Source organism: Lathyrus oleraceus, chromosome 3, assembly GCF_024323335.1.
Source record: "Lathyrus oleraceus cultivar Zhongwan6 chromosome 3, CAAS_Psat_ZW6_1.0, whole genome shotgun sequence".
Lineage (NCBI taxonomy): Eukaryota > Viridiplantae > Streptophyta > Magnoliopsida > Fabales > Fabaceae > Lathyrus > Lathyrus oleraceus.
Genome location: NC_066581.1, coordinates 530,602,480 through 530,746,658, shown reverse-complemented (window position 1 = coordinate 530,746,658; position 144,179 = coordinate 530,602,480). Strand labels below are relative to the sequence as shown.

General features: G+C 38.1%; 1 protein-coding gene across 1 annotated transcript; it reads right to left on the bottom strand.

Annotated features, from left to right (window-relative positions):
* Positions 1-33,968: 33,968 nt before the first annotated feature.
* LOC127131988 (uncharacterized) lies at positions 33,969-130,468 on the bottom strand. Its single transcript, XM_051060858.1, has 8 exons — positions 130,099-130,468; positions 37,404-37,417; positions 37,188-37,322; positions 36,405-37,045; positions 36,129-36,255; positions 35,748-36,026; positions 35,543-35,644; positions 33,969-34,460 (listed from the first exon to the last, which is right to left on the bottom strand). Exons 1-8 carry the CDS (start codon positions 130,466-130,468, stop codon positions 33,969-33,971), a joined length of 2,160 nt encoding a protein of 719 aa, XP_050916815.1.
* Positions 130,469-144,179: the final 13,711 nt, after the last annotated feature.

Sequence of the window (144,179 nt, the reverse complement as noted above, 5' to 3'; positions counted from 1 at the left end):
ATTTCTCTTCCTTTCCCCATTCTTTTGCGAGTAATCTTTAGATATAACACCTATTCGAGAGAGACCAATCAAAAAGGTTCCCATGGAGTACCGTGGATGTTTGAGGTGCTAATACCTTCCCCTTGCATACCCAACTTCCTTACCCAACACATCTCTTTTCCCCGGGTTTTATCAATGTTTTTCCTTTCCTTCGGGAATAAATAAAGTTCGATGGCGACCCTGTTGTATGTTCGAGCATGCGATACGTTCGAGTATATTTCCGCTAGCTTCACTTATTACTTATCAAAGTCCAAAGGAAAATGGATTTCTCTATGACATTCTTGTCTGTTGGATTGCATTCCATTTGTCATATCTTTTCAACTCTTAAACTTTTAATTTTTGCTTAGGTTAGCCTCTTCATCTCCTCCCATTTTCTTTAATTTCAAAATCTCTCCCTCCTTTCAAAAAAATTCTTTGCTTGTGATTTCAAACTTAGACATGCTTTAATGATTAGAAACTTTGGCCTTATGCCATTGAATTTTAAACATCTTTTCTTAAATCAAATTTGTAAATAAACTTAACCATATTGTATTAAATTTTAAAAAAGACAAAAAAGAACTAACAACCCCATTCAAATATTTGGTCTTTTGTGCCCCTTTCTTATTAAACTTTTTGTTAAAATTAATTTAACAACTTCTTTTAAATTTTTACCACGAACTACGGGGTTTTGATCCTTCATTTTTTATGTTGGTATGTAGGCATAAGACTGAAGGTCTTGTCAAACACAAAAATATAATTAATGAATTCTTTTCTCATCCCCCCACTCTATATTTTTATCTAACATCATTTACACAAAAAACATATGCATACAAATAAGGACTCCCTATGAGTACCTAAGATACTTTGGGTGCTAACACCTCCCCTCTGTGTAACCAACCCTCTTACCTTTAATCTCTGACATTTTATTAGTTTTGATTTGAAAACTTCTTATCTTTGGGTTTTGTTTGTACTTTTCCCTTTTCCTTTGGAAACAATAGAAGTGTGATGGCGACCCTGGTTTTACTGACGTCAAGTTTTTCCATAGCTTGTTGGTCACGAATTTACCACTACACATTGTATGGAAACTTGACCTTTTTTCCATTCATGAGAGCTAGTGGTATACTTGTTGATTTATTCAAGTTGGAGTCTTTCTCATGTATGATGTCTTGGATCAATGATTCATACTTGTGAATGAATGGTTGAGTGTTCTCCAAAGGATGACTTAATCAATTAAAAATCATCACTAACATTTGATTAACCATTGACCAACTTCTTAATTAATGTTGTTTTATTTTCAAGTCATTTACTTAATACAATTTAAATTTCAGTACTTTTATCGTTCATTGCCATTTACATTTCATGCAACTTGTTTATGTTCCAAATCCTTTTCACTTTTCTCATTTGAGTCATATCTTGTGATTGTATATACTACTTGTTTGTCTTTATTTTGTTTATGATCTTAGGACCTTAAAACACCTAATAACAACAAAAACCTTAAAAAACATCTTGGTGGACTGTTGGACTTAATATGAACTTTTGAACTTTGAATTAGGCAACATTCTCTATGCTAAAGAACTTGGTCAATGCCAACATCTGAGACTCAACTATCTTTGACTATATGTTTCATCTGATGCAAGACCTTGAATCCCTTTGATTCATCTGTTACTCTATTTTTGTGCTTAATATTTATATTGGTATTATTGTTTATATCTGATACATTTGAAGATATTGAAGACTATCAACTATTGAATTGCATGATTGGATCTTATGACTATCTTTATTTGATTCCTTAGTCTTCATATGGTGTTTGGATATTGCTCATTGCTTGTCAAATACCAAAAGAAAATGAGTTTCTATATGATATTCTTGTTTGTTGGATTGCATCCCATTGGTCAGATCTTTTCAACTCTTAACTTTTAATTTTTGCCTAGGGTAGTCTCTTCATCTCCTCCCACTTCTTAAATTTCAAAATCTTTCCCTCTTTTCAAAAACCTTCTTTGCTTGTTATTTTAAACTTAGACATGATTTAATTATTAGAAATTTGGTCTTATGCCATTGAATTTTTAAACTTTTTTTTCTTAAATCAAACTTGTGAATGAATTTAACCATATTTACTTAAATTTAAAAAAGACAAAAAGAACTAACAATTTCATTCAAATCTTTGGGCTTTTTGTGCCTTTTCTTGTTAAACTTTTGATTAAAATTGATTCACCAACTTCTTTGACATTTTTACCACGAACTACGGGGTTTTGATCCCTCATTTTTATGTTGGTACGTAGGCACAAGACCGAAGATCTTGTCAAACACAAAAATATAATTAGTGACTTCTTTTCTCACCCCCATTCCATTTTTACGAAACATCATTTACACCAAAAAACATATGCACACAAAAAGGACTCCCTAGGAGTACCTATGACACTTTGAGTGCTAACACTTTTCCTCTGTGTAATCAACCCCCTTACCTGTAATCTCTGACATTTTATTAGTTTTGATTTGAAAACTTCTTATCTTTGGATTTTGTTCGTACTTTTCCCTTTTTCTTTGGAAACAATAAAAGTGCGGTGACGACTCTGTTTTTATGGATGTTAAGCTTATCCATAGCTTGATGATGGTCATAAATTTACCGTTAGAAAGTCCATTTTTTTTCAAACTTGTTTATTTTTTAATATTTGAATTTGATCATTTTAAATGATGATGATGATAGTGATGAAATGAGATGTGAATAATATGGTGATGTCATGAAAATAAAAAGAAAAATCGTGATTCTTTTGTTTGTCTAATACAAAGTTTAAAAAAGAAAGAAATAAGTCCTAATGAGATAAAATAAACTCAAAGCTTCAAGTTAAATGATAGATGACAAAGGCCCTCAAATAAAAACTTATTATTATGTATAATGCAAAGAGATATGAATGAAGGTGAGATAATTTAAAAGTGACCAAACTAACAACCAAAATGCAATACAACGAGGAACCATGATTAAATTGACCATACATTTAAATTGACGTAGGCCTTAAAATATAATGGATATAATGCAAGATAAATTAAGAAGAACAAAGATAAATATGAGACAAAATTAGGATATGCTAGATGGTTAAAAAACCATGTAATAATTTTTTTAACCAAAAGAGATATTCAAATGATTCTCTAATGAGAATCTAAAACTAAATACATAATAAATTCACAATTATTTAAATAAAAAGAAATTAAAATAATTCTCTAAAAATTCAAAAAAAAATTAATTAATAGAAAAAATAAAAGAAATTTGTGTTTTGAATAAATATATCTGGTGTGTTTTGAAATAAAACATACGATGTCTTTATATAAAGAAGTAAGTTAGCCAAATCTAAACAATGTGGCACTAAATTATTTTTCAACTAACCCATAAATACTTATTTTTCTAACCACGTGAGACTTAATTTTTTTTTAATTCATCAACCTATTAATATATTAACATGTCCAACAATAATAATAAATATATATATATATTTTATAAAAATAATACAATAAACATGCTTTCATGTTTTGTTTAAAATATAACAAATATGTCACTATCTCTATTTTTTATATTTTTTAATTTTAAATAATAGTGTCAAAAATATTATATCTTATTTATATATTTTCTTGACTTAAATAAAAATGTCAAAAATATCATATTTTGTATTCCCTTCATCTCACATGGAATAGTTCATTTGTAAAATAAAAACAACTCAAAAAGTATATAAGTATTTTCAATTTTTAATGTAATATTTTTTTTATTCTTTAATTAATATTATTTTTACAATTCTCAATCCTTTATAAAAATACTTTAATAAAATTATTATTTTCTCTTCTTCATTTATATTTTTTTAATCTACATAAAACTACCAATTGAGTTCAAGCGAATGGAGTAAGATGGAGTAAGTCAATCAATTATTATTGTTAATCTCAATTATTGTTATGTGGACCTGTTGTCACTTTCATAATTCCAAGAAGGTAATAATTATAATGGACAGTACACAAACATGTTAACTTTAGGTCCACCGTTTGATGCCATAATGAAAGAAGACAAATCGAAACAAGTTATTGTATTTAGCCGACGCTTCGAGAAGCCAATTATATGTTTTCGTTAATATAAAATTTTAAAAAATAATAAAAAAACTTAAAAAATTAAAAAATATATTATTTTCTTCATTTATTATTATAATTTTTTTTCTTTTCAAACATATTAAAAAACGTAATTATTATTTTAAAAAAACAATAAAAAAATAAAATAATAATAATTTATTGATATTATAAACCGACTTATAATTTAATATATAATTATTTTTAAAAACAAAAGATAATGAAAGTTAATTAAAATATTTTAATTTGATTATATTTTAAGGTGACTACTAAATTACTACTTCCACCCTAAATTATAAGATGTTTTACGTGTTTTACACGAATTAAGAAGTGCAATTAATTTTGTATAAGAAAAATAAATTATATGAATATATAAAAATTTCCTTTCATTAATTAAAAAAGGAAGATAAATTATGTTTTTCATAGGATAGATGTCGAACACGATGTCCTAAACAACCGGTTCGACTAGTTAAATCAGGATCGCCACAATTAACACAAATTCAATTGTACAAGATAATGGACAAAAAAAGAATAAAGAACACAATAGTGATAACCCAGTTCGATGCAACAACACCTACATATGGAGAGTTAACTTCGAATACAAGAAAGAAAATCCACTATTAGTAGTTTAGTATATTTAGTCTTACAAGCTACAACAAGCCATATGTTGTTTAATGTCTCTTCCTAACACTATCTAATGACTTTCTATTTAAGACTCCCCATAAATATGAGAGTCTCTCTCACTTTCTCTCAATCACTAAACCCTAGTGATTGGTGTTTAATTCAATTATCAATGTTGGATATTACAACTCATATGAGAAAAACTTACAACTATGTCAAATTACTGAAATATATTGGGTGTACATAAAGCAATAACAATGACTCTAAATCCTAGCACTTTTGAGATCTTCAACGAATATTGCTTACTTTCTGTTAGCTCCCAATTTCGACGTCCATATAAATTAAGAGAATAAAGTTTCCTATGAAGACGTTTCGACAAAACCATGCGTTTAAAGTTCTAGTCAAAGATGCCTTGGTGTGAGGGTAAAGGTGATGCGTGGACTTTGATCGCGACTTAGTATGTCTATAAGATTCGTGACTGCAAGTGTACAGTCGTATCACGTAGTTTTAAGGATTATCGAACCCAAAATGACCAAAAATCAAACTTACCGTTATCTAATATTACTACGTAAATCTAAGGCTGGTGATTTTTCTTAGGTTTAAGGGACAACGAGAAATAAATATTAACGAAAGCTTAACTTTAATAGAGATGTTTAATAGCGGGATATGGATATGTAACTCATCAAACTTTAGGGACTCGATAAATAGTTGGCGTAATCTTAAATGTCAAAATACTCTTCAGTAGAAATTATTGATTTAAAAGACTTTATCTCACACTCTCGTGTTATTGACTCTGACTATACTCTTAAACTAGAATGCTTTGCTCTCGCTGTATCATTTAAATTAAAAGTAATTTTTGGAAATCAATAAATTCTAATTAATCCTAAAGTGCTCTCGTTGTGTTTAGAATTAATGTCTAGTTTCTAATATCCGGTTAAAATCTCAAACTCTCATTTTATTGACCGTAACCTTGTTTGCTTTATACTCTCGTACGAAAACAGTTTTAATTTTAGAATAAGAAACTATAACCAGAAAAATAGTTTATAAAGATCGACGCTGATTATTAACGAACCCCATCATTATGATTGTCTTTACATGCCGATATCAAATCGTTTAGTCAGACATAGGTTTGAACATAAACATGCTATTATGATGATTAAACATAAGACAAAACATGATTTAAAATGAAACAAAATTAATTGGTTCTAAGATGAAATCATAAACAATTAAAATAAACAACTAAAATGGAACCTGGAAAATAGACTGAAAACTGGAATTAATGTTGATACTGGAATTCAGAAAATGTCGGCACGCTTGACAATCAGGTACAAAATTACAATCAAAATCAGTTCCTAAAACTAGAATTGCAATAGTCCCCCGATGTGGAAAATCTATCACTTTCACAAGTAAATCTCTCAGCTTAAAGTTCTAAGAACAAAACTCTGGCTAAAAAATTCCCCCTGGTTACTAAAAACGGAAACTCCAATTTATACTCCAATTCTTCCCTTGAAAAACTGATAGTTGGCGTTAATTTAGGATGGTTGGGTTGAACGAGAAAAATGGGGCATGGAGAGAATCCATGAGAGAATGACGAAGTGGCTACGTGGCAGGCGCCACACTTAAGGTGGTGGGCGCCATACTTAAGGTGTATGGCGGGCGCCGCACATAAGGTGGTGGGCGCCACCCCTTTAGTGCATGGCAGGTGCCACACCTTAAGGTGGTCGACGCCACCCCTTTGTATTTTCTTCGTTTTCTTTCCGTTTCCTTTCCTTTTTTCTCTTTTTCTACTTTGCTCGCAAATACACTTCTTATTTGATAAATACCTGAAATAAACACAAAATACGGCATAATGCTACGGAAAATAAGTAAAACGACACTAGATTGAAATGCAAGTCAAGTCAAATATACGATATATTTTCGCGTTATCAGACTTAGAAATATTTTAGTAGTTTAAGGTGTTTTCGACAGAAACGTCACCAGTTGTGGTTCGACGAGGGATTCAAATTCAAATACAGCAGGGAACTTTTGTTCTTATCTAAAATTGTTGAAAATACACGTGAGGCATAATGGATGGTTACGTACATGAAAAATGCCACTTGTCTCGATTTGGTGGAAAGGTCGTTGGAGACGGTTACTTCGACTAGTATAAATAAGAGGTCTTAGTGTTAGGATCAGTGTGTGTTCAAGTGTGTACAAAATTTGTCAATTTTACCCAAGTATCCGTGTGCAGAGAAAGAGTAAATTGAGAAATGTACGTTTGATGTTACACCTTTGTTTTACTTGAAGTAATTTAATCAGTTCTTTATTTCCATAATTGCACTTTGACCCAGAAGTTTATCTTTACTGCCATTTATTTTCATTTTACAGCATTCTTTTTGCCCTCTTTCACTTTATATTTTCATTAAAATTCTTTTAACAAACCATTGTTGGTATGAACATTATCGAAGTGTTTATGTTCATCCGAATTCACCTTTAAAATAGTTAGCACATGTCCTAGGATCAATCTGATTGATCCTGTAGCGGTAAATTCATGACCATCAAACTATGGATAAGTTTAACGTCAATAAAACCAGAGTCGCCACCAGGCTTTTATTATTTTCAAAGGAAAAGGGAAAAGTACGAACAAAACCCAAAGATAAGAAGTTTTCAAATCAAAACTAATAAAATGGCAGAGATTACAGGGAGGGGGTTGGTTACATAGAGGGAAGGTGTTAGCACCCAAAGTGTCCTAGGTATTCCTAGGGAGCCCTTTTTTTATGTGTGTATGTGTTTTTATATAAAAGATGTTTGCAATAAATAGAGTGTAGGGATGAGAAAAGAATTCATTTATCATGTTTTTGTGTTTGACAAGACCTTCGGACTTGTGCCTACGTACCAACATAAAAATGAGGGATCAAAACCTCGTAGTTCGTGGTAACAATTTCAAAGTGAGTGGATTGCTTTTAATAAAAAAATTAAATTTAAAAGAAGCTCAAAAGGCCCAAAAGTTTGAATGAGTGTTAATTCTTTTTGTCTTTTGAAATTTTAAGTCAATATGATTAGATTTATTTACAAGTTTGATTTAAGAAAAGGTTTAAAAATTCAATGGCACAGGGCCAAAGTTTCTAATTTTAAACATGTCTAAGTTTTAAATAACAAGCAAATAAGGTTTTAAAAAGGGGGGAGAGATTTGAAATTTAATAAGTGGGAGGAGATGAAGAGACTAATCCTAAGTATAAAATTAAAAGTTAAGAGTTGAAAAGATCTGACCAATGGGATACAATCCAACAGACAAGAATGTCATATAGAAAACCCACTTTTCCTTTGGACTTTTAAATAAAGCAGGAATCGGTAAGCAATTAGCAATATCAAGAGCAAGGTATCAAATAAATATGGCCACATCCAAGTAAGCAATTTCACAGCTAACAGTCTTCTTTACTTCCTCATGTATCATATGACATAATCCTTGGCTTTGCTTAGAATAAGACATTAGACACAGGTTCAAAGTAACAGTTGTATCAAGACCATGTAGCAGATGAAATCAAATGAATCCCAAGACTTGCATCAGATGAAAGCTCAAATCGCAATAACTTGGTCTAAAAAATGTTGGCATTGGCCAAGTCCTTTTGCATATGGAAGGTTGCCTAATTCTAAGTCCAAAAGCTCAGATCAAACCCAACAGTCCACACAAACATTTTTTAGGGTTTTGTTGTTTATTAAGTATTTTAAGGTCCTAAGACCACAAACACAAACAAAATATACAAACAAATATATACAATCATAATATACGGATCAAATGAGCAAAGTGAAAATGACATAAACATAAACAAATTAAATGATATGTAAATGATAAATGAAATGGTAAATGACTTGAAATTAAATTGCATAAAGTAAATGACTTGAAAGATAAAAGCAATGTTAATACAAGTTAGTCAAATGTTAGTTGATTAGATGTTAGTGGTGTTTTTCTTTTCAATTGATTAAGTCATTATTTGGAGAACACTCAACCCTCTATTCACAAGCATCGATCCTTGAACCAAGACATCTTCAAAAGGAAAGAAAAAAGGCCAAGTTTCCACACAATACCATGAAAGGGGGGAGACTTACAATCCCACTTACTAGAATGCTATGCCTTTAGGGTCAAAATTTAGCTATATGTTAAGCAATCCTAATTGAACTTATGTAGAAGTCACAACTATTTGAGGTCGGGCAATAGAAATTTAGGTGCTAATGCATGTTAGAGTTTTGGTATAATGAACCAAACTCCTAAAACATACCACACACTAGAAAAAAAGATCAAATGGATAGACCTATCTCATCCATACTTGTATTGGTTCATCTAACTAAAGTTATTGATGAACCAATTAGCCTTAGGATGTTGAGATGTCATTGGTCAATGAAAGGTATGGGAAAAAATGGGATTGAAGATGAAGAGGGAGGGGATATGAGATAAACACAAATTGGTCATTGAAGGAATTTTATCAAATAATCATCCATTCATTTTGGGAGATGAAATGTACATTTCATCAATCCCCTAAATCCAATGATTTCAACTCAACGAAAGTCAAATCAACATTGACCAATGCCCAAACACATAGTCAAACATCACAAGTCAATAAAAATGGCTCAACATAATTTCTATGCAATTAATAAATTAAAAATGAATTAAATTTCAATTTAAATTGGCCAAAACCTAAAACCTCTTCAAAACACCGAATAAATGACCAAGAGATTTATCCTAGGTCAATGAAGGTCAAAGGACCTTAGACAAAAAATTTCATAATTTTTGAAAAGTCAGAATTATTTTTAAATAATTAAAAATATGCACAAAAACAATTAATTCATGAAAAATATCAAAATTAATCCAAAAAATATTTTTAATTCAGAAAATGAAAGAGGAAAATATTTAAAGATTTTTAGTGAAAGTCCCATATTTTTTGGATTAAAAATGAAATTGATATGAATTAATCAAAACAAAAGGATTAAATGAAAAATCAGAAAATAAAAATAAATTCAAAATAACGAGGGCCATTAGATCTCTCTCATTAATGGAGGTGGCATATCTGATGTCCAGGCACGCGCTTCCACCAAACACTGCAGTCAATGCGTGCACACACATGGTAATCACTTTGGACGCTTGAGATTAGAACATGAGAACCAGATCAGATGGTCTGGATTGATTCAGCGCACTACCGGAGCCCTAGCTCCGGTCATCTTCTCCGGTGATCATCATCAGTCTGGTTCAAGCTCAACTTCATGAAAAATGGAAAGTGAGTACTCTATTTTTAAGGAAAAATGCTCAGGAGCACAAATCTGGCCTCAATATTCTCCAATTCCAAGTATATAAAAAGATACAAGGATTTGAATTTTGAGGATCATGAACTGAGTTGCTTCGATTTGACCTCAAAGTAACTCAATATTCTTGCCTACATTGATAGGACTTTAGATAACCAAAAATCACAAAGAATGGTGAAGAATTGAGGGAGAATCGAAGAGATGAAGTTTTTGAAAATTTAGCTTCGGGGGAGCTTCAAACTTGCTTGATCTTGATTCCAATCGTGCTTGGTCTTGCTTCAGAAGCTTGTTGGAAGTGATTTGTATCAAGAAAAGGTCACTAACATCTTTTGTTTGAAGCTTGAGTATCATCCAAGACACTTTGTGGATTCTATTCGGGTGATCAGTCAATACAAGGGAATGACGTGGGTTACTTCCAACATATTCCAATGAGATCTATTCATCATTCAAACGTTAATCTTGAAGGAGCAAAAGTTTGTTCATGAGCTATCATGCTCGCTAGGCGAGTAAAATGGGTCGCCTAGCGAATCCCAAGAAAAGCCACCAGAATCACCTACGCTTAGAGAAATTTCTTGAACTGTCATGCTCGCTAGGCGAAGCCCACGTGTTTTAAAAAAAACGAAAAAAAAAACGAAAAAACGAAAAAACGAAATAATAATAATAATAATAATAATAATAATAATAATAATAATAATAAATAAATAAATAAATAAAATATAACAGAAATTTTTTGGACTTGGGCCTCTCTCATTTGAGCCCACAGGTCCACAAAAATCAGGTTATAAATTCAGAGTTTCAGTGAAACAAAAGGTCATTCTATTCCTATTACCCTGACAGGAAAAAGATAATGAGAGAAGAGCTAACAGAGTTCAGAGCAACCTCTAGAGATTGAGGGAACTTCATCAAACTACTCAGAGAACCTCTGCTAGGGCAAAGAAATTACCTTCAAAAGTTCAACAACATGTCTCAACATCCATCATCATCCAGTTCAAAACCCTCTCTTGCTTCGGGGGAGCTTCAAACTTGCTTGATCTTGATTCCAATCGTGCTTGGTCTTGCTTCAGAAGCTTGTTGGAAGTGATTTGTATCAAGAAAAGGTCTGGACTCTTGGAGTTTCAATCTCAAAACAGATGGAGATTTAAAACTCGATTTTCCAAAGAAAACCTTCAAGATTATCCTTTAATGGTGAGGGTTTGGATTGCAGGTTCAAGGCTTGGGCATGAGGTCCTTAATTTTGAGCAATGAGGGTTGTATTTATAGCCAAAGAGATTCATTTCCACACACTTCCAAAAATGGAAAAAATTGAGTAATTCCCTTTGCATGCTTGCATGGGCATGTGATAGGCCCATCAAGTGATGTATTCAGGTCCAAAAATGAGTGAGTATCATGCTGAAATCATGTTGTGAGGCCATGCACTCATTTATGAAATGTGGAAGTGAAAATCATCCAAATGGTATCTCACATTGCACCCATGATCAAGTCCTTCATCCAAAGGGGAAAAATTTAATATTGAACACTTTTTCATTTGAAGTTTGGATCATGATAGATTTTGAGGTGGAAGTTTCGTAAATCAAACATATTTGAAATTTTCTAAGTACCAAGCCATATGTTCACTTCTTCCACCTTGAATAACTTTTTCTATGGACTTCAAATGAGAAATGTTCCTTCATCAAAGTTGTATATCTTTCAAACTTATTCAATTTGGTCAAAAATTCTACCTCATTTGGATTTGGCATGAAGGAGTTATGCATTTTAGAAGTTGAGGAAAATCACTTGTTCAATGGTATTGACCCAAAATGACCTATAATGTTTCCTCTTGGCACATGCACTTGAAAGTTGAGTTTGAACTTCCTCCATACATAAAAGTTGAAGTATACATATTGAATTTGATCATGGAATTTGAATCGCTTTGATATAATAAGAATTTAGCAAGTTATGGTCTTGGGAAGTTGACCTCCAAACTAGGGTTTAGACAAAATGACCTATAATCTTTCACCATAAAAAGTGACTTTCCAAGCAAAACTAGATCTTGACTTCAACATGAAAGTTGTTTGTATTGTCATTTTTAGTAATTTTTATCTTGGAATTATTTTCATATGATAAAAATTGTAGGCGATAGGGTCTAGGGAACCCTAGTTTTGACCAGTTGACTTTCTCTGGTCCACGACCATGAACCAACTTGCTAGATTGATATTCTCTTGACTTTTAGGACTCATGGAGGATAATATATGTCTAAGATGATTTAATAGGAAGTACACCTTGAAATATTTGATCAAATATTGAAGAAATTGTTGAAGAAGTCACACAAGATACCCAGATGAATTAGGGGTTCCAGGGCAAACAAGCTTCAAAATCTTGATGATTTCTTGATCAAAATAACATGTGAATATCATGGGGATCTATATATGATATCTAGAGCCAATGTGAACCATCTCTTGATTGGTCTCCTTGCATTGAGAGTCTCAAACCCTAGATATGAGCTTGATAGAGCATAGGTGAGCACTCACGCTACCTACAAAAGAGTTAAACTATACATTAACATATTTTTGGGGTTTTGGTTAGTAAGTAATAATAATAAAAAACAAAGTATGATACAATAAAATGTGCTTGGTGACCTCTCCCAATGCAAACCCAATGAATGAGGGGTAAGGAGGATGCCAAGGTGTGATCCAAAAGCTAATGCATATGATAAGATATCATGAGGGATCTTAAGGGTCAAAATTGGGGTCTTACAGTAACCAAATATAGTAATTTGGAAGATCAATGGTTGTTTACCAATTTTCACGGTAATCAAATTGACACACCTAGTGGGACAATGCTAACATTTAAAAAAGTGAATTTTTCTTCATTTGTTCTAATTCTGATCTTTTAATCATCTTTTCCCTTTTGAAAAATTTGTTGTATGTTATTAAGAAGTGGTAAAGTAGCCACAACCAACAAAGATAGACTAGAGAGAAGATCCACAAGAAGAATGGAAAATGCAAATGTGCCAAATAACTAGAATCCTCAAAATCCAAACAATAATCTACCACCCCCTTCTTCTTCGACAGGGGAAAACACGACCATAACGCCCGTGTTTGAAGCGGTACCACCTATGGCGAGTTCGATACCTACACATTCGGTTTCCCATACTGAACCCATTTTGACTTACATTGGGTCAAGGGGACCTCCTAACACTCCCCCACCAATTGGGAATGTCCCAAACAGGCCTTTAGTACCCTTGGGTTTCTCTATGCCTTTTAGTGGTCGAGAACAACCTTATGGAATGCCAACTTCAATAATGGCAAGCTTAGATAATGCTTCTTCGACGTTTTCAGAACCAATGTGTAAGACCCCAATTTTGACCCTAAGATCCCTCATGGCATCATAACATTGCATTTGCATTGCCTTAAGGATCTTTAGCATCTTGGTTCCCTTTGCCTCTGGGTGGGACTCCTTGTGATTGGTTTGAGATCACCAAGCATGCTTGAATTATATATCATTGTTTCTCTTACTAACCAAAAGCACAAAAATGTGTCACTAACATCTTTTGTTTGAAGCTTGAGTATCATCCAAGACACTTTGTGGATTCTATTCGGGTGATCAGTCAATACAAGGGAATGACGTGGGTTACTTCCAACATGTTCCAATGAGATCTATTCATCATTCAAACGTTAATCTTGAAGGAGAAAAAGTTTGTTCATGAGCTATCATGCTCGCTAGGCGAGCAGAATGGGTCGCCTAGCGAATCCCAAGAAAAGCCACCAGAATCACCTACGCTCAGAGAAATTTCTTGAACTGTCATGCTCGCTAGGCGAAGCCCACGCGTTTTAAAAAAAAACGAAAAAATAATAATAATAATAATAATAATAATAATAATAATAAATAAATAAATAAATAAATAAATAAAATATAACAAAATTTTTTTGGACTTGGGCCTCTCTCATTTGAGCCCACAGGTCCACAAAAATCAGGTTAGAAATTCAGAGTTTCAGTGAAACAAAAGGTCATTCTATTTGAAATTTTGGTGTAGTCAGAATTCAGATGTTCTACTCCAAGTCATGACATCTGATCTAACATTGTAACTAATACAACAAGATAGTTATTAATCACAATACTGATATGCACACGTTCACAGATGTCACGACATCTCATTCTATGTCACCCTAGAATGTATGAACACCTGGTGCTGTGCATCAGGAAGAAGGATTCAACAGAAATCAATCCTAACACTCACTTCTGTTGTTTTCTTCCACAGTTATCAGCCTGATGTCTTACTGTTGATCAGCTGTTACATTGTTCCAGTGTGTTTGTAATTTACTTGTATTTCCTGAATTAAAGGTTGAACACGTTAATCTAATTTCCACTTATTAGATTGCTAACAACTAGGCTACTTGTTAGGTTCATTAATTGTAGGTTAGTAGTTGGTTTCCTGGTTTTTCTCTAAGCTGTTGAATCCCTGAAGAATAGCCTGAGAAAAATACTGACCCAGAAAAACCAATCATCCTACACTTTAGCTCCTGCTGTTGGGAATGAATGTCACAACATTCAGTTCGACATCCAGAACATATGCTGATTCTGTTATGTTCCTGGAACTGTACTGTGCTAAGTTTGCAGTACTGTACAAGACTAACTAGTCTCTACTTCAGTATCAACCTTCAATATCAACTGTCAAAACATCCAGTTTGACAGTTTCACAATGATCCTTCAGCCAGGTCTGTTATCCTTGAGAAGAACAGACTTAAATAAATACTGAACTGAAATTAACCTGCTTATCATTCAGTATCTACTGTCCATGATGAATGTTACAACATTCTGATTGACATTCAAACAGAAGGCTATATGCCAGGTCTGTTATCATCTTGATAAGCTGACTGGAATACCTGCTGAGTTATGACAGTAATAAAAACACATGCAGAAGGAAAACAAACACAGGAAATTGTTAACCCAGTTCAGTCCAACATGACCTACATCTGGGGGCTACCAAGCTAGGAAGAAGATCCACTATTAGCAGTATTAATTCAGAGCTAAACTCACCCGTTTACAACTCTTCACTTAATCCCTACCCAATGCAATCTATACCTAGGAACTCCTAGATAGAAACCTCCAGTTTCCATTCCTATCACTACAAATACAATGTAATGTTAACACACCTTGAACTTGCTTCACAGCTTCATTCAAGAACAAAATCACTCTTGCCTACAGGCTTTGAGTGACAAACACTTTCAGGATTTACCACTGAGATACACATGGTAACCTTCCCACAAATTGGGAGGTTTACCTTACACACACCCCTAAAAATTCATTCTCAGAGGCTTACAAAAACTAGATTACAATCAGCTATTTATAACCTAATCACCCAACTGGATTTGGGCCTTCAGAAGTCGCAGCAGACTTGTTCTTTGCTGTTACAACTTCAGCAGAAAAATTCTGCTACAAACAAGGTCTTCAAGTTCCTAAACTCTCTCCATATATATCTCCATATTTAGAGCCTATATATATTCTGATTGAGTCTTCAAGACCTCCACATGGGAGTTAGGATATTCACCAGATATCCTTGCTGATCCCAGAAATATATACTGAATTAACTAATTCAGTTTTCTACACATGTACGATGTCACAGACCTGATGTCGTGACATCGTACATGACATGTTGGTCCAGATGTTGAATTTCTTCAACCCAACATATTAAAACAGCAGAGATGATTACATTATTTGTTTTCTAAAATTAATGCCAATCCTAAGGAATTAACAATCTCCCCCTTTGGCAAATTTTAGCTAAAACAAATAAACAATACACTGGACAAAACATCCCAATTTGGGAATGCTCTTCATCTCTGTCATTGGCTCCACCACCACAAACACCAAAGTTGGTGTACATGGGGAAGAAGAGGGACAAGACTCAGTTGTACCAGAACCCTTCCCCTCAACTGGAGAGCTTCCAGAAGAATATGTAATGCTGAGTACATAGACAATGTAACTCAGATCACACGGCACAACTGTCTTCTTAACTCAGATCACAAGACACAAGTGGTAAACCCAGTTGGTGGATTTTGTGCCTGATGCCAACTTCTGTTTGCTGCCACATCCACAGTTGGCTTGCTTCTGGTACATTCTCAACCCCAGGACTATATTTTTCTCCCCCTTTTTAGCTAAACATTTGTAAAGGCACCCTTCACAAAACCAGATCCAGGCGCAGCTTGCCCAAACCTTAACATACCCCATGCTTCTGAGAATGGAGTGTTTTTCTTGTGAGAGGAAGAGGGCTATTGCGTCCTTTAAATAGTCCAGCCCGTGCTTAGGAATATCCGGTAGAAATAAATGCTTGGTCAAGATGCATTTATTTTTGCTGAGAAACAGTCAGAGATTCACCAACAAAGTCTCAAATTATCTTTGAATACCTTTTATAGCTCTTGACTGTTTCTTTTCCAAAACAGCCGTTCCAGTGCATGGAGACTATTCCATATATGCAGTCAGACATGTTGCACGCGATGTCTTAACATTCCACGCGGCTTTTTCCTGCATTCTGCCAGTATTCAACATTTCCCAAGGTTCCTGTCATACCTCCAGTAGAGACTTGACATCTGGCACTGCTACAGTCAAATTCCCACACTTCAGCAGATGGTTACTCCCCCTGAACCACACAGCTGTAGCCATCTGGCTTATTCTGATTTATCAGAATTTGACACATCACCTTCATAATTCCTACTGACTGTAAGTTTCAGAAGGAATTAGCAGCATTGTCCAGGGCAATGTCATGACATCCGGTCAGACATTCTTCTGCTCACTCGGCCTTGACATACATCACATCATCCTGATAACTGACAAGGTGCCATATCTAGTTATCTGAGAATACGTAGACCACAAGCTTGATGATTTCTTGCAGCACACAGACAGAACTCCCCCTGTCATGAACAACCCATTCTCCTCTTGAAGCTTGGAGATCACTCATGGGCATATCCAACATCCCAAAGTTGGACCTTCACATACTTCCTGATTCAAAGAGAATCCAGACCACTTGATGAATGGAAAACATAAGACGCATCTTCATGTCTTCAAGAGCTCACCCTCAGTTCAACCCTCTTAGCTGAACACATTCACACTCTGTGTCAATCTCTCTTCTAACCAGAACAGAAGACCACTTCACAGGATGTTCTAACATCAGCTGGGACATCCTTTACATCTGATAGTCTTCAGATATCACACAAGCTCCAAGGGATGAATAGGAAACACCTCCTTTTGTCTTCAACTTAATACTTTTCTGCTCAAAAGTAATTTGTTTCAGACTTTCCTCAAGAATAATCAGCTGCCATATGTTGATTATCTTGATTCTTCGAACTCACTTCTGAGGTAGACCAATTGCCACTGGTTGATTACCTCCTTCATGAATCCTCATATGAAAAGGTCAAATGCTGCTTTTTGACCTCCCCAAGTTTATCAGATTTCTCCCAAAGATATTCTGACCTTCCAAGTGAGACTTGAACTTCAAGCTTTTTGAAGTATCCAATCTACAACCCTGTAGACCCTTCTATCTCAAGTTGATGTGCCACTTCACCAACTAAGAATCTGATGTTGAACCAAATGTCACAACATTGTGTTTTGACATCTAGCTGTTGAATTCAGCTCCTTCTTCTGCCACTTGAAAGAACTTCCTCCCTTCACAGAACAAGAGTTCAATGTTCTCATAGACTTGATTGTGGAACCAAGTTTGAATAAACAACCTCCATCCTGCAGGTTTGCAGTTAAGTCATCCAAGCTCACACCTTGATGAATCCCTGCTTCTTCTCCAAAGACATCAGACATTTTGATGTATGAGTCTTCAGAAGGAACAGTCAGAAACTATCCCTTCAGCTATGCCAAGGATTCCTCTTCCTAAAGCAAGGCTGTTTCCATGATGTCAAGACTGCTGCCACTTGTTCTTGACTTCACAGTGTGCATAAGCTAATGCACTTCCTTACCTAGATCAGAAATAAACTGATCCAAGTAACCACCATCAAGACTATGATGTCTTCTTCTTCTTGTACATACCAAGGCTGAACATGTTTCTTGCCAGGAAACCTTTTCGGAGATCATATGCTTTTGCTGCCACCAAAGAGATAGATCATAAGCCAATGTACTATCCTTCCTGTGATTCTGCACAGGGTCTTGAAGAAGTGATGTTCCAACATCTTTGAGAACATCAGTTATCTTGAGCTCCAAGGATAATCAATTAAACACTTGTACTTGGCACAAGTAGACATTGATCTTAAATCCTTTCCCAATTATCCTTTCAGATACTTCCACCATAAGAATACTTTGAAGGTACTCTTCTTGTGTCAACATCTTCTGCTTGCAAGCACCTAGACAATTTTGAAAGTCTTCCCAGATTAAATTCACCCTTAGGAATGAGAGAGATGAATTCTTCCTTGCAAATGTGTCACACAACCACCAGAACCCATGTGACACAGGTCAATAGTCAACCAGACCCTAGGCTGACCAGACTTGAGGAGGTTAACCAAAACTCCCCCTCAACTTAACAATCATGGAAACTCCACACCAATAACCATGCATTGTATATAAATGTCTCAACCTGACATACACCATCCCCACCAGTGGCAACTAACTATATGAGTTATACCTATACATACTCCAATCACACCAATCAGACTCCAGCTGACCATAAGTACTAGTGCTACAAAACAGCACCAGTCAATGGTAAATATGCATTGCTAGAGCATACTACCTCAACTAACCTATGAATATTCATATTCTCACTCCTCGAAAGAACTGCCACTTCTGAAACGTGGTGTTTGAATAACAAGATTCATGGTTCCAATCCTCTTAAATGGTATAGCAATCAGGTTATACCATTATTGGCTACTAACATCCAGGGGACTTGTCTTCCAACACAACATAGTACTTCAGGGAACAACTATCCAACCCTGATCAATCAACAGGAATATGCCAAACAGCAGGAGATTGCACAATGTCACATCTCAACCAGCTCAACTTCTAGAGATCAGACTTCTAAAGGTGACCTTCTTGAGCACACACACAGTTGACCCTACCCTTGTCAACTTAGCACACACAGATGTCTCCTCTTCCAGGTCAGGAGTAGGTTCCAAACAGAAGTATCCCTTTGTTTGATACCTAAAAACATCTGCTCTTCAACCAGTAGCTGCATACTTGTTGAACAACATGTTCTAACATTGCATAGAACATTAGTTCCATCTCCTTGGAACAAACCCTCCTTGAAAGACTTCAAGGTCTTCATATACACTACCCAAGAGTGTAAAAGAATCAGTGATCAGGTGATTCTTACCATCCTGACGTGAGAACATCATGATGAGTAGACTTGAGGGGACTCAAGTAGCTTTGACATCTTCAGAGGTTATGATGAAATCTTGAGTACATCAGCCTTTCGTCCACATGAGGGGAACCTACATCAGAGTTTGAGTTTTGCCAGGTATTATGCAGCGGAAATCATAATACAACTCAACCTAAGACCACACACTTCACCAAATCAGCCTCAAAGACCATACCAAGTTTGAATGTGATTCAATACTGGCACAGCTGTGCCACACACAGGCCAATTGCCACCCTCCAGAGACAGGTACACACCATTCCTGTCATGAATAGTCCATCCACCTACTTCAAGGGACCATTCAGGGTAATCACAGAACCTTCCACAGGTTCCAGCATCAGTACTAACATAACTCCTTGCAAGATACCAGAAAGTATCACCCATGGATCTCATCCAGAAACAGAACAGGATGCCTGCTCTGATACCAATTGAAATTCTGGTGTAGTCAGAATTCAGATGTTCTACTCCAAGTCATGACATCTGATCTAACATTTTAACTAATACAGCAAGATAGTTATTAATCACAGTACTGATATGCACACGTTCACAGATGTCACGACATCTCATTCTATGTCACCCTAGAATGTATGAACACCTGGTGCTGTGCATCAGGAAGAAGGATTCAACAGAAATCAATCCTAACACTCACTTCTGTTGTTTTCTTCCACAGTTATCAGCCTGATGTCTTACTGTTGATCAGCTATTACATTGTTCCAGTGTGTTTGTAATTTACTTGTATTTCCTGAATTAAAGGTTGAACACGTTAATCTAATTTCCACTTATTAGATTGCTAACAACTAGGCTACTTGTTAGGTTCATTAATTGTAGGTTAGTAGTTGGTTTCCTGGTTTTTCTCTAAGCTGTTGAATCCCTGAAGAATAGCCTGAGAAAAATACTGACCCAGAAAAACCAATCATCCTACACTTTAGCTCCTGCTGTTGGGAATGAATGTCACAACATTCAGTTCGACATCCAGAACATATGCTGATTCTGTTATGTTCCTGGAACTGTACTGTGCTAAGTTTGCAGTACTGTACAAGACTAACTAGTCTCTACTTCAGTATCAACCTTCAGTATCAACTGTCAAAACATCCAGTTTGACAGTTTCACAATGATCCTTCAGCCAGGTCTGTTATCCTTGAGAAGAACAGACTTAAATAAATACTGAACTGAAATTAACCTGCTTATCATTCAGTATCTACTGTCCATGATGAATGTTACAACATTCTGATTGACATTCAAACAGAAGGCTATATGCCAGGTCTGTTATCATCTTGATAAGCTGACTGGAATACCTGCTGAGTTATGACAGTAATAAAAACACATGCAGAAGGAAAACAAACACAGGAAATTGTTAACCCAGTTCAGTCCAACATGACCTACATCTGGGGGCTACCAAGCCAGGAAGAAGATCCACTATTAGCAGTATTAATTCAGAGCTAAACTCACCCGTTTACAACTCTTCACTTAATCCCTACCCAATGCAATCTATACCTAGGAACTCCTAGATAGAAACCTCCAGTTTCCATTCCTATCACTACAAATACAATGTAATGTTAACACACCTTGAACTTGCTTCACAGCTTCATTCAAGAACAAAATCACTCTTGCCTACAGGCTTTGAGTGACAAACACTTTCAGGATTTACCACTGAGATACACATGGTAACCTTCCCACAAATTGGGAGGTTTACCTTACACACACCCCTAAAAATTCATTCTCAGAGGCTTACAAAAACTAGATTACAATCAGCTATTTATAACCTAATCACCCAACTGGATTTGGGCCTTCAGAAGTCGCAGCAGACTTGTTCTTTGATGTTACAACTTCAGCAGAAAAATTCTGCTACAAACAAGGTCTTCAAGTTCCTAAACTCTCTCCATATATATCTCCATATTTAGAGCCTATATATATTCTGATTGAGTCTTCAAGACCTCCACATGGGAGTTAGGATATTCACCAGATATCCTTGTTGATCCCAGAAATATATACTGAATTAACTAATTCAGTTTTCTACACATGTACGATGTCACAGACCTGATGTCGTGACATCGTACATGACATGTTGGTCCAGATGTTGAATTTCTTCAACCCAACATATTAAAACAGCAGAGATGATTACATTATTTGTTTTCTAAAATTAATGCCAATCCTAAGGAATTAACACTATTCCTATTACCCTGGCTGGAAAAAGATAGTGAGAGAAGAGCTAACAGAGTTCAGAGCAACCTCTAGAGACTGAGGGAACTCATCTGCAAAGAACCAATTCCCTCTCATATAAACCCTAAGAGTGCTTTGCAAACCCAACCGGGCAATTCAATTTCATTCGATCTCTCCAGTCAGGTTTGCCTTATTCCCATTACTTTATGCTTTTAATTTGAATGCTCTGAATGTATGAGGTATTATGGGTGAATTTGATACCCTTTTGATGCATGTGTTTGACAAGAGGTTTAGGCCTCCTACCCTTGGTTGCTTTTTGTGAATTTTAATGGCATGATTCATGTGGTTACATTTTGATTTGGGGGCAACTCTTGATTACCCTATCTTGTCTCTCTAACCTGTTTGTTGAGTTTTGTTTTGTGAGGGCTCATATGACTCTTGCAGAGATGGCTTGCCTGGTGTTCCACTTTATTTGTAGGGTACCACCTGGAGGTCTATTCCGATTACCTGTACTGACTCGCTTTCTTTGATGGTGTTTAGCTTGGAAGAGTCTTTGGGTTTCTTATTTATCTAATTGCTGTTACTTCGGATCCTTATCCGCGTGGTACTTTATTTTTCCCGCATTTTACCGCTTTCTTAGGTTTCGTATAGCCTCTCGTGGCATGTCAATTAAGGTAGCGCGGTTCCTTCATTTAGGACTGCCCTTTTGCATGAGCATCCCTAAACACCCCAAACTCATTGATTTTTCTTCTCCTAAGAACACATTATCTCCTTCTACTACAGGCGAGTAATTCTCCAAAGGTCGAGCATCCGGTAGATTGCGTAATAACGTCGTTCACCCCAAAACACAACCCTTACCCCGTAGTTAGTCGAACTACGTTTTGCTCTGATTTTCATCCCAGATGAGATACGTAGGCATAAGACGCGATGTCTTAGCGAGCACACTCCTCTTTAACCCATAGGTAGCCGAGCTACGAAGACTCTGATTCTCAGATTCATATGAGATACGTATGCAGTGGATGCGACGTCCGTGCGAGTCATTTCCTTTGATCCTTCTTTTAGTAAGTAGTACATTAGATAAACATACACGCTTTTCTCATCCCTTCAGTCATGTTTTCACAAATAAATTTTCAAAAAAAAAACAACAACCTTTGCAACAAATGTGAAAAGGGCTCCCTAGGAGTACCTAGGATGCTTTGGGTGCCTAACACCTTCCCATTGCATAACCAACCCCCTTACCCAGATCTCTGACATTTTTACTAGTTTTTGATTCGATAAAACTTTTAGGTTTTTGTTCGCTTTCTAACCATTCCTTTGGATAAATAGAAGTGCGGTGGCGACTCGACTTGTATGATTTACCTTGGATTTAGTCAATATCTCTAATGGTAACGAATACCCCGCTACACAGTGGTTAACATAACCTCCCCATTACAAGAGTCAGGATCTGGGGTTAACGTGGGTCGAAATAACCAATCTTGAGGCTTAGGTAACCCACAAATGCCTAACCTTACCAATAATTCCGTAGCGGTGTGGAGGCAACATATGGACGAAAGCAACCGTGATATGATCCAAATGTTTACCCACACATTGACCACCGTATTGAATCCCTTAACTCAAAATACGACCCAATCGAATCAGCGGATGACAACGCAGATGGCGTGAATGGTTGACTTCTTGGGTGTGCCATAGCCCTATCGACACCCTCCAAGGGATGAGATAAGCGAAAACCAAGGGGTAACCTTCGAAGAAGACCCTATTATTAACCAAATTCTACAAAACCAACTGCCACTAGAGATGGTAAATCAGGGAGTAGGAGTCGAACTTCCTAGGGTTGAACCACAAATTCCCAAGGAGAGAGACAGCCAAGGATAATAATGGTAAATTGAAACGAAAATGATGATGATGTCATACAGCAAATTCAATATGATGATATGGCAGCAAATAACAATCTAGCAGCTATGGTCGAAATGATTATGGCACAAAATGGGATGAATTTTGGCCTTCGAAGGCCAAATTATACATCACCTTTGCCGGAATATATCCTATAGACAGATACACCCCCTAGAACAAAAATTCCCAAAGTTTACTAAGGTTTTTAGGGATACCACTGAATCCACTATCAAACATATGGCTAGGTATATAGTAGAGGCATGAGACATTCGAACAACGAAAACCTTAGGATAAAGTACTTCCCAAGTTCTCTCATTAAGAATGCCTTCAAGTGGTTTACAACCTTGCCATAAAATTTGATCCACGCATGGAATCAGTTAGAAATAATGTTCCATGAGCAGGTTTACATGGGGAAAATGAAGATAAGTCTGAAGGAATTGGCCAGTATTAAATGATAATTTACTAAGGCAATTGATGATTATCTAAATAGATTTTGATTTCTCAGAGCTAGGGGTTTTACACAGGTACCAAAGCATGAGTTGGTCAAAATGGCCGCTAGGGGCCTTGACTATTCTATCAGGATAAAGTTAGACACCCAATATTTGAGAGATATGTCCCTACTGGCTGGTAGGGTTTGACATTTAGAACGCTTGAAGGAAGAAAAGGCTAGAGAAAATAAGAGTAAAAGAGTATCCTACATAGAATACAATAATGATGATGAAGGATCCAATAATGAGCCTTTAGACTTTGACGAAAATGAGATCGACCTTGCTGAGTTGAAAGAAGGGCCACCTTACTCTTGTAAGGTCTTGGCCCCGTCGAATGGGAAAAACCCTATCGAACCAGAAAAGAATGATAAATCTCCTAAGAAAACTTACACATTAGATGTTACAAAATGTAACAAAATCTCCGATTTGATAGTTAAGGATGGCCAAATGATATTTCCTCCTGGTGCTAAAATGCCTCATTTGGAACAAAGAAAGAAAAGAGGGTTTTGTAAGTACCATAATTTTATGGGTCATAAAACGTCTCAATGTTTTCTTTTCAGGGATCTTCTTCATAATTCTATCCAGAAAGGAAGACTCAAATTCGGGGACAAACCCAGAAGCCAAATGAAGATTGACTCTGTAAGACCCCAATTTTGACCCTAAGATCCCTCATGCAATTTCATCATATGCATTAGCATTGTCATCATACCTTGGGATCCTCCTTACCCCTCTTTCATTGGGTTTGTTTTGGGAGAGATCACCAAGCACTTTGTGATTGTATCATGCTTGTATATTATTATTTTACTAACCAAAATACCAAAAATATGTCTTTGCATTTGCCTAACTCTTTTGTAGGTAATGCATGATCTCCATTGATCTATCAAGTTCATATCTAGGGTTTAGGACCCTCATGACAAAGAGCAAAACCATGGATTGATCCAAGAATGGTTATGAGCATCATATATGAGTTCCATTGATTCCTACATATTATATTGATCAGGTTTTCTTGAAGAGTTTGAGGGTGATTTTCCTTGGAAACCTTAATTTGACTGGGTATCTTGAGTAACTTCTCCAACAATCTATCTCACCAATTGATAAAATTTCTCAAGGAACACTTCAAAATTCATCATATTATGCATATATGATACTCCATGAGCCAATAAAGTAAAAAGAATTGAAGGCTAGCAAGTTGGTTGATGGTGGTTGGCCAGATGAATTCATCTGATCAAAACTGGGTCTCCCTAGACTCTATCTCCTACAATTTTCACCATATCAAAATGATTCCAAGAGAAAGGTTACTCTAAATGACATTCTAAACAACTTTAATGTTTAGACCTACATCTAGTTTTTCTTGGAAAATCATTTCCTATGTTGAAACATTATAGGTCATTCTATCTAAACCCTAATTTGAAAGTCAACTTCCCAAGGCCATAACTTGCTCAATTTTTATGATATGAAAGATTTCCAAGTTTCACAATCAAATTCAAGATGTTTATTTCAACTTTTCTGTTTGGAATGAGAGCTAATTCATCTTTTATGAGCATGTGATATGAGGTTACATTATAGGTCACTCTTGACCTATACCATTGAGCAAGTGATTTTTCCAAACTTCAAAAATGCATAACTCTATCATTCCAAATCCAAATGACACGAAATTAGTGACCATTTTGAAGTTCGTTGAAAGAGATACAACTTTGATGAATACACTTTTCTCATTTGAAGCTCACATAAAAAGTTAAGCAAGGTGAAATATTGAGATATATGGCTTGACACTTAGAAAAAATTTCAATATGTTGAAATTTCCAAACTTCCACCTCAAAATTCATCATGATACAAGCTTCAAATTGAAAAGTGTTGAACATGAAAGTTGTTCCTCTTGATCTAACCTTTCCAAAAAGTCCAATTTTATCCATTTTGGACAAGCTTTTCTAGGGCTGCACATGGCTGGAACATTGCATCATCATTTGGCAAAGATCAAACTTCAAACTTCCATATACATTTGCCTTGCATTCCAAGTTGATTTCAGACTTACTCACACTCAATTATGGGCCTAAAGGAATGATCTCACGGGCCTGTACACACCCATGCACACATGCATCACTCATTGCCAATTTTGGAAACTCATTTGGAAGGTGCAAATATCACATGATCCAGCTACAAATAGAGCTCCATATGCTCAGAATTGGAGACCCCTTGGCACCAGCTTTGACCCTAAACACCAAACCCTTCCATTTGAGAGGATAATCCTGAGAATTTCCTTTGGAAATTGAGTTGGAATCTCACTATTTTGAGACTCAAAACTCCAGGGATCCAAGACCTTTTGTGCATTCTAATCTACTTCTGCAAGCATACTGAGCAAGATCAAGCACGAGCCAAAGCAAGAACAAGTGAATCTAGACCTGCATTGAAGGTATTTTCCAGAAAATTTCATCTCTTTGATTCTCTCTCAATTCCTCTCAATTCTCTTGGATCTTTGGTTGTCTGAAGTCCTACCAATGTAGGCAAGAAGATTGAGTTGCTTAGAGGTCAAATCAAAGCAACTCAGTTGACACACCTCAAATTTCAACTCCTCATATCTTTCTATATATGTGGAGTTAGTTAAAATTGAGGTCAGATTTGTGCTCTACGCCATTTTTTCTTTCAGATCATGTCCTCCTTTTTCATTTATGATGTGGTGATGAGTGGACCAGTCTGACCAAGGTCGTCTGAGAAGACGACCGGCGCTTTGCTTCGGCAATGATGTGGCATGGTCCAGAGCCATTAGATGGATTTAAAATGTTTTAATCATGAGCATACATATTGATTACCAAGCGTGTGGATGTTTGACTCAGGCGCATCATGGAACGCGTGCGCTCAACCACTTGATCTGCCACCTCAATTAATGAGGCAGATCAAGTGGCCAACGTTTTTTTGATTTTTTGATTTTAATTTTTATTCCTTTGATTTTCATTAATTCATATTAATTTTAATATTGATCCAAAAAATATGAGAGTTTCACCAAAAATTTTCAAATAATTTCCTCTTTCATATTCTGAATTAAAATTATTTTTTGGATCATTATTAATATTTTTCATGATTTAATTGATTTTCCATTTGTTTTTAATTGTTTAAAAGTACTTTTTAGTCTTTAAAAATTCTGAATTTTTTTCTCTAAGGTCCTTTGACCTTGTTTAACCTATGATAAATCTCATGGCCATTTATTTGGTGTTTTGATGAGGTTTTAGGAATTTGACAAACCATATTTAATTTAAATGCCTTATCTTAGTATTTTTAATTTGAATAGATGCCAAATAATTTTGTTGACCAATTGTGATGACTTGTTTATGTCTGACTCTTGTCGTTAGGTCTTGGTCAAGGTTGATTTGACTTTGTCAAGTTAATATCATTGGATTTAGGGGATTGATGGAATGTACATTCCATCTCCCAAAATGAATGGATGATATTAATTTGGTAAAAGTCCTCCTTTGATCAATTCGAGTTTTGATCCATTCCCCTCTCTCTTCATCTCATTCCCATTCTTTATGCATCCATTTCATTTGGCCTATGATATCTCAAAGTCCTAAAGCTAGTTGATTGAAAAATTAACATGAGTATGGATGAGATTAGGCCACCTCTTTTGCATATTCTTTTTGTGTGTGGTATGTTTCATGAGCATAATCCATTATACTATGTCTCTAACATGCATTAACACCAAAATCCTATGGCCCGACCTCAAATAGTTGAGACTTCTACATAAGTCCAATTACGATTACTTAACATATCGCTAAATTTATGACACAAAAGACATAGAATTCTAGTTAGTGAGATTGTAAGTCTCCCCTCTTTCATGGTATTGTGTGTAAACTTGGCCTTTTTTCCTTCCTTTGGAAGATGTCTTGGTTCAAGGATCCATGCTTGTGATAAGTGGGTTGAGTGTTCTCCAAAGAATGTCTTAAAATGAAAAGCAAAAGCAAAACAATACTAACTTCTAACCCATTAACAACCAACTTTTAATTTCAAGCCATTTACTTTAATGTCATTTAATTTGATCCTTTATTCATTTGCCATTGTTCATATCATTCTAATTGTTCATGCTAATGCAATTTTCACTTTGTCCACTTGGACCATATTGTGTGATATATCTTGTTTGTGTACACTTTGCTTGTTTGTGTGGTCTTTGACCATTAATGTATGTAATAACAACAAAAAACCCTAAAAAAAACTTTTGTGTGGACTGTTGGTTTGATCTTGGACAAATGGGCTTAGAACTTATGCAACACTCCTATGCTAAAGGACTTGGCCAATGCCAACTTATTGAGAAACCAAGTGCTTGCAATTTGAAACTTCATCTAATACATCATTCAAGATCCTTCTGAATTCATCTGCAACATGATCATTGTGAAGATGTTATTTTGAAATTGTGACTTGTGGAATTCATCTGTTACATGGGCTAATTTTGAAGGAGATCATGGAATGGCTAAAGCTCGGATCTGGTTATCTTTATTTGATGTCTCTGCTCTTCAAGATAATATAATTGTGCATTTGTGTGTTTCTTGATTCTAAATGTCCAAGGGAATTCTGGGTTTTTATTGACATTCTTGTCTATTGGGTTGCTACCCATTTGGTCAGATCTTTTTAACTCTTAACTTTTAATTTTGTGCATAGGATTAGTCTCTTCATCTTCTCCCCATTTCTTTAATTTCAAAATCTCTCCCTCCCTTTTCAAAATCTTATTTGATTGAACTTATTTTGTTTTAAACTTTGACCACTTTTCAAAAAGATAGAAACTTTGGCCTTATGCCATTGCATTTTCAAACTTCTTTTCTTAAATCAAATTTGTAAATAAACTTAACTATACTTGACTTAAACTTTCAAAAAGCCAAAAAGAACTAACTCATTCAAACCATTTTTAGGCCTTTGTGCCTTTCAAACTTAATTTTTTTGTTAAAAGCAATGCATCCACTTTGAAATTTGTATCACGAACTACGAGGTTTTGATCCCTCATTTTTATGTTGGTACGTAGGCACAAGTCCGAAGGGCTTGTCAAACGCAAAAATATAATTAATGAATTCTTTTTCTCATCCCCCCATTCTATTTGTTTGTAAACATCACTTTTTTGTACCAAATACGTATGCACACAAAAAGGGATCCCTAGGAGTACCTAGGACACTTTGGGTGCTAACACTTTCCCTCTGTGTAACCAACCCCCTTACCTGTAATCTGTGACATTTTTTTAGTTTTGATTTGAAAACTTCTTACTTTGGGTTTTGTTCGTACTTTTTCCCTTTTCCCTTGGAAACAATAAAAGTGCGGTGGCGACTCTTGTTATTTGATATCTAGCTTATCCATAGCTTGATGATCGTGAATTTACCGCTACAGAAATTAAGTGGCGACTCTGCTGGGGAGTAGTCTCCAGTGGGTTTAGCCTACTTTTTGTGTGTATATATTTGTATATATGTGATGTTTGTATATATGTATGTGTGATATAATCTGCTTGTTGTGCTTTGTGATCTTTGAGAGGTGAGATAAGTTCTAACCCGAACTTGAGTGCAATTAAGATAGGAGGATGGTATAGCCATGTTCGACTTGTGTGGAGTAGTCCTTAACAAGTTGGCTTGAGATCCACCTGCTAAGTGGTGAGATAAGTTCTAACCCGAACTTGAGTGCAACTAAGAAGTACAGTTTCAGATGTCCCGACTTGAAAGAGTTAACGAAGCTAGCATCTTTTGTATTAGATCATTTGGACTTCAAACAATGTCATGGGAATCTTTTGTCTATCTTGTCTGCTGATGTGGTTGAAGGACTTTTGAGTGTGTTGGTGCAGTTCTATGATCCTCTCTATCGTTGTTTCACTTTCCCAGATTTTCAGCTTGTGCCTACATTGGAGGAGTATTCTCATATTTTGGGGATACCTGTTTCTAGTAGAGTGCCTTTTAGTGGATTGGAAGAGATCCCCAGATATCATCTTATTGTTGAAGCTCTTCACTTGAAGAAGTCTGAGATAGAGGCTCATTGGGTGAAGAAATGAGGATTGTTTGGGTTGCCATCTGATTTCCTCATCAAGGAAGCTACTGCTTTTGCTCAAGCCGGTAGTATGGATGCTTTTGAAGCTATCTTTGTATTGCTCATTTATGGATTAGCTTTGTTCCCTAACATTGACGGTTTTGTTGATGTTAACGCCATTAGACTTTTATTGATTGAGAATCTTGTGCCTACTTTGTTGGGTGATATGTATTTCTCTTTGCATCTAAGGAATTCTAAGGGTGGTGGAACGATTGTCTGTTGCATTCCATTTATGTACAAGTGGTTTATTTTGCACTTGCCTCAGACACCTGCTTTTGTGGAGAACAAACAATGTCTAAGGTGGTCTCAGAGACTTATGTCTCTCACTAATGATGATATAGTTTGGTATGATCCATCTTTAAGCAGTTTGGAGATTATTGATAGTTGTGGTGAATTCTCTAACGTGCCTCTCATTGGTACACAAGGAGGAATTAACTACAACCCTGCTTTGGCTCGTCGTCATCTTGGGTTCCCCTTGAGAGACAAGCCTATTAACACTTTGTTAGAAGGTCTTTTCTATCAAGAGCGTAAAGGTCCCCAACATTTGAAGCAAAAGATGGTGCATGCTTGGCATAGTGTGCATAGGAAAGGAAGATCCGAGCTTGGTCCGTGCAATTGTGTAGCTTTGGAAGCCTACACTCTTTGGGTGAAGAAGAGAGCTTTGGAATTGAAGAAGGCTTATGCTTGCGAGAGACCTATGTCTATGGTTGTGGTTTAGCCATTAACTCTCCCTAACCAAGATGTAGAGGAGTTAGAAGACGCGCTCGTTAAGATGAAGCAAGAGAAGGACATGTGGGAAGAGCATTTCCGTGCTTTGAGTAAGAAGCATGAAGAATTGCAGTTGGAGTCTAAGGACAAAGATGCACTTATTGAGCTACTTGAAGACCGAGTGACGAAGAGACAGAGAGAGCCAGAGGTTTCATCTTCTAGCATGCCTCAACCTTCCGTTGCTTGGAAGAAGATTGTTGACCAACTTGTCCTCGAGAAGGCTCAGATGAAGGTTTCTTTTGAGACCGAGATCCAACGCATTCAAAGGAAGTACGCGCCTTCAGCCACATCTTCTGACATTGTTAAGGATCCTTAGGATGACTAGTCTCCTTTTCTCTTGTATTTTTCATTTGGTTTCTGAAATTGTACTCAATGTAATCCTTCCAATTATATAAATGAAAAGATATTTTTTGGTCGTATAAAAATTATTTCAATTGTTGATATATATATATTTGCAAATGATATAATAAGTTCCTTGAAAACAAAAATAAATAAACAAGCATTGCATTTCATGCATCATTTGCATAAGCAGGTTTTCTCTTTTGCTAGATGTCTCATTGGTATTTCTTCTGTGCATTAAAGCCAAGCTGACTCACCGGTACAACACCCGCGCCAATCATCTGAGAATTATGGAGCATCTAGAGCAAGAGAATAGAGAGCTGAAGGACGAGATCGCCCACCTGACTGCCATGATGGAGTCAATTCTTGCTGCTCAGAGTCAATCTTCTCCAATGCCTATAACTCCTCCTGCGAGGATGGTTATTTCAGAGGTGGCTACCTTTACCATGCCTGTGGCTACCGCTCATTTTGCACCCAATATGCCTGCCGGATTCCGTGGGGAATGTCGTCCAACTTTGTGCCTGAAGGCTTTGCGCCTACCATTGCTTCCAGGCCGACATCTAGCCTGGTTATGTCCGTGCCACCTCCTGTTGTGCACGCCTTACCTCATGTAGAGGAAACCATTTATCATTCTGAGCCGTCTGAGGGCCCTGATGTGTACGAGAAAATGGATGAAATGAATGATCAGTTTCTTGAGTTGCGCAAGGAATTGAAGACACTAAGGGGTAAGGATTTGTTTGGGAAAAGTGCTGCTGAGGTCTATGTCTCAGAAAGATAAAGAGACATTTAAATAGTATGCACAGAGATGGAGGGTATTGGCTGCCCAGATCACTTCTCCTTTGGAGGAAAAAGAGATGAAAAAAATCTTTCTAAAGACCCTGAGTTCATTTTATTATGAACGAATGATTGCTAGCGCCCCCAATGACTTTACCAAAATGGTAAACATGGGGATGAGGCTTGAGGAAGGAGTCTGAGAGGGACGTTTGTCGAAGGATGAGTGTAGCGGGGTATTCGTTACCTTTAGATTTATTGACTAAATCAAAAGTAAATCATACAATTCGAGTCGCCACCACACTTCTATTTATCCAAAGGAAAGGTTAGAAGCGAACAAAAACCGAGAAGTTTTATCAAATCAAAAACTAATAAAAATGTCAGAGATCTGGGTAAGGGGGTTGGTTATGCAATGGGAAGGTTTTAAGCACCCAAAACATCCTTAGTACTCTAAGGGAGCCCTTTTTACAAATGTTGTAAGGTAGGTTGGTATTTGTGAAAATATTTATGCAAACATGATTGGGGAGATGAGAGAAGAATATACAAATTATTTACAATTTTGTGTTTGAATGGATAAACCCATTGCCTACGTACCATCTTAAAAAGGTAGGATCAAAACCTCGTAGTTCGGGGTAAAAATCTCAAAAGAAGTTGGTGAATTGATTGGTCAAAAGCCTTAAGGTCTTTTGTTATCAAAGGAAGAAAACTCAACCTAAAACCACAAATCCACCATGTGAGGAGAGCTTCAACATGCTAGTGAGGGGTTAACCCTATAATAAGCATGGAAGACTTATGGTCCATCACTAAGGATATAGGTGAGTATTATACCTACCTCTAGGATAACTCAAACCTAATAGCTAATGTTCATGAAAAAGCTTTGGCAAGAAGTGGCCATTGAAACCACAAAAACAATTGAGTGAGTTGTATTTACCAATGAAAAGTATTCACAAAAATAAAGTCAAAGTAAACTTAAGATTCAATTCAAAATAAGTGTTATGAAACGAGTTTCAAAAATCAAAAGCATAGTGCTTAGGTTTCTAATTTTGAAAACAATGTTAATGTTTGCACAAAAGTTTGGCTTGGGTTAGATTGGAGAGAAGAAGAGAAGGGCTAGGTCCTAAACATGCAAAGATGAGGGAAGAGAAATAAAACCACATTGGAGTTCCCTTCTTGAGATCATAAAGATGATCCAAGTTGCTCCTTCCTTTGGATTTAGCAATCAATAAGCAAATAACTCAAGCAATCAAGCAAATATCAATCAAGCTCCTAGGAATCTTCCAATTGGCTTTTGTATCTCTTATCTTGAAATGTCCATGACAATGGTTCTTCTACTTGGCTCAAGTTTAGGATCCCTAGCACATAAGAACACACAAATCAAAAAGTTCCACAATGCAATAGAAAGAATGGACAAGAGTGAGTTTAGAATTAGGGGTCCTTTCAATGTCTTCTTCAAGATTAAGCATTCTAAAGGAATGAGGCCTAGTTGCTCTTCAAACTGCCACTACTAGAAAAACAGTTATTAGCGTCGGCCACTTTCAGACGCTAAAGGTGAAAAAATAGACACTAATATGTGGTTAGCGTCGGTTTAGCGTCGGTGTCGGGCCTTGAATAAAAGTTGCGAAGCTACTGTGTAACGTCGGCTAAAGATACACCGAGGCTACGTAGCCTCGGTGAAACGGAGGCTAACGCGGACACTAATGGGACCGACGCTATATTGTTTCAAAACCATGAAAAGTCAATATTATGTTTAGCGTTGGCCTGTCCGACTCTAAAGTCAACAAAAAAAGTCAACTTTTTTGTATGCATCGATCGACTGGCATTGAGGTCAATTTATAAAACTCAAGAAAAAACAGATAGCGTCCGTAGCACCGACTCTAAAGTCAACATAGAAAAGTCTATAATAATATTTAGCCTTGCATAGACCGACTCTAAAGTCAACAAAAAAGGACAATAAAGATGTTTAGATTCGGGTTGCAACATGACAACCTCACTCGAACAAATTTTTTCAATCCACTCCATCAACCGAACAATATCATATTTATGGTAAAACATTTGGAAACAATTTTAAACATTCGTGAAAGAAACTACAAAAGTTCTACCCACATTAACTTTCAAAAAACATACACAAAAAGTAATCACATCCGAGATTAATTCGTTCTACTAAAAGTACAAGATCAATCTTCATCTAATGATTGATCATCCAAATCGTCATCATAATGATGAGAATGTGATACAAAAGTTGAAGTGTCAAATTTCTTCATCATAAATTCCTTCGAAGCATTCATCTCCCTCTCCATCCTTTGTGCAGTCTCGGTAGCAGCTTTTGCAGCCTCGGTAGCAGCTCGCATTGCTTCGTTAGCCTCTTGTAATTGGGTCGTTGCAGCCTCGGCAATTTGTTCAGCTCTAATTCTAGCTGCTCTTTCAGCTTCTAATGACATCCCAAACATAGAGTGTTGAGGAGTTTGAGATTGTTGGGTAAAACTTTTTGATCCACGTTTTAGATTAATAGCTAAATCTGCAGCGCCATAAACCCGACCACGGTTACGGCCCCCAGCAGCCTCTGTCCATAGCTGATTTACACGCTCTCCATCTAACACTTGAACAACCTCTCCATTCCCTTCTTCAGTTGGCTGAAGTTCTGCATCAAACTTCTCTTTAAAAGTCTTCTGCATAATAGAAAAAGTAAGGAATACTTAATAGCAAGATAACACAAGCAATTGTATCATTCTTATACAGCTATGCCAATGAAACTCAAAATGGTTATGCCAATGACTCACTCACTCATAGGGTGGTTTGATTTATTCACATGTAAACAAAGGTACAAATTTGATATCTATCTAAGAAAAGAATCAATAATAATAATAGTATTTGTGCGCTGTCTCATGCATTGTCACTATAGAAATCGATACATCCACGTTGTGCTCAGAAATCTAATGGGACTGATCATTATTTTGCCTGCGTAACAGCAATCTGCAAGCATGTTGAGAGACATGAAGAATTTTAACTTAATTTGAGTTCATCAAAACAAGACATATATCTATATTTTAAATTGTCCTTAAAAGTATAAAAGTACAGTAATTATATACATTAGTTAATATATATCTATCCATATAAAAAATAATATAAAGACATGTAGTCAAGTTATAAAGTAGTAATGTACTAGAATTGATTTTATTGATTGATACTCCAATATTATTTAGTATGAGATGGAGTCAAGTTACACAAATCCATAATTTTAGTTCCTATTTGAAAAGCAGCAACAACAAACAGTTTATGGGACTTTAAACTGTTTTTCTGTAATAATAGTTAATAAGGCTGAATCTTGGTGGAATAAGTAGCACCTGCCTTCCAACCTGCAGGTATTGTGAACCGTGATCCCACCCAATTGGACCCAACATTGCTACTCACTTGAAACCTCAATCGGATTTCATTTTCAAACTGATAGTAGGAAGTAGGAATTTCAAACTGATAGCAGGAATTTCAAACTGATTGCAGGAATTTCAAACTGATATCAAACAGCACAGCAAATATTGATGCAGGAATTTCAAACAAATATCAAACAACACAGCAAACTGATTGCAGGAATTTCAAACTGATAGTTAAACATAGGACTTGTGCTATTATATCTAACTTACATTAGACTATAAAAATGGATAACTAGATCCTTTTTGGAGAGTTTAATTTGAATAAGTCTGCTTCTGAAAGCATGGATGCAAATATTGATGCGGTAAAATTTACGAGAACTTACATAAGTAGATGCAGCACGACTGTCAACCCATTCACCATTTTTCCTCTTGTGTGTTTTTAAAAATAACTCATCGGGACGCAGATCCCTTTGAAGTTCACGTGACTACAAAAATCAAATAATCCAATAATCAATACAGAATACGAGTAAAACTGTCAAGATATAAAGAATCTTCATAATAATAATTTGTTAGGATTTTATTACTTACAAGTTGAAGTGCAACATCAATATGAGCCTTACGGCCTGTGGTGTGGACTGCTCCGCCTCTTGCGGAAGCTCGATTGGTATTGTTTTGAGAAGACACAGCCAAAAACTCGGTCTTTTTCCAATAAGTGTGAAGTTCAATCCAAGCATCATCACCAATCCATGAAGGTCGAGTCCCTTTTCTCCTCGCCTTCCCCAACATGTCGTTTAATCGTTTTCTTCCTTTTTTTTCAAATGCGCTATAGACAAATGCATGATCGAAAGGATCCCACGAAACCTTCTCCTAAAAATAATTAAAATCACATAATTAATATTAATAACCAATTAGTTACTTTTTTAAATATAATTTGATCAACTTAAGTGACAAAAGTCAATAAATACTTACTCCAAACAACTTAAACCAATCAGCTTTCGTATCAGGATCGAGTGCAGACCAATGATGTATAGGTTTATAAAATTGTTTGCGTATCGCATAATTAATGGCACCAGCAACTTCTTTGGCAGGAACTAGCCTACAAAATACAATAATAAAACTACTAAATTATTAAGAATCATATGGATAGTAATATTCTCAACTTTCTTAACAGGTTATATATATTTTAGACAAAATACAATAATAAAACTACTAAATTATTAAATTATGAGAATATATATGACTTACCCAGTACCAGATGGTTTTATAATAACTTTCCCATTCTCATCTATTGTTGGCACAAGAGGGGTAATAGTTTCTTGACGCACCGCCTCATCCTCATCAGCATCCACATCTTCCTCCTCTGCCAAATTTGAAGGGCTACCCATTGTTTGAAGGTTTATACTTTGAGGGCCAGCCATTGTTTGATGGCTTAAAGTTGGAGTAGGCATAAAACTGAATTTCTCAGAGGTAGTGGCATGAACAGGTACTATAGTTGGAGCTGGTGTTGGCATCGACGATGCAGCCTGCACGGACGATGCTGCCTGAGCTGGTGTTGGCATCAATGATGCAGCCTGCACACACGATTTTTTAGAAGCTGATGTTGGCATTGATGATGCAACCTGCACGGACGATGCTTCCTGAGCTGGTGTTGGCATCGACGATGCAGCCTGCACAAATGATTTTTTCGAAGCTGATGTCGGCATCGACGATGCAACCTGCACGGACGGTGCTGCCTGAGCTGGTGTTGGTGCCGATGATGCATCCTGCATAGACAATGTTGTTTGAGCAGGTTTCCTAACGATATGCTTCTTGTTAATTATGCGATTTCGTTCTTCTTGAAGTTTTCCTGGTGCTAATACCTTAGCTTTTCCACCTCTTTTAGTCATCTGTTGTCATAAAAATAAAAGGATTAGTCAGTCTCACACTCTTAACATTATCATAATATTATCAAATGCAGTTTCTGATAAAATTAAAAGTAAAAGAAAAGAAACAATGTTGTTTCTGATAATTCAAATGCAGTTGCCAAACATTATCATAACACGCAAAAACCCCTCCAAACATCAACAACAGCAAAAACCTCTCCATACTGTGGCGAGTACGAAAACTGCCACGTATACCTACCATAGCGCCGCAGTTACGGATATTTGATAACACAACACTGCTCTACAAGAAACAAATTTTAACGATATGACGATATGACGAACATACCAAATTTTAATACTATTGTACATTATTATTTCAGACCGTAAACAAAATTGCTGCACAGATTTATAAATCTATTAAACTGCTGTATATTTTAACAAATCCAATAAGCTATTGTACTCACTTCCTGAAATCTAACTAAAACAATGTAAGCCTTAATTCTTAGTTTATTTTTTAATGTAAACCGAACCAAAACTACATGTTAATGGAAATAACTAACAACTTGCAGTATGTAGTCACTATATAGACTGTCATGTACAGTAGTACCAAATTATTACCATGCCAACACAAATCAACATACAAACCAAAACAAAACTTCTACCTACAAACATACGCAACCAAAACGCATAAGGTAGCCGATACACAAAGCAACCGCCTCGAAACCAGAAAAAAAACACAACACTGGGACAGTGATCACAACAACATAATAGAACTTAATTCGAAATATAAACAAAATCTATGCGAATCAAATGCCACAAAGGTGAAAGGTTATATCCCGATGCTAGAATTTCATTTACAACATAACCAATTCGCAATCCAAGGGAAACCGAAAAGAGAAAAACACAACATAGCCAATGCGTGTTCGAAATCAAAATAAAGTTCAAAAATTTGTAAATCATACACTTAGCTCGAACTATGAGTTTAAACAAGTGGTAACCACAATCAAACAATTCTCTTATAACAATTAGAGTTAACGGTGCCGACAAAAACTAACGGTAACTATAACCAAACCGTCTACGCAAACAGAGCCGTACAGTGCAAAAAGAAGAAACAAAATAGATTATGATTATTTACAATGTTATTCCAAAGATAAAAGATCCAACACTTATTCTGAGAAAAAAACCAACACTCCGACATAAAGACATAGGTAACCGACACAAATTTATTCACAACATGACGGATACGCGATAGATCAATTGACATCCATGCTCAAATGAATGCCCATTAATCAATAACTGTATTAAAAGAATAGTTACCAGTGAGATTTTATTTCATTTATGATATGAGTTGCAATCAACCTTATCTTGCTGATGCCAAGAAGAAAGTTGAGGAAATAAAATTTTATTGCAAGTTTTACATAACGTGGATGAATATTTTCTATTATCTTAGGCTTTCTATGTTGTTTATGACGTTTCTTACTAAGCTATCTAACATGGTAACATGCCTCACGCCTTATTCTTCAATGTAGAATTCATAAGCATAAGTCAAATGTAAGAATGAGATAACTTCAAAAGTTGATTGATGCTTATTTTAACATTGTTGAAAAGTTATAGTTAAATACTAAATTAAAAAACTGGTTTTCTTCCAAACAGTGAAAGGAATAAAATGATTTTGAAGACTCAGACCAACACATAAGGAATAAAATGATTTTGAAAGGAATAAAATGATTACAATGAAAGGAATAAAATGATTTTGAAGACTCAGACCAACACATATCACCTAACATGTATACAGATTTAACTACCAGCATTCATCAAATTTCACATGATTTATTTTTCATGCAAGGGAATAAAACACCAAATAGCAGAAGCATTACATTGAATTGTATAATAACTAAAGTGTTAAGTATTTCAAACTTCAAACATTGCAACAGTAAAATTATTCGACCTCATTTTTGTCATGATAAGATCCGGTGCCTGATCAAAGGTTTGATGTAATCACGGGCAAAATTTCTTGTCAAAGTCGTGATGTTCATTCAAGCACGTGCTTGTTTAGAAACCATACTATCAAACTTATTTCTGATGGCCGCCCAGAAGGCAGGGATAGAGATGTCATCCGGTACTTCCTTAAACGATGGGAGGTAGTTTACATCCACGATTACATGATCATGAATCCCTAACACTCTTTGTTGCTTTATTGGGGACTTTAATGCTATCATTAGTGTTGATGAGTATAAAGGTAACCATTGGACTTCTAGTATCCCTATGCAGGATTTCTTTCATTGGTCTGATTCCAATCATTACATCCATATCCCTACTCTTGGAAATAAATTCACTTGGTCTAATGGTAGGAAAGGTAGGTAGTTAACAGAGAAAAGGTTGGATCGGGAAGCCTATAGTGTGGATTGGCTTTAGGCTGTCTTGTGATTTTCAAGAAGCTTTAGGCTGGCTTTACGCAACTCAAGATGTCGGACGCAACCCCGTTTTAAATTTTGCTAGACCTTTTATTCCAATAGAGTTAGTCTTCTCATTGTAGTGGATTTATGTTGTATGACACCATTATTTTTGCAACAATAGTTTCTAAGTTTAATAACCTTGGTACAGCAGCACTACAAGTTCTGCAAAGCTACCCAACGATACATACCATGTTACCTCTTCATCGTATAATATATTGCCCAAGTTAGTTATATAACCTTGGTACAGCAGCACTACAATAGTGTCTAAGTTTAATAACCTTGGTACAGCAGCACTATAACCTTGGTACAACAACACTACAATAGTTTCTAAGTTTAATAACCTTCATCGTACAGCAGCACTACAATAGTTTCTAAGTTTAATAACCTTGGTACAGCAGCACTATAATTTTCTTAAACATACTTGCCATAAGTTAGTTATATATTGCCCAAGTTTTAGATTACTTCTATAATACCATATAACATATTGAAACAATGGTTTTTGATATGAACATACACTTATGATTAGAACATACCATATAATATATTGCCCAAGTTTTATGATTAGAACATACGCTTATGATTATCTATTTTTGGTTGTACCTGCAAAAAAGTTAGAGGGCAATGACTATGAAGAAATACTTGCCATAACTTAGTTATATATTGCCCAGTTTTTGGATTACTTCTGAAACAACATTTAACATATTCAATCAGAGTTTGCTGCTTTAATTGATTAAATACATCATGTTATGATTGTCTGTTTTTTATTGTAATTGCCAATGTTATAGCAACATGACTATGAAGACATATCTTTATTGGTATGAGTTATCTGTTTTTGAAACCGTTACACTTATTTTACATTTTTCATTAGATTTTTCATGTCTCTACTAGCAATGAATCTTACACGACATGTTCCGGAAATCAACAAATACACACTTCATGATACATCTTTCAAGCAACCCTGAACCTCATCACACAATGCGTATGTTGCAACAAATTTTAAACATTTAAAAGTATTTTGGTTATTACATAAATTATATTTTCCATTTATTTATATTCAAAATCTTGGATTTAATTTACTTAGTTTAAAATAAGTGATGCTTATAAGATACAAGTAGAAACTATACAGCTTTCACAAACACAGGTAGAAACTATATAGCAGAGCAATCAAAATCACATTTAACACCACACATATGTTCATAACAGGAGTATCATAGAAACTATACAGCTTTCACAAACACAGCTTTCACTACTGATGCAAACAGTTAATAAATTTGAGTCCAGAAAAAACATTTCCTTCAAAATAAATTATAACCCCAACCTTGACAAATACTAACTGATGCAAACACTAACTATTGCAAACACTAACAGTTCAGTCTGGTTCCAAATTAACATAGGGATGACTAACCTTGAGAAAGAGTTGTCTTTGCAAAATCCCGAATGATATAGTGCTTCGGTTCCAAATTAACTTGCATTCAACAACTGCTTACTGCCTCCACTAAGTAAGATGAGCATTCTTGAAAACCTACATTCAGAAAACCAATTAGCAAATAATTTGATTTTTGTAGTTTCAGACTTAAAGGAGACTTTAAACATATTTGGAAACAATACTAAACTTGCAAAGAAAAGTTGATTCCAGCATCCACAAAGCCGATAGTTATGGAAAACCTACATTCAGAAAACATAAAACATATGACTATCTCATACTCATTAAACCAAAACTCCATGGAAATCACTTGAGATGAATATGCATTACCTTTGATGATTCAGAAACCCTTTAACGAGGGATTTTGAATTAGGGATTCTTCAATGGATTCACGGATTAGGGATTCACGAATCGGTTCACGAAATAGGGAAAAAAGGGATTCACGATTTAGCATGGAATTAGGGTTTTCGTTTTGTGAAATGAAATGGAGGGAGAGTGAAAAATGACGAGGGAAAAGGAAAGAGGGAAATAAGCTGTCGCGCAATTTTTGGTCTGAAATAGAAAATTCCATAGAGTCCGCCAAGCGGACTCTAATTAATAAATAAAATACTTAAACCTTAAATATATATATATATATATTATAGATAAATAAATGGAAAATGTATATGTTATAAGAATAGAGTCGGCTCAGCGGACTCTAAGTAAATAAACACTAATTAAAAAATAATGCTACTAGATAGAGTCGGTCACACCGACTCTAAATAAATTAATCAAACATTCTTCAAAGGTAACATAACAAGTAGTGTCGGTTTTGCCGACACTGATAAAAAAAATAACTTGTCTTAAAAGATGTACCTAGATAGAGTCCGTTAGTGTAGGCTTAGCCGACACTAATAGTGTCCGTGTCGGTGGCCGACTCTAAACTAGGAGGCTAAAATGACTTATTCTAGTAGTGTGCATTAGCATAGGTAAGGTCCTAAATCTAAGTCCTTTCTCCAGTTGCATTGGGTTCACACAAACAAAACAAAACAAAGCACAAGACAATAGTATATACACAATAATATGCTCAAGCGAGCAAAAGGCAAATTGCATTAACATAAACATGAGCTCAAGTGAGCAAAGGGAAAAGACAAATGAATTAATCAGCAAGAAATTAAATTGCAGAAAAGTAAATTGCAAGAATTAAATGCTTGAATTAAAAGTTAGTAATTAGTAGTCAGTGTTAGTGTGCCATAAGGCAATTTAGCGATATGTTAAGCAATCGTAAGTGGACTAATGTAGTAGTCACACCTATCTGAGGCCGGTTAATAAAACTATAGGCAACAAACACAAGTTAGAGACCATGACTAGTAAGCCAAGCTCCTACAACGTGCCATGCCAAAAGAAAAGAAGGATGATCTTGTATGGATTTAGGTTTTTTACTTGACCAAGAAGCAACCTATCTCTAATGCAAAGCAATTCACTTGATCTTTGATCAAGATGAATTTGATTTGGATTAAAGAAGGTTAAGCCCCTCATATGTCAAGTCTAACCACAAATCCTTAACTCATTGATCAAAAAGAAAAAGAAGAAGAAGAAGAAGAAGAAATGGAATGTACATAAATTGAAATTCAAATGACCTAACCAATACACATTGATCAAACATTAATGGAATCAACATCAATCAATGGTAAACAGAAGTGAGATGAAGCTTAGAAGTCAAGAAACAATAAAAATATTTTTGGTATTTTTTTGGAATTAAAATAAACAAATAAAGGTCAATCTTCAAATCCATTTCAAATCAACTTGGAAAAGTCCAAATGGATCATCATAAGTTCAACATGGTCAAACAAGGTTTGACAAATTTTTTCATCATTTTTAGAAAACAGAAACTAATTTTAAACAATTAAAAATGAAGAAAAATAACATAATTGAACTAAAATCTCAAATCAATTAAGAAATTGATGAGAATATTTTTCATAGTTTCATCATCATTCAAAGATGTTAAGAAAATATTTTTTGCATTTTTGAATATTGGAATGTATTTTAAATGAAATAAAAATAACCAAAAAAGAGAAAATTCATAAAAAATATTAAATGGACTCATAAAAAATATTAAAAATCATTTTTAGAAACTAGAATTAAAAAGGGAAATAATGCAATTGGTCCCATATTTTTTGGATTAAAAATGAAGAAGTTATGAATTTTTAAAATAAAATGGAATAAAAGAAAATAGAATGAAAAATCAGAAATTAGAAAAATCATGGAGCGTCTGATCCTGATTCATTAAATGACGTGGATCATCACAAGGCTGATAAGCGCGCACTCATGGTAGACCAAAGTCAGCAGTGAAACACATGACATTAATGAAAGTCATAACATTCAAAGGACCAGATTAGATCAGAAGCAAAGCATCCAATGACCATGAACTCGTCCACATGGGGACGGTGGTGGAAACCACCGTCTTCTTCGGCGAGACTCACTGTTCTGGCCAGAATTTGCAGGTTTTCAAAACTTCATTAAGAATTCACGATCTATACATCTTTGGAAAGTTAGGGTGATGTACATCACCCCTATAACCTTAGTTTCTACTCTAGACTCTCATAGAAGGAGAAATCTGAGATAGAAATATATGGTGTTCAATCTGAGTTTGCTCAATTCATGAAATTAAATACACAGATCAATTGCCTCTCACATGAGGACTTCAGAGGTACAAACAAACACAAGAAATGATCAGTATACAAGGAGTTTCGAATCAAAAAAGTTTGAACAACAACCTTTGAAGTGCAACTTTAGGAGGTCTGATCTACTCCAATTATGTGATGCAATTTGATCTTGAGATGGCAAGGAAGCAAGGTTTAGGAATTGAAGCTCAATGATCAACCAATGAAGTTGAAAATTGAACTTGAAAATTGAAAGAGAAAAGCAAAATTCCTTTTAATGGAGGTTGGGATTTTACTTCTGCATCAGTTCAGGTGCCTTGAGGTTGGATTTTGAAGAGGAATGGAGCTTCTATTTATAGCCAAGCATGATGCAAGCAATGAAATACTCATGTGCATGTGAAGTTGGGTCCTCCATGCATGGGCCTGTACAGGCGCATGGGAGGCCCAAGTGCAATTGCAAATGCAAGCTGTAATGAAAGTAAGATGATTTGGACGTGCAGATTTGACTGAATTAGCTTGTGCACAAAGATATGATATGATTTCCATAAATGAACACAAATCTTCACCTCTTCGAAAATACCATTTGCCAAATTGAAACATAGCCATATGGGTAATGGTTGGAAAGGTCTTGACATGAGGAACAAATGTTATGTTGAACAAAAATCCATTTGGAGTTGGAAAAATGTTGAAAACTGATCATGAAGTGCAAGGTGCAAAACATGGATATGGAAATTTTGCCAAAATGGACCAACTTCAAGCCCTTTTGTTTCAATGATGCAAGCCTCAAATGACAAAACCTTCAAAATAAAAGTTGTAGATCTTTTCAAGAAAATAAATTTAAACTTAAATTTTTCATCATTTGGAGTTTTTATGAGAATGTTATGGGCACTTGAAGTTGGACTTTTTCACATTTTAATGACTTTGGTCCAAAGTGACCTATAATGTTTTGTATTATCACATGTGTTTATTTTAGGATTATGAAATTTTGTCCAACATAACAATTGAATTAGACATCTTAAACTTTCTAATGCATTTGATCCCACCTCAAAATCATGAAAAATGAGTGAGTTAGGTTCTTGGGAAGTTGACCTAAAATTAGGGTTTCAGTCAAAATGACCTATAATGTTTTGAAATGAATGATGACCTTCCAAGTTCCAAATGAAATTTTGATGAACATGAAGGTTTTTCATATGGTTTGTAAGAACATTTTTTCTCTTGGGGTCATCTTCATTTGACAAACACATCAAACGTTAGGTCTCAGTGGATTTCAAAATAGTGAGATGAATTGACTGATCAACTTCTCAAGTCCAAACTTCAAATCTTAATGAATTGAAGATTGAGGACACTCACATAAGATCAAATATGCATAAAATTATGAATTAAAGAACTTACCTTGATTTTATTTGAACATAGGTTGAGGTTGCTTCATGAGCAAGGCACAGTTGATGCACAGTTGAATTAGGGTTTCCTTGGGAAACAATCCTCAAGCCCTTTGGTTTATCTTGATCAAAATGACAAATTGAGATACTTGGGATGTATATATGATGATTGAGAGCTTTGTGAACCATTGTCATGCTTGCTTTCAACTTTATCTGGCCATATCAATGAGCATAGGGGCCTCCTAGGAGCCTTGGATCACATGATTGCTCAAGCTTCAAAACAAAAGATGTTAGTGACATATTTTTGTGCTTTTGGTTAGTAAACAAAATAAGAAAGGAAATAATCTACAATTCAAGCATGCATGGTGGTCTCAAACCAACTCACACAAGTCCCAACCCTAGGGTTAAGGAGCCAAGATGCTATGATCCTTGAGGCAAAATGCAATGAGCAATGTTATGATGCCATGAGGGATCTTAGGGTAAAAATTAGGATCTTACAGATGCCCCTATTTAAGGTCTTTCTAGCCGGAGATATGAAGGTTAAAATCTTCGTCTCGACGAGATAGAATGGGCTTAAATAATAACAAAGAGACGAATTTTGGTCCTTAAGAGACCTCATGATGCAAATGTCTGTATGCAAAAGTTAATGCTCTGTGGGGATATATGTCCATAAAGGAAAACAAAATCAGGAGAAATTGAAAATCCATATGAGTAATACACTCATAAATGAGACAGATACTATGGGGACTTTACTGGGAAATAAAGGGGATAAAATGCGTGAGCAAGTCACGACTTGAGACTTGGTGAGAGACACGAAGGGATTCCATGAAAATAAATCAATGGAAAGACTCGAGCTGACACAAAGATGCATGTATTGGGGGGTATGCCAATACAACAAATTATCCATAAAGGATACTTCGGATAAAAATCCGGACACAGATGGGGAAAATCCGCAAAGGACTCAGGCGAAGATATCCACGAAGGACTCAGCTGAGGAAGAGACAAATGAGGTATCACCGGTTACTGGGTAATAAGCTCAAAGAGACATGTGATCAAAACATCGTTATAAGGGTGAGAGAACAACACGCTCGGGGAGAATGAATATCTAAGACTGGTATAAGGTTGAGAGATATCAATCATCCAAACATCTGAGGAAGACCTAAAAGGGTACATTTCAACTCAGGAAAATCCGACTCCACAGGGGACAAAAAGTCATAATAGGGAGCAGAAAGGAAGGAACACCAGGGATACCGGTTACTGGGCATATAATAGGTGACCAACCAGGCGTGAATTGGGGAATATTTCCAAAACACTCATCATCCGAAAGGAGGGCTGAAAAAAGAAAACTCGATTACAGGATGGACACTCGATTCCATAAGGAAATACGAATCTTACTCAACTGGGGAAGAAACAGACTTCGACTGAAGAGCGCATGAGATATATTATCTATTACCATCAGAACATAGATAACATACTCGCATGAAAGATTATCCACAACCGATTACTGGGTTAATAAAGGATAAATCGATCGAAAAGAAAGGACATCGAGACACCGGCTACTGGGTATATAATGATGACCAATCAAAAGGGGAGAAACAATCACTACCAAACAAGGGTAAATGAAAGATGACTCGCTGGAGATAAGTTGCTTGATCAGAGCAATTATCTGAGAGAGATATCACCCGTTACTAGGAGATATACTCAAAATTGAAGGAATATCAATACCGAATATTGGATAAAGATAACCAACAAGGAGGGGATTACATCTACCGGTTACTGGGTAGAAAACCACAGAAGAGAATAACCGTCATCGGTGAGGACGAACAACAACCAAGGGTTAACTCTGCGAGGGGATAAAATGGGGTTTACAACTACCGGTTACTGGGTAGAAAACCACAGAAATAGGACTTATAACTACCGGCTACTGGGTAGAAGGCCACAACATCCGCTGGGGAAAGAATGAACAATTACTATTTACTGAGCAATTGATCACCCAAACCACATGGAAGTGCAGGGGGAAATAACAAGAGGAGTCAATCTAGGAACAAACTAGAGAGTCACAATGAAACAAGACTTAACCCGATGAGGATACAAGCTCAGGGGAGTAATTCCATCCCAATACATGTTTTAGGAGGGAACTGAAATAATAATCATCCACGAGGACATAACTCAGTGGGGATGTGGAAGAAAGGATAAACACTTTCTGCCTATGGGGCTGACTCTATATGGAGAGATCAGACACCAACATCTGCTTGGGGAAATATATATCACCAAATAGCAGGAGATAACAAACGAAGATATATGGCAAGAAATGCAACATGAATATCTGCATGTTATAATTATGCATGTATATGTGTGGTTTATGTATGATTAATGCTGACAAACAGACATATCTAACACAAATAGGTCCAAGAATCAATGGACAGGACATCCGGTACTACGTCTCAAAAGAGAAAGCCAGGCCCACTGGAGAAACATCGAATCTGGTGGTGGCAACAGATACTAGGAAACACCGATCTCTGCAGGGGATAAGGACCAATGTTGAGGATCAAACAGAGCCACTGTAGGGAATAAAGACTACTGCTAGGGGAACAAGCAGAGGATCAACGGGGATCAGAGACCGCTGTCGGGAATGAGCAAGGGATCAAAATTACCAAAGTTGGGGATCTTCCAACAGTATGCAGAGATATGGATAAGATCACTCCTTGAAAAAATCTACTGGGGGATCTTATCAGAGGGTAATGTGGACTTTTGTGGGGAACAACCACCAAACAGAAGCACATCAAACAACATTCACTTCTAATCATGGAAGGAAATATCTCTGCTATGGAGAAGGAGAAATAGTCACTCCGCTAGGGAAGAAAACAACGCATCCTCCTCAGAAGTCCCAACGCCAAACTAAAATCAGGTAAAGCCTTAGCTGGGGAAGCTACTTAATCACCACTAGGGAGCTTTACACAGGTAAGATCCACTGTAGAAGTAACTCTACTGGGGAAAAACCAAGGAAAGATATGAAACTCTGTGGGGAATAACCGCCAAACAAAAGTTCCAAAAACCATCACATTTCCTCAACTGCTGGAGAAACAAATCTCTGCCGGGGAAACACTGCTCCGTTGGGGATAGGAAAATAAACATTTTCATCACCCGCTCTATTAGTAGAAAAATTATCTGAGAAGGAGGAAGCAACAATAATTAGGCTCCGGTCAGGAAACTCCACTAGGGAAACAACTGCGGATGACTGGACCGGGAACAACCTGTAGGCGATCAGCTGGAAATAACCTATTGGTGACCAAACTGGGGAAGTCTAATGTGAGCAATTCTGTTGAGGATGAACAAGAGGCAAACCTGCTAGAGATCAATGTAGGCGAATCCACAGGGGATAAGCTACAATCCGACTTCCCCGAAAAAGATAACATGCCAATTTATCAATCTATAAGGCATTTTAGGTCAATCCACACAAGGGATGACAACCATATAATTGATAACACATATGCTAGATCCAGCCTCACTGGGGAGCTAGAAGATTAGGACCAAACTCCAGACTTTCAGGGGATCTGGGTGGTGTATCATTTTTCTCTTGCGCTCGTTGAGGAGACAACCTGAAAGATGATGAAGAGGATACAAAATATGCTAGGAAGATGAACAAATGTCTTACCCTTTTGGAAATCATACTATTCTTGGGAGAACACTGAAGATGTTCCTATTATCCTTTGAGTCATTGTGAATGTTCACTTTGTTTAAAAACAGTTTTTATAAAAACTTTATTTAAAATAATGATATTCATTAAGTAAAACATGCAAACATTTGTTGAACAGAAACAAATAAGAGTGCAAAGAATTGGATAAAGGCTCAAATTTATTTGATGGAATGGTAGTCTGCAAATGGCAAGACTCCATGGATCTTTACAAATTTGAAATTGGTGATATATATTGGAAAAGGGCTACATTGAACATAATGACCATTTCTCCACCAACTCTGAATCCAATGTACTTGAAGCTTCAGTTGACGATGACTGAGCGAAATTCTTTGACAGAAGACGGTTGAAAAATGAAGTCTTGTGACGATGCAGTTACTGGCCAAATCCCTAATTTTTGCCTAGATTGCCCCAGGGTGAGGTACTCAATCTAGCGGGATATAAATTCATTTTTTCTATGTCTCTAACTTTTGCCTCGATCGCCCTTTCGGGTCTTCAATCCACCGAGACGCTCATTTTGGCCTAAGTCGCCCTTTCGGGTTTTCAACATAGCGAGCTATTCTGTTTTTATTTTAGGCGAAGTATTTCTTGACTGCATCTGAATTCACAGGACGAGTGAAATCCTCCCCATCCATAGTTGTAAGTATCAAAGCACCGCCTGAAAAGGCTCTCTTAACAACATATGGACCTTCATAGTTTGGAGTCCACTTGCCCCTGGAATCGGGCGTGAAAGACAAGACTTTCTTGAGCACAAGGTCACCTTCTCGGAACACACAAGGCTTGACCTTCTTATCAAAGGATTTCTTCATCCTTTGCTGATATAACTGACCATGGCACATGGCAGTCAATCTCTTCTCTTCTATTAAGTTCAGTTGGTCATAACGACTCTGAACCCATTCAGCCTTAGGCAACTTGGCTTCCATAAAGACTCTCATTGATGGGATCTCAACCTCCACGGGGAGCACAACTTCCATGCCATAAACAAGGGAGAAAGGGGTTGCCCCTGTTGAAGTGTAGACAGATGTACGATAACCATGCAAAGCAAATGGCAACATCTCATGCCAATCTTTGTACGTAAAAACCATCTTCTAGATAATCTTCTTGATGTTCTTGTTAGCAGCTTCAACAACCCCATTCATCTTGGGTCTGTAGGGAGAAGAATTATGATGTGCAATCTTGAACTCGCTACATAGCTCTTTCATCATCTTGTTATTCAAGTTAGATCCATTATTAGTAATGATCTTATCTGGCACACCATAGCGGCATATGAGTTGATTCTTAATAAACTTCACAACCACCTTCCTGGTCACGTTTGCATATGATGCCGCTTCAACCCACTTGGTGAAGTAATCAATTGCTACGAGAATAAATCTATGACCATTGGATGCCTTTGGCTCTATCATGCCAATCATGTCAATTCCCCACATAGAGAAAGGCGTCGGTGATGAAATCACATTCAGAAGTGTCAGGGGAGTATGAATCTTATCCGCCTAAATCTGACACTTATGGCATTTCTTCACATACTTGCAGCAGTCAAACTCCATTGTCAGCCAATAGTAGCCTGCTCTCAACATCTTCTTTGCCATGGCATGTCCATTGGAATGAGTACCGAATGAACCCTCATGGACTTCAGTCATCAACAGGTCTGCTTCGTGTCTATCCATGCATCTGAGCAAAAACATGTCAAAGTTTCTCTTATAAAGCACATCGCCATTGAGATAGAAACTGCCAGACAGTCTACTCAAAGTCTTTTTATGTTTAACAGATGCCCCAGGCGGGTAAATCTGACTCTGAAGAAAACATTTGATATCATAATACCATGGCTTATCATCTTTCACTTCTTCTACTGCAAATACATGAGCTGGTCTATCCAAGCGCATCACAGTGATATTGGGGACTTCATTCTAGAATTTCACCATAATCATCGAAGCAAGTGTAGCAAGAGCATCTGCCATCCGATTCTCATCTCGAGGAATATGATGGAAGTCAACCTCATTAAAGAACGTTGAAATCCTCCTCGTATAATCTCTGTATGGGATGAGGCCAGGCTGATTCGTCTCCCATTCACCCTTAATCTGATTAACAACAAGGGATGAATCGCCATAAACATCGAGATGCTTGATCCTAAGATCAATACACTCTTCCAAACCCATAATACATGCCTCATATTCCGCCATATTATTCGTGCATTTGAAAGTTAGCCTTGCTGTAAAAGGAAAATGTGTGCTCTGAGGAGTGATAATCACTGCCCCAATACCATTTCCATATTGATTCACAGCGCCATCAAACACCATGCTCCATCGAGAACCATGCTCTGGCCCTTCATCGAGTGTAGGCTCATCACAATCTTTCATTTTCAAATACAGAATCTCCTCATCAGGGAAGTCGTACTGAACAAACTGATAATCCTCAATTGGTTGATGTGCCAAGTGGTCAGCCAAGATACTACCTTTAATAGCTTTCTGAGCTCGATACTCAATATCATACTCAGACAACAGCATCTGCCAACGGGCAATCCTCCCAGTTAAAGCAGGCTTCTCAAAGATATACTTAACTGGATCCATCTTGGATATCAACCAAGTCGTATGATTCAACATATACTGGCGTAAGCGCTTAGCAGCCCAAGCCAAAGCACAACATGTTTTCTCAAGCGTTGAGTATCGAGACTCACAATCAGTGAACTTCTTACTCAGATAGTAGATGGCATACTCTTTCTTCCGTGATTCATCTTGCTGACCTAGGACACAACCCATAGAGTCTTCAAGAACAGTCAGGTACATAATCAATGGTCTCCCTTCAATAGGCGGAGACAGAATCAGAGGCTCCGACAGATACTCTTTGATACTGTCAAAGGCCTTTTGGAAATCCTCGGTGCAATCATGACGCTGATCTTTCTGGAGAAGCTTGAATATTGGCGCACATGTGGCAGTCATGTGGGATATAAAATCTGGAAATATAATTCAAGCGGCCAAGAAAACCTCGGACTTGCTTCTCATTTTTGGGCGTATGCATCTCTTGTATTGCTTTGACCTTGGCAGGATCAACTTCAATACCTCTTTCATTGACAATAAAGCCCAACAACTTGCTGGAACGGACTCCAAATGTACACTTGTTAGGATTCAGACGAAGTTTGTACTTCCTCAAATGCTGAAAAAGCTTCAACAAGTGCTATACATGTTCAACTTCCATTCTCAACTTCGCAATCATATCATCAACATACACTTCGATCTCCTTGTGGATCATATCATGAAACAAGGTAGTCATAACTCGTTGATACGTGGCACTGGCGTTCTTCAAATCGAAGGGCATCACTCGATAACAGAATGTTCCCCAAGGTGTGATAAATGTTGTCTTCTCCATATCCTCGGGTGCCATTTTGATCTGGTTATATCCGGAAAATCCGTCCATAAATGAGAAGACATTGAATTTAGCTGTATTATCTACCAACATATCAATATGTGGTAGAGGGAAATCATCTTTTGGACTAGCTTTATTCAAGTCTCGACAGTCCACACACATTAGGACTTTTCCGTCTTTCTTAGGCACGGGCACAATATTGGCCACCCATTGAGGATATGTAGAAGTCACCAGAAACCCCGCATCCATTTGCTTCTGAACTTCTTCTTTAATCTTCATTGCCATATCTGGATGAGTTCTCCTGAGCTTCTGCTTCACAGGCACACACTCAAGCTTCAAAGGTAGGAAATGTTGCACGATATCAGTATCCAGACCAGACATGTCTTCATATGACCAGGCAAAGACATCGACATATTCTCGTAGCAATTCAATCAACCCCTTCTTCACAAACTCCTCAAGGAGTGCCCCAATCTTCACTTCACGAACACAATCTTCAGACCCCAAGTTGATTGTTTCCAGATTCTCAAGATGTGGCTGAATGATCTTCCCTTCGTGCTCAAGTAGACGGGTAATCTCATCAGGAGTTTCTTCAACATCATCTTCCTCGGCCTCAAATACAGGGAACTCAAAGTTGGGAGACGGTGTTGGATCATTATGTTCAATGGGTTTGATCAACCTGCATAATAATTTTGGATATAAAAGAGATTTTAGAATTCAAACAAAGCAAATCATTATGCAGATGAAAAGATTGATTTTATTCTCTTTTTTAGGGTTTTATGGTGATCACCAATTTCATGCAAAAAGTGAAAATAATTTGGAAAAAAAAACATTTAACATGAATTTATTGAATGAATATCATTGTATTTATGTGTCAACAATGTCATCACTTCTCCTTTTGGCATGGGAGAAGGGTTTTTAAACAAAAATGAACATTACGTTGACTTATGGACAACTGTTGGAACATCAACAGCGACCCAATTATTGCAGACTCCTCCAGGGTTGACAAAGTTGCCAGAATCTTCCTCTGCATCATCTTCCACAATGGCAGCAGCTTCTTGGTCTTCAACTGTGTGGATGAAACCACCACTCTGAAACAGACCGTGCTTGTTGAAAGTGCCTAAAGAATACCCTATGCCAACCCTAGATTTATTGTCTTCCAGCTTGACCATTTGTCCTAAACCAGTAGTTACGCCATGCTCAATGGCCAACTTCGCATCATTGTAGGACGCAAATGAAAAAGTTCCTTTCTTAGAAGGCTCAGCAATAGACAAAGCTTGGAACAGAGTCGCAACCTCATCCTCAACATCAATATAAGAAAAGGAAGACAGATGGCTAACCAAGAGAGCCTTTTCTCCCCATACCACCACCAACTTTTTGTTCTTCACGAACTTCAACTTTTGGTGTAGGGTGGATGTCACGGCGCCTGCCTCGTGAATCCATGGTCTGCCCAACAAGCAACTATATGATGGATGGATTTCCATGACCTGAAAAATGATATGGAAATCACTAGGTCCTATCTTGATTGGGAGCTCAACCTCACCAATCACTGTCTTTCGGGATCCATCAAAAGCTTTGACGACCACTCCACTCTGCCTCATGGGAGGCCCCTGGTATGAAAGTTTAGCGAAAGTGGATTTTGACAACACATTCAGCGATGATCTTGTGTCTACCAGCACGTTAGACAAGGCATCATCCTTGCAGTTCATAGAGATGTGAAGGGCTAAATTGTGGTCTCTTCCCTCCTCAGGGAGATCAGCATCGCAGAAGCTCAGGTTGTTACAAGCAGTTATGTTTGCAACAATGCTATCAAATTGTTCTATAGTGACGTCATGATCTACGTATGCCACGTCCAACACCTTCTGCAAAGCTTCTCGATGTGGCTCGAAGTTCATCAACAAAGACATCACTGATATCTTTGAAGGAGTTTGTAGCAGCTGATCTACAACATTATACTCGCTCCTTTTGATGAGCCTCAACATCTCATAACATTCCTCTCTAATTATGCCATTCTGGCCAGCAGGGACAGGAGCTCTAGCAACAGCAGCAGGTCTGTCAATAGCAAGTGCCGGATTCGGACAAGAAAAAGAATTCCCCACAGGACGGGTAGCACTATCAACAACGACATCAGCCCTTCTGGTGTCAGCCTGGGGTTTCGGAGGCGTCGAAAAAACACGACCACTGCGGGTCAAACCACTGACATCGGCAATATTCATAATAGAAGTGGAGGGCAGGGGCACCTCCTTCCAATCTTCTAATGCAACTGCATTATATCAATAGGGAACAACCTTATGTGAAGAGTAAGGAACAGGGCCAGCTAGCTTAATAATGAGAGTAGGAGAGGCCTTCTGCTTGCTGCCATCATATTTGACGATAACAGGCTCAGGTATTCTGAGCACAGGGGATATCACATTAACTTCATCCTCATCACGGTTCTGAAGTATCTCGATCACACCCTGATCCAGCATTTCTTGGATGTCTTTCCTGATTTGACGACATCCCCTCTTATTGACAGTGCAAACACGGCAACTGTCATGGTCATGCTCATAATGACTGTATCCACACAACAGTCTATGCATCTCGACCAGTGATTGTCTGATATGGCTGACATATCTGACCTTGTATTTTCCAGGGCAACCATGAAGCATATTAACAGTAGATTTGCCATGCTCGGGAAATGGGTTCTTCTTGACGTTAGGACCTATGTCCTTGAAAAACAGAATACCACTTCTAACAAGGTCTTGAACCTTGGTCTTGAGAGGGTAACCGTTCTCCACATCATGTCCGGGAGCACCGAAATGATAAACACAGTGAAGCTCGGGCTTATACCACCACAAAGGGTTGGTAGGTATAGCAGGTGGGTCACGTGGAGTAATCAGCTTCCTTTCAATCAATGAAGGATATAATTCAGCGTAGGTCATTGGAATAGGATCAAAAGTGACCCTCTTCCTATCATAGCTAGTGCTGATTTGATTGTTGTTTCGAGGCTGGTAGGCCTGCTGTTGCGGACGGTGCTGTTGTTGCTGGTACTGTTGATGTTGTTGTTGTTGGTTCTGATGCTGATAATGTTGGTTCTCTCTGAATGCAGGTGCTATATGAGCCACCTGGTGTTGGTTACTAGCCGGACGCACAGTTTTCCTCTTCACAGAGGGTCTTCTTGATTTAACATGGGAGGTCACATCATGTGCCTCTCCATCTTTCTTCTTAGCAAATGCCCCATAACGTTTGGCAAAAGAGCCTTCTCCTCTGGTCAGGCTCCCTTAACTGACTCTTTCTTCTAGACGCATCCCCATGTTCACCATCTCGGTGAAGTCAGAAGGAGCGCTAGCAATCATCCGCTCGTAGTAGAAAGAGCTTAAAGTCTTGAGAAAGATCTTCGTCATTTCTTTCTCTTCGAGAGGGGGCACAATTTGTGCAGCCAATTCACGCCACCTCTGGGCGTACTCCTTAAATGTTTCTTTCTCCTTCTGGGACATGGTCCTCAGTTGGTCCCTATCGGGAGCCATATCAATGTTGTACTTGTACTGCTTGACGAAGGCTTCGCCAAGGTCGTTGAAGGAGCGGATGTTCACACTATCCAAGCCCATGTACCATCTCAAAGCGGCACCGGACAGGTTGTCCTAGAAATAGTGGATCAGGAGTTGATCGTTTTCGGTCTGAGTCGACATCTTGCGTGCATACATTACAAGATGGCTGAGCGGGCAAGTGTTTCCTTTGTACTTTTCAAAGTTAGGCACTTTGAATTTAACAGGAATCTTGACATTAGGTACGAGGCATAGCTCAGCAGCAGATTTGCCAAAGAGGTCCTTCCCTCTGAGAGTTTTAAGTTCCTTGTGAAGCTCAAGGAATCGATCATTCATAGCGTCCATTTTCTCGTACACATCTGGGCGCTCAGATGGCTCAGAGTGGTAAATGGTGTCATCTACTCTCGGCAAAGTATGCACGACTGGAGGTGGCACAGGAAGGATCAGGCTAGATGCTGACAAAGAAGCAAAAGTTGGGGCGAGACCCTCTGGAGCAAAGTTAGCGGGCATCCCCCAGGGAAACCCGGTAGGCATAGCTGATGGAGCGAAGTGGGAACTGGCAGCAGGCACGGTAGAGGAAGAAACCTCTGAAATGATCTTCCTCTAGGGAGGAGTTGAAGGCGTTAGAGAAGACTGGCTTTGGGAGGCCAAGAATGACTCCATCAGGGCAGTCAATCTTGCCACTTCCTCCTTGAGTTCTCTGTTCTCTTGCTCGAGGTGATCCGTTAGCTTTGATGAATTGGCTCTGGTGTAGCACCGGTGCGTCAGCTTGTCTTCAAAATAAATGAAGAACACAGAGTTAGACCACTAAACAAGAAGCCATGGAACAAAACCTGCTTATGCACATGATGCATGCAATGCCTGTGCATATGATTTATTTTTAATCAGAGGAACTTTAGAGTTCTATTTAAAAATATTTGGAAATATTAATCACTTAAACATATACGGAAATATCATATCAATAATATCTGGAAACATTTTTACACCGAAGAAGTACAGTCTTGGTAACCAAATACAATACAAGAGAGAAGGAAAATGAACATCCTATGGAGTCTCTCAACTCCTCTACTCCTTGGTTAGGGAGGGTTGAAGGCCCAACCATAACCATAGGTGTAGGTCTCGGATAATCATAGGGTATACGGTACTCAGAATCTCTCCTCCTAACCCACAAGGTGTAGGGTTCTAAAGCAATACAATTCTTTGGACCAAGCTCTTTCCTTCCCTTCCTATGAATCTTGCGCCAAGCACGAACCATTCTGCCCTTCAAGTCTTGGGGATCTTTACCCTCTTGAAAGAACACACCTTCTAACAAAATGTTATTAGGTTTATCCTTTAAGGGGAACCCAAGCTGACGACGTGCCAAAACAGGGTTGTAGTTAATCCCACCACATGTCCCAAGAAGAGGCACATTGGAGAATTCACCACAAGAGTCAATAATCTACACACCATCATGTACACGGTTATACCAAAAGATATCATCATTAGTGAGAGATATAAGTCTCGTGGACCACCGTAGACATCCTTTGTTCTCCTTGAAGGCGAGCGTCTGTGGCAAGTGCGAAATAAACCACTTGTACAACAGAGGCAAACGACACACAATGGTACCACCACTCTTTGCATTCCTCATATGCAAAGAGAAATAAGTGTCACCCAATAGAGTAGGAACAGGATTAAGAGTAGAGAAAATCTTAATAGCATTCACATCCACAAAGTTGTCGATGTTGGGGAATAACACTAGCCCATAGATGAGAAGTACAAATATGGCCTCAAAGGCGTCCTCACTCATGGCCATCCCAAACATAGTAGCTTGAGAAATAAGGAAATCAGATGTGAGACCTTGAATTCCACCTTTGGTAGTCATATGAGCACCAATAACAGATTCATCTATATGCAACAGATCAACAATCTCTTGAGAAGAAGGAACTCTCTCCAAGCCACTAAACGATAATTGATCTAAGATAGGTACACCCACAAGATAGGCATACTCCTCAAGCGTAGGCAAAAGCTGAAAATCCGGAAAAGTGAAGCAACGGTACAAGGGATCATATAACTGCACCAACACACTCATCAGACCTTCATCCACTTGAGTAGCAAGAATAAACATAAGCTTCCCATGGTGAGCCTTGAACTCCAAGGGGTCTAATACATAGGATGTCAAACTCCTTAACTCTTTCAAGTCGGATTGTCTGAAACTGTACTTCTTCGTATTCCTCCTTTGCTTATCCATGTCTGAAAATTTGCAAATAGACCTCTTAAGTTCCTTGAAATTTTCTCATTGTTAATGATATGGATGTGTATGAATGCATGGATGCAACAATCACACTCAAGGATCAAGCAAATCATACCACACAAAGGTCATGGGATGGATCAAGTCATCCTTAATATCAATCATCCATTTTGGTGGATTATGGTTTACACCTTATCAACACCCAAGTTCCATTGATATTAAGGATACACAAGAACGGATCAACCATGAATCAAGGGTTTGTTGCAAGTCACGAGCATGGAGTCTCGGTTAAGAACCACCTAAAGGGAGTGTACTATGGTTAAACCTGAAGATCATGTCTACAAGAGGTTCCCATAGTCATCATCCCATCTTTCGGATATTATTGGATAAACGACTACTCGTATTCCAAAAATATTCTCAAGAGAGACTCTTATGAGTGTAGTATCGCGTAACAATCGTATCAAATCTTACACTTGAACGACCTTCGCACTACGTCCTAAAATAGGCCAAGATGGGCTAGGTAATCTAAGGTCCTTGGCTTCTAAGGCCTATATTGGAAAGAGTAATGCCTAACCACGACTACTCGTGTGACATTATTGATCCCAACATAACCTCCACCAAGTGAATGGGCTTGCAAGTCAACTTGCTAAGGAATAACTCCACACAAGTCAACAAGACTATGCCATTCTCCTATCATAAGTGCACTTTAGTTCGGGTATAGAACTCATCTCACAAGAGACCACCAAGCACATAAGCAATTGATATATCAAGCAATTCATACATTACAAACAATACAATCATCCCAAATTTGCACAAAAAAATGTCACAAATAATATAAACATGCAATACAACAAAGGTAAAAAGTAGGCAAAATCCACTAGGCAAATTATCCCCAGCAGAGTCGCCACTTTTCTGTAGCGGGGTATTCGTTACCTTTATATTTATTGACTAAATCAAAAGTAAATCATACAATTCTAGTCTCCACCACACTTCTATTTATCCAAAGGAAAGGTTAGAAAGCGAACAAAAACCGAGAAGTTTTATCAAATCAAAAACTAATAAAAATGTCAGAGATCTGGGTAAGGGGGTTGGTTATGCAATGGGAAGGTTTTAAGCATCCAAAACATCCTTAGTACTCTAAGGGAGCCCTTTTTACAAATGTTGTAAGGTAGGTTGGTATTTGTGAAAATATTTATGCAAACATGATTGGGGAGATGAGAGAAGAATATACAAATTATTTACAATTTTGTGTTTTAATAGATAAACTCATTGCCTACGTAGCATCTTAAAAAGGTAGGATCAAAACCTCGTAGTTCGGGGTAAAAATCTCAAAAGAAGTTGGTGAATTGATTGGTCAAAAGCCTTAAGGTCTTTTGTTATCAAAGGGCGAAAACTCAACCTAAAACCACAAATCCACCATGTGAGGAGAGCTTCAACATGCTAGTAAGGGGTTAACCCTATAATAAGCACAGAAGAGTTATAGTCCATCACTAAGGATATAGGTGAGTATTATATCTACCTCTAGGATAACTCAAACCTAATAGCTAATGTTCATGAAAAATCTTTGGCAAGAAGTGGCCATTGAAACCACAAAAACAATTGAGTGAGTGGTATTTACCAATGAAAAGTATTCACAAAATAAAGTCAAAGTTGACTTAAGATTCAATAGAAAATAAGTGTTATGAAAAGAGTTTGAAAAAATCAAAGGCATAGTGCCTAGGTTTCTAATTTTTGAAAACTATGTTAATGTTTGCACAAAAGTTTGGCTTGGGTTAGAGTGGAGAGAAGAAGAGAAGGGCTAGGTCCTAAACATGCAAAGATGAGGGAAGAGAAATAAAACCACATTGGAGTTCCCTTCTTGAGATCATAAAGATGATCCAAGTTGCTCCTTCCTTTGGATTTAGCAATCAATAAGCAAATACCTCAAGCAATCAAGCAAATATCAATCAAGCTCCTAGGAATCTTCCAATTGGATTTTGTATCTCTTATCTTTAAATGTCCATGACAATGGTTCTTCTACTTGGCTTAAGTTTGGGATCCCTATCACACAAGAACACACAAATCAAAAAGTTCCACAATGCAATAGAAAGAATGGACAAGAGTGAGTTTAGAATTAGGGGTCCTTTCAATGTCTTCTTCAATATTAAGCGTTCTAAAGGCATGAGGCCTAGTTGCTCTTCAAACTCCATTAGCATAGGTAAGGTCCTAAATCTAAGTCCTTTTTCCATTTGCATTGGGTTCACACAAGCAAAACAAAACAAAGCACAAGACAATAGTATATACACAATAATGTGCTCAAGTGAGCAAAAGGCAAATTCCATTAACATAAACATGAGCTCAAGTGAGCAAAGGGCAAAGGCAAATGAATTAATGAGCAAGAAAGTAAATTGCATAAAAGTAAATTGCAAGAATTAAATTCTTGAATTAAAAGTTAGTAATTAGTAGTTAGTGTTAGTGTGCCATAAGGCAATTTAGCGCTATGTTAAGCAATCGTAAATGGACTAATGTAGTAGTCACATCTATCTGAGACCGGTCAATAAAATTATAGGCAACAAACACAAGTTATAGACCATGTCTAGTAAGCCAAGCTCCTACAACTTGCCATGCCAAAAGAAAAGAAGGATGATCTTGTATGGATTTAGGTTTTTTGCTTGACCAAGAAGTAACCTATCTCTAATGCAAAGCAATTCACTTGATCTTTGATCAAGATGAATTTGATTTAGATTAAAGAAGGTTAAGCCCCTCATATGTCAAGGCTAACCACCAATCATTAACTCATTGATCAAAAAGAAAAAGAAGAAGAAGAAGAAATGGAATGTACATAAATTGAAATTCAAATGACCTAACCAATACACTTTGATCAAACATTAATGGAATCAACATCAATAAATGGTAAACAAAAGTGAGATGAAGCTTAGAAGTCAAGAAACAATAAAAATATTTTTGGTATTTTTTTGGAATTAAAATAATACTTGAATTAAAATAAACAAATAAAGGTCAAACTTCAAATCCATTTCAAATCAACTTGGAAATGTCCAAATGGATCATCATAAGTTCAACATGGTCAAACAAGGTTTGACAAAAAATTTCATCATTTTTAGAAAACAGAAACTATTTTTAAACAATTAAAAATGAAGAAAAATAACATACTTGAACTGAAATCTCAAATAAATCTCAAATCAATTAAGAAATTGATGAGAATATTTTTCATAGATTCATCATCATTCAAAGATGTTAAGAAAATATTTTTTGCATTTTTGATTATTGGAAAGTATTTTAAATGAATTAAAAATAACCAGAAAAGAGAAAATTCATAAAAAATATGAAATGGACTCATAAAAAATATTAAAATTCATTTTTAGAAACTAGAATTAAAAAGGGAAATAATGCAATTGGTCCCATATTTTTTGGATTAAAAATGAAGAAGTTATGAATTTTTGAAATAAAATGGAATTAAAGCAAATAGAATGAAAAATCAGAAATTAGAAAAATCATGGAGCGTCTGATCCTGATTCGTTAAATGACGTGGATCATCACAAGGCTGATAAGTGCGCGCTCATGGTAGACCAAAGTCAGCAGCGAAACACATGACATTAATGAAAGTCATAACATTCAAAGGACCAGATTAGATCAGAAGCAAAGCATCCAACGACCATGAACTCGTCCACGTGGGGACGGTGGTGGAAACCACCGTCTTCTCACGCAAGACTCACCGTTCCGGCCAGAATTTGCAGGTTTTCAAAACTTCATTAAAATGCACGATCTATACATCTTTGGAAAGTTAGGGTGATGTACATCACCCTTGTAACCTTAGTTTCTACTCTAGATTCTCATAGAAGGAGAAATCTGAGATAGAAATTTATGGTGTTCAATCTGAGTTTGCTCAATTCATGAATTTAAACACACAGATCAATTGCCTCTCCCATGAGGACTTCAGAGGTACCAACAAACACAAGAAATGATCAGTATACAAGGAGTTTCGAATCAAAAAAGTTTGAACAACAACCTTTGAAGTGCAGCTTTACAAGGCCAGATCTACTCCAATTCTTTGATGCAGTTTGATCTTGAGATGGCAAGGAAGCAAGGTTTAGGAATTGAAGCTCAATGATCAACCAATGAAGTTGAAAATTGAACTTGAAAATTGAAAGAGAAAAGCAAAATTCCTTTTAATGGAGGTTGGGATTTTACTTCTGCAGCAATTCAGGCGCCTTGAGGTTGGATTTTGAAGAGGAATGGAGCTTCTATTTATAGCCAAGCATGATGCAATCAATGAAATACTCATGTGCATGTGAAGTTGGGTCCTCCATGCATGGGCCTGTACAGGCGCATGGGAGGCCCAACTGCAATTGCAAATGCAAGCTGAAATGCAAGTAAGATGATTTGGACGTGCAAATTTGATGGAATTAGCTTGTGCACAAAGATATGATATGGTTTCCATAAATGAACATAAATCTTCACCTCTTCGAAAATACCATTTTCCAAATTGAAACATAGCCATATGGGTAATGGTTGGAAAGGTATTGACATGAGGAACAAATGTTATGTTAAACAAAAATCCATTTGGAGTTGGGAAAATGTTGAAAATTGATCATGAAGTGCAAGGTGCAAAACATGTATATGGAAATTTTGCCAAAATGGACCAATTTCAAGCCCTTCTGTTTCAATGATGCAAGCCTCAAATAACAAAACCTTAAACATAAAAGTTGTATATATTTTTAAGACAATCAATTTGGACTTAAATTTTGCATCATTTTGGATTTTTGATGAGAAAGTTATGGGCACTTGAAGTTGGACTTTTTCACATTTCAATGACTTTGGTCCAAAGTGACCTATAATGTTTTGTATTATCACATGTGTTTATTTTAGGATTATCAAATTCTATCAAACATAAAAATTGAAGTAGACATCTTAAAATTTCCAATGCATTTGATCCCACCTCAAAATCATGAAAAATGAGTGAGTTAGGTCCTTAGGAAGTTGACCCAAAATTAGGATTTCAGTCAAAATGACCTATAATGTTTTGAAATGAATGATGACCTTACAAGTTCCAAATGAAATTTTTATGAACATGAAAGTTGTTCATATGGTTCTTAAGAACATTTTTTCTCTTGGGGTAATATTCATTTGACAAACACATCAAAAGTTAGGTCTCAATGGATTTCAAAATAGTCAAATGAATTGACTGATCAACTTCTCAAGTCCAAACTTCAAATATTAATGAATTGATGATTGAGGACACTCACATAAGATCAAATATGCATAAAATGATGAATGAAAGAACTTCCCTTGATTTTATTTGAACATAGGTTGAGGTTGCTTCATGAGCAAGGCATAGTTGATACACAATTGAATTAGGGTTTCCTTGGGAAACAATCCTCAAGCCCTTTGGTTTATCTTGATCAAAATGAAAAATTGAGATACTTGGGATGTATATATGATGATTGAGAGCTTTGTGAACCATTGTCATGCTTGCTTTCAACTTCATCTGGCCATATCAATGAGCATAGGGGCCTCCTAGGAGCCTTGGATCACATGATTGCTCAAGCTTCAAAACAAAAGATGTTAGTGATATATTTTTGTGCTTTTGGTTAGTAAACAAAATAAGAAAAGCAATAATGTACAATTCAAGCATGCTTGGTGGTCTCAAACCAACTCACACAAGTCCCAACCCTAGGGTTAAGGAGCCAAGATGCTATGATCCTTGAGGCAAAATGCAATGAGCAATGTTATGATGCCTTGAGGGATATTAGGGTCAAAATTAGGATCTTAAAATGAGGCATTGACAAGCAAGAGGTATAGCAGTAGTTTCAGCAAGAAAAAGTACAATGAAGCGAATGTGATAAGCAGTGGGAGGCAGAGGAGACCTCAGATCAGAAGGAATCAACCATCCCGTCAACATCACCATCAAGTATTTTCAATTATCCCGGTATTTTCTAATCAATAACCAACACCAGTTCAACAACCACAACGTCAACAACAACAACCGCAACAACAAATAAACGCCCACAACAACAACAATACCAACAACAATCATCATCAACAAAACTTTGAGAGGAAGAAGGTCTCTTTCGACCCGATTCCTATGTCATACGCATAACTCTACCCATCTTTGGTTCTCAAAAACCTGATCCAACCGAGAAACCCGCCGCAGATTCCAGAACCACTTCCATGGTGGTATAAGCTTGAGCTCCGTTGTGCTTTTCATCAAGGAGCACCCAAACATGATATTGAGAACTGCTACCCACTCAAGTATGAGGTTTAAAAGCTGATGAAGAGTGGAATGATATCCTTCGAGGACCGTGCGCCGAATGTGAAAGCAAATCTGCTGCCCACCCATGGGAACTCTTCTGTGAATATGGTGGATGGTTGTCCTGGCGAGTTTAAAGTTTTTGATGTTCGTTTTATCTAGAGGTCCTTGGTCCAGATGCATAAGGATGTTTGTTTGGTAAATGATTGTGAGCACGACCATGATGGTTGTGTTGTTTGTAGTGTTAACCTGATGGGTTGTGAAGTTGTGAAAAGGGACATACAACGATTCATGGATGAAGGCATGATACAAATTGTCCAATCCCGTCATGTAGATGACTGTGTGAATGTCATAGTGCCCATTTTCAAGCAGCCAGAGAGATTGGTAATCCAGTACGACAATAATAACAGTAACAATGGTAGTAATAGATCAGTATCACCGTTGGTAATACGGTTAGCGGGCCCAATCCCGTATTCATCGGATAAAGATGTGTCGTATCAGTATAATGCTACAATGATAGAAGATGGTCAAGAGGTCCCGTTGCCTACGACTAGTTCAGTGGTGAGCATTGTTGATGTTACTAAGGTGACCCGCAGTGGTCGTGTGTTTGGGCCGGTGTTCCCAAAGGATAAGGAAGAATTAGTTGTGAGTAAGAAGGTGGAAGTGCCTGTTGAAGATCCAGTTGGTGTTTCAAAGGGTAAGTCTGGTGAATCCAGCAATTTGAAAGCTAACGATGATGATGAGGTACTTAGGTTAATCAAAGGGAGCGAGTTCAATGTGGTGGAGCAGCTTCTCTAAATCCCCTAAAAAATCTCAATGTTATCTCTGCTCATGAATTTTGAAGCGCACAGAGAAGCACTGCAGAGAGTTCTGGAACAAGCTTTTATAGAACATGATGTTATAGTGGATTAATTCGATCATATCGTGGCTAACATCACTTCTTGCAACAATCTTAGCTTCTGTGATGAAGAACTCCCTGAGGAGGGCAGAAATCATAATCTGGCTTTGCACATCTCTATGAATTGCAAAGAGGATGCTTTGTCAAATGTGCTTGTTGACACCGGGTCGTCACTGAATGTACTTCCGAAGTTAACTCTGTCAAAGCTGTCATATCACGGAGCACCTATGAGGTATAGCGGTGTAATTGTCAAGTCCTTTGATGGTTCGCGCAAGACAGTCATTGGTGAAGTGGACCTTCTAGTTAAGATAGGTCTGAGTGATTTTCAGATTACTTTTCAAGTAATGGATATCCACCCGGCCTACAATTGCTTGTTAGGAAGGCCATGGATTCATGAGGCAGGGGCTGTTACCTCCATATTGCACCAAAAGCTCAAATTTGTGAAGAATGGCAAGCTCGTGATTGTTGGCGGGGAAAAGGCGCTGTTGGTTAGCCATTTGTCATCTTTCTCTTACGTTGAAGCTGAGGATGAGGTTGGAACTCCGTTTCAAGCCTTATCTATTGCTGTTGAAAAGAGAGTTGGGGCACCTATGTCCTCATTGAAAGATTCTAAGAAGATTGTAGAAGAAAGAAATGTCGATCAGTGGGGGCGCATGGTAGAGGTCTCCGACAATAAAGGTAGAACCGGTTTGGGGTTCCAGAAAGGTTCATCAACTGCAAGGACTGAAGATATGCAACTTAGCTTCCATAGCGGAGGGTTCATTCATGGCAATGAACAACACTTATCTGTTGTGCTAGAGGATGACGAAGAGGAAGACTGCACCAATTTTGTGACGCATGGAAAGGCTTGCAACAATTGGACTGCTGTTGATATTCCTGTTATTTTGCATCGATCTAAGTAATTGCTTTTATATGTTTTTAAAATCCTTCTCCTATGCCTAAGGTAGAAATGAACATTGTTTGGGCATTTTCAAATTGATCATTAATAAAATTAATTCTATTCATCCACATCTATGATGTTTTGTTTTTACTTTTTGCTTTATTCTGAAAATGGTAATCACAAAAAACATAAATAAACAATATAATTGTCCATCTGCATAATATTTGGTCACAAATTCACTTCTCTAAAATCAAAATATCAAATCATTATGCAGGTTGGTTCCTAACCCCATTGAATACAATAAATCTTCTCCTTCTCCAAATTTTGAATTCTCTGTGTTTGAGGCCGAGGAGGAAAGTGATGTAGAAGTGAGTGATGAATTATCTTGTCTTCTTGAGCGAGATGAATAGACCATTCAGGCATTGGAAGAGAATATTGAACTACTCAACTTGTGTTCCGAGGATGATGTGAAGGAAGTCAAGATTGGGTCTCGCCTGTGTTCAGATGCCAAGAAGGGGTTGATTGATCTTCTTCGAGAGTATTCAGATGTGTTTGCTTGGTCCTATCAAGACATGCTTGGTTTGGATTCTGAGATTGTGGAGCATAAATTGTCGTTGAAGCCAGAATGCCCGCCAGTCAAGCAGAAGTTGAGAAGAATGCATCCTGATATGGCTGTAAAGATCAAAGAGGAAGTGCAATAACAGATTGATGTCGGTTTCCTTGGGACTGCCGAGTATCCGCAATGGGTGGCCAATATCGCGCCAGTTCCAAAAAAAGATGGAAAACTCCACATGTGTGTTGATTATAGAGATTTGAATAAAGCCATTCGGAAAGATGATTTCCCTCTGCCACACATTAATATGTTGGTAGACAATACTGCTAAATTCAAAGTCTTTTCATTTATGGATGGATTTTCCAGATATAATCAGATCAAGTTGGCACCCGAAGATATGGAGAAGACCACATTCATTTCACCTTGGGGAATATTCTGTTATAGAGTGATGCCTTTCGGTCTAAAGAATGCTGGTGCGACTTACCAAAGAGCAATGACTACTTTTTTTCATAATATGATGCATAAAGAGATTGAAATTTATGTCTATGACATGATTGCTAAATCAATTGATGAGGAGGAACATGTTGAGCATTTGTTGAAGCTATTCCAGTGTTTGAGGAAGTATAAACTCCGCTTGAATCCCAATAAGTCTACTTTTGGTGTTCGTTCTGGTAAGTTGTTGGGCTTTATTGTCAGCGAGAAGGGTATTGAAGTTGATCCTGCCAAGGTCATAGAAATACAAGAGATGCCTGCGCCCAAAACTGAGAAGCAAGTAAGAGGTTTTCTTGGCCGCTTGAATTATATCTCCAGATTCATTTCCCACATGACTGCCACATGTGCGCCTATATTCAAGCTTCTTCAGAAAGATCAGTCTTGTGATTGGACCAAAGACTGCCAGAAAGCTTTTGACAGTATCAAACAATATATACTTGAGCCTCCGATTTTGTCTCCACCTATTGAAGGAAGACCGTTGATCATGTATTTGACTGTGCTTGAAGATAGTATGGGTTGTGTCCTTGGTCAGCAAGATGAGACTGGAAAGAAATAATTTGTGATCTACTACCTCAGTAAGAAGTTCACCGACTGTGAGACTCGGTATTCTATGCTTGAGAAGACTTGTTACGCATTGGCTTGGGCTGCTAAGCGTCTGCGTCAGTATATGTTGAATCACACCACTTGGTTGATATCCAAAATGGATCCAATCAAGTATATATTTGAGAAGCATGCTTTAACTGGGAGGATTTCCCGTTGGCAGATGTTGTTATCAGAGTATGATATCGAATACCGATCTCAGAAAGCGATCAAAGGTAGTATTTTGGTTGACCATTTGGCTCACCAACCAATTGAAGATTACGAGTCAGTGCAATATTATAGTGGGAAATTCATGATCATCAAGCTATGGATAACCTAGAGATCAAATAACAAGAGTCGCCACCGCGCTTTTATTGTTTCCAAGGGAAAAGGGAAAAAGTACGAATAAAACCCAAAATTAAGAAGTTTTCAAATCAAAACTAATAAAATGTCAGAGATTACAGGTAAGGGGGTTGGTTACACAGAGGGAAGGTGTTAGCACCCAAAGTGTTCTAGGTAGTCCTAGGGAGCCCTTTTTGTGTGCATATGTACTTGGTATAAAGTGATGTTTACAAACAAATTGAATGGGGGGATGAGAAAAGAATTCATTAATTATATTTTTGCGTTTGACAAGACCTTTGGTCTTGTGCCTACGTACCAACATAAAAATGAGGGATCAAAACCTCGTAGTTTGTGATACAAATTTCAAAATGGATGCATTGTTTTAAACAAAAATAAAGTTTGAAAGGAACAAAGGCCTAAAAGTGGTTTGAATGAGTTAGTTCTTTTTGGATTTTTGAAAGTTTAAGTCAAGTATAGTTAAGTCTATTTACAAGTTTGATTTAAGAAAAGAAGTTTGAAAATGCAATGGCATAAGGCCAAAGTTTCTATCATTTTGCAAAAGTGGTCTAAATTTAGAACAAAAGTGGTTCACGCAAAGAAGATTTTGAAAAATGGAGGGAGAGATTTTGAAATTAAAGAAATGGGGAGAAGATGAAGAGACTACCCTATGTACAAAATTAAAAGTTTAGAGTTGAAAATATCTGACCAAATGGGTAGCAATCCAATAGACAAGAATGTCAATAGAAACCCATAATTCCCTTGGACTTTTAGAATCAAACAACACACAAATGCACAATTATATTATCTTAAAGAGAAAGGCATCAAATAAAGATGGCCATATCTAAGCTTATACATTCCATGATCTTCTCCAAAATAGCCCATGCAACAAATGAATTCCACAAGTCATAGATTCAAAATCGCAGCTTCACAATGATCATGTTGCATATGAACTTAGAGATGTCTTTAAAGATGTATCAGATGAATTTCAAATTGCAAGCAGTTGATTTCTCAGCAAGTTGGCATTGGCCAAGTCCTTTAGCATAGGAAGGTTGCCTAGATTCTAAGTCCATTTGTCCAAGATCAAGCCAACAGTCCACACAAAAGTTTTTAAAGGTTTTTTGTTATTATTATGTACATTAATGGTCAAAGACCATACAAACAAGCAAAGTATACAAAAACAAGATGTATCACACAATATGGTCCAAGTGGACAAAGTGAAAATGACATTAACATAAACAATTAGAATGGTATGAATAATGGCAAATGAATAAGGCTTAAAAAATAAAGTGCGTTAAAGTAAATGACTTGAAATTAAAGGTTAGTTGTTAATGAGTTAGAAGTTAGTATTGTTTTGCTTTTGCTTTTCATTTTCAAGACATTCTTTGGAGAACACTCAACCCACTTATCACAAGCATGAATCCTTGAGCCAAAACATCTTCCAAAGGAAGGAAAGAAGGCCAAGTTTCCACACAATACCATGAAAGAGGGGAGACTTACAATCTCACTAACTAGAATGCTTATGCCTTTTATGTCACAAATTTAGCGCTATGTTAAGCAATCGTAATTGGACTTATGTAGAAGTCACAACTATTTGAGGTCGGGCAATAGAATTTTGGTGTTAATGCATCTTAGAGACATAGTATAATGGACTATGGTCATGAAACATACCACACAAAAAAAGAATATGCAAAAGGTGTGGCCTAATCTCATCCATACTCATGTTAATTTTTCAATCAACTACCATTAGGACTTTGAGATGTCATATGCCAAATGGAATGAATGAATGAAGAAAGGGAATAAGATGAAGTGGGGGGGGGGGGGGGGGGGGGAATGGATCAAATCACAAATTGGTCAAAGGAGGACTTTTACCAAATTAATATCATCCATTCATTTTGGGAGATGGAATGTACCGTCCATCAATCCCTTAAATCCAATGATATTAATTTGACAAAGTCAAATCAACCTTGACCAAGGCCCAACAACAAGAGTCAAACATAAACAAGTCATCACAATTGGTCAACAAATTTATTTGGCATTTATTCAAATTAAAATACTAAAATAGTGCATTTAAATTAAATATGGTTTGTCCAGTTCCTAAAATCTCATCAAAACACCAAAGAAATGGCCATGAGATTTATCATAGGTTAAACAAGGTCAAAGGACCTTGGAGAAAAAATCTCATAATTTTTGGTCATTTAAAAATATTTTTAAACAATTAAAAACAAATGCAAAATCAATTAATTCGTGAAAAATATTAATAATGATCCAAAAAATAATTTTAATTCAGAATATGAAAGATAAAAATATTTGAAATTTTTTGGTGAAAGTCTCACATTTTTTGGATCAATATTGAATTTAATATGAATTATTGAAAATAATGCAATTAAAATGAAAATTAGAATACCAGAAAAAACGTGGACCACTTGATCTCCCTCATTAATTGAGGTGGCAGATCAAGTGGGCAGAAACACGCGTTCCACCGTGCACATGAGTCAGCGCGCCATAACATTGGTATTCAAAAGGGACGATCGTGATTAAAACAAATTAGATGGATCCTATGGCTGTGAGACATGCCAGCGCATGACCGAGGCTGTAGCTCCCGTCTTCTTCTCCGGTGGACCTCACCGGACTGGTCCACCATCAACCATCACCAAAATTAAAAACAAGGACATGATTTCAAAGTAACAATGGCACTGAGTTCGAATCTGGCCTCAATTCACTCTAACTTCAAGTATATTGAGAGATACATGGAGTTAAAATTTGGGTACATGAACTGAGTTGCTTCAATTTGGCCTCAAAGTAACTCAATATTCTTGCCTACATTGGTAGGACTTCAGATAACCAAAGAATCAATAGAATTGAGCAAGAATTTGAGAGAATCGAAGAGATCAAAATTTCTAGAAAATACCTTCAATGGAGGTCTGAATTCAACTGATCTTGATCATGCTCGTGCTTTATCTCACTCCAAATGCTTGCAGAAAAAGGATTGAATGCTCAAAAGGCTGTGGATTCCTGGATTTGAATTTCAAAACAGTGGATATTCAACCTCAAATTCAAATGAATTTCTCAGGTTTATCCTTTGCAATGTGAGGGTTAGAGATGGGGGATCAAAGTTGGTGCGAATTTGTGTTGATTGCTGAGCATATGAGGCTCTATTTATAGCTGAAACCATTGATATTTGCACACTTGAAATCACTTTCCAAATTTGGTCATTGATGATGCATGGCTGCATGGGCGCATATAGGCCCATAAAATCATTGCCATAAGTCCACAAATGAATGTTAGATAGTATGAATTCAGCTTGGATTACAAGGCAAGTGTACATTTAGATTTGAAGTTTGAACTTTGCCAAGTGATGACACCATATTCATGCCATGCGCAACCTATGCATTCCTTGTCCAAAATGAATCAATTTGAGATCTTTGGAAAGGTGAGATCAAGAGGAACAACTTTCATGTTCAACACTTTTCCATTTGGATCTTGCAACTTGGAGAAATTTGAGGTGGAAGTTTGGAAATTTTTGACATACAATTTTTTTCTAAGTGTCAAGCCATATGTCTCAATATTCCACCTTGCTTAACTTTTTACTTGAGGTTCAAATGAGAAAAGTGTCTCCATCAAAGTTGTAGCTCTCTCAAAGACCTTCAAAATGCTCACCAGTTCCATGTCATTTGGATTTAAAATGATAGAGTTATGCATTTTTGAAGTTTGGAAAAATCACTTGATCAATGGTATAGGTCAAAAGTGACCTATAATGTAACCTCATATCACATGCTCAAAAAAGTTGAATTATCTCCCACTCCAAACATCAAAGTTGAAGTAGACACATTGAATTTGATTGTGCAACTTGGAAATCTTTCATATCATAAAATTGAAAAAGGAGGACATGATCTGAAAGAAAAAATGGCGTAGAGCACGAATCTGACCTCAATTTTAACTAACTCCACATATATAGAAAGATATGAGGAGTTGAATTTTGAGGTGTGTCAACTGAGTTGCTTCGATTTGACCTCTAAGCAACTAAATCTTCTTGCCTACATTGGTAGGACTTCAAACAACCAAAGATCCTAGAGAATTGGGTGGAATTGAGAGAGAATCAAAGAGATGAAATTTTATGGAAAATACCTTCAATGCAGGTATGAATTCACTTGTTCTTGCTTTGGCTCGTGCTTCATCTTGCTCTGTATGCTTGCAGAAGTAGATTACAATGAACAAAAGGTCTCGGATCCCTGGAGTTTTGAATCTCAAAACAGTGAGATTCCAACTCAATTTCCAAAGGAAATTCTCAGGATTATCCTCTCAAATGGAAGGGTTTGGTGTTTGGGATCAAAGTTGGCGCCAAGGGGTCTCCAATTCTGAGCATATGAAGCTCTATTTATAGCTGGATCATGTGATATTTGCACCTTCGAAATGAGTTTCCAAAATTGGCAATGAGTGATGCATGTGTGCATGGGCGTGTACAGACCCATGAGATCATTCCTTTAGGTCCATAATTGAGTGTGAGTAAGTCTGAAATCAACTTGGAATGCAAGGCAAATGTATATGGAAGTTTGAAGTTTGATCTTTGCCAAATGATGATGCAATGTTCCAGCCATGCGCAACCCTAGAAAATCTTATCCAAAAAGGATGAAATTGGACTTTTGGAAAGGTCAGATCAGGAGGAACAACTTTCCTGTTCAACACTTTTCCATTTAAAGCTTGTATCATGATGAATTTTGAGGTGGAAGTTTGAAAATTTCAACATATTGAAAATTTTTCTAAGTGTCAAGCCATATATCTCAATATTCCACCTTGCTTAACTTTTTATGTGAGCTTCAAATGAGAAAAGTGTATTCATCAATGTTGTCTCTCTTTCAACGAAATTCAAAATGGTCACCAATTTCATGTCATTTGGATTTGGAATGATAGAGTTATGCATTTTCGAAGTTTGGAAAAAATTACTTGCTCAATGGTATAAGTCAAAAGTGACCTATAATGTAACCTCATATCACATGCTCATAAAAGTTGAATTAGCTCTCACTCCAAACATCAAAGTTGAAGTAGACGTCTTCAATTTGATTGTGCAACTTGGAAATATTACATCTCATAAAAATTGAGCAAGTTATGGCCTTGGGAAGTTGACTTTCAAATTAGGGTTTAGACAAAATGACCTATAATGTTTCAACATAGAAAATAATTTTCCAAGCAAAACTAGCTCTAGGTATCAACATTAAAGTTGTTTGGAATGTAATTTAGAGTAAGTTTTATATAATAATCATTTTCATATGATGAAAAATGTAGGATATATGGTCTAGGGAGACCCAGTTTTGATTAGATGAATCAATCTGGCCAACCACCATCAACCAACTTGCTAACCTCCAATTTTCTTGACTTTCTAGGATAATAGTAGATCATATATGCACAAGATGATGAATTTTTAAGTGTCCCATGAGAAATTTGATCAATTTGATGAGATAGCTTGTTGGAGAAGTTACTCAAGATACCCAGTCAAACTAGGGTTTCCAAGGCAAATCATCCTCAAACTCTTGAAGAGAACTTGATCAATATAACATGTAGGAATCATTGGGAATCATATATGATGCTCATAACCATTCTTGGATTAATTCTTGGTTGTGCTCTTTGTTCATGAGGGTCTCAAACCCTAGATGTGAACTTGATGAATCAATGAGATCATGCCCTTCCTACAAAAGAGTTAGGCAAATGCAAAGACATATTTTTGATATTTTGGTTAGTGAAATGATAAAATACAAGTATGATATAATCACAAAGTGCTTGGTAATCTCTCCTAAAATAAACCCAATGAAAGAGGGGTAAGGAGGATGCCAAGATATGATCCCAATGCTAATGCTTATGATGGAATTGTATGTGGGATCTTAGGGTCAAAATTGGGGTCTTTCAGCTGCCCCTATTTAAGGACATTCTAACTGAGGAGGTGAAGGTTAAAATCTTCAGCTCGACTCAGTAGAATGGGCTTAAATAAAAACATAGAGAAACAAATTTTGGTCCCTAAGAGACCTCATGATGCATATGACATGAATGCAAAAGTTAATGCTCTGTGGGGAAATATTGCCACAAAGGAAAAAGAAATCAGAGAGACCAAAAATCCACAGGAGCATAATGCATTCCGTAATGAAAACTCACTAGGGAGACAGAGACTCTGGGGGGTGTCGCATTACGCGAAAAACTGGCGGGAAAAGACACAACAGAGCCGCCACCGTGCGTTATTTATCCCAAAGGCGGGAAAAGAAACGCTCGAAGTAAACCTGGAAAAGACATGGTCTCACGACCAGAGATAGATGGGATCGGGAGTCAGTTATGCGAAGGGAAGGTATTAGCACCCCTACGCATCCGTCGTACTCGACGGGATCCACGCTCAGAAAGAATAGAAGAAAGGTTGCTAAAGACTGCTCAAACACTGCACACACGCTGGAAGAAAACACAAGAAAACAAGAGAAACTAACTCGGCAGGATATCGCATCCTGGGCCTACGTAGTCTGTCAGGCACAGACATCAGAGTCGACGTAGTTCGGGACAAGGGAAAACGTGCTCGCTAGGATGTCGCATCCTATGCATACGTATCTTCTCTGACCGGAGAAGAATCAGAGCACTCGTAGCTCGGATAACGCACGCCAAACAAAACCACACACAGGAAACCGACTGCCAATCGCTGGACTTATGTCAGACTCCAACAAGCAAACAAGACACGGGAAACCAACTGCCAATCGCTGGACTTACATCAGACTCCAAACGCAAACAAAAGGGTTGAAAAAGAAAAAGGGCGCCCGGAGAGATCAGCTCATCTCCTGCCTACGTACCTCATCTGGTATGAGGATCAGGGCGACGTAGTTCCCCTACGCAGGGAAAGAACTTCTAACCTAACCAGAGACTGGGAAATGACAAACTAGAAGGGAGACTGACTTGAGCCTAATAGTTATCATGTAAATTCACCATGGTCCTAAGTTGAGGTTTCTATCTAACTTGCACAGGGAGAAAGCTATCCTAAACAGCACAGGCAAATACACAAGCACAATAAACAATCACACACACTATATGCAATCAATTGGGCTCATACAAGGTTAGGCTGTGAAACACAAGCCAACTGGAATCGGGTGTAGTTAGCTCTTAACCCTAACATTGAGAGTTAGGGTGAAGCAGATGAAATGGGTGTTGGTGTAAGCCCTAGAGGCCAATACTTTTGGTACTTGTATCGAATTATTTATTAATAATAAAAGGCATTTTCTTTATTATGGTTGATTAATAAAGTCCCTAGAATAGATAGTCCATTTAATGTATTAAGTATGACTTAATCATGAGAACACATTAAACATAAGGGCACTATTCTTAAAGTATCCGTAGTCGAGCTTTAATGTGAAGTGGGATAACATTAAAGCATTAAGACTATTTTGTTTGTAGACTGATGATCACATCTCATGGATCATGGATAAAGAGTTATCAAGTCTTAAACATAGGTATGAATATTAGAAGTAATATTTATACCAGATTGACCCGTTATGAGAATACTATATAGAAAGTTATGCAAAGTGTCATAAGTTATTCTCATGGTGATAATAGTGTATACCACTCTTCGACCTGAAACCACTATGAATCCTAGATGTAGAGTCGAGTGCTTTATTGCTGATCCAACGTTATCCGTAACTGGACAACCATAAAGACAGTTGATGGGTACTCCACGAAGCATGCTGAGGGACATGAGTGTCCTAGATGGAATTTGCCAATCCTGCGTAACAGGATAAATGTCTATGGGCCCAATATTGAACTGGATAAGGGTGACACGGTCTATACCTTGTGTTCAATATAGACATAAGGGCAAAGGGGTAATTATACACATAATTATTATCACAGGAGGTTTTGTCAGATCACATGACATTTTCGTGACTTGGGTAGCAGTGATGTGTTGCTAGATACCGCTCACTGTTTATTATGTTAAATGCGTTATTTAATATAATTGCCAACGTCGCGAAAACCTATAGGGTCACACACAAAGGACGGATTGATGAGAGATAGAATAATTAAGGAACATCGTAAGGTACGGTGCACTTAAGTGGAAACGAAATATGGTAAGGTACCAAATACTTAAGTGATTTTGGAATATTATGAGATATGGGCAAAATACACTTAAGTGGGATTTTTGGCTTGAAGCCCACACAAGTGGTTCTATAAATAGAACCCCTTGGGTAGAAGCATTCAGACTCCACTCCACTCAGACAGAAATTCAAGTAGAGACTTGGAATTTTGTTTCCCTCTTTCTCTCACTCAAAGCCTTCATTCATAACAGCTAGCACTACGATTGAAGGAATCCGTTCATGTGGACTGAGTAGAGACGTTGTCATCGTTCAACGTTCGTGATCGCCCCGTGGATCTGTATCAAAGGTTTTGATCATAATCATAGATCTGCACCAAAGGTTTGAATCGCCACAAGAGGTAACGATTCTATCACTGATCATGCCCATTCGTAAGGATCACTAAATGGAGAAAATTTTAAATTCCGCTGCGCCTTGGATGGCTATTCTCCAACAGTGGTATCAGAGCCACTTACGAAACCATGAATCTGATATCTGTTTTTGTTATGTAATAATATGATTAAAACAGAATGAATCATAAATTAAATTGAGATCGATCAAGTTACATATATGTGATATATGTAACCCTGATGCAAAATACATTATATATGATATAATGTTCTTGTTTCGTTCTTTCAAAAACCTCGATGATTGTTTTCCTTTGAGCGATCAATGGTCGTTTGCTTCTTGATCCGACATTAGTATGGTGAAGCAATGACGTGTTGATCAATCATACTGAATTAACAATCGAGACGTGTTTGACGGTCTGAAATTGGTGCATTAGGGTTAGTGACGGCACAAGGGTTGTGTTGTCAGAGAGTTATGCGATTGGGATTTGAACGCACAAGAGTTGTGCTTCCTAAACACTTTTTGGAACAGTGTTAACCGGTTAACGTGTATGGTTAACCGGTTAACGGAATGCGAAATAAAATTTTTTGAGATTTTTAACAGTGTTAACCGGTTAACGCATATGGTTAACCGGTTAACGCAAGGCGGAAAACAGTTTTCTAAGACATTTTCAAACAGTGTTAACCGGTTAACACATTTGGTTAACCGGTTAACGCAAGGCAGAAAAACAATTTTTTTCAGATTTCAAAACAGTGTTAACTGGTTAACGCATATGGTTAACCGGTTAACGCAAGGAAACTTTCGCCCATTCGGCTAACTCAGTGCTTTAAAAGTGTCAAGTGTTGATACGAAAAGCGACATCGATTTTAAATGAATTGTTCATTAAAATGTGATGATCGGTCGTCGAAATCTAATTTGATTTTAATTAATTAAAGGAATTAATTATAATAATAATAAAGTGTTTATTATTGTCTTGTGGTGATCGGTTATGGCCTTAGTTTTCCTTTGTTTGATTTTGGATTTTAAAATACGACCTGCGTGTCGTGCCTCTCTCTTAATCTCCAAAATGTAACTTCTTTTCTCATCTCACTCCCTCGTATGTAAAACGAGTTTCTTTCATGTAATGTAATGATATGAAGAAAGCAAAGAAGTCATTGCCAAAGGAGGACAACCTTGAAGATCTTGCTTGGAGAAGCTTAGATCGTCGTAGGTTAGCTTAGGTTCTCTCATTGGCTTGGGAGAACGATTGCGCTAGGGGCCATAACTGTTTCATTATGTATGTATGTATGTTGATGCATGTGAATGTATGTTGATGCATGTGAGAGACGGTTTATATGATAAACAAGCCGGTGAGATCAGAAAATTGCAATTCCCTCAAAACTAAATATTAAGTTTTAAGCTTTCCAAGTTTTAACACTCATCAAGACTAGTATCGAATAATGTAGGTTTCGCCTACGCGAGGTGCATGTTCTATATTAGTAAGGTGCGATGGGATAATTGTAATATCCAACTGTTAAAACAATGGGTCAAACTTAACTAAACAAATTATAATAAGATTATATATATGTTTAGAAGCAAGAGTTGGGAATAATCCATATGATGGATTGGAATAAGGAGTTATTCACCCAACTGAAATTTTCGAGAGTTGTATGAGATACAATTGGAAGGAGTTCCTACCTAAATAACCTAGTTTTGTGTAATCCACCTACGCGGACTTAGAACGAAGTGAAATATGGATCTCGACCCACTAGAAAATCTTCCAACGGGATTTTCCGAATCAGATGATGAGGGTCATTTGTTTTGAGTAAAATAGTGGGAGCATGTTTAATTAAAGGCCTAATTAAATATGTCAATGATACTTATATTTTCATAAATCCTTGTGTAGATTACCATGACAGCAAACACCTCTAACAACATCCTGCGATCAATCCTTGATAAGGAAAAATTGTCTGGGACAAATTTTCTGGATTGGCACCGAAACCTGAGGATTGTCCTCAAACATGATAAAAAGCTGTATGTCTTGGAGACACCTGTTCCTGAAGAGGAACCTCCTAGTTCTGCACCTAAGGCAGAAAGAGATGCTTATAAGAAGCATGTCGATGATGCCAATGAAACTGCGTGTCTCATGCTGGCTACCATGAACTCAGAATTGCAAAAGCAACATGAGAACATGTCAGCGTTCGATATGATCGAACACCTGAAGTTGCTCTATCAAGAGCAAGCAAGGCATGAGAGGTTTGAAGTTTCAAAAGCCCTTTTTCAAAGCAAGTTAGCTGAGGGAGCCCCTGTAGGTCCCCATGTACTCAAGATGATTGGGTATATGGAAAACCTTGAGAGATTGGGTTTTCCCCTCGAAAAGGAACTTGCAACTGATTTGATCTTGCAATCGTTGCCAGATAGTTTCAGTCAATTTGTCCTAAATTTCAATATGATTGATATGGACAAATCTCTTCCTGAACTGCTCGCCATGTTAAGAACTGCCGAGCAGAATCTGAAGTCAAAAGGGAAGTCCATTCTGATGATCGGAAATGGAAAGAGACAGAACAAAAGGCCCACTAAGCAGAGTGATAAGGGGAAGGGCAAGGAAGTTGCCAATCCCAGACCCACTGCTGCTTTGAAGCCTAGTGGAGGTATAGCAAAAGAAGGCACCTGCTTCCATTGCGGTAAGACCGGACACTGGAAGAGGAACTGCCCAAAGTACCTGGAAGATAAGAAGAATGGAGTAGAGACTTCAACTTCAGGTATTTTTGTTATTAATTTATCTATTTCTGCATCATGGGTATTAGATACTGGATGTGGTTCTCACATTTATACAAATGTGCAGGGGCTGAAAAGAAGTAGAGATTTGGCAAAAGGTGAAGTCGACCTACGAGTTGGCTATGGAGCAAAGGTTGCTGCTTTAGCCGTAGGAACTTTTGTATTGACTTTACCTAGTGGTTTAATAATTCAATTAGAGAACTGTTATTATGTACCTGCAATTAGCAAGAATATTATTTCCATTGCTTGTTTGGACAAGTTTGGTTTTTCATTTATAATAAAGAACAATTGTTGCTCAATTTATTTGAATGATATATTCTATGCTACTGCACAAATGAACAATGGACTATATGTCCTTGATCTTGAAATGCCTATTAATAACATTAATACAACTAGGTAAGAATATTAAAACTCTTCGATCAGATCGAAGTGATGAGTATTTAATCCTAGAGTTTGATGACCATCTGAAAGAGTGTGGGATCCTATCCCAACTTACTCCTCCTGGAACATCCCAATGGAAGGGTGTACCTGAGAGAAGAAATCGAACCCTGTTGGACATGGTCCGATCCATGATGAGTCACACCAATCTTCCAAACTCCTTTTGAGGACATACACCATTGACATTAGCTTACACACTTAACCGTGTTCCATCCAAAAGGTTGAAAAGACACCATATGAGATATGGAGTGGTAAGAGACCACATATGTCTTACATGAAGACTTGGGGTTGCGAAGTTTATGTGAAACGACAAATTTCAACTAAGCTTAAGCCCAAATCTGACCAATGCTTATTTGTGGGGGTATCCTAAAGAAACAAGAGGATATTACTTCTACAATCCTTCAGAGGGCAAAGTGTTTGTCGCTCGAACTGGAGTTTTTCCTATAAAAGGATTTTAATTCCAAAGGAACCAGTGGGAGGAAAGTAGAGCTTGAAGAAATTCAAGAATCACAAAGCATCGATACACCTATGGAGGAATTAGAGCAGGAAACACAAGTAGTTGTGTAAGAGCAACCTGCTCAAGTAGAACAAGACCAGCGTAGGTCAGGCAGGATACGTCACCTACCTGAGATATATGGATATCTGATCAAGGTGATGTATTACTCATGGATCAAGATGAGCCTGTGACCTACTCATGGAATCTTCGCCTTGATGAAACAGTAAAACTGTATGGATTCATCAAGAACGAAGATGAGCCTTGTGTCTACAAGAAGGTTAGTGGGAGCATGATCGTATTCCTGGTATTATATATAGATGACATATTACTCATTGGAATCGATATCCCTACCCTGAAACAAGTAAAGTCTTGGTTGGGGAAATGCTTTTCTATGAAGGACCTGGTGAAGCAGCCTATCAGGATCTATAGAGATAGATCATGAAATGCTTGGCCTAAGTCAGAGTACATAGACAAAGTGCTGAGACGCTTTAATATGAATGATTCCAATCTGGTTGTGTGTTTTGCTTAAATGGTGGCACAGTGAGCTTGAAAAGTTCAACGCAAGATGCAGTTGCTGATTCTACAACTGAGGCTGAGTATATTGCTGCCTTAAGTGCAGCAAAGGAAGCTGTTTGGATCAATAAACTTGGCATAGTCCCTAGCATTGTGGATCCCATTGGTCTCTATTATGATAACAATGGTGTTATCGCACAAGCTAAGGAGCCTAGATCTCACCAACGATCCAAACACATACTTAGGCGTTGTGCGAAAATATGTAAAGTACCTACACTAGACAATATAGCTGACCCACTGACAAAGCCTCTTGCGCAGCAGAAGCATGATGGCCATACTAGATCAATGGGCATACGGGGTATGTCTGATTGGCTCTAGTGCTAGTGGGAGATTGTTGGTGTAAGCCCTAGAGGCCAATACTTTTGGTACTTGTATCGAATTATTTATTAATAATAAAAGGCATTTTCTTTATTATGGTTGATTAATAAAGTCCCTAGAATAGATAGTCCGTTTAATGTATTAAGTATGACTTAATCATGAGAACACATTAAACATAAGGGCACTATTCTTAAAGTATCCGTAGTCGAGCTTTAATGTGAAGTGGGATAACATTAAAGCATTAAGACTATTATGTTTGTAGACTGATGATCACATCTCATGGATCATGGATAAAGAGTTATCAAGTCTTAAACATAGGTATGAATATTAGGAGTAATATTTATACCGGATTGACCCGCTATGAGAATACTATATAGAAAGTTATGCAAAGTGTCATAAGTTATTCTCATGGTGATAATAGTGTATACCACTCTTCGACCTGAAACCACTATGGATCCTAGATGTAGAGTCGAGTGCTTTATTGATGATCCAACGTTATCCGTAACTTGACAACCATAAAGACAGTTGATGGGTACTCCACGAAGCATGCTGAGGGACATGAGTGTCCTAGATGGAATTTGCCAATCCTGCGTAACAGGATAAATGTCTATGGGCCCAATATTGAACTGGACAAGGGTGACACGGTCTATACCTTGTGTTCAATATAGACATAAGGGCAAAGGGGTAATTATACACATAATTATTATCACAGGAGGTTTTGTCAGATCACATGACATTTTCGTGACTTGGGTAGCAGTGATGTGTTGCTAGATACCGCTCACTGTTTATTATGTTAAATGCGTGATTTAATATAATTGCCAACGTCGCGAAAACCTATAGGGTCACACACAAAGGACGGATTGATGAGAGATAGAATAATTAAGGAACATCGTAAGGTACGGTGCACTTAAGTGGAAACGAAATATGGTAAGGTACCAAATACTTAAGTGATTTTGGCATATTATGAGATATGGGCAAAATACACTTAAGTGGGCTTTTTGGCTTGAAGCCCACACAAGTGGTTCTATAAATAGAACCCCTTGGGTAGAAGCATTCAGACTCCACTCCACTCAGACAGAAATTCAAGTAGAGACTTGGAATTTTGTTTCCCTCTTTCTCTCACTAAAAGCCTTCATTCATAACAGCTAGCACTGCGATTGAAGGAATCCGTTCGTGTGGACTGAGTAGAGACGTTGTCATCGTTCAACGTTCGTGATCGCCCCGTGGATCTGTATCAAAGGTTTTGATCATAATCAGAGATCTGCACCAAAGGTTTGAATCGCCACAAGAGGTAACGATTCTATCACTGATCATGCCCATTCGTAAGGATCACTAAATGGAGAAAATTTTAAATTCCGCTGCGCCTTGGATGGCTATTCTCCAACAATGGGAAGTGAGGGTAAGACCTCACAGCTCTTATCCCTGGCCTGGGAGAGCTTGACTCAAATAGAAGGTGTGGGAGTTCAGAAAGTAGGAACTCTTCTCCACATATAACTGACACAACAAAGATCTTGGGTTAATATCCACAATGCATCAACACATGGTGTGAGCAAAGTGGATGACACACTGAGTAGCAGGAGATGGATTACACATCTATTTTATCTGCCAATTTCCTCTAAACAGGTCTTTTCCTGCTTGGCACAAAAGTAAACATCCACAAGCATTGCCTCTTAAGGAGGGCTTCAGACAGGTGCCTGCCCACATAACAGGACATGTCTTCCAGACTACATGAAGTCAGAAGAGTTATACCTCAATGGTTAAACAACCAAGCAAAGCAAAAGCAAGTTCAAAAGAACTCAAAGCAACTTAGGTACCTGAAAAAAATCTAAACCAATCAGTTTACAAGTCAAACAAACAAACAGACAACAGTCATCCATACAATCAGACAGACAAGCAATGCAACAATGTGCAAGGCACAAGCCAATAGGCACAACACAAACAACTTGGCATCAACCTACAAAACAACATAAGGTTAGCCAACATCAACCAATTAATCAATCAGAATGAGTGAACCACTTCAATCATGGCAATGTGCTTCTTAACCTGAAATCCACAATCCAAACAGTGAGTCCAAACCACTAGGTCAAAGCCTAGGGTCAAAAGTAGGTGAAACAGTCAAAACAGAACATGAAATTTAACATGAATCAACTTCAATCAATCAAGAACACAGTCCAAAAGGTCCCATATCAATATCATTAACCAAATTCATTTCATGAATCAAACATGGTAAGGTATGCAAATTGTGACCACATTGTGACATCAGAAGAAACAAATGCACATTAAATCCAAAATGATTCAAATAATCTTGGCAAAATTCATGAGTAAACAGGACATACAATATGATCATCACACAAAAAATTAGAGGCATTGGACATCATTAGGCATGGTAATCACATAGCATAAGTCAAGACAAACACAACAAGCACATGTGTGACACAAATTGTCACACCAACTTAGCATAGGCATAAAACAGAGATGGATCATGGTAAAAACCTCAAACCAAAGCCAAAACAACATTCAATATGTCTAGAAATAGTGTGCAAAATTTCACATTCATTGGATAAGGAACAAGCATTTCACAATCAAATGAAGTTCAAAGCAATTTTAAAGCTCAAATGTGACCATCCAGAAGGAAAAATCTCAATTAAATCAGAAATCATCCTAAAAATTCCAACAAAAATCATGCTCAATCAAAACATCCATACTAGGCATCATACAAAAAATTAAGGCAATTGGATATCATTTGGCATGGCAAACTCATCAATCAAGTTGAACATCACAAGGTGTGACACAAATTGTCACACCTAACTTAGCACATTCATAAAACAGCAATGGTAATTGATAAAAATTCCAAATCAACACCAAAATGTCAGGCAAAGTGTCTAGTTATAGCATGCAAAATTTCATGAGCATTGGATTAAAGACCAGCATTTCACAAATGATATGGCAAAGCAAGGTCAAGCAAGCATACATGTTCAAGTACCCTAGCACCAAAACATATTCAGGCATGCACAAATTTGGAAATTATGATCATAAAATAATAGACAAACAGAGGAGCAAGTAGCAAAAAATTGGAGGTGAATTGATGCATTTTTCAATTTATTATGATTTTATGAAGTTGGAGAAAATAATAAAAATGAAAGAAAACACATAGCTGGGCATATGGAGGGAAAGGATGAAAATATGAAATGAATTTTTGAAAACCAGCGCTCAGCAGGGATCGAACCCTGTACAAATTCAAATTGAGCGCGCCAGCACAAAACCCTAACCAGAGAGGGGTCGACGCAAGGACGGCTATGGTCGACTCAAAAAAACACAGCTAGAACCTCGGGTCAGCGCAAGACCAGCTACGGTCGACTCAAAGCTGTCGAGCGGTCGACGCAACATTGCTGTATGGTCGATGCATAGCTGAAGATCTTCATCTTCTTCATAAAGAAGAAGATGAACAGTGCGCGAGCTTCAATGTTTTTCCAGAATTTTTTCAGAACTCAAAAACAAATACATCAAACAAATCCTCATGACATGTAGGTTATAGATCAAGCAATATTTCATGTTAATTCATCATGATTCATGCAAAACGAAGCAAAATCAAATTAACATTCAAGACATCAATTAAGCATATCTCTCTTAATAATGCATCAAATCACACGAAATTTAGATCAGAATCACCAGGAGAACAAGATCTACCAGAATATATACATGAATTTAAGAATTAAGAGATTCGAAAACTGAACCTCTTGAAGAGCAGTTCTTGATTTTGCATGATCCACAGCTTGTAAGTATCCAAATCCACTCTACAATGCTTGAAATGATGTTTGGTGAAGAAAAGGAAGCTTGCACACGTGTAGATCTAGCTCAAAACAGAAACTCCATTGTCATCTTCATGAACTTCCACCACTTGATTCTTGCACGAATTCACCAATTCAACACTTGATCTGCACAGAATCAAAGCTAGGCAACAAGTATATGAAGTGAAATTGCAAGGTTCTTTGAAAAAAATTGAGTTATGAATGAGAGAAAAATTTGAAGTGAGAGAGAAATTTGGATCTAGAAAATGTGAAAAATGATTAACCTCCTTCGATTCTGTTAGGGTTAGAGTATATATATGCTTTACTAATCACCTTGCTAATCCATGTTTAATTTGGTTAATGAAAATAAGGTGTTTTGCAAAAATCAAAATTTGCATGGTGCATGTAGTAATTACACGTGAACAGTACCACACCCTTCATCAAAGTCACTTAAAATGATCTTTTAAACACAATGGCAATGGTAAAAAATCCATACAATGCACCATTTTTGAATTTTGCAATTTCCCTCCAAAAAAGGCATGGATATGCAAGTGATTATATGATGAGATTTTATGTAATGTGATGCATGATTTGGAAATTAGAAGTCAAAAGGAGAATATTGCAAAAAGAACCACTCATTTTGGAGCTTTGAATCAAAAGATATGGCCATTTGAAGTCCCATGCATATTTGGCAATGATTTGATCATATATCCTTAACCACACGTTAGAAATCCATGATCTTGGACATTTTGGAAATGGGAGAGAAAGATCTTCAACTTTCATGTTGGACAAAATTTCATTTGAAGCTTTCTTGATGATGTAATCTGAAGTTGAAGTTGGTCCAAAACCTTTCCATTTTTGGAAAGTTCAAATTACAGGTCACCTGCTATTTTGGGAAAGTTTTGATCTGACCTCAAATTCTTCAATGTTGATGTTTGAAATGTCAAATGAGACTTGTTAGCACATGAATGAGGCATCTCTAACCATCTCCCACCTTCAAATCCACAGTTGCACTGACAGTTGACTTCTGTTGACGTTTTAGGGTTTCAGATGAATTGCACATGGACTGATGAGCCTTGAGCTTTCAACACTTGGCCAAATCACTTCAAAATGATCCCCGGGTCACATTAACTCATTGTGCCAACCCTAGGGCTTTGATCTCATGGAAAATGCTCTTGTTTCCTTGCACAGTTGAATCTTCTAACCAGTCTTGCGTGATGACTTGATGGACTATGCAATGAACAATGCAATGTTAATGACCTAAAATGAAAATGTATATACAAATGGGAGGTGCAAATTTGAGGTGCTACAGGGGGATAAAAGGATTTATGCGTAGGCCAGACTACGTCTTAAAACTACTAGGGGACTAGAGGAATTCCATACGAAATGGAAAGACTCAGCCGGGGAAATAACAGCATCTGCAGGGGATACGAGTAAGTCAGGATAAAACTGAAGTACTCGAATCATGTAGGGGAAAAATGATTTTACTAAGGAAATGCGCACTCAACTCAACTGGGGAAGCAATAAACTTCAACACAGGAGGAGTAGAAATTTATCATCTACTACCTGTTACTGGGTAAGGAGATAATAAAGATCTGACAGAGAGAACATCCGTCATCGGTTAGGATGAACATATCAAGGATGACTCGCTGAGGATTCCAGGAGAGGAAATTCATTACCGGTTACTGGGTAAGAATAGCCTTGCTGGGAAAAATGCAGAAAATAGGATTTACAACTACCAGTTACTAGGAAGAAGACCAAGGATGAGAGTATTCATCATCGGTTAGGATGAACATATCAAGGATAAACTCAACAGGGAAGAAAATTCGTCACCGGTTAAGATGAACATATTAAGGATAGACTTGCCTGGAAATGCCAAGGAGGATACCCGTCATCGGTTAGGATGAACATATCAAGGATATACAAACTGAACAAAAAAGGTAGGAATTACATCTATCAAAAGCTGGATAGGAAACCGTCGGAGAGAAAATCTGTCACCGGTTAGGATGAACATATGAAGGATTAACTCTGCGAGGGGACAAAGTAGGATTTACAACTACCGGTTACTGGGTAGAAAACCAACAAAAGAGAAAATCCATCACTGTAAGACCCTAAATTTGACCCTAAGATCCCTCATGGCAACATATCATTGCTCATTGCATTGCCTCAAGGATCATAACATGTGTGGCTCCTTAACCCTAGGGTTGGGACTGTAGCGGAGTATTCGTTACCATTAGAGATATTGACTAAATCCAAGGTAAACCATACAAGTCGAGTCGCCACCGCACTTCTATTTATCCAAAGGAATGGTTAGAAAGCGAACAAAAACCTAAAAGTTTTATCGAGTCAAAAACTAGTAAAAATTCAGAGATCGGGGTAAGGGGGTTGGTTATGCAATGGGAAGGTGTTAAGCACCCAAAACATCCTAGGTACTCCTAGGGAGCCCTTTTCACACTTTGTTGTAAGGTTGGTATTTTTGTGAAAATTTATTTGTGCAAACATGATTGAAGACATTAGAAGAGAATATACAAGTTATTTACATTTTGTGTTTGGATGGATAAACCCATTGCCTACGTACCATCTTAAAAAAGATTAGGATCAAAACCTCGTAGTTCGGGGTAAAAATCTCAAAATGAGTTGATGAATTGATTGGTCCAAAAGCCTTAAGGTCTTTTGTTATCCAAGGGAGAAAACTCAACCTAAAACCACAAATCCACCATGTGAGGATAGCTTCAACATGCTAGTGAGGGGTTAACCCTATAATAAGCATGGAAGACTCATTGTCCATCACTAAGGATGTAGGTGAGTATTACATCTACCTCAAGGATAACTCAAACCTAATAGCTAAAGGTTATGAAAAGTTTTTGATAAGAAGTGGCCATTGAAACCACAAAAGTATTTGAATGGGTTATATTTACCAATGAAAAGTATTTACAAAATATGGTCAAAGTTGATTTAAAGGTTCTATTCAAAATAAGTATTATGAAAAGAAAGTTTGAAAATCAAAAGCATAAGGCTTAGGTTTCTAATGTTTGAAAAGAAGTGTTAAATGTTTGCACAAAAGTTTTGGCTTGGGTTAGAGTGGAGGGAAGAAGAAGAATGGCTAAAATCCTAAACATACAAGAGATAAGGGATAAGAAACAAGACCACAAATGGAGTTCCTCTCTTGAGATCATATTGATGATCCAAGTAGCTCCCATCCTTTGGAATATGAAAGCAAAATAATAGTAAGCTCAAGCAATCAACATAATCAAACAAGTTCTTAGAAGATCCCTCAATGTCTCTTGTATCTTTCACTTTGGATGAACATGGCAATGATTCTTCAATTTGAGCTCTCATAGGATCCCCTAACACAAAAGCACACACATCAAAAAGTTCTATGAAGTAAATCAAGAATGGACAAGAGTGGGTTTAGAGATTTGGTCCTTCTAATCCATCTTCAACATTAAGGTCCTTTTACTCCAATTTTGCATAGGGAATGTCCTAGAAACTAAGTCCATTTGTCCATTTCTTTGCATTTGGTCCACAACAATTAAAACAAAACACAAGCACAATAATATATACACAATTATGTGCTCAAGTGAGCAAAAGGCAAATTGCATTAACATAAACATGTGCTCAAATGAGCAAAGGAAAAAGCAAATGAATAATATGTACAAGAATAGTAAATTGCATAAATGTAAAGTGCAAGAAGTAAATGTTAATGGTCAATGGTTAATGTTAGTAGTTAGTGTGCCATAAGGCAAATTTAGCGCTATGTTAAGCAATCGTAATTAGACTTATATAGAAGTCACAACTATCTGAGGCCGGTCAATAATAATGTAGGCAACAACACAAGTTAGAGGTCGTGATTAGTGAATCAAACTCCAACAACTTGCCATGCCAAAAAGAAGATGAGAAATGATCTTGTATTGATTTAGGTCCTTTGCATGAATTAGATTTGAATCAAGGAAGATTAAACCTCCATGTATCAATGTTAACCACCAATCTTTAACTCATTGATCAAAAAAGAAAAAGAAGAAGAAGAAGAAGAAGAAGAATTAAAGTGCATTAATGGAAATGGTATGTGTTAATCAACAAGCATTGACCAAAGATAGAGAAGATCAAGGTCAAACAATAGAAAACAGAAGCAAAATGAGGATTAGAAGTCAAGAAACAAATAAAATATTTTTGGCATTTTTTAATATTAAAATAAAACTTGAATTAAAATAATAAAGAAAGGTCAAACTTCAAATTCACTTCAAATTCACTTTGAAAAGTCCAAGTAAATTATCACAAGTTCAATAAGGTCAAACAAAGTTTGACAAAAAAATTCAGCATTTTTAGAAGTCAGAAACTATTTGAAATCAATTAAAAATGCATAAAAATAACCTAATTGAACTAAAATCTCAAATAAATCTCAAATCAATTAATAAATTGATGAGAATATTTTTCATAGATCTATCATCATTCAAAGAGGTTCGAAAAATATTTTTGTATTTTTTGAATATCAAAACCTAATTAAAATGAATTAAAAGTAACCAGAAAAGAGAAAATTACTAAAAAATATCAAATGATAAAATAAAAAATATTAAAAATCATTTTTAGAAAGTAGAAATTAAAAGGAGAAGAATGAAATTGGTCCCATAATTTTTGGACCAATAATGAGAGAGCTATGAATTTTAGAAATAAAATGGAATTAAAAGAAATAAAATAAAATAAAATCAGAAATAAAAAAATAGGAAAAAGCGTGAGCCATTGGATCATCCTTCATTAATTGGCGTGGATCATCACACGGCCTAGGAGCGCGCGTTCACCAAACACGTGAGTCAAACGAGATACACCCAGCCTTTAATGAAGTCATAACAATGGATGCATGAGATTCAATCTGGAAAAACAAATGGAAGGTCCTTATTGAATCTGGAGACCAGACTGTGGCCAGCGCCACCGTCTTCTCCGGCCAGCTCCGACGAGGGTCAAAATTTGCAGAGGAAAAATGTTAACCAAAATGCACGATCCAGGCATCATTCGAAAGCTGGGGTGATGTACATCACCCCTGTACCACTCAATTCCATTCTAGATCTCTAGATTGAGAGAAATCAGAAGTGGAAATTATGTGGTGTTCATGTGAACTTAATGATTTTCAAAAATTGAAAGCATAGCAATGTTGCCTCTATGCAGAGGACTTCAGATCCCACAAGAACAAAGAAAATAGAGTAATATACAAGCTGGTTCGAAGCAAAAAAACAGTTGAAGTAAACCTTTGAATTGCAAGGATTTGAGTCAAGATCTCTGGATTCTTTTGCAAATAGTAAGCACTATGGATCAAGTAGAGAAGGTGTAGGAACTTTGAGATCTGAAGATTGATCAATGAAATCAAAATTCAGATCTGAAAAATTTGAAGAGAAATGAAATAGTTCCTTTAGTGATGGCTAGGATTTCAATTCAGCAGCAATTGGGGCGCCTTTAGGTTGCTAAAATGAGAGGCCAAGGTATTGTATTTATAGCTGAGCAAGGCTGAATGCATGAATAAAATCGTGTGCATGGATGGAAAGGGCCTCCATGCATGGGCCTATACAGGCGCATGGAGGGCCCAATTCCAACTGGAAGTGAAAGCTTATGCCTGATGTAAGTAGAATGGACGTGCAAATTGGATTATGTGAGCTCATGCATGACAATTGAAATGATTTTCACAAAATGCACTATTACATTCAAGTCTTCGAAAATGCCATGTCCAAAATTGAAATACAACCTTATGAGTAATGGTTGGAAAGCTTATTGCATAAGGAACAAATGTTATGTTAATCAAAACTCCATTTGGGCCTTGGAAATTAGTGAAAATTGAACTTGAAGTGTAGGGTGCAAAACATGCATAAGTGATATTTTCAAAATTGGCCAAAGTTCAAGCCCTTCTGTCTCAACGATGCAAGCCCCAAATGACAAAACCTTCAACATGCAAGTTGTAGATATTTTCAAGGCCATCAATTTGGACTTAAATTTTGCATCATTTGGATTTTTGATGAAGAAGTTATGGGCACTTGAAGTTGGACTTTTTCACATTTCAATGCATTTGGTCCAAAGTGACCTATAATGTTTTGCATTATTACATGTATTTATTTTGAGATTTTGAAATTTTGCTCAACATAAAATTTGAAGTATACATCTTAAGCTTTCCAATTCATTTGATCCAACCTCAAAATCGTAAAAAATGAAAGAGTTATGTCCTTGGGAAGTTGACCCAAAATTAGGGTTTCAGTCAAAATGACCTATAATGTCTTAGAGTGGATGATGACCTTCCAAGCTTCAAATAAATTTTTGATGAACATGAAAGTTGTTCATATGGTCCTTAAGAACATTGTTTCTCTTGGGGTCATCTCCATTTGACAAACACATAAAAAGTTAGGTCTCAGTGTAGTTCAAAATAGTCAAATGAATTAACTGATCAACTTCTCAAGTCCACGCCTCATATTTTGATGAATTAAAGAACTTTTCTTGATTTCATTTGACCATGGGTTGAGGTTGCTTCATTAGCAAGGCATAATTGATGAACAGATGAATTAGGGTTTCCTTGGGAAACAAGCCTCAAACCCTTTGATTTGCTTTGATCAAAATGATGAATTGAGATACTTGGGAGGCATATTTGATGGATGGGAGCTTTGGGAACCATTGCCATGTTTGCTTTCATCTTCTCTTTGACCATATCAATGCATATAGGATCTCCTTGAAGCCTTTGACCTTGTGACTGCTCAAGCTACAAACAAAAGATGTTAGTGACATATTTTTGTGCTTTTGGTTAGTAGATAAAATGAGAAAAGAAATAATATACAATTCAAGCATGCTTGGTGATCTCAAACTAACTCACAAGAGGTCCCACCCAAAGGTAAAGGGAACCAAGATGATTATGATCCTTGAGACTATGCAAATGCAATGTTATGATGCCATGAGGGATCTTAGGGTCAAAATTGGGGTCTTACAGGGACTTGTCTGAGTTGGTTTGAGACCATCAATCCTACTTGTATTGTATTGTAAGACCCTAATTTTTACCCTAAGATCCCTCATGGCATCATATCATTGCTCATTGCATTGCCTCAAGGATCATAGCATGTATGACTCCTTAACCCTTGGGTTGGGACTTGTGTGAGTTGGTTTGAGACCACCAAGCATGCTTGAATTGTATATTATTGCATTTCTTATTTTGTTTACTAACCAAAAGCACAAAAATATGTCACTAACCTCTTTTGTTTTGAAGCTTGAGCAGTCATGTGATCCAAGGCTCCTAGGAGGCTCCTATACTCAATGAAATGGCCAGATGAAGATGAAAGCAAGCATGACAATGGTTCCCAATCTCTCAATAATCATATATGTCCCCCAAGTATCTCAATTTGTCAATATGATCAAGATAAACCAAAGAGCTTGAGGGTTGTTTCCCAAGGAAGCCCTAATTCAACTGTGCATAGATTGTGCCTGGCTTATGAAGCAACCTCAACCTATGATCAAATACTAAAATTCTGGTATAGTCGTAGTTCAGATGTTCTACACGAAGTCATGACATCTGATCCAACATTGTTACTTATACAGCAAGACAGTTAGAAAAAATTAAAACCCAGTACTCATATGCACACAGTCCCAGATGTCACGACATCTGCTACTCTACCATCATGGACAGAAGAACATCCAGTTTTGTCCATCTAGAGCAAAGACACAGTAGAGATCAAACATGGCACTTATGTTTGTTAATCCTGCCCAGTTATCAGCATGATGTCTCAACATTGATTTGAACATCACCTGCTTCAACATTACAGAAGGATGAACTGTTACAGACCAACCAGTCTATCAGTAACATCAGTCAATAATGAATGTCATAACATTCTTTTTTGCAATCAGACTGCAGGCTATGTGTCAAGTCTGTTATTCTCTTCATAAATAGACTAGAAACAGACTGAGTTTTAACAGACAAAATATAGTGTGCAGAAGGTAAAAACACCAGTAATTGTTAACCCAGTTCGGTACAATATTACCTACTCTGGGGGCATACCAAGCCAGGAAGAAGATCCACTATTAGCAGTATTAATTCAGAGTTAAACTCCCCTATTTACAACTCTTCACTTAATCCCTACCCAATGCAATCTATACATAGGCACTCCTAGATAGAAACCTCTAGTTTCCATTCCTATCATTACAAGTACCATGTAATGCTTAGACAACTTGAACATGCTTCATAGCTTAGTTCAAGAACATAACAACTCTTGCCTACAGGCTTTAAGTTACAAATAATCTCATGCTTTCAAGCACTGAGAAACACCTAGTAAACTTCCCACAGGTTGGGAGGTTTACCTTACACATACCCCTAATTTTTACATTGTTTGAGGCTTACAAAACCTAGGTTACAATATGCTATTTATAACCTAACCACCCAACTGGATTTGGGCCTTCAGAAATCGCAGCAAATCTTTCCTTTGCTGTTACAGAGCTGGAAAAATTCTTCTGCTACAATCAAGGTCTTCAATCTTTTATTTCCTAAAAGATCTCCATATTTGGGAACTGTATATTCAGCAAATATATTCACCAAATCTTCTGATTGAATCTTCAAGATCTTCACATAGGAGTTAGGATATTCACCAGATCTCCTAATTAATCACAAACTAAACCAGAATTAACTGATTCAGTTTTATACACATGTGAGATGTCACAGTTCGGATGTCGTGACATCTTACATGACATGTTGGTCCAGATGTTGAACTTCTTCAATCCAACATATTAAAACAACAGAGGTGATTACATTATTTGTTTTACAAAATTAATGCCAATCTTAAGGTACTAACAATCTCCCCCTTTGGCAAATTTTAGCTAAAACAAATAACCCAATAGGGGTCTGCACTTCCTCTTTGTCATTGACAGCCCCAATGCCACCACCACTGTTGGTGTACATGAGGAAGAAGCTATACAAGACACAGCTGCATCACAACCCTTCCCCTCAACAGGAGGGCTTCCTGAAGAATATGTAATACTGAGTACATAGATAATGTAACTCAGATCACAAGACACAACTGTCTTCTTAACTCAGATCACAAGACACAACTGATATACCCAGTTAGTGACTTTTGTGCCTGAACCCATCTTCTCCTTGCACCCAGATATTACTTGCTTCTGGTGCATCCTCAGGACAATGTTTCTCTCCCCCTTTTTAGCTAAACATTTATAAATGACACCATCACAAAACCAGATCCAGGAACAGTATGCCGAGATCCTAACAAACCCCATTGTTTAGTGGGAATGAAATGTCGCTCTTGTGAGAAGAGGAGTGCTGAAACATCCTTTAAATAGGCCAGACCATGCTTAGGAAATAACGGTAGGAGTAAATGCTTGGTCAAGATCCATAAATATTTGTTGAGAATCAGTCAGAGAATCACCACCAATATCCCAGACAATCTTTGAATACCTTTTACAGCTCCTGACTGTTTCCAGAAACAGCAGTTCCAAGACTATTCCATAAATGCTGTCAGACACGTTACAAGCTATGTCTTAACATTTGATACTGCTTTTGTCTGTGTCCTTCATGTATCCTCCTTATCACCATTTTCTAAAGCCACTTTCTCACCTCCAATGGTAGCTTGACATCTGGCACCACACATCCACATTTCCTTATATAACTTCCAGCAGGTACATAGGATATCTTATGTTAAGACATCACATATGACATCTTGTGAACACCCTGTCCTTTATTTTCACAAGGAAAAACTATCAGCAGTTTAAACCACATAACAATAGTTTAATCAACAGCAGAAGCAAAACCAATTACTAGCTATGGCTACTAGTAATACACATATGCACAAGGGTACTTCTCCTCCCCCTAAATCTGTGCAGTCACCAAAAACAGCTACTGTACTCCAGTACCTGTACCAGCCAGAATGTCATATTGACATCTGCTATAACAACAACACCTGTGCACCACATCCATATTTCCTTATGACTGAAGTTTCAGAAAGAAATAACAATATTGTCCAAGGCAATGTCATGACATCCGGTCAAACATTCTTCTGCTCACTCAGCCTTGACACATGACCCATCATCTCACTAACTAACAAGGTGCGATACCCTGTTATCTGAGAACACATAGACCACAAGCTTGATGATTACTTGCAGTGCAAAGACAGAACTCCCCCTGTCATGAACAACCAACTCTCCTCTTGAAACTTGGAGATGAACATATCCAACACCCCAAAGTTGGACCTTCACATACTTCCTGATTCAAAGAGAACCCATACAGCTTGATGAATGGAAAACATAAGACGCATCTTCATGTCTTCAAGAGCACACTCCCTGTTCAACCTTCTTGGCTGAACACATCTACAACCTGTGACAATCTCTCTTCTAACTAGAACAGAAAACAACATAACACCATATGATATTCTTCAGATATCACTGAATCACAAGCTTGATCCAGACACAAATTGGGACATATATATTCTCATCCCATTACAAGAGATAATCTTCCATAGATATCTCAGAGCTCCTTCCACAAGCTCCAAGAGATGAATAGAAAACACCTCCTTTTGTCTTCAACATACTACTTTTCTGCTCAAAAGTAACTTGTCTCAGACTATCCTCAAGAATAATCAGTTGCCATATGTAGATTATCTTGATTCTTCGAACTCACTTCTGAGATAGACCAAATGCCACTGGTTGACTACCTCCTTCATGAATCCTCATATGAAAAAGTCAAGTGTCATTTTTTGACCTCTCCACGTTTATCAGACTTCTCCCAAAGATATTCTGACCTTCCAAGTGAGACTTGAACTTCAAGCTACATGTTTGAACACAACTTAGATTTTCTAAGACATGAACATGTAACATCCTTTCTATCCAGTAACTCCAAAGAACTGCAATTAGAACGACCTTTTTGAAGTATCCAATCTACAACCCTGTAGACCCTTCTATCTCAAGTTGATGTGCCACTTCACCAACTAAGATTCTGATGTTGAACCAAATGTCATAACCTTGTGTTTTGACATATAGCTGTTGAATTCAGCTCCTTCTTCTGCCACTTGAAAGAACTTCCTCCCTTCACAGAACAAGAGTTCAATGTTCTCATAGACTTGATTGTGGAACCAAGTTTGAGTAAACATCCTCCATCCTGCAGGTTTTCAGTTAAGTCATCCAAGCTCACACCTTGATGAATCCCTGCTTCTTCTCCAAAGACATCAGACACTCTGATGCATGAGTCTTCAAAAGGACCAGTTAGAAACTATCCCTTCAGCTATACCAAGGATTCCACTTCCTAAAGCAAAGCTATTTCCATGATGTCAAGACTGCAACCACTTGTTCTTGACTCCATAGTGTGCATTAGCTAATGCACTTTCTTACCTAGATCAGAAGTAAAATGATCCAAGTAACCACCATCAGGACTATGATGTTTTCTTCTTCTTGTACACACCAAGGCTGAACGTGTTTCTTGGTAGGAAACCTTTTCAGAGATCATATGCTTTTGCTGCCACCAAAGTGATAGATCATAAACCAATGTACTATCCTTCCTGTGATTCTGCACAGGATCTTGAAGATGAGATGTTCCAACATCTTTTAAAAGCATCATTTATCTTGAGCTCCAAGGATAATCAATTAAATACTTGTACTTGGCACAAGTAGACACTGATCTTGAATCCTTTCCCAATATTCCTTTCAGATACTTCCACCCTAAGACTACTTTGAAAATACTCTTCTAGTGTCAACATCTTCTGCTTGCAAGTACCTCAACAGTTTTGAAAATCTTCCCAGATTAAATTCACCCTTAGGAATGAGAGAGATGAATTCTTCCTTGCAAATGTGTCACATAGCCACCAGAACCCATGTGACACAGGTCAACAGCCAACCAGACCCTAGGCTGACCGAACTTGAGGAGGTTAACCAAAACTCCCCCTTAAATTAACAATCATGGAAACTCCACACCAATATCCATGCATTGTACACACATGTCTCAACATGACATATACCATCCCTACCAGTGGCAACTAACTCTATGAGTTATACCTATACATACTCCAATCACACCAATCAGACTCCAGCTGACCATCAGTACTAGTGAAAGAAAGCAACACCAGTCAATAGTAGATATGCATTGCCAGAGCATACTACTTCAACCATCATCTGAATCTTCATTTTCTCACTCCTTGAAAGAACTGCCACTTCTGAGCGTGGTGTTTGAATAACAAGATTCATGATCCCAATCCTCTTAAATGAAATAGCAATCAGGTTACCCCATTATTGACTTCTAACATCCAGGGAACTTGTCTTCCAACACAACATAGTACTTCAGGGAACAACTATCCAATCCTGATCAATCTATAGGAATAAGACAGACAGCAGGAAATTGCACCGTGTCACATCTCAACCAGCTCCACTTCTAGAGATCAGACGTCTAAAAGTGACCTTCTTGAGCACACAAATAGTTGACCCTACCCTTGTCAACTTAGCACCCACAGATGTCTCCTCTTCCAGGTCAGGAGTAGGTTCCAAACACACGTATCCCTTTGTTTAACACCTAAAACCATCTGCTCTTCAACCAGTAGTTGCATACTTGTTGAACAACATGTGCTAACATCGCATAGAACATTAGTTCCACCTCCTTGGAACAAACCCTCCTTGAAGGTCTTCAAGGTCTTTATATACACTACCCAAGAGAGTAAAAGAATCAGTGATCAGGTGATTCTTACAATCCTGAAGTGAGAACGTCATGATGAGTGGACTTGAGGAGACTCAAGTATCTTTGACATCTTCAGTAGATTATGATGAAATCTTGAATCCACCAGCCTTTCATCCACATGAGGGGAACCTTCATCAGAGTTTGAGTTTAGCCAGGTATTATGCAGCGGAAATCATAATACAACTCAACCTATGACCACGCACTTCACTAGATCAGCCTCCAAGAACATACCAAGTTTGTATATGTTTCAATACTAGCACATTTGTTCCATACAAAGGCCAATTGCCAACCTCCAGAGACAGGCACACACAGTTCCTGTCATGAATAGTCCATCCACCTACTTCAAGGGACCATTCAGGGAAATCACAGAACCTTCCACAAGTTCCAACATTAGTACTGACATAACTCCTTGCAAGATACCAGAAAGTATCACCCATGGATCTCATCCAGAAACAGAACAGGATGCCTGCTCTGATACCAATTGAAATTCTGGTATAGTCAGAGTTCAGATGTTCTACACGAAGTCATGACATCTGATCCAACATTATTACTTATACAGCAAGACAGTTAGAAAAAATTAAAACCTAGTACTCATATGCACACAGTCCCAGATGTCACGACATCTGCTACTCTACCACCATGGACAGAAGAACATCCAGTTTTGTCCATCTAGAGCAAAGACACAGTAGAGATCAAACATGGCACTTATGTTTATTAATCCTGCCCAGTTATCAGCATGATGTCTCAACATTGATTTGAACATCACCTGCTCCAACATTACAGAAGGATGAACTGTTATAGACCAACCAGTCTATCAGTAACAGCAGTCAATAATGAATGTCACAACATTCTTTTTTGCAATCAGACTACAGGTTATGTGTCAAGTCTGTTATTCTCTTCATAAACAGACTTGAAACAGACTGAGTTTTAACAGACAAAATATAGTGTGCAGAAGGTAAAAACACCAGTAATTATTAACCCAGTTCGGTACAACATTACCTACTCTGGGGGCATACCAAGCCAGGAAGAAGATCCACTATTAGCAGTATTAATTCAGAGTTAAACTCCCACGTTTACAACTCTTCACTTAATCCCTACCCAATGCAATTTATACCTAGGCACTCCTAGATAGAAACCTCCAGTTTCCATTCCTATCATTACAAGTACCATGTAATGCTTAGACAACTTGAACATGCTTCATAGCTTAGTTCAAGAACATAACAACTCTTGCCTACAAGCTTTAAGTTACAAATAATCTCATGCTTTCAAGCACTGAGAAACACCTGGTAACCTTCACACAGGTTGGGAGGTTTACCTTACACATACCCCTAATTTTTACATTGTTTGAGGCTTACAAAACCTAGGTTACAATCTGCTACTTATAACCTAACCACCCAACTGGATTTGGGCCTTCAGAAATCGCAGCAAATCTTTCCTTTGCTATTACAGAGTTGGCAGAATTCTTCTGCTACAATCAAGGTCTTCAATCTTTTATTTCCTAAAAGATCTCCATATTTGGGAACTGTATATTCACCAAATATATTCACCAAATCTTCTGATTGAATCTTTAAGATCTTCACATAGGAGTTAGGATATTCACCAGATCTCCTAATTAATCACAAACCAAACTAGAATTAACTGATTCAGTTTTATACACATGTGAGATGTCACAGTCCCGATGCCGTGACATCTTACATGACATGTTGGTCCAGATGTTAAACTTCTTCAACCCAACATATTAAAACAACAGAGGTGATTACATTATTTGTTTTACAAAATTAATGTCAATCTTAAGGTACTAACAAATACAATTAAGGGAAGTTCTTTAATTGATCATTTTATGCATATATGATCCTATGTGAGTGTCCTCAATCATTCATTCATCAAGTTTTAAGGTTTGGTCTTGAGAAGTTGACCAGTCAAATCATCTGACTATTTTGAAATCCACTGAGACCTAACTTTTGATGTGTTTGTCAAATAAAGATGACCCCAAGAGCACAAATGTTCTTAAGAACAATATGAACAACTTTAATGTTCATCAAAAATTCATTTGAGACTTGGAAGGTCATCATTCATTTCAAAACATTATAGGTCATTTTGATTGAAACTCTAATTTTGGGTCAACTACCCAAGGACCTAACTCATTCATTTTTTATGATTTTGAGGTGAGACCAAGTGCATTGGAAAATTTAAGATGTATACTTCAATTGTTATGTTGGACAAAATTTCATAATCCTAAAGGAAACACATGTTATAATACAAAACATTATAGGTCACTTTGGACCAAGGCCATTGAATCTTGAAAAAGTACAACTTCAAGTGCCCATAACTTTGCAATAAAAAATCCAAATGATGCAAAATTGAAGTCCAAATTGATTTTCTTGAAAATATATACAACTTTTATGTTGGAGGTTTTTCCATTTGAGGCTTGGATCATTGGAACAGAAGGGCTTGAAGTTGGTCCTTTTTGGCAAATTTTTCAAATGCATGTTTTGTACCTTGAACTTCATGGCTAATTTTAAATATTTTGCAAACTCCAAATGAATTTTTGTTCAACATAGATTTTATTCCTTATGTCAAGACCTTTCCAACCATTACTCACATGCCTATGTTTGAATTTTCCAAATGGGACTTTTGAAGAGATGAGTATTTATGATCATTTATGGAAACCAAATGAAATCTTCATGCACAATCCAATGCCATGTAATCTGCACGTCCAATTCAACTTGGTTGATGTTCAACATTCATTTGCAATTGATTTTGGGCCTCACATGCGCCTGTATAGGCCCATGCATGGAGGATCCCATTTCATGCACACAGTTTTCATCACTCTCTCCTTGCAGCTCCATCTATAAATAGAAGCATCATTTCATTCAATTGGCAACTTGAAGGCGCCTGAATCTCTGCTGAATTCATTTCCCAACCTCTCACCAAAGGAATTTGAGTTTTCACTTTCATTTTTCAAGTTTGATTTTCAACAACATCAGTTGAATTTCAATACTAATTCCTAAGCCTAGCTCTCATACCAAGCATCAAGATCAAGCTGCAAGCAAATGATTGGTTGGATCAAGCTCATAAAATCTGCACTACAAAGGTTTATACCTCAACTGTTTTGCTTCAAATCTCACTGAATATTGTGCATTTCATGTGTTGGTTTGCATTTCTGAAGTCCTAATGTGAGAGGCAATCCAATGGTGGCTTTAATTTTGTGAATTGTTGAATTTCAGATTGAACACCTAGTTTTTCAACCTCCGATTTCTTCTTCCATAAGGATCTTGAGTGAAAACTAAGGTTACAGGGGTGATGTACATCACCCCAACTTTATTTTGGTGTATGGATCGCGTGTTTTAGTTGAGGTTGCAAAACCTGTAACTGGTGGCTGGACTGTGCCTTCTCACCGGAGAAGACAGTGGTTTCCACCACCGTCCCCACGCGTTTGAACCATGGGCGTTGGATGATGATCTCTAGATCTAATCTTGGTTGTTGCTTTATTTGACTTCATTTAATTCATGGTACTACGCGTTTGACTAATGTGCATGGTGAGCATGCGCTTCCTGGCCTTCTGATGGTCCACGTCAATTAATGAGGTTGGATCATACGCCTGTGGATTTTTCTAATTTCTTAATTCTGTTTTAATTTCTTTTATTCCATTTATTTTCAAAAATTCATAACTTCTTTATTTGGAATCACAAAAATATGGGACCAATTGCAAAATTTTCTCTTAAATTCTAGTTTCATAAAATAATTTTTAATTATTTTTGTGATTCCATTTAATATTTTTTGTGAATTATTTCATTTATGATTGTTTTTAATTAATGCCATTTGATATTCAAAAATGCCAAAAATATTTTCTTAACATCTTTGGATGATGATAAGTCTATGAAAAATATTCTCATCAATTTCTTAATTGATTTGAGATTTATTTGAGATTTTAGTCCAATTATGTTATTTTTCTTCATTTTTAATTGTTTAAAATTAGTTTTTGTTTTCAAAAATGTTGAGAAAATTTGTCAAACTTTGTTTGACCATGTTAGACTTATGATAATCCAATTGGACTTATCCAAGTTGATTTGAATTGGATTTGAAGTTTGACCTTTATTTGTTATTTTTATTTCATGTATTATTTTAATTCCAAAAAAAACAAAAAATATGTTTGACATTTCTTGACTTCTAATCTTCATTTCACTTCTGTTTACCATTGATTGATGTTGATTCCATTCATGTTTGATCAATGTGTTTTGTTTATGTCATTTGAATTTCCATTTTTGTACATTCCATTTCCATCTTCATCTTCTTCTTTTTCTTTTGACCAATGAGTTAATGATTTGTGGTTAGCCTTGACATATGAGAGGCTTAACCTTCTTTGATCCAAATCAAATTCAACTTGATCAAAGATCAAATGAATTGCTTTGTGTCCAAGATAGGTTGCCTCTTGGTCAAGCAAAAAACATAAAATCCATACAAGGTCATTCTTATTTTCTTTTGGCATGGCAAGTTGTAGGAGCTTGGCTTACTAGTCATTATCTCTAACTTGTATTTATTTGCCTATAGTTTTATTGACCGGCCTCAGATAGGTGTGACTACTACATTAGTCCATTTACGATTGCTTAACATAGCGCTAAATTGCCTTATGGCACACTAACACTAACTACTAATTACTAACTTTTAATTCATGCATTTAATTCTTGCAATTTACTTTAATGCAATTTAGTTTCTTGCTCATTTATTTATATTGTCTTTTCCCTTTTCTCATTTGAGCTCATATTTATGCTTATGCAATTTGCCTTTTGCTCACTTGAGCACATTATTGTGTAAATATATTGTTGCCTTGTGTTTGTTTTGTTCGTGTGACCCAATGCAAAAAGGAGAAAGGACTTAGAATTAGGACCTTACCTATGCTTAATGGAGTTTCAAGAGCAACTAGGCCTTATGCCTTTAGAATGATAAAATGGTTGAAGAGCAAGTAGGCCTCATGCCTTTAGAATGCTTAATCTTGAAGATGACTTGAAAGGACCCCTAATCTAAACTCTATCTTTGTCCATTTCTATTCTTGCATTGGGGAACTTTTTGATTGTTTGTTCTTGTGATAGGGATTCCAAACTTGAGCCAATTAGAGGGACCATTGTCATAAGCATCCAAGTTAAGAGAAAGACAAGCCAATTGGAAGATCCTAGGAGCTTGATTGAATATTTGTTTGATTTCTTGAGTTAACTTCTAAGTCCAAAGGAAAGGAGAAACTTGCATCATCTTTATGATATCAAGAAAGGAACTCCAAGGGTTTTATTCTCTTCTCTCATCTTTGCATGTTTAGGACTAACCCTTCTCTTCATCTCTCCACTCTAACCCAAGCCAAACTCATTTTGTGCAAACATTGACATTATTTTCAAAACTAGAAACCTAAGCATTATGCCTTTGATTTTTAAAACTTCTTTTCATAATACTTATTTTGAATTGAATCTTAAGTCAACTTTGACTTTATTTTGTGAATACTTCTAATTTGTAAATACAACTCACTCAAATTGTTTTTTGTGGTCCCAATGGCCACCCTTGCCAAAGCTTTTCATAAACATTAGCTATTAGGTTTGAGTTATCATAGTGGTTGATATAAACTTCACCTGTATCCTTAGTGATTGGACTATAAGTCTTCCATACTTATTATAGGGTGGATCCCTCACTAGCATGTTGAAGCTCTCCTCACATGGTGGATTGTGGTTTAGGTTGAGTTTTCTCCCTTTGATAACAAAAGACCTTAAGGCTTTTGGACCAATCAATTCACCAACTTATTTTGAGATTTTTACCCCGAACTACGAGGTTTTGATCCTACCTTTGTGATGGTACGTAGGAAATGGGTTTATCCATTCAAACAACAAAAATATAAATAATTGTATATTCTTTTCTCATCCCCCCAATCATGTTTGCACAAATATTTTCACAAATACCAACCTACCATCCAACTTTGCAAAAAGGGCTCCCTTAGAGTACTAAGGATGTTTTGGGTGCTTAAAACCTTCCCATTGCATAACCAACCCCCTTACTCAGATCTATGACATTTTTATTAGTTTTTTATTTGATAAAACTTCTCGGTTTTTGTTTGCTTTCTAACCTTTCCTTTGGATAAATAGAAGTGCGGTGGCGACTCGAATTATATGATTTACTTTTGATTTAGTAAATAAATCTAAAGGTAACGAATACCCCGCTACATGTATATTATTACTTTTATTATTTTTTTTACTAACCAAAAGCACAAAAATATGTCACTAACCTCTTTTGTTTTGAAGCTCAAGCAATCATGAGATCCCTTGCTCCTAGGAGGCTCCTATACTCAATGAAGTGGCTAGATGAAGATGAAAGCAAGCATGACAATGGTTCACAAGGTTTCTAATCATCATATGTGCCTCTCAATTATCTCAATTTTCTAATTTGATCAAGATAAACCAAAGGGCTTGAGGATTGTTTCCCAAGGAAACCCTAATTCAACTGTGCATTGACTGTGCCTTGCTCATGAAGCAACCTCAACCTATGATCAAATTCAATCAAGGGAAGTTCTTTCATTCATCATTTTGTGAATATATGAGCCTATGTGAGTATCCTCAATCATTCATTCATAAAGATTTGAAGTTTGGCCTTGAGAAGTTGACCAGTCAAGTCATTTGACCAAACTGAGATCCACTGAGACCTAACTTTTGATGTGTTTGTCAAATGAAGATGATCCCAAGAGAAAATATGTTCTTAATAACCATATGAATAACTTTCATGTTTATCACAAATCCATTTGAAACTTGGAAGGTCATCATTCATTTCAAAACATTATAGGTCATTTTGACTGAAACCCTAATTTTGGGTCAACTTCCCAAGGACCTAACTCATTCATTTTCTATAATTTTGATGCGAGACCAATTGCATTGTAACGATTAAGATGTCTACTTCAAATGTTATGTTTGACAAAATTTCATAATCCTAAAAGAAACACATGTGATAATACAAAACATTATAGGTCACTTTGGACCAAAACCATTGAATCTTGAAAAGTCCAACTTCAAGTGCCCATAACTTTCTCATAAAAAATCCAAATGATGAAACATTTAATTCCAAATTGATCATATTGAAAATATCTACAACTTTTATGTTGAAGATAATTCCATTTGAGGATTGCATCATTGAAATAGAAGGGCTTGAAGTTGGTCACTTTTGGCAAATTTTTCAAAGACATGTTTTGTACATCAAACTTCATGACCAGTTTTCATAAATTTCCAAACTCCAAATGGATTTTTGTCCAACATAGATTTTCTTCCTCATGTCAATACCTTTTTAACAATTACTCACATGCCTATGTTTGGATTTTCCATGAGTGACTTTTGAAGAGGGGAACATTTGTGATGAAATATGCAATTCAATTAGAATCTTCATGCACAAGCAAACACAAGGCAAATTACACGTCCATTTCACTTCAGAGTGATATCAACTTGCATTTCCAATTGATTTTGGGCCTCACATGCGCCTGTACAGGCCCATGCATGGAGGACCCAATGATCATGCACACGAATTCTTCACCTCATTACTTGGATCTCAGTTATAAATACAATGCTTGCTTCACTCAAATTTCAACCTCAAGGCTACCTGAAGCTCTGCAGAGTTGGAAACCCAGCCATTACTCAAATGAATTTTGATTTTATTTCTCACTTTCAAACTTGAATTTCAACAAAATCAATTGATCTTCAAGTTCTAATTCCTAAGCCTATCATCATCATCATCTCATGATCAAGTCGGAAGCAAGAATTGGAGCAGATCGTGCTGTTTAAAGCTGCACTTCAAAGGTTTATGATCCAACTATGTTGATCTATATCTCATCATATATTGTGAATTGCTTATGTTCATTTGGTTTTCTAAAGTCCTCGTGTGAGAGGCAAGCCATTGGTAACTTTGATTTTGTGTTTTGAAGCACTTTAGTTTATGCACCTGAAAATTCAAGCTCAGATTTCTCATTCCATAGAGATCTTGAGAGATATCCAAGGTTACAGGGGTGATGTACATCACCCCAGCTTCATTTTGATATAAGGCTCATGCATTTTGGTTAAGGTTTGAAAACCTGCAACTGGTGGCCGGATTTAGTTAGTCCACCGGAGAAGACAGTGGTTTCCACCACCGTCCCCACGTGGAACCTCTTGAGCCATTAGATCTCACTTGTCGCAACCTGAAAAATACAGTGCGAAAAAAAAACAACCGGCGAAAGAAAAAGACAGAAGAGTCGCCACCGTGCGTTATTCATCCCAAAGGAGGGAAAGGAAACGCTCGAAGTAAACCTGAAAAAGGAAAGGACAAGACGGGGTCTCGCAACCAAATCTTGGGTTCGGGAGTCGGTTATGCGAAGGGAAGGTATTAGCACCCCTACGCATCCGTAGTACTCTACGGGATCCACTTTTGTAGTTCTTGTCTAAAGGGTGTGGGTTTATCTTGTGCTGTTTGCCAAAAAAAAAGGGTTAAATGAAAATGACTCGCGCGGATGTCGCATCCACTGCATACGTATCTCATCTGAATATGAGAATCAGAGTCTTCGTAGCTCGGCTGACCTATGGGTTGGGGGATGTGTGCTCGCTAAGACATCGCGTCTTATGCCTACGTATCTCATCTGGCCTGAGAATCAGAGCAAAACGTAGTTCGGCTAACTACGGGGTTATGGATTGGGTTTTGGGCGAACAACGTTACTACGCAATCTACCGGATGCTCGACCTCTAGAGACTTACTCGCTTGTAGTAGAAGGAGTTAACGTGTTGCTTTGGGTTTTAGGGTTTGGGATGCTCAAGGGCAAAAAGGGCAGTCCTTGATGAAGGAACCGCGCTACCTGCAGGGATATGAATACAAAACACAAAACATGTATCTCAAAGTAAAATGCCACCAAGGGGCTCAAATGTTGCCTCCTATCGAGGTCTTCCAGCTAGGAAAGCAGTAAAATGCGGGAAAAATGTAAAAGTACCACGCGGATAAAGATCCGAAGTAACAGCAATTAGAGGAATGGGAAACCCTGAGATCCTTCCAAGCTAATGCCATCAAAGAAAAGTGAGTCAGTACAGGTAATCGGAATGAACCTCCAGGGGTTATCCCACAAATAAAGTGGGAAACCACGCAAGTTATCCCTGCAAAAGTCATGTGAGCCCTCACAAAAATTCAACAAAAGGGTTAGTGAAACACCATAAGCATTTTTTTCATGATCAACAGTATGGTTTCAAAAAACTCAAACCCTGTGGCATACATTTAAGAAATTAAACGGTTAAACATTCAAGGCATTGTTTATACATTCATATACATATTAAACCCATGGGCAAAGGTAATGGGAATAATGGCAAACCTGATTGGAGAGCTTGATTGAAATTGAGTTGCACCCGTGAGGTTTACAAAACAATCTTCAGGGTTTATGTGAGGCAGAGGTGATTCTGTGTAGTTGAGCTCCCTTCGGGGTTTGGAGGCTGCTCTGAACTCCGTTAGGTCTTCTCTCACTATCTTTTTCCTCAGGGTTTTGTTCCAAGGAAACCTCAGAGTATTTTGCTTCTCTTCCTTCTTCTCCTCTTCTGTGTTGTTTTTTCTCAAGTGAAGCCTTGGTATTTATAGACTGAATTTCATGGTTTTGTGGGCTCAAATGAGAGAGACCCAAGTCCAAAAAATTTTATTATATTTTATTTATTTAATTAATTAATTAATTAATTAATTAAAATTTATTATTATTATTATTATTATTATTATTATTATTTTATTATTTTTTTTTTGTAAAAAATTATTATTATTATTATTATTATTATTTTTTTTCGTTTTTTTTTTTTTTTTTTTTTTTCGGATCTAATTCTGATTGACATGATGAAATGCAATATGAAATGCTAAATGAATGCATGAATGAGGAGGGCAAATTTTGGGGTGTTACAGTTGCCCCTATTCAATCATCAGCTAACCCGAGTAGGATGAAAGTGAACAACTTATCAGACAAACGGGGTGAGCTGTGATTGAATACCAAAGATAGACCGAAAATTTGCGCTCCGAGAACACCACAAAAGCGCGGAAATACACCGCGCTGTTTATTTTCCTTCCGATCCTCTGGCTTAATCTGGAGTTTCGATCCTCTGGCTGAACCTATACTCAATTTAGTCCTCTGGTTAGATATTAATTTTGATCCTCGGGCTGGATACGAATTTGATCTTCTGGCTAGATCTTCTTCGATCTTCTGGCTAGATCTCCTTCGATCTTCTGGCTAGATCTCCTTCGTTTCGATTCTCTGGCTGAATCTATTTCCTTTGATTCTCTTGCTGAATCCATTTTCGGTCTTCGGGCTAGACCTGACTTTGATCTTCTGGCTAGATCTGGAGTGTCGATCCTCTGGCTGAATCTGAACTTAATTTGATTCTCTGGCTGAATCTACTTCGATCTTCTGGCTAGATCTGAATTGTTTCGATTCTCTGGCTGAATCTATTTCCGGTCTTCGGGCTAGACCTGACTTCGATCTTCTGGCTAGATCTTCTTCGATCTTCTGGCTAGATCTCCTTTGTTTCGATTCTCTGGATGAATCTACTTCGATCTTCTGGCTAGATCTGAATTGCTTCGATTCTCTGGCTGAATCTATTTCGATCTTCTGGCTAGATCTGAATTGCTTCGATTCTCTGGTTGAACCTATTTCCGGTCTTCGGGCTAGACCTGACTTCGATCTTCTGGCTAGATCTGGATTGTTTTGATGATAAATTCCCATCATTAGGATCCCGCATCTGAGGCATGCGCTGGTTGACCTTCTTTTGAAATCTAAACCCAACCTTCATATTAGATATGCAGCTTCGAGAATATTCCACTTTTGGGCTTCGTACATATTCTTCGGGCTAGAACATGTTGTAACGACTCCTCAATTAGACTTGCTGGGGAAATAAAGCTTGTAGGCGACTTCACTGGGGAATCTTCAAATTGAGCCTCAGGCTGACTCTTGGGAAAACGATTCTCAGGCTGAATCTTCAAAAATGACCCTCATGCTGGATCACGGGAACACGATTCTCAGGCTGAATCTTTGAAATGGACCCTCAGGCTGGATCACTGGAACACGATTCTCAGGCTGAATCTTCAAAATGACCCTCAGGCTGGATCACTCACGCTTGATCCTCTGGCTGGATCTTCAAAATGACCCTCAGGCTGGATCACTCACGCTTGATCCTCTGGCTGGATCTCATGACCTTGGTTGTAAAGTAATTCTTCAGTCTGCTTGGAAGAACCTGTTTATCAGCTTATGTGTATGCTTGATATGATATGCATGCGAATGCAAATGTTATGCATGGTGTAAAAAGAAATCTGCTTGGGGAAGCAAACTCCGGTAGGGAACAGATCGCTGTATCAATCCTTGAATGCTCTGTGGGGAATGATCCGTCTGCCGGGACCAATGAGCCACCAAAAATAAATTGGCTGCTTGAAAAGTCGACCTTGCAGGGGGAGTATCGACTATGGAAACTTGGTTCGGCGAGGCTCTGTGAGGAGAGTCTGTGGGGAAAACACTTCCTAGGGAAATGTCGTAGGAAACGACCTTTGCTGGGGATATGAACTTGCTAATCGTCCTCTAGCTGGGGATTAGAACAAATCTGTTAGAAATAATCTGCTGGGGATGAGATGAACACTGGGAACACCACCCTCTTGTCCGTTGGGTATGCAACCACTCCGCTGTTGCTAGGAAGATACAGTCTGACACCGTCAACTCCGCTGGGGATATATAGTCTGGATACTGTCAACTCTACTGGGGATAGACAGTCTGGATACTGTCAACTCTGTTGGGGAACATGCTCTGCTGAGGAGAGACTTTGTCAACCGCTTGGGGATGAGGATTCATGACTTGGCATCCGGTTCCTGTGACCTGCAACCAAAAATACACGTATGCCTCGGGGGAATTACTCGGTTTAAATTCACCGTCCGAGATTAAGCACATTCAAAGCAATTTTAAATGTTTTCTTGTGCAAATCATCTGCAAAAGCCACCATTATGTTCATATGCAATATGTTTTATCAAAAATTTGGACATTTTTGCAAACAAACTGATAAATGAAAAATAAAGAGGCTCTTTAACTGAATTATTCGACTCTTACTGGGGAGAAAATTTGTGCCAGGAATAGGCGAGGGTATCAGGAAGCTGATCCCTGAAAAGAGGTGATCGCTATAAAAAAGAGAACTACCCTAATGGCAATGGGGATACGGGGTCCCACTGAGTTTCGACTCTGCTATGACTCGTATGTCCTCAAGATGCTCTGCTCATCTTGCTTTCTGAAGTGGATGATTAGTCGATCTTTAACCTTCGAAGATTGCCGGATTGAATGAAACGGTGATATAACACTGATGAACTCAGATCATAGTCATTCGCTTATTCCCTAACCTTTGCCTGGATCGCCCCCTTTTCGGGTTTTCAATCCACCGGGATACCCATTTTTGCCTGAGCCGTCCTTTTGGGTTTTCGACTCACCGGGTGTACTCTTTTTTTTTATATATCCCTAATTTTTGCCCGAACCTCTTTATTCTTTTTTTTGGTTCGCCGGGATGCCCCTTTTTTTCCTGGACTATTCTTTTTACTGTCCAGCGGGTCTATTTTATGCGAAGTATTTTTTAACCGCGTCTGAGTTAATAGGGGACGGGAATCCTTTGCCCTCCATGGTTGTTAGCATCAAAGCTCCGCCATAGAAAATCCTTTTAACCACGTACGGACCCTCATAGTTCGGTGTCCATTTGCCCCTGTGATCTGTGTTGGGAGGAAGAAATCTTTTGAGTACCAATTCACCGACTCGATACTCCCGAGAGCGCACTTTCTAACCAAATGCTTTCTTTATTCGTCTCTGACCGAGATACGTCAATTCTGGGTACGTAGTTCCAGCATAGCACCATTTCCCTGTTGGTTTGATTGATGACCAAAGCTGAGTCCCCGTATACATCCAGGGATTTAATCTGTATTTTGACGGCTTCCTCAAGTCTTAGGATACAAGCTTCGTATTCGGCTTCATTGTTAGTGCAGGGAAAAGTTATTCTGGCACCAAATGGCATATGAACCCCCTTCCGGTGTGATCAACACTATACCAACTCCGTGACCATTGACGTGGACCGCCCCATCAAACATCATAACCCATTTGGATTCAGGGTCAGGCCCCTCCTCCGGGAGTGGTTCCTCTCAATCTTTCGATTTGAGAAACATGATGTCCTCATCTGAAAAGTCAAACCTCATAGGTTGGTAATCATCAATCGGTTGCTCTGCAAGATAGTCTGACAAGACACTTCCCTTGATGGCTTTTTGTGAAGTGTATTGGATGTCATACTCTGTCAGTATCATTTGTCACCTAGTAACCTTTCCAGTAAGTGATGGCTTTTCAAAAATATACTTGACTGAATCCATTTTTGATATCAATAGAGTCGTGTGAGTCAACATATATTGTCTTAGTCGGCGAGCAGCCCATGCCAAAGCGTGGCAAGTTTTCTCGAGCAATGAGTATCTTTGTTCACAGTCGGTAAACTTTTGCTAAGGTAGTATATTGCATGCTCTTTTCGACCTGACTCGTCATGCTGACCGAGCACACAACCCATTGACCTTTCTAACACAGTCAAGTACATGATCAACGGTCTTTCCTCTCGGCCTGTAGACTGTCCCCGATCTTGATCTCTTTCTTGTCGTCTTCGGTACCAACGTTGATGGTCTCAACCACCTCCTGATAAGGTGTAATAGCTCGGTCCTCCTGTTTCAACAATCTGGCTAACCCTTCAGGCAATTCACAATCTCCCTCAGCCCCTTCTTCGGCTTGATAGATAGGATTGTCGAAGTCATACTTGGCCATAGCAGTGTCGTTAGCAGTGAGATCCGGGTGGTCGGCTCTGCATGATGGAGGATCATGCTTTACCTTAGAATGAGAGATTTTTTTTTTTTTGGAAAGAGAGAAAAACGAAAAAAGAAACATTGCCATTTTTTGGTAAAAAGTAAAAAACTGAAAGAAAGAGAACACAAAATTGTTTGCAAAAGCCGTCCTTTATTGATGATAAAAATAAATTACGAAATGTAACTAAATGGATGGCCCTACAAATGAGCCGTTACACCTTGGGCAAAGTGTAAGACTTTATTATGCACGTAATAAAGGAAAACAATAAAAATCACTCTTTCAGCAGAGTAACCCGAACGGTTTTTTCAGACGACCAATTGTCGAGCTTTTCTCCCGGGACACACGGGCGAATCCAGCTATCTAAGTCACAGTCGCTGTCAGCCTTGTCTTCATCTGCAGCATTGACGACGTGGGGAGAAACCAAACCCCCGCCGGAGAAAGTACCGACTTCATTCTTCTGAGATCCCGGAGCATACCCCAATCCAAACTTGTCTTCTTTGATGACTGGCTCCACAAATTTGCCCCAGCCTTGGGCATTACCAGCCTTAACCACTTCAACAACTTGTCTGTATGAAGAGATAGAAGTCCCGACCTTCTCAAACTCAGGTGAAAAGACAGCTTCGGGCGCGACCTCATTGATGTTTGTAGTTTCGAAGCCCTGACACAGCATCTCATGCATCTCGCCATCCATCTCCACATACTTAAATGTAGACAGGTGGCTAACAAAAATATCCTCTTCAACACATACAGTGACGATCTGACCTTCTAATTCATATTTGAGCTTCTGGTGGAGGGTAGAAGTAACAGCACCGGCAGCATGAATCCAAGGCCGACCTAGCAGACAACTATAGGCAAGCTGGATATCCATCACACAAAAGGTGCTCTTGAACACCTGCGGTCCAATCTTAACTGGCAACTCAACTTCGCCAAAAACAGCTCTCTTAGAGCCATCAAAAGCCCTCACAACTAAGTTACTTGGCCTCAGGATGATGCCATCGCAATCCAACTTCATTAAGGCTTTCTTTGGAAGAACATTCAGAGAAGAGCCTGTATCAACCAAAACATGGGAAAGCACCACCCCTTTGCACTCCATTGTGATATGCAAGGCTTTGTTGTGATTCCTGCCCTCAGGTGTCAGGTCATTATCGGTGAAACCTAGCCCCCGGCTAGCGTTTACATTGGAAACTACCGACTCCAGCTGGTTAACAGTTATCTCCGGTGGAACATAGGCCATATTCAGTACTTTCAACAAGGCTGCTCTGTGCGCCTCAGAGCACAGCAATAGTGAGAGAATGGAGATCTTTGAGGGTGTCTGATTTAGCTGGTCGACTACCTTGTAGTCACTTTTCTTGATAATCCTCATAAACTCATCCACTTCCTTCTCGAATGCGGTCTTAGGAGGATCTTCCTCAGCAGTAACCTCTTCGGTGGATACCTGTTTCCTTTTAGCCTTGGCAGCTGCCTCGGCTTCAGTATTCGCGCGTAATGTTGATGGTGCAAATAGGCGTCCACTGCGAGTGAAGCCACCAACCCCTCCAACATTGTCTACAGCGGAGCTACCAATGTCAATGTCTTCTTCGTTAACTTTCTGCCCCTGGCAGTAGATATCAGCCCCATAGTGCCACGGGATAACACTGTCTTTCTCATACGGAACAGGTCCTGGTACCGTGATGGTGATTGGACCAACCAAAGTCGGTTGAGGGCTGTCAGAGTAAATTGCGACTGGTGCTGAACTTTCGATGTTCACCACTGCTGGTTCTGTACTTTCTGGGAAATATATTGTTGTCGGAGCGAGTCTCTCGGGAACATATATTTCTTCAGGAGTGAAATAAAACGTCACCGTCGATACATCATTCTTCACCGGACGGGCCTGATCGAACTGAAGACAACCTTCATCTATCAGCTGCTGAATACCCCTTCTCAAACTGTCACATCCGTTTTCGGCATCTTGACAATTTCTGCATTCTTCCCCACAGCCCGGGAAAATCTGTCCTTTCAGAAGTCGGTCTATAACCACCGATAGCGAAGTCTTCACCTTAGTCACATCAGAAACCAAATTCAAAGTTTCCCCACTATCAACAGCATTAATCCTCTGCCCGCCGTGAGCCGGCATCGGGTTCTGGATAACATTAGGCACCGGAGCAAAATTGATAGCCTGGGCATCTCTCAAATCTTGTACCTTTAACTGGAGAGCCTTGCAATTATCTGTAGTATGGCCAGGTGCGTTGGAGTGAAAAGCACATCTGGCGTTGACATCATAACCTCTAGGCAAATTATTGGGATCGATTGGTGGGGCCAGAGTTCTCAACGTAACCAGATTCATGTCAATCAGCTTGGGAAGTAATACTGAATAAGGCATTGGGATTGGCTCGATGACCCGGTCCGTTTGCCTTGGACGTTGTTGATAGTGTCTCTGCTGACCCGGATTACCTCTTTGTTGTTGATTGTTGTACCTGGGTTGTTGTTGCGGATGATATTGCGGTTGAGGAACAGGTGTTGGAATAGTGACTGCGGCCACTTGATCTTGATAATAATTAGGGCGTCCTCTACCCCTGCCTTTGCCGGCATACACAGCGCTTGTCTCGCCTTCTTTTCTTCGCTGACCGTTACCAGCAAACGGTCTCTTGGGACCTGATGAGTTGGAAGCACTATTGTCTTGAATTCGGCCCATCTTCAACAGACTCTCGATTCTTTCTCCAGCAATTACTATCTCTGCAAAGCTGATTGACGGGCAAGCAGGCAATCTCTCAATATAATTGCCTTGAAGAGTGTTCATGAACATGTCCGCCATCTCCCTTTCAGACATAGGGGGTTGGACGGACGCAGCAATCTGTCTCCAACGCTGAGCATACTCTCTAAAGGTTTCCTTGGCAGTCTGAGACATACCTTGCAACAAGGTCCGATTTGGAGCCATGTCCAAGTTGTATTGATATTGCTTGATAAAAGCCTCTGCCAAGTCTTTCCAGCTCTTGATGGTAGTACGAGACAAATGAGAATACCATTCACGAGAAGCTCCAGTTAGACTGTCTTCAAAATAGTACATCCACAGCTTTTCATCTTCCGTGTGAGCTCCCAACCTTCCCAGATAAGATTAGAGATGAGTGTGTGGGCAAGAAGCCCCGTTGTATTTCTCAAAAGTAGGGGGTTTGAACTTGTGAGGAATCCTTACTCCCTGAACCAGACCAAGATTTGTGACATCAAAGCCTAAGGAATTTTGAGACTCCAAAGATTTGAGCTTCTCAGCAAGCTCATCCATACGGCGAGTGGTCTCGAGGGCCTCGTCGTGCAAATAAAATTGATCACACTGATAATCTTCAGTAACGGGGTGCCCGTTAATCCGAATTCCTTGATTCACATTGTACCTTCCGCCAATACCATTTCCAACATTCCCTGTGTTGCCAACATTACCCGGGTTTCCATCAGCATTTGCGTTACCAGTGTTCACAGGGTTATCAGCGTTCCCAGGGTTACCAGGGTTTCCCTCAACATTTGGTATCTCCACCTCCGGATCGTGTCTCGGTTGCTCAACCAATTCCCTCAGCTTTGCTTGGCCTTCTGCCATACTAGTCATCAATGTCATGAACTGATCCATCCTTTCACGCATATCAGCCAGCTCTTTCTGTACTTGGTCCATCGCTAGTCGTGGACGGTTTTCCTTTGTCGGGTATCTGTGAACTCGCTTGGGACCAATAACTGCCTGATACAGGGAACAAACATTAGACACTGCGGTGACACCTGCAAAACAGACAAGGGTTAATATGCATGGTATGCGATGCACTGCTTGTTCAGTTTTAAGGCACCCCCGTTTTGAAAGGGAATACCCTGCAAATGAATAAGCATGAGATGTTGGATGCAAATATGCAGATGATGTTATGCAATGCAAAGGCATGTCAATCAGAATTGATGGACCCGCTTGAACATCTGTCAGGTTGCACTGTCTGGAGAGAAATTAAGAGCACACCAAACAAAGGTCATGGGATGGACATGTTATCCTTAATATCAACCACCCATTTTGGTGGATTATGGTTTACACCTTATCAACACCCGAGTTTCATTGATATTAAGGATACCTGATCGGATTAACCATGAATCAAGGGTTTGTTGCAAGTCACGAGCATGGAGTTTAGGTTAAGAACCACCCAAAAGGAGTGTACTAAGGTTTAAACCTGCCAAACATGTTCTACAAAAGGTTCCCATAGTCATAATCCCATCTTTCAGATATTATCAGAGGAACGACTACTCGTATTCCAACAATATTCTCAAGAGAGACTCTTATGAGTGTAGTATCGCGTAACAATCGTATCAAATCTCACACTTGAACGACTTTCGCACTACGTCCTACGAATAGGCCAAGATGGGTTTGGTAAACTAAGGTCCTCGGCTTCTTAGGTCTATATTGGAACAAGTAATGTCTAACCACAACTTACTTATGTGACATTATTGATCTCAACATGACCTCCACCAAGTGGATGGGCTTACAAGTCAACTCGCTAAGGAATACTCCACACAAGTTGACAGGACTATGCCATTCTCCTATCCTAAGTGCACTCGAGTTCGGGTATAGAACTCATCTCACAAAGATCACCAAGCAGCCATAGCCAACAGAAACATCAATGATATATACACAATGCAATAAGGTAAAGCAGGTAAATAAATAACTGCACAAAAGCATGAACACCCAATAAACAAACAAACTACAAAAGCTAGGAGGGGCTCTCTTAGGGAAGATGGACCAGCAAAAGGTCAACTTCTTTTTCCCCAGCAGAGTCGCCAGCTGTCGCAACCTGAAAAATACAGTGCGAAAAAAAACAACCGGCGAAAGAAAAAGACAGAAGAGTCGCCACCGTGCGTTATTCATCCCAAAGGAGGGAAAGGAAACGCTCGAAGTAAACCTGAAAAAGGAAAGGACAAGACGGGGTCTCGCAACCAAATCTTGGGTTCGGGAGTCGGTTATGCGAAGGGAAGGTATTAGCACCCCTACGCATCCGTAGTACTCTACGGGATCCACTTTTGTAGTTCTTGTCTAAAGGGTGTGGGTTTATCTTGTGCTGTTTGCCAAAAAAAAAGGGTTAAATGAAAATGACTCGCGCGGATGTCGCATCCACTGCATACGTATCTAATCTGAATATGAGAATCAGAGTCTTCGTAGCTCGGCTGACCTATGGGTTGGGGGATGTGTGCTCGCTAAGACATCGCGTCTTATGCCTACGTATCTCATCTGGCCTGAGAATCAGAGCAAAACGTAGTTCGGCTAACTACGGGGTTATGGATTGGGTTTTGGGCGAACAACGTTACTACGCAATCTACCGGATGCTCGACCTCTAGAGACTTACTCGCTTGTAGTAGAAGGAGTTAACGTGTTGCTTTGGGTTTTAGGGTTTGGGATGCTCAAGGGCAAAAAGGGCAGTCCTTGATGAAGGAACCGCGCTACCTGCAGGGATATGAATACAAAACACAAAACATGTATCTCAAAGTAAAATGCCACCAAGGGGCTCAAACGTTGCCTCCTATCGAGGTCTTCCAGCTAGGAAAGCAGTAAAATGCGGGAAAAATGTAAAAGTACCACGCGGATAAAGATCCGAAGTAACAGCAATTAGAGGAATGGGAAACCCTGAGATCCTTCCAAGCTAATGCCATCAAAGAAAAGTGAGTCAGTACAGGTAATCGGAATGAACCTCCAGGGGTTATCCCACAAATAAAGTGGGAAACCACGCAAGTTATCCCTGCAAAAGTCATGTGAGCCCTCACAAAAATTCAACAAAAGGGTTAGTGAAACACCATAAGCATTTTTTTCATGATCAACAGTATGGTTTCAAAAAACTCAAACCCTGTGGCATACATTTCAGAAATTAAACGGTTAAACATTCAAGGCATTGTTTATACATTCATATACATATTAAACCCATGGGCAAAGGTAATGGGAATAATGGCAAACCTGATTGGAGAGCTTGATTGAAATTGAGTTGCACCCGTGAGGTTTACAAAACAATCTTCAGGGTTTATGTGAGGCAGAGGTGATTCTGTGTAGTTGAGCTCCCTTCGGGGTTTGGAGGCTGCTCTGAACTCCGTTAGGTCTTCTCTCACTATCTTTTTCCTCAGGGTTTTGTTCCAAGGAAACCTCAGAGTATTTTGCTTCTCTTCCTTCTTCTCCTCTTCTGTGTTGTTTTTTCTCAAGTGAAGCCTTGGTATTTATAGACTGAATTTCATGGTTTTGTGGGCTCAAATGAGAGAGACCCAAGTCCAAAAAATTTTATTATATTTTATTTATTTAATTAATTAATTAATTAATTAATTAAAATTTATTTTTATTATTATTATTATTTTTTTATTATTTTTTTTTGGTAAAAAATTATTATTATTATTATTTTTTTTTTTTCGTTTTTTTTTTTTTTTTTTTTTTTTTTTTTTTTTTTCGGATCTAATTCTGATTGACATGATGAAATGCTAAATGAATGCATGAATGAGGAGGGCAAATTTTGGGGTGTTACATCACTCACACGTTATAATCTCAGCCATGCATTCTTTTGACTTTTTTTAATTCAGCGTGTTTTGCATTGGACTTGTGACTACGGTACGCGCGCGCCTCAACACCCTTGGATGTTGCCACGTCAATTAATGAAGTGGATCCAACGCTTCCTGATTTTTCATATTTTCTAATTTCTGTTTTATTTTTCTTTTATTCCATTTATTTTCAAAAATTCACAACTATTTTATTTGGAATCACAAAAATATGAGACCAATTGCAAAAAATTTCTTTTAAAATCTAGTTTCATAATCTGATTTTTAATTATTTTTGTGATTCCATTTAATATTTTTTGTGAATTATTTTGTTTTTAATAGTTTTTAATTCATTTTAATTACTTTTTGTTATCCAAAAATTCCAAAAATATTTTCTTAACACATATGGATGATGATATGTCTATGAAAAATATTCTCATCAATTTCTTAATTGATTTGAGATTTATTTGAGATTTTAATTCATTTGTGTTATTTTTCTTGATTTTTAATTGTTTTAAAATAGTTTTTGTTTTCAAAAAATTGTTGAGAAAATTTGTCAAACCTTGTTTGACCATGTTAGACTTATGATATAATTGGACCTATTCAATTTGATTTGAATTGAATTTGAAGTTTGACCTCAATTTTGTTCATTTTATTTTATGCTTTATTTTAATTCCAAAAATACCAAAAAAATATGTTTGACCTTGTTGACTTCTAATCTTGATTTCTCTTCTGTTTTACATTGGTTGATGTTGATTTTGATACACATTGGACCATTGTGTTTTGATTATGTCATTTGATTTCTCCTTTTTATTCATTTCATTTCTTCTTCATCTTCTTCTTTTTATTTTGACCAATGAGTTAATGATTTGTGGTTGGTCTTGACATATGAGCGGCTTAACCTTCTTTGATCAAAATCAAACTCAACTTGATCAAAGATCAAGTGAGTTGCTTTGTGTCCAAGATAGGTTGCTTATTGGTCAAGCAAAAAACTTAAAATCCATACAATGTCTTTCTTCTTTTCTTTTGGCATGGAAAGTTGTAGGAGCTTGGCTTACTAGTCATGATCTCTAACTTGTGTTTATTTGTCTATTTTTTTATTGAACAACCTCAGATAGGTGTGACTACTACATTAGTCCACTTACAATTGCTTAACATAGCGCTAAATTGTCTTATGACACACTAACATTAACCACTAATTACTAACTTTAATTCAAGCATTTAGTTTTTGCAATTTACTTTAATGCAATTTATTTTCTTGCTCATTTATTCATATTGCCTTTTTCCTTTGCTCACTTGAGCTCATATTTTATGTTTATGCCATTTGCTTTTTGCTCACTTGAGCTCATTATTGTGAATAAATATATTGTTGCTTTGTGTTTGTTTTGTCTTTGATTGTTTGAACCTATGCAAAAAGGAGAAAGGACTTAGAATTAGGACCTTACCTATGCTTAAAGGAGTTCAAGAGCAACTAGGCCTCATGCCTTTAGAATGCTAAACTTGTTGAAGAACAACTAGGCCTCATGCCTTTAGAATGCTTAATCTTGAAGTTGACTTGAAAGGACCCTAATCTAAATTCATTCTTTGTCCATTACTCTTATTGCATTGTGAACTTTTTGATTGTTTGTTCTTGTATGGTAGGGATTCCAAACTTGAGATAGTAAGAAGGACCATTGTCATGAATAACCAAATTGAGAGATGACAAGCCAAATGGAGATCCTAGGAGCTTGAATATAATATTTGTTGTGATTGCTTGTTGCTTGCTAAGTCCAAAGTAAAGGAGCATCTTGAATCATCTTTATGATCTCAAGAAAGGAACTCCAAGGGTTTTATCTCTTCTCTCATCTTTGCTTTTTTAGGACTAGCCCTTCTCTTCTTCTCCTCACCCTAACCCAAGCCAAACTAATTTTGTGCAAACATTAACATTGTGTTCAAAATCAGAAACCTAGGCCATATGCCTTTGACTTTTCAAACTCTTTTCACTAATACTCATTATGAATTGAACTTTAAGTCAACTTTGACTTCATTTTGTGAATACTTCTAATTTGTAAATATAACTCACTTCAAGTTGTTTTTGTGGTTCCAATGGCCACCTTTGTTAAAACCTTTTTCATAAACATTAGTCATTAGGTTTGAGTTATCATAGTGGTTGATGTAAACCTCACCTTATCCTTAGTGATTGGACTATAAGTCTTCCATACTCCTTATAGGATGGATCCTTCACTAGTATGTTGAAGCTCTCCTCACATGGTGGATTGTTGGTTTAGGTTGAGTTTTCTCCCTTTGATAACAAAAGACCTTAAGGATTTTGACCAAATCAATTCGCCAATCTTTTTGAGATTTTTACCCCGAACTACGAGGTTTTGATCCTACCTTTGTGATGGTGCGTAGGCAATGGGTTTATCCATTCAAACAACAAAATTGTAAATAATATATATATTCTTTTCTCATCTCCCCAATCTTGTTTGCACAAATATTTTAACAAATACCAACCTACAATACACATTTGCAAAAAGGGCTCCCTTAGAGTACTAAGGATGTTTTGGGTGCTTAAAACCTTCCCATTGCATAATCAACCCCCTTACCCATATCTCTGACATTTTTATTAGTTTTTGATTTGATAAAATTTCTTACTTGGTTTTTGTTCGCTTTCTAACCTTTCCTTTGGATAAATATAAGTGTTGTGGCGAATTGAATTGTATGCTTACTTTTGATAGAGTCAATAAATCTAAAGGTAACGAATACCCCGCTACAGAAAAGTGGCGACTCTGCTGGGGATGAGTTGCTTCCTAGTGGGTTTAGCCTACATTTTGCTTTTGTTGTATTATATGCTTATATTATTTTGTGACATATTTTTGTGCAAAATATGGGATGACTGTATTATTTGTAATGTATGAATTGCTTGATATGTCAATTGCTTGTGTGCTTGGTGGTTTCTTGTGAGATGAGTTCTTTAACCGAACTCGAGTGCACTTATGATAGGAGAATGGCATAGTCTTGTTGACTTGTGTGGAGTGATTCCTTAGCAAGTTGACTTGCAAGTCCACTCACTTGGTGGAGGTCTTGTTGGGATCAATAATGTCACACGAGTAGTCGTGGTTAGGCATTACTCTTTCCAACATAAACCTTAGAAGCCAAGGACCTTAGATTAACTAGCCCATCTTGGCCTATTTTAGGATGTAGTGCGAAGGTCGTTCAAGTGTAAGATTTGATTCGATTGTTACGCGATACTACACTCATAAGAGTCTCTCTTGAGAATATTTTTGGAATACGAGTAGTCATTTTATCCGATAATATCCGAAAGATGAGATGATGACTATGGGAACCTCTTTTTAGAACATGATTGTCAGGTTTAACCATAGTACACTCCCTTTGGGTGGTTCTTAACCGAGACTCCATGCTCGTGACTTGCAACAAACCCTTGATTCGCGGTTGATCTGTTCTCGTATATCTTCAATATCAATGGAACTTAGGTGTTGATAAGGTGTAAACCATAATCCACCAAAATGGATGATTGATATTGAGGATGACTTGATCGATCCCGTGACCTTTGTGTGGCGTGACTTGCTTGATCCTTGAGTGTGATTGTTGCATCCATGCATTCATGCATTCATTTGCATCCATATCATCAACAATGAGAAAATTTTCAAGGAACTTAAGAGGTCTATTTATAAATTTTCAGACATGGATAAGCCAAGAAGGAATACGAAGAAGTACAGTTTCAGACAACCCGACTTGAAAGAGTTAAGGAGTTTGACTTCTTATGTATTAGATCCCTTGGAGTTCAAAGCTCCCCATGGGAAGCTTCTGTCTATTCTTGCTACTCAGGTGTGTAAGACCCCAATTTTGTCCCTAAGATCCCTCATGGCATCATATCATAACATTGCATTGCCTCAAGGATCATTGGACACCTTGCTTCCTTCCCTGTGGGTGGGATCTTTCTTGAGAGTGGTTCTTGATCACAAAGAATTGCTTGCATTTGTATATCATTGCTTTTCTTTTAATCACTAACCAAAATGTACAAAAATATGTCATTAACCTTTGTTACTTGCAGCTTAAGCAGTCAACAAGTCAAGGCAATTCAAGTGAATCCTTTGTGCAAGAAATGAGGTTTCCAGTGTGATATGGATCATGTGATCATTATTTAGAGCTTATGTGAGCTAGAGGTCCATTGTGAAGCAAATTCCCCAGGTGGTTGAGGCCCAAGTTCATCAGAACATTTTCAGGTCATCTAAAGGCCTATGCCAGTCAACTGAAAGTCAACTGTGGGTTTTGAATTGAGAAATTGAGTTTCTTCATCCCGTTCATGTTCCAACAATGCTTGTTCATCATGTAAAACATCAACATTGAAGAATTTGAAGTCAAAGCAAAAGTTTCCAAAAATGGAAAGTGACCTATAATTTCAAGTTTCCAAAGATGGCAAGTTTTGGTCCAACTTCAACTCAACTTTCTAACATCAACGAAGCTTCAAATGAACTTTTGTCCAACAAGAAAGTTGAAGATCTCTCTCTCCCATTTCCAAAAAGTCCAAGATCATGAGCATCTGATGAATGGATGAGGAGATATGATCCAATCATTGCCAAGTGTGCATGGAACTTCAAAAGGCCATAACTTTTGATTCATAACTCCAAATTGAGTGGCTCTTCTTGCATTTTTCTTCTCATGACATGAACTTTCCAAATCACCCATCACATTGCATAAAATATTATCACATGATCATTTGCTCCTTCATGCCCATTTTGGAGGGAAATTTGAAAATTTAAAAATGGTGCATTACATGAATTAATTTCCATTGCCATTGTGTTAAGAAAATGATTTTGAGTGAATTTAACCATGCATTGGGTACTGTTCACGTATGCATGCTCCATACACCACCAATTTTCAATTTTTTGCCATACACCTTATTTTTGCTAATCACCATTAACCAAGCTTAATTAAGTGTTTCAGTAGGATTAGGACGTCATATAAATACATAATTCTAACAGAATTTCAGGGATTTTTCATCATTTCTAGATCTAAAATCAATTTCCCTCCATTTTTTATCTCAACCAAAACTCAAATTTTCTTCACATAGTCCTTCAATTTTCTTCCATATTTTTGTTCTATGGTATTGACTTAGTGTAGATCAAGCCTTGGATCATAAAATTTGGACCAGAATAGTGTTGTGCAAGTTCAAGAACACAAACATGAAAGTGGTGAATTGAGCTGGATCTAGGACATGCCAAGCCTCAATTACTACACAAAGCTTCAAGTTATCATCTCAGGAGTTGATTTGGATCATTTGAAGCCTTGGATCGTGCGTTTTCAGGAACTGCTCTTCAAGAGGTTCAGTTTTCGAATCTCATAATTCTTCAATCCATTAACATGTTTAAGTAGATCTTCTCTTGCTGATAATTCTGATCTAAGTTTCTAGAAAAATGGATGAGAAATGACTGAGATATGCTTGATTAAAGTTTTGTGCATCAAACTTATTTTGCTCGATTCTCATGACTGGTGATGAATTAGGTTTAGTTATTGATTGATCTATGATGTACATTGCATAAGCTTTCTGTTGATATAAAAATTTTGAAATTCTGGAAATATTTTTGAGCTAGCTACTGTTCATCCACCGTCTCAACGAAGGAGACGGTGGTTTCCACCGTGCGCCACCTCCTAGGGTTTGGCTCTGGTTCATGCATGAAGAACACCATTTGATCCGTGTTCCCTCCTTCGATTCCCATGGAGCGTGTTTCTGTTTTTTCATTTTAATTTCCAGGGATGAAACGACGTCGTTTCATGCAGCGCGTGTTACCAGCTTTGATTCCTGCCTGCGCCGTTTTTTCAAATTTCATTTCCATTTCTTCCTTTCCCTCCAATTTAATATGTGCATGATCATTTTTTACTTCATATTTTTCTCCACATTCCAAAATTCATATCAAATTGAAAAATGATCCAATTAATTCTAGGTTTTTTGCTACTTGTTCATATGAATGTCTAGAATTTTATGGTGTTGATTTTATGATTTTACCATTGCTAGAATTTGAATTATGACTGTTTGATTGAACATGTGTGCATTTGTGACATTGCTCCATTCTTTCTATTGTGAAATGCTCAATAATGCTCCAATTGCCATGAAATTTTGCATGATTGTTCCCAACATGTTGATGGATGTTTGAGGCTTGATTGTGCATTTTTCTCATTTTTCATTTCTGTTTTATGCACATGATGGTATGGTGTGACAATGTGTGTCACACAATTGGATGTCTTACTTGTGCATTTTCATATCCTTATCAAATGAGCTTCTCTGTTTATGATTTTTGGCATGATGATTGTACTTGATGTGATGTATGCACATAAAAGTTTCCAGAATTGTTTGATTCATTTCTGTTTTGATATGGAATTTTGATTCTTAATGTCCAAATGTGTGCTTTGAATTTGCCTTTGACTTCTCTTGCTCACTACATGATGTTGCTTGATGATTTTGACTTGGTCCTTTTTAGGACATGTTCTTGATTGAATAAATGTGATTCATGTTGAATTTTAGCTGCTGTTTTGACTTTGTGATTCACCTTTGACCCTAGGCTTTGCCCTAGGGATTTGGACTCACATTTTGAGCTTTGCATTTCAGGTTCAAAGCAATTAGCCACATTGGTTGATATGATCTCATCACTTGAGATACAAGTTATTTTGGTTGACTAACCTTGATGTTTTGTAGGTCTTTTGGATGGTGAATCAATTTAGTTTGCTTGCACCTTATGCCTTGCACCATTGTTGTCTGATGATTGGTTGTCTGACTGTTGTTGATTGCTTGATTTGTCTGAATATAAATATTGACTGTTTTAGCTTTTCTTACAGGTACTTTAGCCGCTTTAACTCATTATTTGAGTTTCTTTGCTTTGCTTGTGGTTGGCATACCACTTAGGTATTTTCCTTGATCTCCATGTAGTCTGGAAGACCTGCTGTTATTGGCAGGCACCTGTCTGAAGCCCTCCTTAAGAGGCCATGTTTTTGTCTGTTTATATTTGTGCCTTGTACCTCAAAGACCTCCTAAGTGAAGAGGCATTGGCAGATAAAAGGGATGTGCAATCCATCCCCTGCTATTCAGTTGTGTCTTTCATCTTGCTCACACCATGTGTTGATGCAATTTGAATAAACACCCCAAGATCATTGTATATAGAGTCAGTCATTGTGGAGTAGAGTTCCTCATTCTGGACTCCCACACTTTCATTGTTTCAAGCTCACCCTGGCCAGAGTTAAGAGCTATGAGGTCTAACCCTCATTTCCCATTTCATCTGCTCATCCTAACTCTCAATGTTAGAGGTTAAGAGCCCAAACACCCTTACATATCTGGCTTGTTTGTCGAGGTTGATATGACCCCTTGACTAAAGCCCAGCCTTGTATGAGCCTTTTGATTGTGTATAGAGTGTTCTAATTGATTGATTGTTTGCTTACCAGTGCATCCATCATGTTGCTTTTTGCATATTGTTTGCATTTTGCTTTTGCATTTGTTATTTGTTTTGTTGTGAGGATTCAGATGTAAGACCATTGATTGGCCATCTGTTTCCTGTGATCATTTTGTTGTGAGGAGTCAGACATAAGACCATTGATTGGCTATCTGTTTCCTATGATCATTTTGTGGAGATGGATATAAGACCATTGATTGACACTCCGTATCCTTTTCTATTTTACTTTGTGGAGTCAGATGTAAGACCATTGATTGGCTATTTGTTTCCTAGTTTACTTTGTGGAGTCAGATGTAAGACCATTGATTGGCTATCTGTTTCCTAGTTTACCTTGTGGAGTTAGGTGTAAGACCATTGATTGGCAACCTGTTTCCCTCTCTTTGTTCAGGAGTTAGATGTAAGACCATTGATTGGCTATCTGTTTCCTATTTTGCTTTGTGGAGTTGGACGTAAGACCATTTATTGGCAATCCATTTCCAGTTTTGTTGATCTCTTATGAGACCCTTGCTCATTTACTTTGCTTTTTGCTTTGTTTCCTATTCTAGAGGATGGTACTTACTTGGATCATCTACATATGATCTCAAGAAAGGAACTCCTAATGAAGTTTTACTCCTTATCCCCACCTTTTGTTCTTTAAACCTCCATTTGCATGTTAACCCAAACCAGAAACTTTGTGCAAACATTTTCATTTGTTTTCAAAACAAGAAACCTAGGCCTTAAGCCTTTGATTTTCAAATTTCATTTTCACAATACTTCTTCTGAATTGAATCTAATGTCAACTTTGACCATTTTTGTGAATACTCATAATTGGTAAATTTCACTCACTCAATTGTTTTTGTGGCCCTTGTCCACTTCTTGATAAGTTTTCATACATTAGCCGCAGATCTCAATTATCTTAGTGGTTGATGTGATTCTCACCTTTTGTCCTTAGTGATTGAATTGTAAGACTTCCTTGCTTATTATAGGGCATAATCCCTCACTAGCAAGTTGAAGCTGTTCTCACATGGTGGACTTGTGGTTGTATAGGTTGAGTTTTCTCCCGTGGATAATGAAAGACCTTAAGGCTTTTGTTTTAAAATCAATCCACTTATTGTTTTTGGAAATCTTTTAGACGAACTACGAGGTTTTGATCCTGTAAAGGTACGTAGGCAATGGATTCATCCATCCAAACACAAAAATAATAAAATTTGTATATTCTTCTCTCATCCTCCCAATCCATGTTTGCACAATAAATATTTTCATAAACAATCATCTGATACAGCAAGTTGTGAAAAGGGTTCCCTAGGAGTACCTAGGATGCATTGGGTGCCTAACACCTTCCCTTTGCATAATTACCCCCTTACCCAGATCTCTGTACCCTTTTTATTAGTTTTCTTTGTAAAACTTCTTAGGCTTTTGTTCGCTTTCTAGCCATTCCTTTGGATAAATAGAAGTGCAGTGGCGACTCTATCTTTGTATGCTTTGCTTTTGATTTAGTCAATAAATCATAAAGTGATGAATACACCGCTACAAGGTGGATGAAGGTCTGATGAGTGTGTTGGTGCAATTCTATGATCCTTTGTACCGTTGCTTCACTTTTCCGGATTTCCAACTTTTGCCTACGCTTGAGGAGTATGCCTATCTTGTGGGTATACCTATCTTAGATCAGTTGTCGTTCAGTGGCCTGGAGAGAGTTCCTTCTTCCCAAGAGATTGATGATCTGCTTCACATATATGTATATGATATTGGTGCTCGTATGACTACCAAAGGTGGAATTCAAGGTCTCCCATCTGATTTCCTCATTGCCCAAGCTACTTTGTTTGGGAAGGCCATGAGTGAGGACGCCTTTGAAGCCGCATTTGTACTTCTCATCTATGGGCTAGTGTTATTCCCCAACATCGACAATTTTGTGGATGTCAACACTATTAGGATTTTCTCTACTCTTAATCCCGTTCCGACTCTGTTGGGTGACACTTATTTCTCTTTGCATATGAGGAATGCAAAGGGTGGTGGTACCATTGTGTGATGTTTTCCTATGTTGTACAAGTGGTTTATTTCGCACTTGCCTCAGACGCTCTCCTTCAAAGAGAACAAGGGATGTATACGGTGGTCCACGAGGCTTATGTCTCTCACTAATGATGATATCTCTTGGTATAACCGTGTGTATGATGGTGTCCAGATTATTGATTCTTGTGGTGAATTCTTCAATGTGCCTCTTCTTGGTACGTGTGGTGGAATTAACTACAACCCTATTTTGGCTTGACGTCAACTTGGGTTCCCCTTAAAGGATAAACCTAACAACATTCTGTTGGAAGGTGTGTTCTTTCAAGAGGCTAAAAATCCCTAGAACTTGAAGGGCAGGATGGTCCACGCTTGGTGCAAGGTTCATAGGAAGGGAAGGAAAGAGCTTAGTCCGAAGAATTATATTGCTTTGGAACCCTACACCTCTTGGGTGAGGAAGAGAGCTTTTGAGTACCGCATGCCCTATGACTACCTAAGACCTACCCCTCTGGTTAGGGTTGGGCCTTCAAACCTCCCTAACCAAGGAGTAGAGGAGTTGAGAGATGAAGATCGTTCGCGTGCTTGGGTTCGTGAGCGAGAGGCGCTACTTCAGCAACTCAGAGATAAGGATGTTGTGATAGAATTTCTGGAGCATTAGGTTATTGATGAGCCTGATGATATGGTGACTTCTCTTCTTCCTCAGTCTTCCAAGTTTTGGAAGAGGAAGTATGATCGACTCGCCAAGGAGAAGGAAGATATGGAGGCAGCCTATGAGAGAGAGGTGAAGTGGCTTCGTGCAGCTTATCTTCTAGTCTCGAGAGCTTTAGACGATTGTTTCTAGGGCTCCATAGGATGTCTATCTTCCTTTCCTCTTGTATTGTATTTGGTTACCAAGATTGTACTTCTTCATTGGTGTAAAAAAATTTCCAAATATTATTGCTATATGAGTTCCATATATGTCTTAAAAGAATCAATATTTTCAAATGTTTACAAATAGATCTCTATAAAGTTCCTCTGATTAAAAATAAATCATATGCACAAGCATTGCATGCATCATGTGCATAAGCAGGTTTTGTTCAGCTTCTTGATCAGTGGTCTAACTCTTTGTTCTTCATTTATTTTGAAGACAAGCTGACACACCGGTATAACACCAGGGCAAATCTTCCAAAGATGATGGATCATCTTGAACAAGAGAACCGTGAACTGAAAGACGAAGTAGCTAGGCTGACTGCCATGATGGATTCAGTGTTGGCTGCTCAGAGCCAGTCTTCTCCAACTCCTACAACTCCTCCCGTGAGGACGGTTATTTCAGAGGTAGCTTCCTCAATTGTGCCTCAGGTGACACGTGTGGCCGTGTCAGGCCTCCTGTACCGGGGTTTTCTGATCTTTTGTGTGCCAGTCTCTCGCATTGTCGTGTTCTGAGTTCTCCGGTTCTTCTACCTGGATCTGTCGTACAAAAACACAGCTATCCCACGCATAAAATCAAGATAAACAAAGTAAAACATAACAAAGATTAAAAATGCATAAATACAATAACGGAAGTAAAACTAATCGAATTGTACCTTAAATGCTTGCATAGTGTATCAAATGTCTCTGTTTTGCGTCGGATCAGTAATGAAAACTTACTATAAATGGTGACTGATCACAACCCCAAACTTAGCTCATTGCTTGTCCCAAGTAATGTTATATTATCACTCCCTAGAATTCTTTATGCTTTCCACCACTGCTGAGATCATTCGCGAACGTCTTCCCTTTTCCTTCCACAAGTCCTACCCATCCTCGTAAGTCATCATTCACACTTCCACTTTAAAGCACCGTTTCACCTGTCAGCTTATTTCACATTCTCACCAATTCTCTTGGGGTTAACTGTTTACCCTAATAATTCAAAGTATGCAATATCACTCACAAGTTCGAATAGTCTCTCTTTTCCCATCACCTACACACAACACACACACTTTTTGAGGTCTTTCGGATTGTAACTTGGCTTGGGTTAGGGTGTTGATTAAAAAAAAAACAAGGGGCTTTTGGTTCAGAGTCGATGTTACATCCTGTGTTTGTTTCTTTTATTTCCTCGATTTTCTTTTCTTGAATTTTTATCGACTGCCCTTTTTCGTGCTTTTTCTTTTGAATCATCGATTATTTTATTTTTATTTTTCTTTCTTTTTCTCGATTCATCAAATTTTCTTTTTCTTTTGTTTTTGCACTTTCTAGGGCTTTGAGAGCTTTTGGGGTTTTTACCCCTAACTTAGCTTTTCAACACAGTTGGAATGTATTCTCATGACTCTGAACAGGGTGAGGAAGTGTTTTTGGCCAATGGTTACATTCAAGGGGTTTTAAACAAAAATGGATATAGGCTCAAAGGGGGTTACGAGGAATATAATGATTCGGGATGGCTAGAAAGGCTTGGGGTTAATGACAAACAACGTGCCTCAGTGTGTGTATCATGCAGTGACAGTCCCAAAGAGTCTACGCAAATTTAGAGTGATAAAGACAAACTTGAATGACGCTCATGATGATTAATGTGTTTGGCCTTTTCTGACTCACTTGGTTTTCAACAGTGTTACTTTTTGGGGAGATCCTTCACAACAAGCCATGGTGAGTGGTGTGATCTTTCATCCACTCTCAATTGTGATCATTACTTTTCGAACCTGTCAACACAGACTTGACACACACACTTGCAGCATAATGTACATTCAACAGACAAATTCAATCTAGAATACAAAATTAAAAAGCAAAGATAACTCAAAAACAAATTACCAATAAAAGACATAAAATCTCCCCCACACTTGAACTCAACATTGTCCACAATGTTTGTGAACAAGCGCAGAAGAGGGAACTCACAGGGTCCTACTAAGGAGGTGGGTGTGGGAAATGCAACATCAATTGTCGCATCATGCTGCTCATCTCATCCAGCATCGCTCCCTAACGGACTTGCTCGATGCCTTGCCTTTGTTGTTCGGTCCTCAAGTCACCTAGCTCGGTCTGTACCCAGCTCCATTGGTTAGTTGACCAAGATGAGGAACCCGCCGCCTGTTGGGTGGGTTCCTGAGGTTGTGGAACAAACTACTCAGGAGGTGCTTGAGGATATTCTTCTTATCTTTCCGTTCCTTCTTCCTGGTCATCTACAAAGTGCTCACCTGCATTAAAGTGGTCATCTTCGTGGCCTTCATCCGCATCGGGATCGACACTCACATATAACCAATTCGCACAGTCAGTGATAGCAACTCTGTCCGGATCCGGCTGAGCGATGATAAACCTTTTATGAATGAGGATGGAATAGTAGGTAGGGTCAACCGCAATCATACCTTGGGAAATCAGAGCAGACATGTCAATTTTTGTATTACCTGCAATTGGCGTGTCCTCAAGTAAAACAGCCTGATACCCGAAATGCAATGCAATTTGGGTGATCATACCTCCCACGGAAATGCCTCCGGAGTTTGCTCGGCCGACTCTCCCCAGGTAGTCTGCTGAAAAGGCAGCTACGTTGATGGTCTTGGTTTGAGCCATCGAGTACATGAAGAATAGCTCTCTCTGAGTAGTTACTCCAGTGTTGTCGCCTCTACCGAACAATGTGTAGGCTAAACCTTTTTGGGCGTACCTGAAACAGGGATTCTGGATGCCCGAGGCTTTCACACCTTTGGAGGAGTAATCCGTCCTCCCAGTTATGGCGATCCAGAAATCCATAAGAGAAAACCCGTCTAGGACCGCTCCGGGTCCGTTTAGCGGGAGTCGGAGTATTGCAGCTAACTCCTCAACAGACAACTCATGATAATTGTTAAACAACCAGAAACGTAAGGTGCAAAAATAATACCTGGTTGTGTTAACCCACCGCTTTTCCCGCTGGAACTCCAGAGTGCTGAGGAACTCGAGAGTAATGCGCTCGTAGGTCGGCGCCTCCAAACCCATAAACTTGAGCATGCCCAAGACATGGAACATTCAGTCTACCTCAATTTTCAGCCCTAGAGCGGTCAGAGTATTCTCACACATATACTTGGTCGACGTGAGCTTGCGCTTCCGCTGAATTTGGTAACGTCGCTCTTGCTCCGGGTTGTCAAACACAATATTGTGGGGATTAGGATTCCGGCTCGGGCGCTTTCGGGACTTCGCCATCTCTGCACGTTGTTGCTTTCCGGTAAGGATTCTATTCGAGGACATTTTGGACCTGCAAAAAATAGCAAAATTCCGAACTTTTGAGTTAGAAAAATCTAAAACCGTGGTTGCGACTGGGACGGAGAGGTGAGAAATATTTGTGAAGGGTGTTTGGGATATAGGTGAGTGGAACTTGGTTGCATGTAGGGTTTTGTATGGTGAGGTGAGTGACTTTTAATGGAGTTTGTGAGAGAGTGAGAGAAGAAGATGAAAAAGTATGAGAGAGAGTGATTATAAGTTTTGTAAAAATCTGATAATGATGAGTGATAAGGGAAAAAAGAGTGGTTAAAAGTGGTTTAAGTGGGTGGGTCCCACGAAAATTTAAAATTTTCAAAAAAATTTCAAAAAATCCGCACGCCTGACATGGTCGTGTCAGCTGACACGGGTGGCCGTGTCAGGCTACTGTTTACCATTTTTCACAAAATATTTTACAATGATCCTGACACGGGCCGTGTTAGCTGACACGGCCGGCCGTGTCAGGCCACTGTTCTACCAAACCTCAAACCAATTTTCCTTCAGTGCTCCTGACACGGCCCGTGTCAGACCACTGTTTTCCATCACCCTTCATGCATTTTCCTTCTCTGACACGGCCCATGTCAGCTGACACGGGTGGCCGTGTGAGGCTGTCTTTTTGGCCGTTTTTGGGATTTCTTGTCAGGTCAACCACTGATTCCTCTGGCTCCTCCTTGTAGAATTCCTGTATACCTACAGACACATATAAATGCTTAGAAATAAAAAATGTGGGTTACCTTCCACGAAGCGCTTCGTTTAATGTCGCATGGCTCGACGATTCATTCCCCTTATTATGGGGGGTATTTTAGGTTCAAAACCTTATTGTACCTTTTGTCCATAACTAGGACGTTGTCTATTTTCTCAGTGTGGACTCCTTTGTGCCACGATTCCTCTTTAACCTTCCTCTTGGTGTTTGGAATAGAGATGGAAATCTTTCCGTTTAGGGTGGCTACTGGCAGTGGTGAGAGTCTAATAGCATTCAATGTCCTGATTACGCCTACTTGATCCTGAGATTCTATATCTTCCTCCAGCTCCTGGTCTTCAATAGCATTCAATGTTATTTCCTTGTCGTGAACTTTCAAGGTTAACATGCACTGATCCATGAAGGTTAACATTCAATGTTATTTCCTTGTCGTGAACTTTCAATAGCATCTACTCGTCTGCATGAAAGGTCGACCCAGAATGATGGGTGCCTCATTATCTTCAAATTGCCTATTTTGAGCTTCCAGGTTTTCAATGGAAATCTCCCAGTCTGCCTTTTTAGGTGCCCGTTGTTGTTGCTATTGCTGATACTGAGTCTGAAATTGCCATGTACCTTGTTGTGGAACATTCCCTCTCTGATCTTTCCAAGAGAAGTTCAGATGATTCTTCCAACCTGGGTTGTAAGTGTTAGAGTAGGGATTATTCTGCTTCAAGAATTTGATCTCTTCAATTTGTTGGGGAGTCGCAAAGTAATAGACAGTGTGATGAGGTCCATTACAGATTTCACAAGTGCTCTCCTGAGCTGGTTGAACCTGCGTTATCTGTTGAGTACCTATATTCATAGCTTTCAGCTTTTTGTCTACTTTAGCAGCAACAGTGTCTTCCAAACGGATTTTATTTGTTTCTAATTTTAGATTAATCACCCCATCTGACTGCTTGGTACATCTGTCATATTGCTCTAGATGCTCATTGGCCGCTATTGCTTCAATAATCCTCTTGATACCAGTGGCTGTTGAGAAATTTGTTGAGCCATCGGCTGCTGTATCGATCAACTATTTTATTTTTATTTTCAACCCATTAACAAACATCTGCATTTGTTCGGTCTGATCCATATTGTGAGTGGGACATGCTACTAATATCCCTTTGAATCTTTTGTAAGTGTCTCCCAATGATTCACCATCCTTCTGTTTGAAATTAAGAATTTCATACCTTTTTCTCAGGAATACTGATGCTGGAAAGTACTCATTTAAGAATGCAGTTTCCATCTCCTCCCAGGAAGTGATACTACCGGTCGGGAGAGAATAGAACCATTCTTCCGCGTCTTTAGCTAAAGTGAACGGGAACATTCCTAATTTTTTTGCTTCATCAGTGTGACCATCAATTTTCAAGGTGGTGCTCATGGTCAGAAATCTCTGCAGGTGTTCGTTGGCATCTTCATTAACCTTTCCGGTGAAAGGTTTTCTTTCCAATTGATTGATCGTGCTAGGATGCAGTTGAAAATTTGTCACATTCACCGATTCGTTAACAATGGTCAGTCGACCACTCGGTGCGTTTGCACCTCCATAGTCACCTAGGAGTCTTTCCGGAGGTGGAGGAGGTGGAATTGGAGGAACTTATGCCATTGGTTCCTTGACTTCTAGTTGATCCGAGGTACTTTCTTTTGTAGAATCCACTCTTTGTTCTCTGCGTCTTCTGTGAAGGGTTCTCTCGATCTCTGCGTCAAAAAGAATTTCAGATAAGGGTTTTCCTCGCATACACTGGTTAGTAAAATATAAATGACAGAAAAATAATTTTATTGCAGAGCAACAAAATTTTAATTGAAATAAAATTAAACTCTATATTTTTGGCAAACCCCGACAACGGCGCCAAAAACTTTATCGGGAAAATAGCAAGTGTAGTATTTTGCCTTTTATAGTAATAATGGGGAAATTCCCCGAATCTCAATCTCAAGGACTGCACGTTAGTATTGAGTTTAAATTATAATCCAATTAAACAAAAAGTATAAATTTGGTTTTTGAGTGTAAAAAGAAAATAATAAAGAAATATGAAAATAAGGGTTTATAGAGAAAAAGGAACAATGCCAAGGAAGGTGTATGATTTATCCCTGTAACAACTCTGAGTTACTATTGCATCAATAAATATCAATTACTACCAGTTCTCAAGGGTATTTTCTCCCAAGTCCTTGGTGAGAAAACCTTTATTCAATCTACCATAATTCCTATGTCCATAGCCAATTAGGGTGAAGTTAAGCTGTATAATATCAACAATTCTCTGGTTCATACAGGGTATCCCTAGTCCTAGGTGATATCTACTGCAGAGTAACCTGATGAAAACCTTATCACTGGTGGTCCAGCCTAAGTGATAAGCATAGATCAATCTCAATTGGTCCGAAAGAGAAAGCAATAAACACATCAAAAGGTTACCGTAAACAAAATATTATAAATGCAAATGTAAACTCAAATTCATTACAATTCTAAATCAGGGACACCCCCCTAGCATTTGGGGGTTTAGCTACTCATATTGTTTAAAAGAAATTCAAGATGAAAATTATACATTACAAGTAATTGGATGACTTTGATCTTCAATCGCTCCTGCTCATGAATCTCTCCAGCTCTCCAAATGCCTTGATCTTTCTAATACTTGATTGCTTCATAATACTGTGGTTTGCTATATTCCAAGATGATTTTTCCTTTGGCAGAAGACCTCGTTTTATAGTGAAAGTTCCCAACACCAGTTGGATATGTCCAAAGATGTCTCCACAAAGCTCGAAGAATGAAAAGCCCGAGAAAATTGGAAATATTGGGCTTGGGCTGACACGGCCCGTGTCACCTGACACGGGTGGCCGTGTCAGCCTATTGTTTCTCCTGACACGCCCATGGAAAGCCTAACACAAGGGGTTTCTTCCTGACACGGCCCGTGTCAGCTGACACGGGTGGCCGTGTCAGGCTACTGTTTTCCTTCTTCTGCTTCCCTTGCCCTGACACGGCCCGTGTCAGGTGACACGGGTGGCCGTGTTAGGCCTCCTGTACCGGGGTTTTCTGATCTTTTGCGTGCCGGTCTCTCGCACTATTGTGTTCTGAGTTCTCTGGTTCTTCTACCTGGATCTGTCGTACAAAAACACAGCTATCCCACGCATAAAATCAAGATAAACAAAGTAAAACATAACAAAGATTAAAAATGCGTAAATACAATAACGGAAGTAAAACTAATCGAATTGTACCTTAAATGCTTGCACAGTGTATCAAATGTCTCTGTTTTGCGTCGAATCAGTAATGAAAACTTACTATAAATGGTGACTGATCATTTTGCAAGGAACTGAAGATTCTGAGGGGTAAGGACCTCTTTGGTAGAAGTGCTGTTGAGTTGTGCCTAGTGCCTAACGTGAAGGTCCCTGTTAAATTCAAAGTACCTGACTTTGAGAAATACATGGGAAACACATGCCCACTCAGCCATCTTGTGATGTATGCTCGTAAGATGTTAACACAGACAGATAATGATCAATTGCTTATCCACTACTTTCAGGACAACCTGAGTGGTTCTGCGCTCCAGTGGTATATGGGGCTAGAGAGTGCAAGCATCCGCTCTTTCAACGACTTAGGCGAGGCCTTCGTCAAGCAGTATAAATATAATATGGAGATGGCTCCGGATAGGGACCAGTTGAGGGCGATGTTGCAGAAGGACAAGGAGACCTTCAAGGAGTACGCCCAGAGATGGTGTGAATTGGTAGCTCAGATAGTGCCACCCCTAGAAGAGAAGGAGATGACAAAGATCTTTTTGAAGACTTTGAGCTCTTTCTATTATGAAATGATGATTTCCAGTGCTCCCTCAGACTTCACCGAAATGGTGAATATGGGGATGAGATTGGTTGAAGGGGTCCGCGAAGGACATTTAACTAAAGATGACAGCTCCTCAGCAAAGAAGTGTGGAGGCTTTGTTAGGAAGAAGGAGGGAGAAACACATGTCGTGTCCTCTCACACAAAAAGAAGACCCTCAGTAAGAAGGAAGGATGTGCGTCCTGCCGTTAACCAACACCAGGTGGCTCATATAGCACCTGCTTTTCGAGAAGTCCATCATTAACAACAACAACAACATCGTCAACAACAGCAGGCCTACCAGCCTCGAAACAATAATAACACCAGCACCAGCAACTACTAGAGGAAGAGGGTAACTTTTGATCCAATTCCGATGACTTGTATTGAGCTCTATCCTTCTTTGATCGATAGAAAGTTGATCACTCCACGAGACCCTCCCGCTGTACCAGCCAATTCTCAATGGTGGTACAAGCCCGAACTTTATTGTGTATATCATTCCAGGCTCCCGTACATGATGTGGAGAACTGTTGCCCGTTGAAGACCAAGGTGCAAAACCTTGTGAGAAGCGGAATATTGTTTTTGGAGGACGTAGGTCCTAATGTTAAGAAGAACCCATTGCCCGAGCATGGGAAAGAACCTGTTAACATGGTCCAGGGATGTCCTGACAAATATAAAGTCCTGTATGTATATAACATCAGGCAATCTTTGGTCGAGATGCATAAGCTGTTGTGTGAACACAACCATTACGAGCATGACCATGATAGGTGCCAGGTGTGCACTATAAATGAGAGAGGATGCCGACAAGTTAGAAAGGGCATCCAAGAGATGATTGACCAAGGGATGATCGAAATACTTCAGAATCATCACGAGGATGAAGTCGATGTTATCTCCCCTGTATTCAGAATTCCTGAACATGTTGTCGTCAAGTATGATGGCAGAAAGAAGAAGGTATCACCAGCTCTTGTGATCAAGCCAGCGGGCCCTGTCCCGTATGTATCTGACAAAGTTGTTCCCTACAGATACAACGCAGTTATGCTGGAGAATGAGAAGGAGGTGTCGTTGCCCTCAACTTTTGTTGTGAGCATTTCTGACGTCAGTGGTGTGACCCGTAGTGGTCGTGTTTTCTCGGCTTCGGCGAAATCCCATGAAGATGGTGTGAAGAGGACTGTTGTTCATCCTGCTGGTCCCGTGGGGACTTCTTCTTCTAATAATCTTGTTCCCACTGTGAAGGGTGTTGACCCTATTATTGCTAAGAATAATAATACTCTTATCCTAGTTGGCCAGTCCAACATTTTGAAAGAGGATGGTGATGAGATGCTAAGGCTCATCAAGAGGAGTGAATACAATGTTGTTGATCAGCTGCTTCAAACTCCATCAAAGATATTTGTCTTATCTTTGTTGATGAATTCTGAGCCACACCGCGAAGCTTTATAGAGGGTGTTGGACGTGGCATACGTGGACCACGATGTCACAATAGAGCAGTTTGATAGCATTGTTGCAAATATAAATGCTTGCAATAATTTGAGCTTATGTGATGTTGATCTTCCCGAGGAGGGAAAAGACCACAATTTGGCTTTACACGTATCAATGAACTGTAAGGATGATGCCTTGTCCAATATGTTGGTGGATACAGGATCATCACTTAATCTGTTGCCAAAATCCACTCTTGCTAAACTTTCTTATCACGGGCCTCCCATGAGGCAGAGTGGAGTGGTTGTGAAGGCGTTTGATGGATCGCGGAAAACTGTGATCGGTGAATTAGAACTCCCGATCAAGATTGGACCTAGTGATTTCTAGATCACTTCCAGGTCATGGATATTCATCCGTCTTACAGCTGTTTGCTTGGCAGACCATGGATTCACGAGGCAGGCGCCGTGACATCCACCTTACACCAAAAGTTGAAGTTCGTAAAGAACAAGAAGTTGGTGGTGATAGGGAGAGAGAAGGCTCTCTTGGTCAGCCATTTATCTTCCTTCTCCTATATTGACGCTGAGGATGAGGTTGGGACTCCGTTCCAAGCCTTGTCTATTGTTGAGCCTTCAAGGAAAGGACCTTCTTCATTTGTCTCCTATAATGATGCGAAGTTATCCATTGAGCATGGTGCAACTATTGGTTTGGGGCAAATGATAAAGTTGGAAGATAACATGTCCTGAGTTGGCATAAGGTATTCTTCTGGTGTTTCCAATGAGCGTGGGCTGTTCCAGAGTGGAGGTTTCATCCATTCTGTTGAAGATCAGGAAGTTGCTGCCATTGTTGAAGATGATGAAGAGGAAGATCTTAGCAACTTTGTCATATCTGGCGGAATCTGCAATAATCGGGTCGCTGTTGATGTTCCAATAGTTATCCATAAGTTAACGTAATATGTTCATTTTGTTTGAAAACCCTTCTCCCATGCCAAAAGGATGAGTGATGACATTGTTGGCAATTTGATTAATACAATGATATTCATTCAAAAATCACATGTTAAATGTTTGTTTTCCAAATTATTTTTTCTTTTTTCTTTTTGCATGAAATTGGTAATCACCAAAAAACCCTAAAAAGAGAATAAAATCAATCTTTTCATCTGCATAATGATTTGCCTTGCTTGAATTCTGAAATCTCTTTTATACTCAAAATCATTATGCAGGTTGATCAAACCCATTGAACATAATGATCCAACACCATCTCCCAACTTTGAGTTCCTTGTATTTGAGGAAGAAGAAAATGATGTTGAAAAGATTCCTGATGAGATTACCCATCTGCTTGAGCACGAGGAGAAGATTATTCAGCCGCATCTTAAGAATCTGGAAACAGTCAACTTGGGGTCTGAAGACTGCATTCGTGAAGTGAAGATTGGGGCACTCCTTGAAGAGTCTGTCAAGAAGGGGTTGATTGAGTTGCTACGAGAATGTGTTGACATCTTTGCATGGTCGTATGAAGACATGCCTGGTCTGGATATTGATATCGTGCAACATTTCTTACCTTTGAAGCCTGAGTGTGTGCCTGTGAAGAAGAAGCTCAGAAGAACTCATCCTAATATGGCAGTGAAGATTAAAGAAGAAGTTCAGAAGCAAATTGATGCGGGGTTTCTGGTGACTTCTACATATCCTCAATGGGTGGCCAATATTGTGCTTGTGCCTAAGAAAGATGGAAAAGTCCGAATGTGTATGGACTACGGTGACTTGAATAAATCTAGTCCGAAAGATGATTTCCCTCTACCACACATTGATATGTTGGTAGATAATACAGATAAATTCAATGTCTTTTCCTTTATGGATGGATTTTCCGGTTATAACCAGATTATAATGGCACCCGAGGATATGGAGAAGACAACATTCATCACACCTTGGGGAACATTTTGTTATCGAGTGATGCGCTTCGGTTTGAAGAACGCCGGAGCCACGTATCAACGCGCTATGACTACCTTGTTTCATGATATGATGCATAAGGAGATCGAGGTATATGTTGATGATATGATTGCAAAATCGAAAACGCAAGTTGAACATGTAGAACACTTGTTAAAGCTTTTCCAGCGTTTGAGGAAGTATAAACTCCGCTTGAATCCGAACAAGTGTACATTTGGAGTCCGTCCCGGAAAATTATTGGGCTTTATTGTCAGTGAAAGAGATATTGAAGTTGATCCTGCCAAGGTCAGAGCAATACAAGAGATGCCTACGCCCAAAATTGAGAAGCAAGTCCGAGGTTTTCTTGGCCGCTTGAATTACATTTCGAGATTTATATCCCAGATGACTGCCACATGTGCGCCTATATTCAAGCTCCTCCGGAAAGATCAGCGTCATGATTGGACCGAGGATTACCAAAAGGCCTTTGACAGTATCAAAGAGTATCTGTCTAAGCCTCTGATTCTGTCTCCGCCTGTTGAAGGAAGACCATTGATTATATACTTAACCGTGCTTGATGACTCCATGGGTTGTGTATTAGGTCAGCAAGATGAAACAGGGAAGAAGGAATATGCAATATACTACTTGAGTAAGAAGTTTACTGATTGTGAGTCTCGATACTCAATGCTTGAGAAGACATGTTGTGCTTTGGCTTGGGCCGCTAAGTGTTTACGCCAGTATATGTTGAATCATACGACTTGGTTGATATCCAAAATGGATCCAATCAAGTATATATTTGAGAAGCCTGCTTTAACTGGGAGAATTGTTCGTTGGCAGATGTTGTTATCTGAGTATGATATTGAGTATCGAGCTCAGAAAGCTATTAAAGGTAGTATCTTGGCTGACCACTTGGCACATCAACCAATTGAGGATTATCAGTCTGTTTAGTAAGACTTCCCTGATGAGGAGATCTTGTATTTGAAGATGAAAGATTGTGATGCGCCTATGCTCGATGAAGGGCCAGAGCCTGGTTCCCTATGGGGTTTGGTTTCCGATGGTGTTGTTAATCAGTATGGAAATGGTATTGGGGCAGTGATTATTACTCCTCATGGCGCACATTTTCCTTTTACAACAAGGCTAAATTTCAAATGCACGAATAATATGGCGGAGTATGAGGCCTATATTATGGGTTTGGAAAAGTGTATTGATCTCAGGATCAAACATCTTGATGTTTATGGTGATTCGGCCCTTGTTGTTAATTAGATTAAGGGTGAATGGGAGACGAATCAGCCCGGCCTCATCCCATACAGAGATTATGCGAGGAGGGTTTCAACTTTCTTTACCGAGGTTGACTTTCATCATATCCCTCGAGACGAGAATCGGATGGCGGATGTCTTGCTACGCTTGCTTCGATGATTATGGTGAAGTATTGGAATGAAGTCCCCAATATTACTGTGATGTGCTTGGATAGACCAGCTCATGTATTTGCAGTTGAAGAAGTGAAAGATGATAAGCCATGGTATTATGATATCAAGTGCTTTCTCCAAAGTCAAATTTACCCGCCTGGGGCATCTGTTAAATATAAAAAGACTTTGAGGAGATTATCTGGCAGTTTCTACCTCAATGGTGATGTGCTTTACAAGAGGAATTTTGACATGGTTCTGCTCAGATGCGTGGATAGACACGAAGCAGACCAGTTGATGACTGAAGTCCATGAGGGATCATTTGGTACTCATGACAATGGACATGCCATGGCAAAGAAGATGTTGAGAGCAGGCTACTATTGGCTGACAATGGAGTCTGACTGCTGCAAATATGTGAAGAAATGCCACAAGTGTCAGATTTATGCGGATAAGATTCATATTCCCCCGACACTTCTGAATGTTATTTCCTCACCATGGCCTTTCTCCATGTGGGGAATTGACATGATTGGCATGATTGAGCCAAAGGCGTCGAACGGTCACCGTTTTATTCTCGTAGCAAATGATTACTTCACCAAATGGGTTGAAGCAGCATCGTATGTGAATGTGACCAGGCAGGTGGTTGTGAAGTTTATCAAGAGCTGATCTCTCCTGTGGGCCTTGTATTTCTTTTTGAAGATATTATACCGGATGTCCGTTCGTGGCTCTTGAGCCTGTTTGTGTTAGATATGTCTGTCTGTCAGCATTAATCATACACGAATCACGCATATACATGTCAATTCAGATATTCATAGCATTCAGATATTCATGATGCATTCTTTGCCATATATCTTTGCTTGTTATCTCCTGCTATTGGTGAAATATTCTTCCCCAAGCAGATGTTTGTGTCTGATCTCTCCATATAGAGTCAGCCCCCATAGGCAGAAAGTGTCTATCTTTCCTTCTTTCATCCCCATTGAGTTATGTCCTCGTGGATGATTATTGTTTCAGTTTCCTCCCCAATTATGTATCGGGATGGGATTACTCTCCTGAGTTATATCCTCGTCGGGTTGAGTCTTGTTTAATTGTGTCTTTCTAGTTTGTTCCTAGATTGACTCCTTTCTTGTTATTCCCCTGCAGTCTCCCTGTGGTTTAGTTGTTCAATTGCTCGGTAACCAGTAATTGTTCATCCTTTCCCTAGAGGATTTTGTGGCCTTCTACCCAGTAACCGGTAGTTGTAAGTCCTATTTTTGTGGTTTTCTACACAGTAACCGGTAGATGTAATCCCCTCTTTGTTGGTTATCCTTACCCAGTAACCGGTATCGATATTCCTTCGTTTTGAGTATACCACCTAGTAGCCGGTGATATATCTCTTGGAAAATTGTTTTTTGTCAAGCAATTTATCCCCCGCCGAGTCATCTTTCCTTTACCCTTGTCTGGTAATGATTGTTTCTCCGTTTGTTTGGTCATCATTTTATACCTAGTAACCGGTATCCCAATGTCCTTTCTTTTCAATCGATTTATCCTTTATTAACCCAGTAAACGGTTGTGGATAATCTTCCATGCGAGTATGTTATCTACGTTATGACGGTAATAGATAATATGTCTCATGCTCTCTTTGGTTGAAGTCTTTTTCTTCCCCAGTTGAGTAAGATTCTTATTTCCTTGTGGAATCGAATGTCCATCCTGTAAGTCGAGTTTGCTTTTTCAGCCCTCCTTTCGGATGATGAGTGTCTTGGATATGTTCCCAATTCACGCCTGGTTGGTCACCTATTATATGCCCAGTAACCGGTATCCCTGGTGTTCCTTCCTTCTGCTCCCTATTATGACTTTTTTGTCCCCTGTGGAGTCAGATTTTCCTGAGTTGAGATGTGCCTTTTGGGTCCTCCTCAAATATTTCGGATGATTGATATCTCTCACCCTTATACCGGTCTTAGATTTTCTTTCTCCCTGAGCGTGTTCTTCTCTCACCCAGTAACCGGTGTTTGATAAACATGTCTCTCTTTGAGTTTATTACCCAGTAACCGGTAATATCTCGTTATTTCTTCCTCAACTGAGTCTTTTGCAGACGTCCCCGTCTGAGTCCAGATTTTTATCTGAAGTATCCTTTGTGGATAGTTTTGCTGTATTGGCATATTCCCCAATACATGCATCTTTGCGTCAGCTCGAGTCTTTCCATCAATTTATTTTAGTGGAATCCTTCGTGTCTCCCAGCAAGTTTTCAAGTCGTGACCTGCTCACGCATTTTACCTTACTTTTTCCCCAGAGTCTCTATTTCCCTAGTGAGTGTGTTACTCCTATGGATCCTTCAGTTTCTCGATTTCTTTTACTTTGTGGCAATTATTCACCGCGAAGACTCTATTTTGCATGCATACATTTGCATCATGAGGTCTCTTAGGGACCAAAATTCGTCTCTTTGTTCTTATTTAAGCCCATTCTACCTCGTCGAGACGAAGATTTTAACCTTCATATCTCCGGCTAGAATGACCTTAAATAGGGGCATCTGTAAGACCCTAATTTTGACCCTAAGATCCCTCATGGCATCATCTCATTTGCTCAATGCACTGCCTCAAGGATCATAGCATGTGTGGCTCCTTTACCCTAGGGGTGGGACTTGTGTGAGTGGTTTTGAGACACCAAGCATGCTTGTATTGTATATTATTGATTTTATTATTTTTTTACTAACCAAAAGCACAAAAATATGTCACTAACTCTTTTTGTTTTGAAGCTCAAGTGATCATGTGCTCCAATGCTCCTAGGAGGCTCCTAAGCTCAATGAAGCGGCTAGATGAAGATGAAAACAAGCATGATAATGGTCCACAAAATTCCTAATCATCATATATGTCTCCCAAGTATCTAAATTTGCCAATTTGATCAAGATAATCTTAGGGGCTTGAGGATTGTTTCCCAAGGAAACCCTAATTCAACTGTGCATTAATTGTGCCTTTCTCATGAAGCAACCTCAACCTATGATAAAATTTAATCAAGGGAAGTTCTTTAATTAACTATTTTATGCATATATGAGCTTATGTGAGGATCCTCAATCATTCATTCATCAAGATTTGAAGTTTGGCCTTGAGAAGTTGACCAGTCAAGTCATCTGACCAAACTAAGATCCACTTAGACACAACTTGTGATGTGTTTGTCAAATTAAGATGACCCCAAGAGAAAACATGTTCTTAATAACCAGATGAACAACTTTCATGTTCATCAAAAATCCATTTTAAACTTTTAGGGTCATCATTCATTTCAAAACATTATAGGTCATTTTGACTGAAACCCTAATTTTGGGTCAAGTTCCAAAGGACCTAACTTCCTTAATTTTTATGATTTTAAGGTGATACCAAATGAATTGGAAATATTAAGATGTCTAATTCAAATGTTATGTTGGACATAATTTCATAATCCTAAAAGAAACACATGTGATAATACAAAACATTATAGGTCACTTTGGACCAAAGTCATTGAATTTGAAAAATGTCCAACTTCAAGTGCCCATAACTTTATCATAAAAAATTAAAATGATGCACAATTTAAGTCTAAATTGATCATATTGAAAATATCTACAACTTTGATGTTGGAGGTTTTTCCAGTTGAGGCCTTCATATATTGAAACAGAAGGGCTTGAAGTTGCTTGCTTTTGGCAAAAAATTTCAAAGGGAACCTAGACATGTTTTGTACCCAAAACTTCACAGCCTGTTTTCATAAATTTCCAAACTCCAAATGAATTTTTTCCCAACATGACTTTTGTTCCTTATTTCAAGAGCTTTCTAACCATTACTCACAGTAATTTTTTGGACTTTTCATGAGTGAGTTTCGAAGA

Coding starts and splice junctions, on each gene's coding strand:
- LOC127131988 (XM_051060858.1), bottom strand. CDS start 130,468: ATGGCTCAAACCAAGACCATCAACGTAGCTGCCTTTTCAGCAGACTAC. Junction 37,046..37,187: donor TTTTTGCGTGTTATGATAAT/GTTTGGCAACTG, acceptor TTATGACAACAG/ATGACTAAAAGAGGTGGAAA. Junction 35,645..35,747: donor TTGATGTTGCACTTCAACTT/GTAAGTAATAAA, acceptor TGATTTTTGTAG/TCACGTGAACTTCAAAGGGA.